Consider the following 130,082-nt stretch of genomic DNA (forward strand, 5'->3'; position numbering starts at 1 on the left):
TATCACAGCAGTTGGACAGGTCAAATAAGCCATAAATGTAACAAAATACATTTTAGCTAAAGTGTAACGGAGAATACTATACCATCTACAGCACTGAAGCAAGCATCATTTATCATGCTAGCCAGCTTCCAAAAGATTTTCCTGACATCCTTTTTAGTCTGCCAGCCAATATCATACATTATGGAAATTTTCATCATACAAAAGCCTTATCGTGTCTACTATAAGGTATATGTCTTCCTGCTGTCACTTCTTTTACTAAGAAAAAAACATTTTTTTAAAAAATGTTTAAAATCCAGTGCTGCTGCTGTTTCACCAGCTTTAGCCATACTTCTGCAGTCAAGGGGGTCCTCTATTTCAGGAAATTCTCACCTTGTCCACCATTCTCCTGGGTTTAGCTTTCATGTGAATGTGTAGGGCCTTTAAACCATTGGCAATCATCTTCCCTACCCTTATGTTGTCTTTTCATTGTTTAGAATAGATCCGTGAAGGTGAACCTATGGCACGCAGCACCCTTTCTGATGGCATGTAAGCCGTTGCCCCAGTTCAGCTCCAATGCGCATGCGTGCATGCCTCCTGCTGGCCAACTGGCCTTTGGATCTCTGCCTATGCGCGGGCGGGGCGCATGAAGGGAGGTCACACATGCATGCATGGGTGTGCAGGAGGTCACATGTGCATGCGCAAGGGGGTTATGGCATGTGCGGGACTGCGCATTGCAATTTGGGGGTTCTGGCATGCTTGCGCTTTGGGCACTTGGCCCAGAAAAGGTTAGCCATCACTGGAATAGATCTTCCTTAATTCCTCTGTTTCCTACAAATTTAGTACTGGTTTTTTTTTTCTGTTACAAACTTTTGGAAGGCCTCTGAATGCTGAATGTCCACCATGTCCCTTGTGAATGGTGAGCTGCTGAAGCCTTCAGAGATAAGCTTGTTCCCATGTCATCCATATATACCCACTTGTCTTGAAGAGATTCAGGTAGCTATTTTAATACATCCCTATGGAGTTTTAAGTGGAATTTTTTTTACACAAGTCCTACAAGCGTGGGATATAATTGATTTGCCTATCATACTAATCAATGATGTAATCATGTTTGATTGCAAATATTTTCTTTTGTTGGAATCATGTTTGAAGTGTGAGCCAGGTTATTATGGCCTATCTAGCAAGGTATGGGGTTGTTGTTGGTTTTTATCTTGATGCTGATAATCTATGGGGTTTTTTTTAGATACTTTTTGTATAATTTTAAACTAGTATTAGCCACCCACAGTTTTACATTTCGGGTGGGCACCAAATAAAAACAAACAAACAAACAAACAAACAAACATACATTTCAAAACCCCATGAAAATCCAGCCATGGAATGCATTAATATAATATGCTAGCTACGGTATGTGTTAGTACTAATTGCAAGACACAGCAGTATACAGCATACCATAGTCACTTATAGTTTGCTATTCTCTCTTTTTGAGGGTAGATATTCTGGCCAAAAGCAGTTTTTGAAAAGATAGACTTCTGAGATATTCTGCATGCAATAACATTTCTCAAACAAAGTTTCCCATTAAGTTAGGAGGACAGTGAGCTGCAGTAGAAAAAAACGGAGGTAGAGAGCATGTGTTAATGAGAAGATCAGAGGCGGGTAGACATAAGGTGGGAAGATAATCTCACTGCATCTGAAAAGGAGCAATCCCAGCTCAACGCCTTTGTCTATTGTTCAAATGCCTCTTCATACAGAAATATGGAACATCAAATTTATATCCTACTTGAGATATGCTGTGGGCATGGATATCCATAGATAGCATCAGACAGGTATTGCAGTATAATTGTTGAATGCAAGACAATTCTGTATTCCCACTTCTTATGGGCAGCAAGCAACCCTAGGAGCAGGCAGCCTTGCAATCATTAGATTATACAGACTGTACTAAATTGCTAATCCCACTCCCATCCATGGGGGATTCAGAGGGTATCAGATGACAAAAGCAGCATTATGCCGGTTTGACACCAACAATGCCATTTTTGTATAAGCATAGCAATGTTGCATGCATGTACATAAGAACTGTCTCATGACAGCATGATGCTGCTTTAGTCAACAAAAACGGGATACTACAGAAGACTCCAACAACTTGTATTGTCTCCTGTTTGGACAGGCACCCTATAATATGTATGAAGAGCTAATATTTGTTCATGTGCAGAAATATAAGATCAGAAGCATTTAATTTTTTTATCACCTAATTCTCTGATCATTCTCTCTGACTAGTTTGGGGCATCACTATTCTTAATTTAAGAAAATGGATAATAAAGCAATGATTATAGAGTAAAGTATAAAATTCACAGCTACCTGAATTTTCAGAATGTATGTTAACTTATATAACAAAATGTTTTTCTCCTACTTCCTCAGCATAACCAATGACATTTCTGACTAGGAAAATCTTATTTGGTTTCTTTTGAGGAAGTCTAACCCAATAACAGCATAACAGTAACTCCCTCATTATTAAATGCTTAGACTACTGCAATATGCTTTAAAGGCAACCAGAAACTACAGTTGGTTCAAAATGCCCTTCGCTGCTCGATGTTAACTCCTGCAAGCAAATGACATCTGTAGTTGAGGCCTCACCAGCAGGTCTTTGAGTATAGATCAAAGAACTGATTTTGATCTCTAAGGGTCTATCTGGATGATTGAAAGTTAAATAGTCCTGATGGTGACTATTTCCTTCAACTAGTACAGCCATCACTGGATAAGTCTTTTAACAACTCTGCTTGCTCATGAAGTAAGGAGACTGCAATCCTGAAAGTGATCTAATTTAATCATGGAACAGTCCCTCCACAGATATCAAATTAGTCCCAACTCTGATGGCTTTCTGGAAAAGCAGTAAAGGTTTCGCAAGATTTTTCAGACCAGAACCCCAATTTTAAAGCAGTTGTTTAAGTTATGCTTTTAATACATGTATTATTATCAGTGTTCTATGTTTCGCCATATGCTTTGTGCCAGGGGTGGGATCCAGACAGTTTGGATCAGTTTGGGTGAACCGGTAGCTCTGATAATCAGCTGAGAGTGAACCCATTCACTCTGACGATCAGGTTGGTCTGCCCACCCACCTTTGCGTTTTACTTACCTATATCCTTTCAACTGATTAGCGTGGCAGAGTGAATTGCCACGCCTCAGCTGTATTACTCCCCAAGAAGTAACATGGAAGGTAAGTTTTGGTAAAATTGTGCATGCATGTGCAGCATGCATCAAGTGCAGGGCGCGCAAAATGTATGCATGTGCACACAACACGCAATCATGAACCAATTGTTAAACTGGCAGGATCCCACCACTGGCTGTGACGTGATGTCATGCTGGCCACAGGAAATTGGAAACATCTCCAGACAATGCTGGCTTTTGGCTTAAGAAACAGAGATCAGTATAACCCCTAAAGTCATTCATGACTAGCTGTGTAAAACCCACAGGGACACTTTTACTTTTTTACATGTATTAGTAAAGGACTTTTCAGCGTGCTAATGTTATTTGTTAATGTTTGAATAAAAGTATTATAATAGATTTTAATTATTACTACTGGTAATTTCAGCATGCATTCTTTAACATTAATGTTTTATTTATGGCTATTATGGATGTTTTATTGTTTTTATTTTAACATATTACAGATATTTATGATATACTTTGAATGTTTTAATTATTATTCTATAAGCTGCCAGGAGTCTGCTCAGATTTGGCAGGATAAATCCAATAGATAAATAAACAAGCATCTTCCCCAGAATTATTCTTACTGGTGAAATATATGTCTGGTAGAAGCATGATGACACATTGTGTCATGGTATCATCAGGGCAATTATACAAATTATGTAATTGGTAACCACTGTGTCATAAGCAAGTTATGTGCAGTATATAGTATATTCTGCATTTTTTCCATGATGATTTCCTGCCAGGTGTGTTGTTACACATATCCCTAAATTAGTGGGACACTAATTTGTGCGTCAATAATTTTCCCGTTCCAGAATAGATATAATAGGTCCCAAAGCTATTTCCTTCCTTCTATTTGTGTTTTAATGTTTAGATATAATGATGTGATCTATGACTTATTCCTATGCTGTGATTAGGAAGAAAGGTTGCCTACAAAACGTCTTTCTATTAGCTCTATTGCTGTTACTACTCCCCTACAAATTCACAGATTGACAATAAGGTCAACTTGTCTTCACCCCTAAGTAATTACCAGAGGAAAAAGGGAGGAAGAGAGATACATTATATAGGGGAGGTTGTTTATAGGGTTGCCACACAAGGAGAGTCATTTGAATTTACAGGCTGCACAACCTGCAAAACAAATTTTGGGATAACTAACAGATTGTATTTTTTTAAAAAAAGTCTCAAACTTGAATAAAGTCATCAACAAAGTTTTCAGGACTGAAGATCAACTCAAGGATTTATTTATTATTTTTACTTTTACAAAGGCTATTGGAATAGCCATATTGAGTACCATCTGCTAGAGCTGGAGTGTCAAACTCACGTCATCATGGCAGCATCACATGATGTATCGGGACTTTTTCCCCTTTTGTAAACTAGATGTGGGTGTGACCAGCACGTGATGCATCTGGCTGCACTAGAGGGAGCAGAATATCAATCCAAGTAAAACCTATCTGGCTGCATCATTTCTACTGAGTCCACTGGATACTGAGGAAAAAGCAAACATGCAGGGAGTATTTTTTTTAATGCCTTTGAGTCCTTTGATTCTTCCTTTGCTCCACTGCCAGCAAGTACAGAACTGAATACATGCTTTAGAATTGTAGAGATGAATCAAATGAAAAATAATACATTCCAATCCCTTCATGAAGGTAAGAGGTAAATATATATAGATAGGGGTCTTGACCAGGATCCAAAACAGCACTTATGATTAAGGAAAGAAAGGTATGACTTCCTCAATATATTATACTCTAATTGCAGCGATTTGTCAGAGACAATGGCTGACTTCATAACAATGCTAAGTCAGGATTTTTTAAAATCATAGCTTTTGGACCAGGTTAGTAGGAATCACCTGGGAATTAGAGAACTATCGGTAGATTAGTAATCTGAAAAACATCCCAAAGGTGGCAAAGGAAATTACTTCCATAATACTGCCAAGAAAACTGCACAGATGCAATCATGAAAAGACAAGTTTGATTTGAGGAGGCTTTTTACCTTGAGGAACAGAGAAAAGTTGCCAGATTCACACATAATGATAAGCCATAATAGATGGATACAGAAACAACATAATGAACATTTTAGCACAATGGATAAACCAGACATAACAGAATTTGTTCCTGGGCCACAAATGGAGGTTTGGGACTAAATTGGCTAACTGTATGAAAGGTTATTGATCTACATCCACCTGTTAAGTCAAGAGTTCCAAATCCCTAAGCAATTTCCTTAACAAGAGGGCTGTAATTACTCAGATTAATTACTATGGTGTACAAATGAGTACATATGTGCAAATTTAATTTGCTATACAACAGGGAGGTACAACTTTATATGGGCCGATAGCCAACTTTACCCTTTGAATGGCATGAGCATTGAAAGACATTGAATGGCATTCCAAAAAAGTTCAGTAAAAAAACCTCAAAATTAATGTTAATCAAAGTAATCAGAAGGATATGCCAAGCTGATGTGAGCTAAATAGCTTCTTTGTCAGTAAATATACATTTAGTTTGTTGCAAAAGCGACTGCCTGCGAAGGCTCCTGGATTGAGGCTGAAAGGCAAAAGCAGAAGCAGTATGCTCTGTCCCATATTTGGGTAGACCAGGTTGCCCTGATAAAAAAACACACACTACTGAAGATGTTGCCAAGAAGACTGCACAGAATTGTGCATGAAATTACTAGGAGTAAAACGCGCATGCAGACACATACCAAACAATTCTTACACTAATTCCTCATGTATTTAATAATTTTCCATTTCCCTACACTTAAACATAAAATTTGGAATCACGTTTTGTAGCAGCCCTGTCTACAGGTCTATAGGTAGGATATATGTATGTAGCATTATTACTTCTGAAATATCATCATCACTACAAAATTTCCAAAGAAGTACAATGAAAAACACTTTGATTTCAAAATTTTTGATATAGCCCCAAGATTTACATTTTAGCAAGATTATAAAAGTATTTAATATAGCATACATTCCTTTAAAAATATCTATAAGCAAAATTTACAGTTATAATGTCACATGAGATTAATGTTTACTCTCAAATACACAGCTGGGTAAACTAACACATAAGTAAAAACTAAGAAAGCAGCATTATGTCCAACTTAATATTTATATATGTCAAGAGAAGCAATGGTATCAGCTGGAGTACCCAGGTCAAGATGGTAGTTGTGGCTGTGTGATTTTTTGTACATGTATCAGCATTGCATGCACAAAGGAGTGGGGCTTTAAACACTCTGCTATAATTGCCATCTAATCTGTTTTGATCCCCTACCCTCTGCTCAGAGGATGCTGTTGACACTGATTGATTGATTGATTATGTGCCATCAAGCTGGTGTTGTCTCTTAGTGACCACATAGATTTTCTCCATGATAATCTGTTCCAATCTGATCCTTCAGCTCTTCCAACAGAGCTTCTCATTGCTACTGTAGCTGAGTATATCCATCATGCTTCATTTTTTTTCATTTTTATGAAAAAAAAATGTAAGAGACTTCCAGTTACCAACAAATGTAGATAATGTCTTTTCTCTAATCAGAGAAGTAAATTTATCAATCTTGGTTGAATCTGTGAACTTCACCAACCATTGCTCCATAGTGGGTAGTGTGGGATCTTTCCCTCTGTGCATATAATAATCTTGTTGCAGTAATCATATGCTGAAATAATCTTCCATAGCTTTTTAATAACTGTTTATCCATTAATCTTAAAAGTGAAGTTCTGGTTTCAATTGAATATTAATCTTTACAATCTTCTGTTACAAAGTATGCATTTGAATCCATTTTAAGCTGTTTTTACATATCCACTAAGCATGATAAAATGTGCCTTAATGTCAACATACCTTTGAAGTGCCTTTATACATTCTAGAAAATTTCCCTGACGCCATACCAATGATACATCATTTTACTAAAATTATGTTTAAGATCATAACACAATGTACATTTCAACCCCTTTAACCACATATTTTCCCATTTGTCCATCTGTATATAATAAGCAAAATTCTTAGGCCACTTTATCCTACATTCTTTTATCAGTTCTTCCTCTATTTCTGATTTCCACAAAGGTTTATACATATTAGCTATTATGTTCAGAAAAGAAAGTGATTTTACAAAAGAAATAATAACAGATAATGCAAATATGTTAAAAAAAATCCTCATTATACTGCTTTATACAAAAATCAAGAAACTTCCTGGGAAAAAGTGGTTGAATATTTGTATAAACAAAATTTACTGAAGATTACAGATAATCAGAGACAAAGTTTGAATGGATCTTTCCTTCTACTTTTCCTAGCATTACTGCCTTTTCTAGAGAGCGGAGTCTTTACATGAGTCCAAAACATTATAATTTGAAACTTTCACTAACCGTAAGGTTCACTGATATTTAAGGCAAAAATTAATCATATTCGGCTGTGAACCAGATGGTAACTGTCCTCTATATTTTTATATTGCTATATGTGGTTAACTGTGACTGATTTAAAGTATGTGGAAATGTAGTGGCATATAAACTGAAATAATAAAGAATTACATGGGAACCCACCAATCCCCTGACTCAGTATGAAGAAGACATTTCACTTTTTAAGCTCATGTTAAGAAACAAAACAAAATGTGTCCAATTTTTGGTTTGGTACATATACTGTATACATTTTTTTTTAAAAAAGCTTATTTCTTCCCTGGGTAGCTGTTTAATGTGGCACAACTTTACAAAATGTGACACAAGTTTAAGGAAGCTAAACTGTGAGCTGGGCTATTCAGTGACTAATAATGAGGAGAGACATAATAGCCTTTTTCCCACACAAGAATCACATCATTAAGACTGAATTCATCCTTGTGGGCTATGTTCCTGGAATGTGCGAGGAATTAATTAGCACCCAAAAACAGGTAAGAGAAACAATTTTGGCAGCTTTCAAAGAAAGAGGTGCCAGGCATGGTAAAAAGAAAAGCTTGAAAGAAGCACAACAAAGTGGTGTACAGAGAACCTTTTAATTTGTTTGGTTAAGTGCCAGTCAGTTGCCCCCTTAAGCAAACCACAAATTTGTTAAGTCCCAGGAATTATTTTTTTAAGTGGATTCAAGTAAGACTAGTTGGAAAGTGGATGAAGCAGGAAACAACAGTTTCAGTTTGTGCATTGAGTGGGAACATCAGCTGAACTTCAAAAGCTGACATTGTTAGAAAGAGGTTTGGGAGAAAGAAAGAAGCCAATCATAGGGCTGTTTTAACATCAGCATTGTGTATTGTAGGATAATCCAAAATTTATTTATTTATGAAATTTATTTGCCACTCGTACCAACAACTCCTGGGTGGTTTACAACATAAAAACATATATTGCAATGATCAGGACTAGTTTTACTAATATTTTATTTCTGGAACAGTTTTGAATATTGCATGCAGACCTACTGGAAGCAGGGAACAAGAAAAAGGAACTTAGAAGCTCTTTGGTAGCTTAGCAACTGGAATAAAGTGTTTCTAGCTGGGAAACTACATCTTAAATGACTACAAGTTTGGGAAGGGGACAAAGCAAACTGCAAAGTCAGATAAAACGAAAGAGAGAGGGAGGGAGGGAGGGAGGGAGGGAGGAGTTGTAGAGTTAAAAAAAAGAATACCACATTTCCATATCAATAGTTACTACAGGAAAAGAGTTTGGTTTTACAAAAAAACCCCACCTCAGTTCTACCTTTAAAACTACTTATACTTGACTAATAATCTTGGTGGCATTTGCTTTTCAGTCCCATGTCATATCAGTTTTATTTGGGATTAGGTTTAAATATGAAAATGTTTAGGTAGTGTGAGTTGTTAGAATGCAGAAGGAGTTTTTTTTTTAAAAAAACAAAACCCTCATGCAGTGTTTCTCAACCTCGGCGACTTTAAGATGTGTGGACTTTAACTCCCAGAATTCCCCAGCCAGAATTCTAGGAGTTGAAATCCATACATCTTAAAGTTCAAGGTTGAGAAACACTGCCCTAATGTTTTTAAACAATGTCTTCCTGAAAAATGAGAAATGGAACAGGAATAGAAATATCTATCCTTAATTTGAAATGTATGTTTTGCTTTTCCTCTTATGTCGTCACAGAGTTTTAGCTAAAGTGATAGGAGAGACATCACATCTTTAGGTATACATACTAATAATAGTCCCAGAGTTGTATTCCCAAAAGATTGAGAGATAAAAGATGTACCCTAAAGCAGTGGTCACTAACTGGTGGTCCGCGAGAACATTTTGGTGGTCTGCAGAAAAATTATTTGCATTTTTATATTGCATTATAAAATTATGGTCCCTGGGCCGGATACATGCAATGAACGTTTGTAATGCTGCAGAGAGTCTCTCCCTTCTGGATTTTTTTGTAGGGGTCGGAGGGTGGCAGAAATTCTGACTTGGGGTCTGCTTCAACCTCCTGGTGTGGGGCTTTGGGCGAAGGCTGGAGGGTGCTGGTGGCAAAGAGCTGGAGGGCCTTGTTCCAGTGGGACTGCATCATGGCCTGGAACTGGCTGACCACCTCAGCCTGCTGAGCCTCAAGGTGCTGGTATCTGGTCTTGCATTCCCACAAGTCTTCCCTCTGCTTGGAAAGCCTATGCTCGTAGTCCTCAGTGTGGTGCTTCTGTTGAGCCTCCTTCTTGGTCAGATCCAATTTGAACTGAGTGGCTGCTTAGCTGCAACATCTGCTTCCTGTTGGGGCTTTAAGGAGCCTGGGCGGGCAGATGAGGAGTGGCTGGGAGGGGAGGGGCGAGTAGAGGCTGGTGAGGCGCCCCTTGATGTGTATGACATCGAGTTGGCCATATCCACCCAGTCACAGGACCCCCTAGCCACGCCCTCCCAGCTGGTCATTAGGCAGATCATATTAGTGGTCCACGGGATTTAAAACTATGAATTTAGTGGTCCTTGAGATCTGAAAGGTTGGTGATCCCTGTCCTAAAGTGTGACTTTCTTATAAGATTATAGGCAACTGAAAACATATGATTGTTTTCATCCTAATCCCTATCAGCATATCAAAATACGTACTATTATCTTGCTCATGTACATGGTAATTTGGCTATTAGCTACACAGTGGGATCACGCACTATTAAATCCTTCAAACTTTCATCGGTATCTTGTGGCTTACAGATGCAATTCTGGTAATGGAAAATGAGATCATTCATGGTGTGATAGGTTATTCATCAGGGAGAAAATGGTGCAATTGATACCATCATTATATCATCTTTCTCTGTGCCTCTCATGCAGCAGATAAGGAAAAAACACCTATTGAAAGTCAGTCCCAAGTTATTTTATCTCCTCCTCCTCCAAGCTGTGCTTATATGTAAAGGTCTGGAATGCCATTTCTGCTCCATTAATATTTGAAATCTAAAACTAGAATAAAGAATCTAAAGATGATTTTTGTGCATATTAGCTCTTTCTAATTCTATAAAAAACCAATATTTAAAATCGAAACTATAATAATGTATCAAACCGATAATTCCACAATTAAAAAGATTTATTGAAGGCTCTAAGTAAGTACCAGAAATAGCTCAGCATGCGAGATCCATTTCCCTGAGTTAATATGTCATGCTAAGCAATGTTTTCCCCATTTTTATAAAGCAATATTGCAGACCAGTAAAATACATGTGGCTAGTATGAGTAATTCTTGCATTTGTTTCTCTCTCTCTTAGCTTCTCTAGCCTTGAACTTATTAGAAACTTTGTCAGGACACAGAAACAGATCAGGGATAATTCAAGAAACCGCAAACAACTTTTGTACAGATCATGCTAAAGCATAGTTGTAATCAGTTAGGTTGCATAAACCTTTTTGTCTGAGGGCCAGCCAGAATGTATTGAATTGGGATCTAACAGTAAACTATTTTTTGGCATTATTGTCATTAAATTTTGTTGCTATCGGTAGTATGCAATCATGTATTTAATAGGATTTCCTTTTGTCAAATAATACATTTCAATTTTGTAAGAAAATTTTGAAGTCTGTGGAAGTGGTAGCCAAGAATGATTCTCAAAGTAAAACAAGGCTTAGGGCCACAATTACTGGAAATCCTTGGCAGATTTTGTCATCTCCACAGAAAGCAAACCAACCCCACTTTGTTGCATTTCCAGTTCACTTTTTGTTAAAAAATAAAAAAAAATAAAGGCAAGTTATTTTGTATTATGCTAAATAAACAACTAGGCAAAACCCTGATTGGTTTTTCAAGGAGTTTAGTCAATGCAGTGATGAAAATAATTAGGCTGTTTGCATCTTTTACTCTCAATAATATTGTGTGACTTTTTAAAAATATAAATTCTTTCACTTTCTTAAATACCGGTAGTCATAGGTAAGAGACATATACTAGTTGTTTTTTTATACAGAGCTTCAGCTCTTACTGAATTATGTTTAAGTGCAATGTGTTCTTACTTATTGTACTGTAGATATTTTGATTTCTATATCATGGAATTTTAATCAACTCAATAGATGAAGAAAGAGTAGAAGAAAAGATCTGCTTGTCTTCATTTTCTTATTGTCCGCTTCCTTAATAATTGTCTCTTCTACAATCATGGTCCTGGGAGAGGGCATTGATCTTGGGTCTCTTGTGGCGGTGCAAGGGATGCCAAACTGATAATGCATTTAATCCCGCCCTCCAGCTGAGCCTGTTCATCTTCTACACAAGGTCCACAATCAAAATACAATGGACTAGAGTGATGGCGAACCTTTTCAGCACCGAGTGCCCAAACCAGAATACACGGAATGCACACCAGAGCCCCAGAAACTCAAAGACTAGCTGGCCAGTGCACATGCATGTGCCGGCCACCTGGTCTTCTAGTTTCTGGCATGTGCATGTGCACCACCAACTGATCTTCAGTTTTCCAGGGCTCGGGTGCATTCTGGAAACCAGAAGAGCAGTTGGCGAGGGCAAGCGTGCCCACAGAAAGGGCTCTGCATGCCACCTCTGGCACGCACTCCATAGGACCGCCATCATGGGACTAGACCATCCAAGCTGGACAAAGTTTTTAGAATGGGCTGAGGCAGCCCATCTAGAGATGCAGAGGTAGTGTGTGTTGTAGGGTATGGGGAAAGAACTAATCCTAAGCCTTTTTCTGCTTGTTTACAGGAAACAACAAAACAAAACAAAATATGAACTCCAACCTTAATCAATTGTTGCTTTATTTAAATAACACCTCTAATGAAAATATTCATTAAAAGCAAAAGAAGTAAAGTTAGCTTGGTAAGTTCAAGGAGAAAATTTCACAAACAGGTCTCCCACTTCCTGGTAATAAAAAAAAATAAGTTAAATAAGTACACAGACACCAGCCATTCAAGACACTCAGAATTGGCTGCCTGAGCCAATTGCATGTTTAACAGGAAGAGTATTTTTGCATATCTCAGCTTGAATGACAAAAATTCATAAACAAATGTGATGTCAACATATATCAGTCTTAATTTGCATGTATGAATCTTCCCCTATATTTCATTTTAAGCTGCTAGATACAGATACTTAAACCTACCAGTATGACTTTTCTGCCTCAGAATAATAGAATTGTAGTCCAAATCTGGAAAGCACAGTTTGGGGAAAGTTCTTGATGATATCTACTTCAGCATGAAATCAAGCTTTCTCCTTTATCAAATGAAGGGAAATATTTGTTTTCCAGGCTAATGTTGTGGGATCCAATCTGAGTCGGTCACCGGGACCAGAGTTTTAGTCTTCCAAAATTTCTGACTCATGCTTGAGCCCATCCTCGAGGAACTTTTTTCTCTCAGAATGCATGCACTCTTTTTCTCCAGAATGCATGCACTGGGCTGTTCCATGTATAGTATTTAAGTAGTGCCTGGTTGTGTGTGGCTTTTAGTTGTTAATTGGGGTGGCCAGTTATTAAATCTTTGGTTGTTTTTTCCTTGCACTGCTGTACCTTAAGTGTCTGTTAAGCTGGGGGTAAATCAGCATTAGTGTTGACTAACAAGGGGCCCATTTCCCAGGCTTCAATCATTTCCATGGATATTTTTGTCCCTGCTTGGCCAACAATCTTAGTAGTGGTGAAATCAATGTCCTTCTTCATTACAGTGTGAGGTTACTAATGAGTTCAGGTCTTCTCATCTAATGCTTGTTCCTAAAATCTGGTAGTGAGATTCCTACTTGTCTATCTCACATTGTCACAGGGACTATCCATGTAGGGAATCAGTAAATTATGTTAGAAGTTTCTCCCACCTCCAAGCAATCCTTGTAATGCATGATTTGTCCTGATATGCAATGGTGGGATTCAGCCGATTCGCGCCAGTTCACTAGAACCGGTTGTTAACTCAGTTTGGAAAACCGGCTGAAGCCTCACCCCTCCCTCCCAGTCTCTCTTTGCCAGGCGGTTTATCTCGCTGCCCAGTTGCTCACTTGAGCTTACTAGAGCCGCTTCATGCTGTGACATCACCCAAGGGGAGGGGAGCGGGAGCAGGGAGGCTCACTCACTCCCTTTCACTGTTCAGCCTTTATTTTCATTTTTTAGCATCTGAGCCACGTGACTAATGCCATGAGCCACCAACAGTTGTACTGGAGCCACTCTTGGAAGTTCTGGCACGAGTTATGCTCATGGTAAGTCTCCAGCCCTCTCCCTCTTTTCGGCTTCTGCTGGGCCTAGCGTCAATGCCATCTGGTGCATACTGGCCTCTGCAACTGGGCCTGGCAGTGTCAGGGAACACAGGTTTGCCTTGCAACTACACATGTGGCCGCAAGAGGAAGAGAGGCTGGGTAATCTCGACCCAGATGCTTCCTGTTCCCCTTGTCCCAGAAGCACCAATTTCATACTCTCCTCTCTCTGCTAGTGGCTACCCCTTTTCCTGCTCCCCCCCTTGCTACCAGGCAAAGCCATGTTAAAAAACCAGCCCTCTCCGCTTCTGGAGAAGCCTGGAATGGAGAAAAACCCAAGCACACGGAGAACAAGCCACTGCTCAGCTCCTTCCCCCAGCCTGCATCTTGCAACATCCCCCCCCCCCCCGACTCTCTGCAGCTCCTGGGCCATGGCTGCCAGCAGGTTGGGGGTGGCCAGGGACTGTGAGGCTGCGCCACCCACATCACCAGTTATTTTGCTTGCTGGGTACTACAGTGTGTTTTCACCCTGCCATATAGTGTTCCGATGGAACTCTTATTTATTTTCTCCTTTCTGCTTTGCTCATTCCAAAATGTTTTATAACATTTTGTGCGATTAAGAAATGTGGAGATCATGAAAGCTTACACTTTTTGTGACTTTGGAAGTCACTCCAGCAATGAGCACAAAAAGTGTTTGTCCCTTATTAAGCATTTATGTATTCTGCATACTTTTGCTGACCTGCTCCACTAAGGTCCTATTGTGTTTTTTTACACTGAAGAATAACTGGTTTTGAAAAAGAACTGAGAAATTCCTTTCTTCTAATTAAAAAAAACAGGTATAAATATTTCTCTATAAATATGGTTCTTTTATGAGCCACTGATAACAAATGTTAGTTTCTCAGGTGACTTTCTAACTTTCAGTATGAAATGATTTTAAGATACTGTTAGAAAGCTTGTTACTATGGTCATTTAGGTCAGAATGTCAAGTCTATAAATGTGAGCTGGTATCATAAGTTGTTAGAACAGAAATAGAAATTAAAACAAAGTCAGAACCAGAGGTGGCTATGAACACATCTGGTTATAAAATCTTATTCCTGTATAATTACTAGAAAGCAGTCTTTTTAGGCTTTAATCCAAATAGGGATAATAACAATGAGAACAGAAGCAAAAATTAGTTAAGCCTTCTCTACTTTGGATGCCAAGCTATTACAATGTCTAGTAAGCATATATTTGCCCATTCTGGCAAGGAAATGTAGGATTGGATATCCAACACATCTGGAATATCCCAGGTTGGGGAAAGCTAGTCCAGTTTGTTTTATGACATGTGTTATATCATTTGCTTAAAAAGGTGAATTAAGAAAAAAAAATATTTACAATAATTATTTATATTGTCTGAGCTTTTCTTGCTGTAAATTTTGGCATGGCTGGTCTGGACAGATTACAATCTTGCATTATATTACGTTTTAAAATTAGACCTCTGAAATCCACCAGCTGGCTCTGGGTGCAATTTATGCACGGCCTTTCGAAACAAACCCGCAACACTTGAGTAGATATGCATAGGCTGCATAGTGCTGTTATTATTAGTTAACTGTTTACTCCTAGATATCTCCATTTAGTGTTGCAATTGGTTCTTAGCCCTATTTTATATTACAATATGCAATTATAAGGATGGCTATTGCAACATATTGAACAATTACAATAGAAATGTCACTGAAAATTTTACTGAGAAAATGATACATTGAGAAATAATACCATGTCAGTAATTATGCCATGTCACTAAGACTGGATGAGTTAATGAGCTTTTGGTGCTAATTTACAAATACCTTTTGTAATGAAGTGGATCTAGATTTCCATTGGCACATTCAGTACTCTGCTTAATATGCATTACTGTAAAAATATACTTCTCAGCATTTCAACTTACATAATAGTATTAATATCTCTGCAAACAATTTTAACCCAAATATATACTAGCATATTTACAGAGATTTCTGGGTTGCCATTTCCTCAGTTGTTTCCAGTGTGACATATAAAAAGATTACATGGTAAAAATTACATAGATACTTACATCGACGTACTGGAATGTATGAATGACCTTAGAAGGAAAGGGGAAGAGATGCTGTCTAGGAACAACCAAATAAAAGTGGGAGGACCTTGTAACTGAGTAATGGTCAAAGAAAGAAACTTATCAGATAGTTAAAAAGAGATAGTGGGGTAGAAGTGTACTTTCAGACTTGCAAGGTTCTTTTAATGTATTAATGTAATGTATTGTGTTACAATAGTAGAATTAGTCCATCTTATTGTGTTTCCTGTCTGGTCTACTTGGAAGGCTGAAAATAAATACTAAATAGCATCATACTACGAATTATTTTTCTCTCCAGAGAAAAATACTTATAAAAAGTGTTTATAAAAACATAAAAAGTGTTATAATTTGTATAATTGAAATTTTAAGTGACTCCACATCAAGGTTACAAGGAAGGAATTTATGATTACATCAAACTAATGATAAAACAAAAAATGAGTCATAGCTATTCACTATTAACCCCTTTGTTCTCTCACTTTGCTGAAGACTGACTGCTTAGCAACAAACTATTAATTGACTTTATTGGATTGGACATTTCATTTGCTTCTTTGGCATAATATAACTAGAATATAGCCAAAACATTACCATTTTGTTAAAGCATATCATAGCGTAGCACAGTGTATAGCAAAATAAAATACAATGACATTAGAAAGGTATGGGGAAAATATAAAGTAAAATTAAATATTGCATATTCATGGTCCTAAACTGGTTTTAGATTGGAAAAAGAATGATGCAAGTAGTCAGGCTCTAGAATTACAGTTTAAGTCCTCAAAGCAATTCAGTTTTGCAGTCAGCAGATGAAACTATCAAACTGGACATCAAAACAAGTGATTTTCAAGTTGTGCAAACAAAAACTGAAAATTGTTTTGACCTGTAATTCTTACAAATTTCCTTAAAACCAAAATAAATAAATAAATAAGAATCCTACCCCGAAGTGCTGAACATGGCTTCAAAGGTTGCTTGCCTTGTTGCTCTATATCAGTAATTTTCAATCTTGTTAAATTTAAGATGTGTGGATTTTAACTCCCGGAATTTCCAGCTACACATCTTAATTTGCCAAGGTGCAGAAATTGATGACATACAGAATTTATATATGATTACTAATTCTTCTATTTTAGTACTGTCTACATTTATGATATGATAGCATGTTTTATTTTGGTTTGAGCATTTTAAAATATGTACATATAAAAATTAAACAAAAATCAAAATAATTAAATAATTATCAATATATTTGAGGTTTTATTAAATAATAGGAATAAAACATAGTATTAATTGTCTTAAAGACCTCTTAAATTTAAAGAGTTTAAACTATATTTCTTATCTTTTGCTCTAGTCTGTAGGACTTTGGTGCCATCTAGGGTCTATTAAGTATTATAGAAACTATAGTACAGTATCATGAAAAGCAGTTAGCCATATGAAAAACCTTTGAGAGCTAGCCTAGGCCACTGGAAATACCCTAAGATAGCTTTACAAGCAATTCAAACCTTTTTATTAAGCCAGATGTCAACAAATCAATCACAAGAAAAAGGAGCTACGTTAAAATTAAGATTTCTACACTAAAGTCAATGCATACAGAAGTTAAAAAATAGATTACGGACATTTGAATTAAACTGTGCTGAATAATGGTCCCATTGAGTACTTAAGGTTGTCTAAGGCTTCTAGAAGCAAGGACTCCTAAAATACATATTTAAGTGAAATTTACACTGATTTCTTGGTGGAAACCAACATGGAGTTTTATATTGTGTTCATTTTAGAAAGTCAAACAGAAATTGAATAGTTTATCTAGAAGATAAAGTACTGTTCTGCCACAAAATACAATTCCAGTACTAGAATTTTACTATGAAATTCTTAGTTTCACTATAAGGCTTTATTGTGGCTATGATTGCAAAAGACTGGTTTGCTTGCATTAAGATGACATATATCAATATAGTTCAGTATAAATGGAGGGAGGATCCACTGCTAAGTGGAGACATGAAGAGAAAATTGGAAATATCATTGTAGTCAGCAGTGACGTGCAGTGAGGTTTATGGCTGTGAGGCAAGGGGGCAAAAGCCGCCCTATGTTGGCAGCAAGAGGCGTCCCGCAGAAGAGGACGGGGGCAGTCTCAAGCCCCCCGCCCTGCTGGCAAAGTTGCAGAAGCGCCATTATGGGGGAGTCGTCTCCTCCCCCCTCCCCCGCCTCTCTTACCGCACTTGCTGCATCTGATCTGGGCCAGTTTGGGGCCGTGCTTGCCGGAGCCCCCCGGCCCAAAGCTGCTGGTGTCCTGCAGGCAGCAGATGAAGCCCAGCAGCGCCTTCTCGCCTGCTTCCCCACGGGGGCTCAGCTGCACCTCCGACATCGTGGTTGCCTGGCCCAAGCGGAACGCAGATGCCGTCGCCGCCCGCAGAAGGAGCGAGCCCAGCAGCCGCGCAGCAGCGCTCCTGGTTCAGTGGTGCTCAGTGGGAACCTCCCTCACCCGCCGCTCCTTTTGGATGCCCCACCGCTGTGTCCGCCATAGATGCGGGATGCCTCTATTGCGGACTCAGCGGCAGGGCTTTTGGATGTCCAAAAGCCCCAGCACTATGTCCGCCATTAGAGGCGGGATGCGTCCCACCTCTATGGCGGACATAGCACCGGAGCGGCCAAAAGCCTCTTTCTTGAAAGTGGCTTTTGCCTGCTGTCAAGAAAGAGGCATTTGGACGTCCAAAAGCCCCGCCGCTATGTCCGCCAATAGAGGCGGGACGCATCCCGCGTCTATGGCGGGCATAGCGCAGCAGCGGCCAAAAGCCTCTTTCTTGAAAGCGGCTTTTGCCCGCTGTCAAGAAAGAGGCTTTTGGCCGCTTCGGCACTATGTCCACCATTAGAGAAAAAACTTCCTTAGACCAACAGAGCAGAGAGGACCTATGGAAAAATTCAAAGAATCAGTGCTGGATGGAACCAAAGCCGTCCTGCCGCCCCGGCGCTAGAGGCAAAAGCCGCCCTGCTGCTATGTCCAAAAGCCCTGCCATTATGTCCGACATAAAAAAGTGCTAGCCCGCGCGCCAGCAGAGGTGGGTAAAACACACACACACACACACACACACACAAATTACTTACAATAATACAATTACTTACAAATTACATTAATTTTGAATTCCTCCCCCTCCCTCCGACCCACATACCTTTTCCAGCTGTTTCACAGAGGATTCAACTCTGCTCCTGTCTGCCATGATGAGAATGTAAAAATGTAAAAGGAAAAAGGCAAGAGCTGCTGAGGTCAGGCTGGATTAACTGCTGCCAGAGTCCCCAATGGATGACTCTGCTTAACTGTTTAAAAAAGCCTCTAAAAAAAGTGCCCTCTACAGGAGGAGGCGAGAGAACCAAGTGCCTCATCTACATAAGGAATTTTTCAGCTTTTAACCCTTGCTTAACTCTGCTCGAGTGATCATAGACTAAATGAGGCACATGGTTCTCCCGCCTCCTCCTGCAGAGGGCACTTTTTAAAGAGGCTTTTTTAAACAGTTAAGCACTAAGCAGTCACCCACTGTGACTCTGGCAGCAACTACCTCAGCCTTTTTCCTTTTAATTTTCTTTTCTTTTCATGATGACAGTGGTGAGGCCCTGCCTCCACGTCACTGGTAATCAGGTAATCTTCTAACTCAGAGGAGAACAGTTATGACATATGCTTTGAAGAACAGAAAATAACTAGCCTTACAAAAACTACAATTTTAAATATTTAACTACTAGCCTCTTGTTGTCAAGAAAACTGCAGGGATTTGTCAGGCAGGCTCCAAGAATCGGACACGACTGAATGGAAGAGGGGGAAATGTATGAAGACAGCTCTGAGCTGTCTTTTTATTCCATGTGTTCTGTGTAGCTGGATCAGTGTCTTCTCAACCTTGGTCACTTGAAGATGCGTCGAGTTGAAATCCACATATCTTCAAATAACCAAGGTCGAGAAATGCTCAACTGGACCCTTGGGATGTGGGCTTTTTTTTTTTTTTTTGAGCTAAACCAAGGCTCTTCAACACTGGCAACCTTAAGCCTTGTTGTTGTTAGTTGTGTCCGACCCATCACTATCCCATGGACAACGTTCCTCCAGGCCAGGGGTCCCCAAACTGGGCAACTTTAAGACTTGTGGACTTCAACTTCTAGCCAGCAAGATCTCTGCTCCAGGTCTTCTTGTCCTCTGCCATCCTCTGGAGTCTATTTAAGCTCACGCCTACTGCTTCAGTGACTCCATCCAACCACCTCATTCTCTGTCGTCCCTTCTTCTTTTGCTCTCAATCTTTCCCAGCATTAGGCTTTTCTCCAGTGAGTCCTTCCTTCTCATTTGGTGGCCAAAGTATTTGAGTTTCATCTTCAACTTTAAGCCTGGAGGACTTCAACCCCCAGAATTCCCCAGCCAGCTTTGGGGAATGAGCTTGTTATGAGCTTTGCTGGCTGGGGAATTCTGGGAGTTGAAGTCCACCAGGCTTAAAGTTGCCAAGATTGGAGACCCCTGAGCTAAACAGCCGAGTTACTCTTGGTTGGGCTTGTTATGAGACGGCAACCGCAGGATATGCAAGACTCCGCCGCAATCAGCTCTTTTTAGACCTGTCTTCTTAGATCAATCACACGAAAGTAATCACAAGGAGTGCCAAGGTCACCAAATAACTCAGCAGCTCCCGCCCGCCAGCCCGCTCGCTCCCCCTTCGGTGAGGAAGCCCGCCAGACAAGGCGGGAAGAAGCGGGGCGGGATCGTCGCCCCTCCCTTCACGCCGCTGCCACTTCCTGCTGGACTCGAACTACAACTCCCAGAAAGCCTTGGCCGGCCTGGCTCTGAAAGTGAAAACAAACTTTTTAAGGGCTGTCCGTTTCGCTGGAAACGCCGCGTGTTTCGTTTCCGAGTGGGACGCGCCGAAGTCGCCGCCGGGAGCTGGTTTTGGGGAGGGAGGGAGCGCTGGGGTTTGTGGAGGTTAGAAGCCCGGCGGGTGTCCCGAGGAGGAGGAGGAGGCCGAAGTGGTGGTGGTGGGGGGAAGCAGGTCTCCGGTTCAAGAGTCCCACATGCGAGCTGGAAACGTGAATCCGGCGCCTCCCGCTGCTCTAGCCGCCGCCTTGGCAACCACCTTTCGCCTTCCCGGCGGGTTGCTTTCCATGCCGCTCGCCCTCTGTTCTATAGCCGTCTAGCTTCTTTTTCAACCATGTGGGGCTAACTAAAGAGAGGAGTGGGGGGGGGGAACTTCCCTGCCGCTTCTGCAGCAATAAACAAACATGGAGGAGGAGGAGACGGCCGGCAGCAAGCAGGAGCAGCAGAGCCTCCTGGGCAACGGTGTGGAGAGCCCTGCCGAGGCTGCCATGGACGGCTACTTGCAATCTCAGGGATTGTACCGCAAGCGGGTGGCGAAGGACGGCTCGTGCCTCTTCCGAGCGGTGGCCGAACGGGTAAAATGTGCGGGTGTCCGTAAGCAGCCCCCGTTCGGGTCAGAGGGCCGGGGTAGGGTGGGGACGCCTCGGGCTCTTCTGCCAAGTTGTTACACTCCAATGCCCATCACTCTCCGGAGACGAGAGGCTGGTGGAGGGGGCAAATAATCGAAGAAACGGCTGGATGGGCGAGGAAGCGAATCCTGGCTCGCCGTAGGCCGCAGCAGATCGAGATTCCCGTTAGGCGGGAAGGTTATAATAACCAATCTCATTGTATATATGTTGTGCACTGACAATAAATAATAATTATAAGGAGGTCTTGGATGAGCGGGCCCGGCTGTAGGCTATCACAAACTGCCGCCACATTGGAGATGGCTACTCGGGAAGTTTTGTGCTTCTAGCTTTGGGCTCACTCCAGGCAGGGCGAAAAGGGACCACTTAGGATGTAGCCGCTTTATGGAAGAGAAATCCACCTGGGATGGAAAATTCGAGATGGAAGCTCATTCTCCAGGCCTTCCTTCTTGCAGCGACTCCAGATCGTTGCTTACCCTAGTTTCTAGGGAGACTGAAAACTTGCTTTTGCACCCAGAAAATTATTTTGGCGTTAAGTTTCTGTTTCCCCGTTTCAAAAAAAAAAAAAGTGATTTATTGTGTTGGCCCAGAAAAAAAGTAGGGGGGAGGAGAAGAGGCTATTTTTGTATTTTGCACTCTGATCCATTAAAGTCTAATAATTTCACCGGGCATACATAGGGTGTGAATGATATGCAAAGTGCAAAGCAAGAAAAAAATGCAAGGGATCTAAAGCTTTTAATCTTTGCTATTAAAGTGCAAAACTCATTGAAGATGATTGGCTTTGTTTTTCCTGGGCAGACTTGTAGAGTATTTGTGTGTCCCAACTGGCATTTAAATGCAGCCTGCAGGATGTCTGGCCTTTTGAATAAATGGATGCCCCAAGGGTTGCTTTAATTTAGGCTAGCTTTCTGTAGCCCTAATGACGAAGCTTTTTTTTTAAAAAGGCAGGAATGGAAAGCTTTCCAGAATATTGATATACTTTCATTTTCACCCACATAACATTGGATTCTGATATGAAAGTGGTACTTGATGATCTGAGAGGAATTATCAGGTCTGAGATACAATACAATACAATAGCAGAGTTGGAAGGGACCTTGGAAGTTTTCTAGTCCAACCCCCTGCCTAGGCAGGAAACCCTATACCGTTCTGGACAAATGGCTATCCAACATCTTAAAGACTTCCAATGCTGGGGCATTCACAACTTCTGGAGGCAAGCTGTTCCACTGATTAATTGTTCTAACTGTCAGGAAATTTCTCCTCAGTTTTAAGTTGCTTCTTTTCTTGATTAGTTTCCATCCATTGCTTCTTGTTCTACCCTCAGGTACCTTGGAGAATAGCTGGACTCCCTCTTCTTTGTGGCAACCCTGAGTTATTGGAACACTGCTATCATGTCTCCCCAGTCTTTCTTTTAATTAAACTTGACATACCCAATTCCTGCAACCATTCTTCATATGTTTTAGTCTCCAGTTCCCTGATCATCTTTGTTGCTCTTTTCTGCACTCTTTCTAGAGTCTCCACATCTTTTCTACATCATGGCGACCAAACTGAATGCAGTATTCCAAGTGTGACCTTATCAAGGCATTATAAAGTGGTATTAACACTTCACGTGATCTTGATTCTACCCCTCTGTTTATGTAGCCTAGAACTGTGTTGGCTTTTTTGGCAGCTGCTGCACACTGCTGGCTCATATTTAAATGGTTGTCCACTAGGACTCTTAAGATCCCTCTCACAGTTACTACTGTTGAGCAAGGTACCACCTATACTGTACCTGTGCATTTCGTTTTTCTTGCCTAAATGTAGAACCTTACTCTTTTCACCACTGGATTTCATTTTATTAGATAGTGCCCAATGTTCAGGTTTGTCAAGATCCTTTTGTATCTTAAGCCTGTCTTCTGGAGTGCTGGCTATTCCTGCCAACTTGGTGTCATCTGCAAATTTGATGAGTTCCCCATTTATTCCCTCATCCAAATCATTGATGAAGATGTTGAAGAGTACTGGGCCTAAAACAGAGCCTTGGGGTACTCCATTGCATACTTCCCTCCATATAGATACAGTTCCATTCCATACTTTAGGATGGTTCCCAAGAAAAGTTAATATTCATCAGGAAGTCCTTGGTTTGACTTGCATGTTGTTTGTGGAATTTATGAGATAAGCAACTGCCTTTCCTCAAGTTGCTTGGAATTCCAACTCTTTAAACCCAGCACAAGAACAGAAATTATGGAAGCTGTAGTCCCAAATAGGTGAATGCCATTATATTGCCTGTCCTTATATTGCCTGCAGTAGATTGGGTCACTAGTTCTGGATTCTCCTCAAATGTCAATAAAAAATGTTTCTAAGGGAGAAACCTTGTTTCCAGGTTAACCTAATACTAAACCGCAATCTAGGCCAGGGGTGATTCATTAATCAGGCAAAACATGTATCAACATGCTCTCTATTCTATAAAGAATAAGTAGTTTTTAAGTATCTTCATCTGATTCTTGAACTTTAAAAATTCAGATATTCGTTTCTTGAGATTTTGCATTATTGTACACTTTATATTTTGATAATTCTGTAATACATTCATCTGAAAAGTGCCAAAATTGATTTAATATGTACTGCATCTATGTCTAGATATTTCTGTGACTAGTTGCATGGAATGATAACAGATTTAAGATGGGTCCATAATTTCTTTGAATTAGGTCTTTTACTTAGCTTCATTATAAACATAACTGTTGCTAACCTATATGGTGGTTGAAAAGACAGTCTCAGTTCCGAAAGGTAAGAGATAATTTTATTTTTTAATTTCCTAGAAAAATGAAACAACTAAGTATTGTTGAAATAAAAAAAATATTGTTTCCAAAATATAGATTGGACCCAGATGGTTTTTTCTGGATATGTTATTTTAAATAATCATTTTTTAAAAAGCTTATTTTGAAATTGGCAGGAACAATTTAATTTATAAATTAAAGCTGAATTCTAGCTCTAATTTAACAACTTTTAACTTTAACAACTTTTAGATTTTAAATTCTAAATATACATAAACTTGGAACTCTTTTTTAAATAACTTTTTTCCAGGTTTTCCACTCGCAGTCTCAGCATCTTGATGTTAGGATGGCCTGTATAAACTATCTGTGGAAAAACAGAGAGAAATTTGAAGCGGTAAAACATTATTATATTATGGATAACTATTAAAGCCATTCTGAACCTTTTAAGCACATCTCCTTTTTATTATGCTCTGAGAAAAAGCATGGTCAATTTGCTTATGACAGGCATTTTATTCCAGCTAAGAGGATCTATGGGTAGTGCCTGAATAGACCTACTTCTTGGTTACTCCTTGTGTCAAATGTGATTTATAATGAATAGAAGACAAAATATAAATGTACTAAATAAGCCATACAGGTTTATTACCACATGATGATGTTCAAATTTTTTGTTTTGCTTTATGGGAAGAAACTAACTCTGGGCATAAAGTCTGTAATAACCATGAAAAATCCATGGTCTTGTTTGCTTTTTTTGGTTTAGCATACTGAAGTTGCTAAACCATGTTGTCTGGTTTAGTATGTAAGGTAAATTCAACTACTTGTCACTTAACCAAGGTTTATATAATTGATAGGTGATACTGTGCCACATCAGTATCAGGCAGTTCAATAAAACTATTTCTTACATGCTGTATACATCATCCCAAGACTATTCATTTACTTTCAACTACGGTTAATTTCAACTTCCAAAGTTCCCACTTAAAATGCCCAGTGGCAGTGCTGTTTTTGATCTATGAAAATTCTAGCCCAAAACATTTGGTGAGTACCAGAGTAATTAAAGTTTTCATCAACCGTTTACCTTTTATGAAGTTGGATACCTCCTGGGACTCATTAGGACTCATTAGATTTTTAAGAACGCTTTGAGTGTAGAAGTGGCTAACATTATGTTCTAACAATATATACAATATATACAATATATACAATATATACAATATATACAATATATACATATATACATATATACATATATACATATATACATATATACATATATACATATATACATATATACATATATACATATATACATATATACATATATACATATATACATATATACATATATACATATATACATATATACATATATACATCATATATACATATATATATATATATATATATATATATATATATATATATATATATATATATATATCTTGAAATGTGGTTAATATCATAAATGTATTGACTTTGTATATGGAAACATGAGAAGTGGATGCATTCAAGATACATGCACTATTTCAAATTTTTTAAATATCTGTAGTGAAGCATTTATCAACAGTGAGAACTTGCAGGTATGCAGCCTCATCTCATAGAATTCTTAGCCATAGTGAATTCTGGGATTTGAAGTCCATTTACATCTGAAAATCACTAAGTTTGTAAACAGCCTGGAGGCTTACCACAATATCCCAATGTCTCCTACTGAGTTACCAGCCTGCAATTATGGAAAGGAAGTTAATATATGACCTGGTGCATTCATAGATGCTAGTCAGAAGTATATAATTTTTGGAGTTTTACTTATGAAAAATCATGTCTTCACAATTTGAAGATTAGAAGTAAGAGTCTCTGATCAAATCTTTTTACAGAACTGAGCCTTGTTATCTTTACTTAAGAGTAAAAATGGATGTTTCATCACACTGCTATTAAAACCTCTTCATTTTCATGCTTAACAGTTTATAGAGGGGTCATTTGAGGAATATCTGAAGCGTCTGGAAAATCCACAGGTATGTACTATCAAATTAACCACATATATCACATTTGGGTTTTCTTACTTCCTTAAGGACTGAATCTCACAAATGAACTTTCTTTGAATAGTACATGAAACAGTTTTACAAAGAATGGTTAAAAAAGTAAAATGCATGGGTAACTACAGATAGTCGTTGACATAAAGATCACAACTGAGCCCAAACTTCTGTTGCTAAGCGAGACAGTTGTTAAGTGAATATTGCCCCACTTTATGAGCTTTATTGGCACAGTTGTTAAGTGAATCACTGCAGTTGTTAAATTTGTAACAATGGTGTTAAGGTGAATCTGCCTTGTCAGAAGTTTGCAGAAAGTGATCACATGACCACAGGGCACTGCAAAAGTGACATGACCATTTTTCACATTAACCTTTACAGCGTTGCTATGGTCACATGATCAAAATTCAGACTCTTGGCAACTGACTCATATTTATTTACTGTACGTGACTCATATATTTATATTCATATGAGTCAGTTATGAGTCATATATTATCCAGCGTCTGAATTTTGATCATGTGACCATGGGAATGGTGTAATGGTCAATGTGAAAAATGGTCATGTCACTTTTTCAGTGCCATTGTCACTTCAGAATTCTTGTTAAGTAAAAGACTATCTGTAGCCACTACTTCAAGTGTTTGAGGGAGAGATTTGAAGCTGCACAAAACATGTACATTTCTTGCAAACAGATTTGTTTATAGCCATTTGTTTATTATAGCTTGCAAAAGAAAGACAAATCTCGCAGAATACACAAAAATAATAAATAGTGCATGTGAAAACATAAGGAACCTTAAGCAGTAAGATGGGTCTTGGCATATCTTTTCTCTTGTTAGAAACTTAAAATGACTTAGTGAATAAACTGTTTTTGGTAGGCAATTAGAAATAATAAGATAAATGAAGGTAATTGGTATGGGAATCTATTATCAGGATAAAACTCCTGACTAATAATTCCTGGGTATCTAACAAGACCATATTTCCTATATATATTTTGTCTGTGCTAAGTCCCCATCTATCAGGAGGTGAGCAGAGGAGCCCGATGGGTGTTCTGGGTGGCAGTTCCCTCATACAGAACAGCTTTTCCTCTAAACTGAGGATGGCCTCAAAGCCTTGTAGGAGGTCTTTGAGGACTGAGTATAGAATCACAGTCCTTAATATGTGTTGTGGTAGAGACATTAAAGTACCTCACTATGTAATTTGTTTATGCAACCGACTGAACAACCCATAGCTTCTCCACTTAGTTTTGCAAGTAGAATTGGGGATTGGAGGAATAAAACTCATAGGGAGATTTTTATCTGCTTCTGTAAATTTAAAATAGGGAGAATGGTAGTCCATTTGTGATACTCACTGAGGGAGTGTATTATTCTGGCTCTGGTGTTCATGGTAATTGGAATGATTGAAGTTCAGTTATTTTCGAGCTTCTCCCTTGAGGTAATGGTGGGATAATTCTTTTCTGTTGACTCCTCGAAGGAAGTGAGAAGCCAGAAGAGTAGAAAGCATTAGTACTGGAACAAAACATGCTATTGTTCTGTCTGTAATACTGCTTTTCAAATTAATGTTTCTACTTATTGGGCAAGGATAAGAATGCATTAATCCTTCCCATATTTGAACTGCAGCATCATTGGCGGTGGAGACAAGACCAATGTTTTTAATATTTTGCATTATACATTAAGCCTTATAGTTGAATTTTCACTGTTGTTTCACATAAAAAAGGTAGTATTTGGAATTTGAAGTAAGGGATTATTTTCTCTGGTTAAATTGCTTAGAGACAGTCTATTCTGTTCTCGGGTTGTATTGTTGGATAGGGCCTTCACTCTAAAGGAGAGCAAAAATAGGGACAGTTAGGATACATTTCTGCCTGTATAAGCAAAGCAGGAATTGAACAATTTAATAAGGTTATAAGGTTATGGATCAAGACTTTTGGGACAGGATATTTTGAATACCAGGCAGCCATGTTTCAGGAAAAATAAGGAGAAAAATGGAAAGAATTGATTTTAAATAAATTAAAAATTCATGAAAACTTCTTTGAAATTACAAAAATTTTAATACTGGTGAGTTGCAAAAAAATGCACATTTATTGAGGCTTTATGAAGTAAACCTTTCCCAATCTGGAGCCATCTAGATATGTTATATTACAATTTGGGTCATATCTCCTATAATTTGTAATTGAGAAAGGTTAAACCAAAGTATTAAATATTGCTGTTTGCTAATGATTTAAGGGTTCTTAACTATCCTTTGGGAAGTTCACTGGTTATTTACATGTTACTTATTATTTACTTACAATATTTTTTCTCTTGCTACTACAGGAATGGGTTGGACAAGTTGAAATAAGTGCTCTTTCTCTTATGTTCAAGTAAGAAACAATTCTTTAAGGTTCAAAATAATGCTCAAACTTTTTGGAGGCGAGAGGCATAAGAGAATCCCAAGGACACCAGGGTGTGATCTCACCATGTTGGGGGGGGGGGGATAGTGATAGTTTTTCCCATTAGCTCACATTGCCAATGATCTGAAAAAATATATCTGGTGTGTGACCCTCTAGTTGGACTCAAGATGATCTGGGAAAAGCTTATGGTGGCTGTGAACTCGGGCTGCTTTCAAGGCCAAACCCAGCAATGGCAGATTGAAGTCTCTAGGATCATAAGCCTATGGAACTCCACCGCCAACTATGGGATGGCCTTCAGCTGCTTAGACAGGGAGGCTGCTGTATAGCAGGGAAGCTGGTACAATAGCAACAATTCCAACTGATTCTAGCTTCAGAAATCAGGTCCCACAACAAGATACTTGGGGAACAAGGCCAGAAGAGTAGGAATAAAGGAAGGATCATATCGACAAACTTTTTTCCGGTATAATTGCTGCTAGAGTTGATTAGTCTTTTTATTAGAACTGCTGAAATATATAAGCTACTAACATTGCCGGGAAATACAGATGCATGTATAAAACCAAAGTGGCATATAATGTATAATGCATTATAGGTAGTCCTCGACTTACAACAGTTCATTTAGTGACCATTCAAAGTTACAACATCATTGAAAAAAGTCCCTTATGACCGTTTTTCACACTTATGACCATTGCCACATCCCCATGGTCACATGATCAAAGTTCACATGCTTGGCAGCTGACTCATATTTATGAAGGTTGCAATGTCCAGGGGTCCTGTGATCCCCTTTTGCAACTCTGACAAGCAAAGTCAGTGGGGAAACCAGTTTCACTTAACAACCATGTTACTAATTTACCAAGTGCAGTGATTCACTTAACAACTGTGGCAAGAAAAGTCATAATATGGGGCAGAACTCAAGAAATATTTCACTTGGCAACAGAAATTTTGGGCTCAATTGGGGTCATAAGTTGAGGACTACCTATATATTGTAACCTTATGTTTAAGGAAGAAATCGGGGAACTTAAGGCAGAGCAAGCATAGTGTGAAGGGAGAAAATAGTATGTTGTGTGTGATTATTGTTGCTAGGCTTGTTCACGGCTTCTTGAGGGCTGATCATCACATTTAATAGATCTTTTGGGGAACTTTGCAGAATAAACTTAGCGGGGATATTGCTGTGCTAAAGATCCTTAGAAACTTATTTATCTTCTGGCCTTTATTTGACAATTTTAAGACAGACATGGAAGTATTAGAAGCAGATATGGGAGAAACTTAGGTACAGTGTGAAGAGTGGAAGGAATATCAGGTTCTGTTAAGCAGTCCTGTTCCATCTAATAACCATTGTCAATTCCTGCTACTTGACCTGAGCCTTGCGGTTAAGTTACATGTTGCCATTGCAGAATTCACAAGATATTTTTCCTGAATTACATAAACTCATTAAACAAAGAGTCCTGCACAATTTCTGTCAAGACCAGTCTGTTCTATTTTTATTTATTATCCATTTCATAATAACACTTGTGATTTATAGATGGTTTTTCCCTTTATATGTTTTCTAGAAAAGATTTTATAATATATCGGGAACCAAACTTCACTCCTTCTTATATAACTGAAAATGGCTTTCCCGACAAGGTAAGATGAATCCAACTGTAATAGATCTTGCTTGTCATATAACTGGAAGAATTGTGAGGTTTTTGCAGAAGTCATGTAGGAAGTATTGTGCTAGTCTTTAATTTATCAATGTGTAAATTTGCTAACTATTATGCCATAAGTATTCTTGTGTTCCTTTTTAGATATTGCTGTGTTTTTCAAATGGCAATCACTATGATATTGTCTACCCTATAGACTACACAATCAAGGCTGCTCTTTGTCAGTGTAAGTATTAATGTGATATATCAACTTTGAAACGTAATCATAGTGTGGAATCAGAGAGAATTCTTCACATAGTTGCATGTTTCTATATGTGGTGCGGCAGTTTTAACAGGCAAAAACGTAAATGCTGGCAGAGAGGCCCTACTGCAAATCCCATCGGTTAAAGAACTCCTACTATTGGGATCAGTAGTGCCTTCCCTGCTGTAGCACGCAGCCTCTGGAACATCTAACCTCCAAGGTTCCACTCTTCCATTATTTTACTACTGTTTACAGTTTTCATTTCTCCATTTTTATTGTTGTAAGCTGCCTAGTGTAGCCCCCATGGTGAGATAGATGGCAAATAAAATTAATAAAAAAATCTGTAAAGTAACATAAATGATGAAAAAGAAGCAAATTGGATGCACTAGTAGCCCTTGTGATGGGTATCCATAAAATGTATTAAGATGAGTTCCTACATTTAAGTTATCCTCCCTAAATTATATTGTAGCTGGAATTGTAGTTTAAAATGTTTAAATACCACTATTAATAAAATATTTATGGGTGTGTACCATACCTAAAACGAACGTAGTGTAAAAATTGATGTGTTTGATTGTTTGCTTTATCTCCATGAATATTTGCAAGTGGATGCTGTAAAACTGATTATAAGTAATGGTAGAACAGCAAAACAAAACAAAACAAAAAAAACCCCTTAGTTTTGGATCCCAAAAGTGCTTTTTCAAAAACCCGAAACTCCAGTTGCCTCTTGAAAAAGCACCTTTGGAACAACCATGACCTAAATGATTGAGAATCTCACTTAGTTTGGGATATAAGTTGGGAGCTGAAAAACTGTCTGGAGAATTCCAGTTCTTCATCATGAATACCAGAGCCTTCAAAAAGTGCTCTTGGAAATGCTGTATGATAGGTTGGAATTCAATGGAAATTGAAACTTGTGGAAGTGCTTTAGATGAACGCGATATCAAACTCACATTTTGAGTATTTGATCTGATACTCCAGGATTCAAATCTGTTGCTGCAACTGTAAATTACTTTGCCAGCTTGGAAATGAAAAGTCCTGAACATAGGCTGAAGTTTTTCAGAGTAATTGAAGTTAATGTTTGTGCTAACCTATACAAAGCATTATTCCCAGAGGTAAAGAGTGTATTTCTTAGGGAATTGCAGTTAATAATTAGCCGTCTCTGTTTCCCTTTTTATGAGAGGATAAATCTGCCTCTCCATTTTCAATTCTACTCGCTTGCAACATTCTCATAAATCATTCAAGGGAGTTAATAATCTAAAATTACGTACAAATAATTACAATCAAATAAAATATTTGATTCCCAAAATAATAATTTTAAATATTTTTATGTTTTTAATTATTTACATTTTATTTTAAATTATTAACACCCTTAAATATCTTACAGACAGAAAGGTAGCATGTACTGTACATCAAAATGGGAATAAATTTTCCTTATTAAATCTAAATGCTATGCAAATGTAGTTCTGGATTCCTTAACAGAATATATGTACGTGTCTAGCCACTTCCCCAAATCACTGCTGCAATAATTTTTGAAGGGTGCCGGCTGCTTAACCTCTGGAAAATTATATTTGCTGCCTAACTTTAAAATATCCTCAGTTTGTCATTAGTCCCTTTTAGAGTTTTTATTTTATTTTAATTATAACTAAAGTATGTTTGTGATAAATGCCTATTGGTATTTGTTTTGTGTCTTAACTAGCTATTCTGTATGAATTGCTATATGAAAAAGTATTTGACATTGATGTGAATAAAGTCTTAAAAGAATTGAGCCATGATGATTTGATTAAGAATGGCAGAGGAAACAACGAAGAATCTGATTCAGAGGATGAAGACCTAGAGTAAGTAAGCCTGCATGTTTAAAGGTTAAGATGGTAGGACAGATACAATTTATTCTACAGTTATAGAGAGAATAAAGTACAGAAAAGCAAAACAGTATGAGGAAATAGTATATTTTCCTCAAACCTACACGCTTATCATGTTTATTGAGTATCAATGGGAATTTCACCCGAAAGATATCTATAAGATGTCAGATTGAGGAAGACCATTGTATATAAATTAGCTAAATAATATGACTAAATTGTTACAGAAATCAATTTTGGTCAAAGGGAGAGATGAAGTATAGGGCTGTGATGGTGAACCTATGGCAATTGTGTATTTCTTAGGGCACGCGAGGCATTGCCCTGTCAGCTCCTGTGCACATGCTGGCCAACTGATTTTGGCTTTCATTTCAGCTGTTTTTTGCCCTCCAGAGGCTTTCCTGAAGCCTCCGGAGGGCAAAAAACAACCCAATGCACAAACCAGAAGTTTGGGCACCCGAGATGAAAAAGGTCGCCATCACTGGTATAGGGGATTAATTCTCCCTTCTTATAATTTGTGTTTGTATGGTTCTTTAGGGCCTTGTTTCACTCTACTAATCAACAAAGGATACAATCATATCCTTCTTTTAGCCAGCCTGTATATCTCCATAAACCATAGATCTTGACAACTTGATAGATTGCATATGTAGAAAGCATGTATACATATTAAACCTACAGTTTGATTTTGCATTATTTTAGCAACAAATATGATTTGATTTGAAAATCCAGTTACTGGTGCAAAAACCCACTCTCGACTTTAGATCAAAATGAAATTAGAATTTGTGTCCTTGGCTCAGAGGGTGAGGCAGGAGCTCTAATATTTCCCATCAATAGTATCCTAGAGGGCATTTGAATTGATAGTTGAGCTCTTGCACAGTGATGTTTGGTATGGCCAGAAATTTAATAGTTTACAAATAAGAAATAGTTTGCTGCTCCATTTTAAAACCAGGTGAACATGCTGAACTACATGCTAATCAATTGCCATTTATTTTTACTGACACCATAGGCTTTAGTTGCCCAGTTAACACATACATAGGATATGATCTTAAACCTAGATTAACAGCTAGTTTTCTTTCACTTGCTAGCTTTCAAATGCATTGGAATTTCAAATGTGTTGAGAGTGCAACTCTCAGAAGTCATAAAGATTGCAGATTAGGAATAGCAATAGCAATAGCAGTTAGACGCATATACCGCTTCATAGGGCTTTCAGCCCTCTCTAAGCGGTTTACAGAGTCCGCATATTGCCCCCAACAACAATCCGGGTCCTCATTTTACCCACCTTGGAAGGATGGAAGGCTGAGTCAACCCTGAGCTGGCAAGATTTGAACAGCCGAACTGCAGAATTGCAGTCAGCTGAAGTAGCCTGCAGTGCTGCATTTAACCACTGCGCCAGGAGAGATTTTCGTCTGTTTATTGCCTGTTTGTTTTCATTTCCAGTATCTCTTCTGTTGATGTCAGAGTTAATGCAGAAAGACATTACAGCTTGTGAGCCGAATAGGGTTTAAAATTGTCATCCCCCTGAGGTTGAGGCTGGTTCCAACCCTGTTGGCCTTTTGGAAGGCCCTCAAAACATGAAGTGATAGAGTGGAGGGTGTTGGATGATTATATGATGATTAACCGAGGGACTCTGTCTGATTTGCTGCCATTTTGTCTTTGACTTCTATTTAATTTTAATTTTAATTGTGTTTTAAAATTACACACACACACACACACACACACACACACACACACACATATATGTGTCACTTTTATAAGTAAGTATAATTTTTATTGTCATTGTACTTAAATACAACGAAATTGAGTGGGTAAAAATGTGACAAAATAAACAGTTGCTGAATTTTACCACTAAGCCAGCAACACTTGAGATGGCCAGTGGGCTGGGGCATAATTGATGGTATGGGGGCTATATATGAACTGCTGAGATGAACCATTGAGATGCATAAGCTTCCTTTGCTGTCCCTGTCCAAAACAATTTTTAAGGTTAATATTCAACTGGTTGTGCATATGTTTATTATAGTCACAATGGATTAGTACTGACTTCATAGAATATCATTCTATTGAAGTTGCCCAGAGTGAAATGCACTGTATCACCAGTCTCCTCAGAGTTTACTTCTTTCATAAGAGTAAACATCAATAATGTTTGTTTAAATGAAAACAGAGTTCTTCCTTGATTTTGAAATGTTTCTGTTGCGTATCTTTCCTTTGTCCAGAAGTGAAGAGGCCGTATCAAGTTATACAAACAACAATAAGGTATTTTATTTCAGTCTGTTTACTTATTTATTCAATGTCTGTGGCTGATCCTCTTTTGTAGTGTGACTCTGGGTGATTTTATTAACCTTGAATTTTTGCAATCCACTGTAACTTGAAATCATAGTTGCTACTACCTATCTTCTAGAACAATTTACTTGGTATACTCTTAATAATAGCTTTAATAGATGAGAAAGAGTGCTAATGCCCCAGAGCCCACGAGCCTTACTGGCAAGTAAAAATAAAATAAAATAAATTCTGTAGTTTCATTTCCTGGTCATACAGTGTTGTGTGTGATTTAGGAAAGAAGCCCCTCTCTTTTGGGAGGTAGATCCATCTTAGCAAGGTATAGAACAAATTTTATTTTAAAAAAGGAAAGCAAATAGTAAAAAAATCATTTTTTTCAGTATTTATATATAAAATATCCAGTGCTGGGAAAAAATTGAGTATTTTTTAAAGTCAATATTTGAAAATGATCTCCCACAGAGAAATTATAAAGGGCAGTATACAATTCAGACTACATCCCAGGATAGATCTGCAATTAATATAAAAACATCTTTGAATTCTTTATTTGAGAAGTGGTTAAAGAAGTTTAAACGTGTGAATATAGGAATGTGTTCTGACCCCCCTCCTTGCTCGTTCAGAAACGACAGCCACACACAACTTGCAAAGGAATGTCCTTATCAGTCCCGGCTTTTGCTGGCTGCGAGCCCAAAATAAACATAGATAAATTCTCTGGCAAAAAGTTAAACAGCAAATGCAAAAACAAACTCTTACAGCAAATCAGGTTTATTTAAAGCAAATCACTTATCCAAGTGGTTTCTCTGAATCATGAACACGAACTGGGAACCTAGACTAGAACAGGAACGGAATGAATTGACTTCTGCAACTAGGGCGTGGCACCATCAGTCTTTTATCCACAGGAGGAGATCCTTAACGAGCCACAGCTGCTTGTTATCTTCTCCTGTGAGCATCCTGAAACCACACACTGATAGCAGCTCCAAAGGCTCCTACTGAGCCACAACAGGAATGCATCAGAACAAGAATGTACAAATGGCCCTCATTTAATAACCACTCATTCAGTGACTGTTCTAACTTATGACAGTGTGAAACAAGTGGTACTTATGACTGGTCCTTAAAAGTTCCAATTCTTGCAGAGCCCCTGTGATCACATAATCATGATCTAGCTGCTTAGCAATCAGCCTGGATCTCCAATCTTTGCAGCATCCCATGATCATGGGGAACATGATTTGCAAACTTCCCTGCTGAACTTCCCATAAACAAAGTAAATGGGGAATCTGGCAGGAAGTTTTAAGTCGTGACCATGTCATGTTTCACTTAATGACTGGTGTGGTCCACATTTAAAGATGATAACTGGGGACTCCTGGAATTCTCATTGCTAAGTGGCCTGGTCATGCGACATCAAGCTTTACAACCACATCACTTAGCGACAGAAGTTGCGTCCATCATTAAGTGAAAACAAAGTTTAAAATATGCAGCTGATGCTATTGATGTGAAAGATTTAAAGAGTAAAACTTAACTTGAAAAGGTTGTACTATAAAATGGTAGAAACAGAAGATTAAAGAGAAGGCAAGAGAAGTTTAACCGCTTTGTAATTAATGAGAATGAAGCCCATAATTATGTTTTAAGGCTAGATTTCTAAACAAACTCCTATTACAGTGAAGAAGAGATTCAATATGATGGAACTTCTGAATTAACACATAAAGGATTATGCTGCAGATTGCTTTGAGCATTTGCCACATGCAATTTTTTTTATATGCCTTTCAGAGAGTAAAATTAGCTTACCCAGATATAACCAGAAAAGAAACTGTTGAAGTTGTTAATCAGTGATGCAGTTGATAAGCTTTGCATTACATGCTTATCAAGTCATAAATATTGGGCTGTTGCTTTTTTAAACAATTATGAATAATACTTAGAAATTTTTACATGAAGATGTTCTTATTTTGTATGCATGTTTATAAGGTTTTGATTTAATAATCGATATACTATTGCTTGAGTTTGCTTCAGATTCTTTTATATCCTGTAGAGAATTGTTCACTTGTTTTTCTAAGTATTCTTTATCCTTTTGCACAATAGCTTCATAAACCTAGGAAATCATACAATGTTTTGAGCTTGCCTGGAAAAGTTCTTCGTTCCCTTAATCCATTAGTTTATCAAAATGTTGAATATGAAGTCTGGCGGCAGTCAAAAATAGGTAAGGAGCTAATGCTGGAATCACTTACTCAGAGGAAGCTGAGCAGCTTTTTGTGCTCACCTAAGTGTATAGTATAATGCATTTTCTTTTTGTGCTTGCAGATCAGCAAAAACAAGATTTTTCTATTGCTGCTGGCATGCAGTATTCAGTTGGAGATAAATGTAAAGTAGGTGGCATTACATCTGAGTAACTCTGCTTAACAGCTCTTTCATTTTTCAGCATCATGTATAGTGTTTCACTTAGATTACCACTTTCCCCCCATCAGGGATATATGCTTTTAAGAGCAGCTTTGCAAGGAAGAAATGTGTCTGGAGCGACGTTGGGCATGATGATACAGGGAGAGGGGAATTTGCTGTTGCATTAAATTTGCACTGCCTCTCTGGGATGAAATGTTGATAAGCCCACCGTTTATTTCATTGTGCTACTTTGGCTTATTATCTTGTGCTCCATTTTTGATCCAGCCATTTGTTTATTATGTTCATTGTCTCATTTTGCCTGGTTGATAATTCCCAGTCCTCCCAGATATGATGGCTTTGGAGCATCCTGAACATTGTATAGTTTCTACATTCCATAGCCGGGAGCCACTCAGAAGGCCCCTTTTTCATGGGCCTACTAGTTAAGCTTCTAGCTCTGATGATGTTACCTAATTAGAGTAATGAAATGTCTGCAAGAAAACAAGCAAGCTCAGACAGCACCAAGGACCCCTCATTTCAACCCTGTGCTACAAATATTCTCCTTTATAAGAATATTTTCAGAATGGCTTCTCAGATAATCATATCTTCAGATACTTAGGACTTTTGAGGTCAACAGCAGCATCTTAAATTGTGCTTCGTAAGGAGTTAATTTACAATTATCATGACATGTATTCATTGTTAGTTTTGTTTTCTTTTTAATTAAAGTGATGTTCATTGGCACAACTTGTAGCAATCAATTCCAGAGTTTAAAGCGCTATATCACTAAAGAAATACTTTACTTAATCTCTCCTTAATTTCTCACCATTCTACATCATTGAATTGCCTGTATGGCATTAAAATTAGAGTGAATTTAAAACAAATCTTGATTTATAAACCTCTCTCCTGTACTTCCTTTTGCATACACTTTATTTTGATTTCTCCATAGGTATATTTAGAGGATAGTGGAAGGTATTACAATGCTCACATTCAAGACGTCCAGTCTGCAGATGGACCAGTTATTGTTTTTGTGGAAGAACTTGGTATTAAGTAAGTAATCTTGGGGTGAATGGTGGAATAGTAAATACTGTGGGATAACCTAATTTGTGAAGTAATAGACTTTCTTACTTCACATATTAGAAGGATTTATGGAGGTCAGAGATAAATTTTTGATGACCACACAAGATCCCCTCCAAATCTGTAATATAACAATGTAGTGTCCTAAAGTATACACATTTTGCTATCCAAAATGGAATATTGTTGGTTTCTGTTTGGCCAGATTTTGTCTGGCTTGCAAAATATTAATGAAAGATAAATAGATAATGACACTTGTAAGTGGTGCATTAAAAAGGCAGGATGGAAGTTTGAATATAAATAAATATTCAGTACTAGAATGTTTTGAATTAGATTCTTGAAAGGACTATGTATTTTTGACTCGTGTCATTTCCATTAAAACTCCTAATATTTAAGTAATACACAAAATTACTAAATTTATATTCTCTTAGAAGTAAATAGTGTGTTTTGATAATTGCATGTGATAGTATTTACTATGTAATTATAAATCTGGGATACTAAAATGAATACTTATATTAATTACATTCAGTGAAATACATTTTATGCACAGTTATTGGGAAATTCTTGGAATTTATTTAATAGTTCTACTTTATTGCTAACAAAATTGTTTTGCAATTTATACCCTTACTTATTTACTGGAGCAGATATAAAACTGAAGTCTAGCAGGAAATGATGCAACTATGTTAAAAACTAGTGGTTAAGGCATTGGGAACCAGAAGGCTATTAGTCTTGCCTTAGGCATGAAAGCCAATTGAGTTATTTTGGACCAGTGACTTTCTCTCAATTCACCTCACCTCACAGGGCTGTTGTGGGAAAATAGGAGGATGAAAAAGCATTAGGTAGGTTTGTCACCGTGAGTTGTTTATAAAAACAATAAAGGCAGGATACAAATGAAATTAATAATAAAATATATTAAATGTGAAAATATTAAATATAGATCTGTTAAAAATCAGTCAGATATGTGTTTTTAAAGAAAAGTTGGAGCCATTAGATTCAGGACGGAGGGCATTGCATTCCAGAAAATGGCAGTGATTGTTTATCATACTGTAATGTATTTCAGTTGCTCGTTCAGTAAAAATTTCACTGTATTTAACTCTGATTCTTGCTGTTAGTAATAGCAATGTAAACACTGTTTGGAAAGAAGTGACATTATGTTGCATAGTGAAACAGTGGAGAGGAGTGGATAATCTTTTGCCTATTTGAAAGAAACATGACTTCTGTTTAAAATGGACAGTTTTAATTATTGATAATCTAATATTCCTTTATATTCTTTCCTTCTTAAAGTGTTAAAATAATACCATGAACAACTTGAAGGTGATTTACTTACTTGATTTATATCCCACCTTTGATTCAGGTATTCAGGATGGCAAATATAACATTCCCTCTTCCAAGTTTTCTTCCACAAAAACAACTCTGTTGTATAGCTAAGCGTGTACTAGAAGTTGGGTTTCCTATTCCTATTCCTTATCCACTATGCCTCTGTTGTTCTATAGAAATTAAGCACACAGATAACACACACAGACATTGAAAATTATGTTCCATAACGTGTATAGGTTCTGTTGACAGCCTATTTGGTTTTACTAATGCTTTCAGTGCAATAGTGAAATTACCACAGAAGCGTTGTTTCTTCTTTCTTCCATCAGGCATTCAGTACTGCTAAGAAACATTAAACCTCTTCCACAGGCAACTCCTTTGGAAATCTGGAGCACAGTACCAGGAAAGAAAAGTAAAAAACACACTTCGGTGCATGGGCAAAATGTTCAGACTGGTACGTGTTTTTAACTTAAATTCTACTGACTTTATTGCTGATCTATTTTGGATTAACTGATAAAAAATATGTCTTCCAGATACAGATTGCAGAGGCTCCAAAAATCCAAACAGGCTAATAAAAACCACATCAATTTTGCCTCCTCAAATGCAAATTACAAGACAGCATCAGTTGCCCAGTTTGGGGGTGTCTTCTCAACAATCTTCTGCTCATCACAAAACTCAAGGCAGAAACCCTCTGCAAGCTGTAAGGTGACTAATATCTCACACTTTTTTTAGCTACAACTTGACATTTTATAAGAGGAGTTCCTAACTGCCCTTTCTATCCTTTTTCATTTCATTTTATTTTGAATTTCTTTTTCAAAATACTGTACTTAAGAGAGAAGATAGAAAAGAAAAAGGAATTATTCTATCTAGTTTTCTTAAAATGTAAGAACTAAATAGGAACTTACAAAATACTAAGACAAGGGAAAATATTCCTGTTATTTTACTAATACATCAGAAAGAATGTAATCATATCTCAATTTGACCATTTAAGGACTATTATTAAAGTCATAAGCTAACAACAATAGCCAAAATATAGGACTTATTAAGATAATGAGAAGAAACAGGAATTTCTAGCTAAACCTGGAAGAAAAATGGAAGCATCTAAAGCTATTTGTCTGAAGTAAGTATATGAAATGTAGGAGATGAGCAGGCTAAACTGGAAGGCAAGGTTAAACGTCATCAGTTTGGGATAATTGCGCAGCCACCAAGTGACCCCAAAATCGGTCCCCACCATGAATTCCTTTGATCCTTATCTAGCACCACTTTAGCTTGGATTGTTAATTGGCCAGATTCTTGTGTATAGATAATAATAAACTCCTCAATGCTGTAAATTCAGTAAGTGTTCCTTGTTCTTTGCACCTGACAGACATCAGACAGAATTGAAAGATTGAAGACATTTTGTTAAGGGGAACCTAAACTTGGATTATGCAAAATTGTATGGGCAATCCTCAATAATTGGAACTGGATTTCTGTTGTTAAGTGGTGCAATTATAAAGTGTGATGCCACATGATCCCATGGTTTAGTGATGTCACTCCCTGTTGCCTGATTGTGAGTAGTTAACTGAGCCCTGGATGACTGGCAGACTTGCAAGCAGCTAAATGACTGCTAGCAGGAGGGGGAGAATATGTGGTCACCTGTGAGACGCAGTAGGGCTGAAGATGGCTGCTGCCATGTGGGCCGGAGTGTGAATGACTCAACAGAGCAATTTATGACCTTTGCTACTGGCTTCCCTGTTGACTTTTCTTATGGGAAGTGTACAGGGAAGGTTGCTAATGGTGACCATGGAACTGTTGGATGTTACAATTGTCATAAGTGCAAATGCTTCCTAAATGCCCAGATCACGGTCATGTGACTGAATGGATGCTTGGACACCTGGAACTTTGAGAATTGGTCATGTGCTCCTTGTTCAGCCTCACTGTAACTTTGAACAGTCAAGTGGTTGTTAACTGAGAACTATCTATACATGAAAATTACAATTAACAACTCCCAAATTATGTTAAAGTTAACACCAGATGGCATTTTTTTTATATCGTTATTTTTTGACATTGAATCATACTCACCAACCTTATTCTGCCTGTCCTCTAATGGAATAAATAAATGTAAAAATTTTGTGGGAGGCATTGTGACTTTCCATGATTTACCATATGTAATCTCACCTCAGTATACTTTTGTAAGAATATATGGCTGGTGATGCTTAACCAAAAAAGCGGGCAGGAATAGAAAGTCAGCATTTAAAATTTGTATATTTATGTAGTCATTCATCTTCCAGAACTGCTGAGCTTTGTGTCATTGCCCCCATGTATAAATGAACCTATATTGCAATATCGATACATTGATATACTTTTTGGTAGAATTATTCTCCTTGGATTTTCTATTGAGAAACTAAAAGATTTCAAAGGGATGCATAATTCAAAATATTAGATTTACCCTTTGAATTAGCAGAAGTTTAAACATAGGCTTTAAACAGTAATGTTTGTGCTTTAAGTGAAGATAAATTTACAGTGATAAAAGTTTAGATTAGTTTGAAATATTGGATTAGTTTTTAATCCAGAAATTTGATGGATCAAAACAATCAACATCAGATGAAGCACCATTTTGCTACTACACATTGTACATGCAGGTAGCAGTTTTTAAAAACAAGACCAAATGAAAATTTGATCTTGTTATTTAATTGAATATTTGAAATGCCATAAAAGGATGATGAAGGGGCATGATGGCTCAGTGATTAATGACGCTGAATTTGTCAGCTGGAAAGATGACAGCTGGGGTTCGAGATCTGAACTCAGCACGACAGAGTGAGCTCCCATCACTTGCCCAAGATCCTGTCTAACTAGCATTTGAAAGCAAACAAATCCAAGTAGACAAATATGTACACTTTGGTGGGAAGGTCAGTGTTCTGTGCACATTGGCAGATGGTCATGCTAGTCATATGGCCATGCAAGTGTTTTCAGACAAGGCTGGCTTCCTCAGCTGAGAAATAGAGATGAACACCGCCTCCTAGAGTCAGACAAAACTGGATAAAAGAAATATTTACTTTTTAAAAGGGTGATGAAACTGCTGCAGTTTTAATAGATGTAATTCCCCCCCTCCCCCCAGAAAAACAGATTGTGAGACAGTGCAAGAATTGGACCATCGAAACAAGAATTGTAATGTTGGTCTTTCTCCAGAAGAACATAAAGAGAAACAAGCTATAGATGAAGTTAATTCACTTTATGAAATCCAGTTCCAGGATGAAGAAGCTTTCCCTGCACTTTTGGTATGTGTGCTGGGTTTGCCATTGGGCTGTATGTATTCTGGACTACGGTACATTATTATTCTGTTCTAGTGAATAATGAAAGAGAAATATTACCTGATATATTTTGCTTTGCCAAATGAATCTGTTATATACTATGGCACATGGATAGTACAGATCTGCACCAATCCTAAAATGTCTTCATAAGGTAAACCATATTCTAAAACGTTTTCGCCCCCAAAACATGGAAGTCCTTCAGACGATGTTGGCACCAGCACCAGCTTAATTAAGTACATATTGGAGGCCAGTGCATCTAAGAGCTGCACAACTTATGTAACTATACTGGACAGCTCTCCCTTATTAATAACTTTACACTCATCTCTAATATCCATGTTAAGACTTGGTGTCATTATTAACAGTGTAGGCTCTTAGACAGATCCAGTGCACATTGAGATACCAGTTTGATAATCAGACAAATAAGCGAGAATGGTGCTGGCAACAATATGCTCTGCGTTCCTAAAACTAGAAATGGGCCTGCCTTTAAATATTATCATTTTTTCTCGGTTAAGAAACACAAAAGAGATTGGATAGGTATACTGCCATTCAAGGAATACATACACTAATATGTTGTGCTGTAGGGAAAAAGAAAAATCTTGCACTATATTATTAGTAATTCACTAGATTCAATTGGTCCCTTAATTTGGGCAGAAATTAGTTTTCAGATAGTCATTAGAATGAAGTTAAATATGGTAAAGGATCATAGCTACAACCTGGTCTTCCTGGTTTTGTTCATAGACTGGACACATTCAATAGTTCATGGTATTTGTTCAAGTATTTTTGTTTAATAATTAGTATTTCCACATATTCTTCATTCTGGCTTTAAAAATCAGAGGGACTTTTGTGATGCAGAATGTTTGCTAGGTTAAGGAAGAAAAGTACTTAAACTTATAGCTCTTCAGGTCTTGACCATTGTGCAGATAATTAGACTTTGAGATTATATATTCAGAACAGGAACAAATGATTTGGATTGGGACTCAATACAAGAAAGTTCAACAGGGACAGTTGCTCATTTTGAGTGTGTGTGTTTAATAATTCATTCTCACTTTGGGGGAAATTACCTGACTTGGATTTTAATTAGATGACCCATCATTTCCTGGGTCATTATTTTGGAGGTGTTTCCTTACCTAAACAGATACACAGTGATTATGGGCAGATAGTAGATTAGTGGGACTTTCTGCTGGCTTTCTCATTGATTTTGCTTGTGAGAAATTGGCATGACTATTGGAAACAATGATCATGTGGCAGTGCTGTAGCAGCCATAACTTTGCCCAATCTGAAGACCCTTGAAATTTCAATGCTCTGGGAGTAATGGGTCATGGATTTTGCAATCATTCTTTAACTTATTCCCTTCAAGATACCTTGATTCAAAAATTGTTGCCCAATGTTGCATTATTTTGCCCAAATGAAGGTGACATAGTTTTAATAATGCATAAATTAAAGCAAGAAGATAATTTTTAGGCTTGCAATTCCTAGCACTATTGTTAGAACACAACATCTGAGAAATCCTGTTATTTTTCTTAAGAAAAAAAACAGTGAAGACTCAGAATTAATTTTGCTAACGTTAGCTCATCTTAATGGGAGGTTTGGTAAACTTATTATGGAAACATATTTACCTAAATGTTGATTAAAAGCACTTTATGGCTCTTGTGACCAGGACTTTCATATAAAATTAGGAGCTCTCTCAGGTTCATATTCAATTATTTCAGAATACACCTGTGTCTCAAGTAGCTACACAGACTAATGAGACTTCTGCATGGCAAACATCACAAGTTCCTAATGGGAGAAGAATTGGCAACTTGAAGGAAGAACAGGTGACAAAAAATAAAGATGCAAAGGATGAAAAAGGTATGAATAAAGTCATATATTGGGATTTCTTTGGATTGACGACCAATATATTTTAATATTAAGGATATTAATATATTGTTCAATAAAGGAGATAACACAGTAAAACAATAACACAAACTGGAGGGTTTAGAGATCCTAAAATCTTGGTGTATTTTCAGAGCATGGATGAATAAGTCTATGCCATCTAGATCATTAGATTTCAGGTTCCCGTGTTGTTCGCTATATTGGCTAGAGATGATATAGAAGTTTATAACATCTGAAAGTTGCAGTACCTGCTTTCTGTTATTCTGTGATTTCATTAATTTTGCTGCTGCTTTCTTACACATTATTGCAGTGTCTAATCTTGAGCAGATTCTTGCATATCAGAAGCTGGATCCCAGAATGTCTAAGGTAAGCATGGTGCACTGTGATGCATTCTGATCATCTTTTCTTCTTTTGCAAAATAGATATCCTCAAGTGTTCTTTTTAATTTGCAGGACACTAAGGAGGATGTAGCTGTTGCAGGTATATCATCTCCCTCAAGCAATGGAAATATTCATTCACAGCCAGTTGAGCAGGTAAGAGATGTATGTTTAAATTTGTGTGGCTGTTTCAGGGGAAAGATCACCTGAATTGAAGTTTGTCTCAAAACTTGAGTTTTAAGCAAATTGGTAAAATTCATATTTCTTCAGTTGGAATCTTAAGTACAATCCATTAAAAATATATTGCAACAATCGTGTCAGAATTACTAGAATCTATAGAATGTGAATTGTTCACTAAAGATATATGTCTTAATTACGGATATTCAGTATGTCTAATGAAAGGTACCAAGATCCACAACATCTGGCATTTGTCAACCTTGTAGCTTTATTGGATTTCTAACATTTGACAAATTCAGCACTGTTCAGTGTGAAAGCCTTTGGAGTCAGTTAAGCAGAGCAAATGACCTGTCTGCTCTCAGTTCAGTCTGAAAGCCAATTTATTATAGCTTTATAGAATCATCTTGTTCAATGATAGGAATAGTGAAGGTTTATTTCTTTCCTGCTACATGTACATTTCCAAGAAATTGGCTGGATGCTGGAAAATATATTCTGATCTAATCAAATAGAATTCTTTTTTTTAATATTTTTCTTGTGGAGCAATGAAGCATGCATCCCCAATGAAGGGAGGGTGAATATTAAGCTACCGAGAGCCGAGGTGGCGCAGTGGTTAGGGTGCAGCACTGCAGGCCACTTCAGCTGACTGTTATCTGCAGTTCAGCGGTTCTAATCTCACCGGCTCAAGGTTGACTCAGCCTTCCATCCTTCCAAGGTGGGTGAAATGAGGACCCGGATTGTTGTTGGGGGCGATATGCTGACTCTGTAAACCGCTTAGAGAGGGCTGAAAGCCCTATGAAGCGGTATATAAGTCTAACTGCTATTGCTATTGCTATTGCTACTTCAAACTGAGTTGCCCTCACTAAAGATGGTAAGACAGTGTAATGTGTACTGTTAAATTGCCTTACAGTAGGGATGTTGTATATACAACTGATCATGGAATGCAAATGTTGTCAATGATATTTTGCGTGCTTTGGCCCATGTTTCCTGCATATTTCCCAGAAGGCAAGACTGGTTCAACTCAAAGGGACCGTAGAAAGAATTGGACTATAAAATTGCAGAATTAATTTTTGGATTTTAAAACCGAATTAGATTGTTTTAATTTAACATATATTAAATGATTACAAAATGTATTAAAAGTCCATATTATTTTTACAGGAACCTTTATCAGGTATAAATGCTACCCTGTCTTCAACTGTTCCTGAAATACATTTGCCTCCCACTGTGCCTTCTGCACCAGATGTTGTGCCAGCTTGGTCAAGTGAATCAACAGACTACGGATTAACAGGTTTGCAAGGGGAAAAACTCTTTTAGTCCCAAACTGGTTTTGCAATAAAAGATCGTTAGTACTATTATACTAACCAATATTCAGTATTCAGAGGCCAAATTAAAGTTGTGTGTGTGTGTGTGTATTTGTGTGTTTTCTTGATATTGTGATTTCTTATTCATTTACTTATATATATTTCTGCATTTCACATGCATTTATTGTGATATATAATAAAAGTAACTATAAGAGCAATATAGAAATTATTATCCATAAAGGCCATATTATTTCCCAGCTGAAAAATACAAGTATTGCCCATGCTTATACTACATTTCACCCTCTGCTCTGCCAACATTCTGATTGTGGGGGCCTCAATAATAGCTTTGATTGAATTTGTACTTTTCTCTGCCTGCCTTGGACAATTTGAGAATAATAGCTTCTCTTTTAGTTGCTTAGATTTATGTTTGTTTGTGTTTTTCTTTGACAATGTCTTAGGTGTTCCATCCCAAATTCCTGTGTCATCTGTGATACCAAAACCAACCCCTGGATTAGATTCAACTCTGAGTCAGGCAGCCTCCAGTCCAGTTGCTGCCATTCCACTAACACTCCAAACAGTTAATCAGCCTTTAATACCTATGCCTCAAACACTGAATCTTTATCAGGATCCCTTGTACCCTGGATTCCCGATTAATGAAAAGGGGGAACGAGTTATTACTCCTTCATATTCTTTGTGTGGTACAGGAGAAGATCTACCAAATGGTGAGAGAGTTGTCCCTTCCTTATCAAATGAAGTTTGTGGGTGTGTATGTGTAAGTGGTGACAGCAGTAGGAAATGCTGTATATTTAGTAGTAATTTCAACTATTCAGTCATGTCTGACTCTTGGCATCTTTACAGAGAAGTGCTCTCCATGCTGTATATATAAAACTCCATTAAAGTGAAACAAGCATGAAGATGATGTCTATTCTATGAAGGAAATTGTCTCATCTAGTTATCTATTTTTACAGTTTAACATAAGAATAAATAAGCTAAATTTTCATTTGGTAGTTGAAACAAGTTGGACAATAGAATTCTGATCCTAATTTACTTCCTAAATATTTATAAATAAGGGTTGGAGAGCAGCTAAATATTTAATTGATGTATATTTTGTTGGATAGATTAGATCACCAAAAGTATTAAGTAAATAACTATGAGGGAAAAAAATAAAAAAAATTAAGTAACATGCTATATTCAAAGCTACTAAACTTTATTAATTTATCCTTAATGTCTTCTTTCCTAATTCCAACTGTTATAGTAATGAGCATACAGTGGAGATCAATCCCTGTGAATAAGTTTAGTGTATATTCCACTTCTAGCAATATATGATCAGCTTGATCTAGAAATAAAACAATGATGGACAAAATGTCATCTGGCAACATTATGTATAATATTAAGAAAAGAAATATTCTGCAGTTTGTGAAAATAATCAAAGCACTTTCCATCAGTGATGTGTACAAGATTGTTGCTATTTGTGAGTGCTTAACTCTTTATCTCTCCCATGCCTTTATTTAAAAAACCCACAGAAACATAAATTATACTGTGATTATTTTATATAAAAGATATAACACGCCTTTATGAAGAGACGTAATTCTTTTAATTTTTTTTCTATAATGTATTGGCAGTAACACATCACAATCTAAAGCTTTAGAAATATGAACACATTTTGATTGCTGAATTTCTATGTTTTAATTTATATACATAACAACAATATTTTTGTTTCTTTTCATGAAGATAAAAATATCCTCAGATTTTTCTTCAATCTTGGTGTAAAGGTAACTGTCAACATTCTCTGTTCTATAAAATTGTGTGAAAAGCTGAATGATTTTTAAAGTATTGTTTAAAAACTGTAATGCTAGAATAATTAGCTGAGGATATGGCAAACTAATTATTATAATCTGACTATAAACCCAAGGTTGTGAATATATTTAGTACTCCTGCCTCCTATTTTGTCCACACAAATTAGTGAGATAAATTGGCCTGATTATCATAAAGTCACCAGTCAGCTTTCATGCTGAAAGGAGGTGTAGAACAGTCTCTTGATTTCTAGGCCAACATCTTAACCGCTAAACTGGCTCTACAGAACTTGCCAGCATTCTATAAAAATGTCCCAAGATTTTGTTACTTTTAGAAATAAAAAATTACAACAGTTACCAAGTAAGATCTTGTGGGTAAAATTGGTTTAGGCACCTAATCATTATAATCCACGTTTATTTCACATTAGCTCAGGGCAGTGGAGTAAACCTAGACTGTTTCGTTTTTGTTTAACTCAGGGGAGAAGACAATTACTTTCTGGATATTTGGGACTAATACCATTAGCTCCACCCATCATGGGCATTTAACAGTGATTATGGAAATTGTAGTTAAAAAATTTGGAAGGCACATGGTTGCCTACCCCTATCTCACACATATGTATAATTAAATAAAATATATTACCATAGAAGAATAATAAACTAAGCAATGCTTAGAACATGTTAATAAAGTTAATGTTGGAAACTGGATAATGTTATGAGGACTTACATGGGAGATTTCCAGAAAATATCAACGTTGTAGGCTAGACTGGAGAGGTTTTTTTTTTAAGCATCTCAGCAGAAGGCAACAGCCTTCTACTTCCTTATTGTTAAGAAGACTTCAGAGGGGTGTTAAAGAAACCAATAGGAGTCAAGCTTTAGTTTTACATTATCTTGAATACAGCATGGACTACTGCTGTAAATTGTATGGAAACCTCAAGACTTGGCTCTTCTCAGCATAGCTCCCATGGCTTTTCTGCATGTGTGCCCATTTAGAGCATGTGATGTTGGGTTTTTGATGCTTTTATTAATAGTTGGTATATTTGTAACAAATATAGAGAGTACTAGTATTTATTTATATGACCACATCTTCAGCCCAGAACAATTATTTGATGCATGGAATAAAACAATGCATTAAAATGTAATAATTTTAAAATAATAATCTGACCTAATCTACTTTTAAAATGTAATGAAAATTGTCTTCGTTGCATTTCTTCAGGCATACAGTTGTCCCATGTGGGCGCCGCACTCCTATTTGTACCCTCTACACCAAGCTTACCTGAATGCCTGTAGAATGTACCCAAAGGTGCCAGTTGCAATGTATTCTCATCATCCTTGGGTGCAGGAGATACCTTTGACTCAGAATGAAAATGAACAAATAGATGGACCATTCCATGTACCAAATGACGTCAGAATGGATGGCCAAAGTCTGCAGACTGATACTATGTCTTCACCCATGCCTCTGTTTATACATGCTACCCAAGTGCCTGAAAATCAAGGACTTGTCTGCATAGAGTCTGAGAATCCAGCACAAGCATTACATGCTGGTTATGAGGAGTCCCTAGGAGGCAAAAATATATTTCCACAAACTCCATTTGGGCAGAATCCATTTTTAGGTTCTGTACCACTTACATCAGTTTTCCCTCAATTTTGGTATGGATATCCTGTTCCAGGTTATATTGAAAATTCTGGAATGAGTCAAGTTGTGCCACAGGAGGCCAAGAGAGATGATATGGCCTTACCTGTGGAGGAAACTTCTTCAGTTTCAGCTGCTGAATGTGCCGAGCCACTTCAGAAAAACAAGGTTGAAAGAAATCTCCAAAGCATACCTCTCCCTAAAACTGCCATCAAGAATGAATGTAATATCCTAAATAAAACCTCAGCCCAAGTGCCTAAGGATCAGCAGACCAGTCCTGCTATCCCACCTGCTACCCAAACAAAATCTCTACTCCAAAACCTCTCTCCCACGGAAAAGCAGGACATCAAGAGACAAAAATCAACTTCAAAAACTGAATTTAAAAATGTTCTTGGCCATAAAGAAAAGAGTAACAAGACTAATGCATTTATATCAGCAAGTGGGGAGGAAAGTAGAGTACCACGGATAAGGGAAGAGAGCTCTGAAGATGAGCATGAAGTATCTGATATGCTTAGAAGTGGCAGATCAAAACAATTTTATAATCAAACTTATGGTGGTGGTAGAAGACCTAGAAGTGAAAGGAGCTATCTACCTGGGAGAGGAGGCTATCAGCATCCAAAAAATGAGGAACCATGGAAAGAGTCACCTACTGGAAATAGAGGGGAAGGCTCGCATTATCACCGCAATTTCAGAGGGAGGCCATATCGGAATGAGAGGAGAAGGTCAAACATACGAGATAGTCACCGAGGGCTACAGTTGTCTTAGCTATCAAAATCCAGACATTCAGCATGCATATAAATGCTGAGATATATGCTTAAGGCTTTTCTTAAAGATCAAAATCTTCTTTTTGTTTTGTCAAAGATGTTGGGGCCTTTCAGAAATTTAAGTGGTTAGATATTATAACATGATAATTGATAAAAACTAATTTTGCTTTATTTAATTTCTTAAGGCTAAATATGAGTGTTTTAAACATAAAAAGTGTGTTTTTGTTTAAGTTTTATTTTCCCCATAAAGATTTAAGTTTGTGATAGAGAAGAAAAGAAAGAAGCTATAGTGAAAAGATACCGTGGTTATTTCATACCTGATAATGAACGATGCACCAAATAGTGTATGATATGTTGAGTCTAAGGATTCTCAAATCACTAGACTTATTTTTGATATATTTCCAATCCAAGGCTTTTCATCTCAAAAAAATTGTAAAACTTGAATGTATGAGATTTTATTTTGCTTTACTTAAAATAACTTAATTTTTTTTTTGCAATCACTATTTTTGTGTCTTAAAGATGGTTTATTTTGTTTTATCCATAGTGGTAGTGTGTGTGCGCGCGTGTATATTTCTTGAACTATTTAAAAACAATCAAGAATCTCCATATATCAAGTGGTAGTATGCTCAGTTTGGTGAATTCTTCCAAAGAGTCCTAATGCAGGAATGACTATAATAGTGCCTTTGCGAAAATATGTATATATGAGTAGATGCCGTGCAGTTCCAAAATAATTTTACACATGTTACAAATGAACTTTTAAGATAGTTTTGCACTGAAAATTCCCCAAACGAACTATGGGAGAGATGCATGAAATAGATTAAACTACATTTGTCTTGTACTGTGGGTTATTGAGGCTTTTTTCTTTTGTTGTTGAACATGGTTGTGTTGTTTTATAAAAAGTGGGATATTTTTTTAAAAAAATAATGTTATTATAGTGTGATTTCTAACTTTACAGTCAGTGTACATGCTTTCCTTTGGTATTGCAAACCTATCCTTCATTTTTTCATATCTAAAACCAATTTGTGTAGCTGTCACTGTGTGTGCATATATCTGCGTGGGTGTGGTATAGAATGTGAGTTAAATTTACCATACTGTTTGATCATGTGAATTGAGTAATATTTGATAAATTCCCTTAATATACACATAGGTTGTATAATTAAACATTTGCCCTTTCTGATATAAATTTGAACTGTTGGCTTATCCATCAACTTCTATATGTACTATATAACCAGAAGTCACTTAAGTTTTGGACTGAAACTAATTGAAAGTTAAACCTGCAGCTCAAATCACTGCTCCCTGAAACGTAAGGAAATTTTAAATAAATGTTTGTTTAAAAAAATTACCATTTAAAAAACAAAAAGCAGTGGATCGTCTTTAAGATTTCATTTGTCATCATCTGAAATAATTTGTGCATTGAAAATTCAACTAACTTAGCTCTTCTATCCTTTGTTCCAAAATAATACACCCCCCTCCCTTTGTTACCCCTCTCAGGCAGAAACTCATATATTCTAATCAATTGGTCCATTTCCCAGAAGTGCAAATTAGATGGATTAGTAAATTCCACATTTTGGAAGAATCCACATGCATACATTAGATTACAGATAGAATATGAAGCTTAGAGAACATCACGATTGCCTTTATGCTAATTTAGTTTATATACTTTCTTGAATTTTTCCTCAAATGGTTGATAGTCTTCCTTTACTTTCATTGCAGCACCTTCCCCAAATATACAGCTTATCTGAGGAAGCCAGTGGTGTGGCAGCTATAAAAAAGGGATAGTGCTTATATATCAGATTTTAACATCAAATTTTGATCCTATCCATTTGTATTCTGACAGAAAAAAATATATTGCAAGTTTATTTTTACAGTAGATAAAATATACAAATGAAAGGTTGCAATTTAAAAGAGGCAAAGCTAAACTTTTCCTTGGATTATGAATAAACATACTAGTTAAAACTTTTAGGAACTCATGTCACATATTATTGATCTTAGATGTAGAGATAAGTGCATCATCATCAGAATGAATGGAGCAACTAGGCTAAAAATAACCTAGGGAGAAATCTGGCCACTTCAAAATATATTAAATGTTTGGGATAATTTATTTATAATCATCAACCAAAAGATAGTAAAGCTAAACTAAAAACTCAGGGTGTGTGTCAGTTCTTGGGTATTTGCTGTCCAATTTTTCATATGGCTAAGAATATTTTTGTCTTGTGAAGTCTTACCGTGTTTATTTAATTTTGGCAAAATAAATGATGTGGGTATATTTGGAGCCGGATGCAGGTAGGTCTTGATTTTTCACAAAACAAATTGCCAAAATAACTTTTATACAACATTGAGGACTGGGTAAATAACTTGCTACTCAAAGAGCAAACTGGATTTAGGTTTGGTCACTCTACCATTCATAATTGTTCTATATTGAGTCATCTAATATATAGCTAAAGAAAAATATATAGCTAAAAGGAGCGAACTCTTCGTAACTTTTATAGACTTTAGTGCAGCATTTAATTCAATAAATGAGACCTTCTTTGGAAGAAATTTAACAATGTGACATGGAGCCCAGTCTCATCTTTTTAATTAAGGCATTATACTCAAAACTAATAACACACACAGGAACATGTACTTAACAGAAAATTAATATCAATAAAAGGATCAGACAAGGATGTATACTGGCTCCCATTTTGTTTAATTTGTACATTAACAATATCCCAAACTCCAACAGATATACATATGCCTAAAATTAACATATAAACATTCTGCTTTACGCAGATGCCATATATTCAGGATAGGGTTGAGCAGCTCTGCAGGTTTCATTCCTACTGTGCATTCAACTATCTGAATATCAAATCTAAAATTAAGGTACAGGTAATTCTCAATGTGGAAGCATTTGTTTAGTGATCATAGTTACAATAGCACTGAAAAAAGTGATTTATGACTTTTTCACACTTGTGACTTGTAGCATCAAGGTCATGTGATTTGGCATACAAATTCTGATCACATGACCTTGATGCTACAAGTCAAAAGCATGAAAAAGTCATAAATCACTTTTTTCAGTGCCATTGTAACTGATCACTAAACAAATGCTTCCACATTGAGAATTACCTGTACCTTAATTTTAGATTTGATATTTAGGTAGTTGAATGCAGAGTAGTAAACTTCTGGTTTGGACGCGTTGTCTGAAGAGCTGCTTTTTTTTTTTTAGCAGCTCCAGTCCCGAGATTGCGTTAAGGTGTCTAAACAGCATTCATCAGCTGTTTGACTGATTACCTCTTCTTCGGGTGAAGGAGGGGTGAGTAGCTGGGCTTGGGAAGTGCTCCACTAACCTCCCCCAGGAGATAAATCCTGGGAGTGGAAGGTGTGAACCCCCCCCCCCCGTAACTCCGTAAACTCCGCGCCTGTGACTCATTCTGCCTTTTGACAGAAACAAAGAGACATGTCCACCCCTTGTTCAACGATTGATTTATACCTGAATCCAAGACAGACAGAAATACCGGAGAACTTCCAATTGTATGTATTAACAGACTTTTAACTCCATTTTTCTAAAAATTCTTTCTATTAAACTACGTGGCAGAAAGATAAAGATGGCGCCAAAGAGCTTTGAAGGCAGGGTTGTGCTGTAATGTTATAAACTACCACAGAGCTTAAAATTACTTAAAGATCACTAAATCAGCAGTAATTTATTAGCAAGCTACAGAGTAATAATTGGAACAAGCGGTCTGTCTGGACTTATTAATTGGGTGCAAGATAAGATTGACTGAGGAAATGGCTTCAAAGCAAGCTAAAACAACTATAACTTCCAAGAGCGCAGGGAGTTCCCCTGCTCCGACAACTAAATTACAGTCATTGCTGCCCCCACAACACCCGCCCTCCTGCTGGAGAACCCGACTCAAGAAATATTGCAAAGAGTTTTAAATGATGCAGTCGTGATGGAAATTAAAATGCAGGAAAAGATTTCTGCTGCTTTCAAGGAAATTTCGGAAGAAGTGTTGGGATTGGTGCAGATTCGTAATCAAGAAATCAGAAGATATTTTAGAAGCCTTTAAATGTTTATCTGGCTATGTCTCAGTATTGGAGGAGAAAGTGGAAGAAGTTAGTGACTCTAATATTAATCTGGTAACTAAAATGGATGCAGTCCAAGGCAAGGTTGAGGATGCAGAGAATGAAATTACAATGTTGCAGTATAGACAGATGGAATTTTGTTTTGAGAATAAGGGGCCTAAAAGAGAAAAACCAAGAAAACCTGAAGATTTTCTCAGAAGCCTTTGATCAATTATTGGGCCAGCCAGGAAGGGGCTTTGACTGGCAATGCACAAGATATATCGTGTTAATTCATGACTCGACAAATGCACGCCTGACAACAGTGCGCCGACAAAACCGCGGCGTCGACAGCGCACCCACAAAGGTGCACCGACAAAAGCCTGATTAGGGTAAGGGTTAGGTTTCTTACATTGTTTTCGCGTTGTTTGTTGATGGTGCACTTCTATTGGCGCTCTTGTCGGTGCGCCTATGTAGGCGCGATTTCGACATTGCGGTTTTCTCGACGTGCTTTTGTCGTGCACGCTTTTCTTGGTGAACTGTGTTAATTCATGGCTTGCCAGACAGAAACAAATCCCAAGAGACATTGTAGTGTATTTTGCCACAAGGGACATGAGGAATTTGATACTACAAGAGTCTTACAAAACCAAGCTGCAAATTGCGGGCCAGAAGGTGATAGTTCTGAAGGAAATCCCACCCGAAATGTCGAGATCTAGAAAGACTATACATTCTTAGTGGATGAACTCAAAAACCGTCAGCTACAGTTCAGATGGGAAGCTCCAGGCGGAATAGTGACCAACTACCTGGGACAAAGATATCATCTTAACTCAGTTTGGAAGGCTAAAGATTTTTACAGCAATGTACTGAAGGCTGGACACCCCCCCCCTTCCAGGACCCAGAGAAAGAGAGCAAGAAGGTCAGACCAGACAGCAAGAAATTCAAGGATCATTGCAGGTGGACCAAGTCCGGACACCTACTGGAACTAGAAGGAGCCAAGGAGCAAAGACAAACCCGAGTGGTCACTAGACGTATGGAACAAGAGTTAAAGAAGCAACAAGCTCTCCAACAAATTCACGCAACAGCTAAAGAAGCCACAGATTCTAGCCCAGAAGCGGTGGGAGGAGCCAGGCTGAAAACCAAACTACAGGATTTCCAGATGGCTCTAAAAAAGCTTCAGGGAGCTAAAGATGATAACTAAATTCTTAACTTGGAACGTCAATGGCTTAAATTCACTACAGAAAAGGAAGAAAACAAGCCATTATTTGAAACAATTCAAGAATGATATAATTTGCCTGCAAGAAACACATATTAGAACAACTGACCAGAAATATTTGATGAATGCAAGACTTGGACAACATTTTGTAGCCTCTGCCTCAGAGAAGAAAAACGGTATAGTTATATATTTAAGAAAGGACATGAAAGCTGAACTAATTGAGGCAGACTCCCAAGGAAGATATATTGCAATAGAACTAGTATTAGAAGGGAAAAAGATACTCTTAATGGGAATACATGCTCCCAATCAACAACACAAATTTTACAAGATGCTCCATACCAAGTTAATACAATGGGACTATAGATCCTGCATATTAATGGGTGATTGGAATGGAGTTTTGGATACCAAGAAGGATAAGAAGGGCATTCTGCAAAACATTCCTACATGAGCGAAATTACCTAAGTCTTTTTTTGATATGATGGACGATATGGAATTAAGCGATATATGGTGAGAAAAATGCAAAGGAACAGGACTTTACATTCTTTTCTTTTTGCAGGATTTTTGCAGGATTGATTTTATATTAACAACAAATTATTTGCTTTCCAAAGTAAAGAAGACGAAGATATGTTCCAGAGCCTTAACAGATCACAACCCAGTTTGGATGGAATTGGAATTTGGGAAGGAATCTAGAAGGTGTTGGAGGTTAAATGAAAATTTATTTAGATATGAGAAAAATGTCAATGAATGTAAAAAACTGTTGAGAGAATATTTTGTTTTTAACATGAATAAGGGTACATCTATGGAAATGGTTTGGGATGCAAGTAAAGCGTACATGAGAGGAGTCCTAATAAATTGAAATAAGTTACATAAAACGTAGACGGGGAAAAAGAAAGGAATTAGAGGAAGAGATTAGGAAGAAAGAGCAGGAGTTAATATTAAACCCAGGAGACAAGAAGATTAAAGAAGCAATTACCCTATTACGAGCACAATTTAACATGCTGATGTCAGACCAGGTGGCTACTAATTTGTTATATGCAAAACATAATACTTTCTGCAATGCAAATAAACCAGGTAGATGGTTAGCATATATGACTAGGAAGAAACAAAAATCTCGTAATATTCCGAAAATATATTATAAAGGAAAATAAGTTTATCAACAGGATATGATCCAAAAGGTTTTCCTTGAATTTTTTACAGGATTGTACACAGGTGATAAAGTACAAGACTTAGATATAGATACTTGGACAAAGAAAAAATACCTATAGTTAAGGAGGAGCAAAGGGAGAGATTGAATCAACCAATAACTTTAGGGAAAACCCTCCAGGTAATTAAACAGTTAAAGGCTGGGAAAGCACCAGGCACAGATGGCTTGACATTGGTTTATTATAAAAATTTACAATTAGAAATGGTAGAACCCCTTAAGGAATTATTTAACAAAATCCAAGTGGAAGGAAAGGTACCTCCATCTTGGAGAACAGCTTTCATATTCTTGATACCAAAAGAAGATTAAGATCTTAGACAACCAAAAAAATATAGGCCTATATCACTACTCAATATAGATTATAAATTTTTTACTAAAATACTAGCGAATAGGTTGATGTTGGTTACTCAGCAACTGATTCATAATGATCAAACCAGTTTTATACAAGGGAGACAAATGAGAAGTAATGTAAGACAAATTGTTAATATATTGGAATATTTGGGAAAGAATAACCAAGTCCCCGCAGCGCTTGTATTTCTAGACGCCGAGAAAGCATTTGATCAAGTGAATTGGCAATTTTTAATGAAAACAATGCAAAAGATGCAAATTGGAGAGTATTTTTTACAATCAATCAACGTTATATATCAGGAACAAACAGCACAAATTATAAGTCAATGGAAGTTTAACAGAACCATTTAAAATCGAGAAAGGTACAAGACAGGGTTGCCCCCTATCACCATTATTGTTTATTATAACCCTGGATTTATTGCTGAATAAAATACGGGGGTCAGGTGATTTACAGGGAATTAAGATTAGGCACCAAGAATATAGATTACATGCATTTGCGGATGACTTGGTTATAACTTTAACCCAACCAGGGAAATCTACCAAGGTTTTAATGAATATGATTAATCAATATGGCCAAGTATCTGGGTTTAAAATAAATCCAGGGAAAACAAAGATGTTAGTTAAAATATGAATACTAATCAAAAGGAAGACTTAGAAAAAATAACAGGATGTGAAATAGTTACAAAGGTTAAATATCTAGGAGTTCATATCTCAACTTCATATGGGAAACTATATAAGTATAATTATGAGCCATTATGGCATAAATACAGGTAGAGATGAAAAATTGGGAATAACTACAATTATCTTTGTTGGGAAGAATAGCAGTAGTGAAAATGAATGTCTTGCCTAAGTTTCTATTTCTTTTTCAAATGATACCAATCCTTAAAAAAGACGCAAATTTGCTTGAATGGCAGAAGGGTATTAACAAATTTGTTTCGTCAGGGAAGAAACCAAGAATAAAACTTAAAATAATGCAAGACGTACATGAGAGAGGAGGCTTGAAAATGTCAAATTTAAAACTATACTATGAAGCAGTAGTTTTATCAATAATTAGTGACTGGATTAATTCAACAGAAGATAGATTACTGAATATCGAAGGGCATGACTTGATATACGGCTGGCATGCTTATTTGATATATGACTAGGTGGGTAAGACATTCAAAGGTCATATATTAAGGAATGCTTTATTGCGGATCTGGAAAAAATATCAATATAAATTAAATGATAAGATACCTATCTGGGCAATTCCCAGACATGCAATAGAGAACGTAAGTATAGCACAAAAACATGATGTAACTACATATAGACAGCTTCTTACTACAGAAAGAGGTGTATTACAGTTAAAACCCTTGAATGTACTAAAAGAGGAGAAGGTAATCCAAACATGGTTTCAGTATGCAGGCCAGATGGAAAAAAGATCAGAAAATTGGTATTACGAAAGACGAGGACAATCTACTAAAACAAATCAGGAATCAAAGTCAAATGCACATAAAAAGGTTATATAACGTTTTAATAGAAATGGATTCTGAAACAGAATTAGTTAAAGACTGTATGATAAAGTGGGCACAAAACTTTGAAGAACCAATAATGTTGGACACTTGGGAAAAGATATGGGTAAGAAATGTAAAATTTACACAAGCCCAAAGCCTGAGAGAACTTTTATAAGATGTTTTATAGATGGCACTTAGATCCTAAAAAATTGGCTTGCATGTATCTGTATTTGCAACTTAAATGTTGGAGATGTGATTGTGTTGATGCTACATATTACCATATATGGTGGACTTGCAAAAAGGTTAAAGCATTTTGGATAAAAATATGGTGGACTATGCAAAATATTTTAAAAAAGAGGATAAAGTTTACCCCTCAGTTATTCTTGTTAGGTATAACTACTGATTGTATTGTTATAGAGACTAATTTGATTTTGAACCTAACAACGGCAGTGAGACTGTTGGTGGCGCAATACTGGAAGGAGGAAGATTTGCCTACTATTCAAGAATGGACATTAAAAGTAACAAACTTAACAGAGATGGCTAAAATATCAGCATATCTTAAGGATCACTCAGATGAGAAATATAAACTGGAGTGGAGAAGATGGATTGACTATATTCAAAATAAATACGGGACTAAGAAATTCCAGATAGCTTATGACTGAAAAAGAAAGGAATGATATAATTTGTTTATAGTTAGCTTAACAAAAGAGTTAAAGCACAAATGAAAGATGAAGCTAAGTTTCTTTTAGTTTATTTTAGAATATGATTGTTAAAAATTTATACCCTGTATTTGCTCTGGGAAGTCGGGAGGTTGGGGGGGGGGAGATGGGCTCGGGGGGGAGGGAGGTAAATATTTGTAAAAGCTTTTTAAAATTTTCAATTAAAAAAAATTGTATGCTTGGCAACTGGCATGTATGACTAAATTAACAACTGCGATGATTCACCTAACTGGCAAGTAAAGTGGTAAAATGGAGCAAAACTCAATAAGCTATCCAACAGAAATTTTGGGCTCAATTGTTGCAAGTTGTGGACTATCTAGTTTTTTGGGGGAATAAGTGGATCCAATTGGAGCTTGGATACGGAACATAGAGATTAAGTTACTATACTTAGGGTTTTTTGCAGACAGTTCCTGGCTCCTGCATTTTAAGAGCTACAGCTTTAAAAATGTTGTAAGATACTTGAGTCCTCTATTTTCATTCATAAAGTTATGTAACAGCAAAATAGTTCCAAAGATCGTATATGGCGCAAAACCATGGGAATATATAAATGCCTCCTTATTGGAACAGATAGTCTATTACCGTGATGGTGAACCTATGTGCCAGAGGTGGCATGCAGAGCCCTCTCTGTGGGCACATGCGCCATCGCCAGCTGTTCCAGCTGTTCCTTGTGGGCGCTGGAAAATGGCCTGAAACTGGCCCCAAAATGACCAAAAAACAGGCATGCATGCGCCAGCTGGTTGGTCTTCAGGTGTCTGGCATGCACAAAGACCAGCTGGCCAGCGTACATGTGTTTGCCAGAAACCCGAATATCAGCTGGCCGGCATGCACATGCACACTAGTCAGCTGGTCTTTGGGTTTCTGGTGCTCTGGCGCACGCACATGCACGCATGCGCATTCCAGTTTGGGCATTGTCGAAAAGGTTTGCCATCACTGGTCTATTATCTGAAATGTATCTTGGGTTGAGTAAGTCTATACCAACTCCAGACAATGGGCCTATCCTTTTTGAATGCAAATTGTACTCTGCAGAAAGGGCTACTTACGTAGATTATTTAAAAGCTAAAAAATACTGGAACATCTCGGAGAAATTGTCTTTTTGCAGGGAACCTGCACATCCCTAATAAAGCTATATTCCTTGTATCAAAGGCTACTTTGAAGAGGATGGAATATTTAGATCGGACTGTAGATGTGAATACTTACCATGAAGATGTCCTATTTTTTTGTATCTATTATACTTTTGTATTTGCTTTATTGATATGGTTAAAGTTCTATTCACAAAACAAATGGCCAAAATGAAATGGATATGAAATTTACAATTGAATTGTAGAAAAGGAGCTTTGTATAATCCTTTATTTATAAAAACGTCTTTGTGCAGACCAATCATGACTTTTCCTCCAATAAAAAAATAGTACTTGCAAGTAAATTATCTGACTTAACTGTTGCTCCTAATACTAACTGATGGCAAATTAAAAAGATTCTCAATAGAAAGAGAGCGAAACGAGGCCTCTAGAACAGCAGTAGTTTGAACTATTATATTAACGCTGAGAAACTGTGGACCTAACAGATTCCTCACTAGAATGGACCCCTTGGAAGTAAAGCTATTTCTAAATTAAGCAAGTAGTTAATTTTTGCTTACTATCAAGTAACTGGAACTTGTCAATAAGCCACACTGTAAAGCACAATGTCACATGATTGTACTGCATCAAGACAATTCCTGGTTGTCATTAAGCAAATCCTGTGACGTTTAGCGTGGCATCATATGGTCATCATTTGTGGCCTGCTGGCTTCCCAACTGATTTTGCTTGTCAGAAGCTGGCAGTGAAGGTCGCAAATGCTGATGTGACCATAGGATGCTGTAATTGGTCACCAAGTGCCAAGTGCAAATCACATGACCCTGCAATGGATACCACCTCTTCAATGCCATCGTAAGTTTGAACATTTGATGAATAAAGTGATTGTTAAGTGAGGATTATTACCTGTAACCAATTCTGTTTTTTCAGTAAAGTTTTTAGGATTTTTTAAAGAATATCCAACGCCAGACCTAATCTAGTAAAGGTACACATTAGAAGATTTGTAAAATACTCTAGTATAAGATATTAATTCAAATGTGTTTTTTAAATCACCAGGCCTTACAATCTTGTGTTTCTAAAAAAAATTTCAAGCCATGCATTAGGTATTCAGTCTGACTTTGAATCAAATATACTAGAATTCCAAAATATGGAACGCACAAATCATCAGTAGAAGCAGCATATCTGCTGATATGTGAAAATGTGAATGGCTAATGAAATTCCATTAGATAGGTTGTTTATAGCACAGTTTTTACTCACCCCAGTATTCCACTATAAGCAATCGGGTAGCAGAAATAGCGTAGGAATTCATCAGTACTCTTGCTCCTCAAAATTTTATAAACATTTTAACCATAACTGAGTCATTAACATTAAAAACAACTGCTGTAGCTTTAGATGGGCATTTATTCAGGAATCTCTCATTTTTCAGGTTTTATAATATTAATTTGTATGATGACCTTTTTTGTAAATGACCCTATACAGAAAACAGCTTATAAAAGTAAAATTGGAAACATGCCAGCATTTGGTATGTTAATAAGTTATATTTGAACCACAGTGAAAAACACAGTCTCTTTCTATGACATCAGCTGTATTTGCTTTGAACTATTACACCCAAAAGATGGCCATATCAGGCACAAAAAATGGTACTCTTAACACTGCTTTTAGGCAGTAAATGTTACATAAAGAGTATCATTTTTACTTTTTTTAACCACTGGAATGAGCATTATATTTTAAAACCTGATTGTATTTCATGTAACAAAAGTTTTCACTGTTCTAAATCAATGAACTATTTTTCAATTAATCGTCCAAGAAAAAGTAATTTCCACTTTTCTTCTGTTCCACGTCCTAGGGAGAGAAAAACACTATTAATGAGCTTACTTAACACTCATAACTACAGAAAACCCCTCCACTACCACCACCCAACATTTTGCAGATGCGGTAAGTATATGTATGAGAAGAAAAAAAATAAAATTTCTCATGACTATTCCTACCTTGATTGAATTGACTTTGTTTATTCTTGGTCTATAGTTGTTTGGATCTCTTCTGAAAGTAATTTCCAGCTGAGACAAAAACTTATTCATACCAGCCAGAAGAGTTTGAGGACTGTAAAGAAAATTGGCAATTATTATAATTATTACATTTTAGACAATAAACAACTTTTCTAATTAAATGAAAGCCATCTACAGTTTGCCACATATTAAATAGCATTTATGTACAACGAAGCACACATAATTGGATTCATCACGCATTTTGCTATAGTCTAGTAGAAATCTGTTATGCTGGCAACTATTTAGGGGCAATGCATACCTGAGATATGAACTAACAGGAAAAAGGAGATAAGAAAAGGATTACTTGCATACATAACATCCAGCCCGCTCTCCCAATTTTGGTTAGGCTTGTAAAATTCTTTTTTCGAAGTGATTTTACCCAGCTTTCAATATACCTGTAGAGCTTTCCCAACCTAAAAGGGACTTCAGAGATCTTTCCTGTCCCTAGACATAATATAGGAAACAACCCTCCCCTTCCTTAATTGCTACTACTGGAGGCAAAAAAATAATAATTGTCCAAGTGCAAAGATTCAAAATCAATTGCAGAGCTGGCAAAGAAGCCTGTGAAATGTAATAGAATTCAGATATTTCTTCCACAAAGATTAGAAAATAACTACCTCCCAAACCTTGAAAGAAAGGAGTTGGAAAGAATTTTCCATAGTTCCGATTAGTGTAAGTACTGACATGAAAGCCCTTTCAACATCTAGCCAGGCTCTTCCACTTTGTGGAAATACCAAATCAGCCTCCTTCCAATTTGTGTCCAAACATGCCCAAACAATGTAACAGTTTAATTTGCAAACTACAAAGGGTACATCTGTTTCCCAGTAACAAATTATTTAAGTGTACTAAACTTCCTTTGTGGTGCAGCTCTGTTCTTATAGATACATCTGCGTTAGAATCCATTTAGTCTAAATTACTAAGAAATATGCTCTGTGCTCTTCCATCAGACAACTGTATTTCTTTTCCTGCAGTTAGGAAATGAGAATCTGCTAACTGAACGTAAATTAAAACAACTATTTTTTTAAATAAAACTTTAATTTTCAGACAAACACACAACACACATAACATAAAAGCCTCTTCAATTACATACAGTGTGTCGATTGGTTACAAAGTCTTTCTGTGTCCTTTCCGTGGTCCTCACTTGAATTTTATCAAAATTCATATATTGACAATCAAGATACCTTTGTATACATTGTTATTATGCTTCCTCCTATTCTAAGTCATTCAATCATTTTAGCATTGATAACATTCTTTAATAGTTTCCAATTCCATGTTTTTCCCCATTATTAGTATAATCAATCTAATATACATGTATGCAAATTGTTATACTTATTAAGCATCCATTAAGCCCAGATATTATTACATCCTTTCAACATAAGGCATATTAAATTTGAAGTAAATTTATATTATAACATTTTATTACATTATCCTGAAATAATCCAATGATATTAAGTCTTTCTAATCTATTCTATATAGAATTGTTTATCTTTTATATAAAGGCTTTTCAACATCATCTCCATCTCACTTACAGTATTGTATAAAATTTCATATTATCAATCCAGTATATATAAATGCTTTATCATTATTAATCATTTATTTGACTATAGCTATTATTACGTTGTACATAGCACTCAAAATTTAACTACATTTAACTAAAAAAAATTGTGACATTTCATTACATCATCCTGTATCCTTCCAGAGATAGTGTAGTCCAATATCTCTTGCCATTTGTAAAGTCTGTATTCTAAATGTTTTCTTGATAAGTCTTATGTGGACTTCTCTTAAGAACTTGTTCATTATAAGAATTTAAAACCCTTTATGTGCTCTGTTTATCAGCTTCACTTTTGTTATCGTTAGTGCTTTTGCCAAGATTACTCTCATTATTTCTGCCAAATTTTCTCTCCTTCATCTATTTTCTGACATCCGAAATGAAGATCCGATTCATCAATTTCTCCTTTCCGTATTTCGCACCTGTCATTTCCCTTCGCTATGTTTGCTGTCAGTGTCAACAATTTTCTTATTACTTTCGTATGTTATTTTTTCAGCTCTGTCCTCAAACTTCATCACTGTCCCCATACTTTTTGTATTTTGATCTATAATTTCAAATCTCTTTTCAATTCTCTCTGTAATTATTAAAACTTTTTGAATTTCTAAGAAAATTCTTTGCAAAGTTAGTGCCTTTTTTTCTTCACGTTTGTATAATTTTCCAGGTTATAAACACTGCCAAAACATCCGAGACTTTTTAGGTCAAACAAATTCAGTAGCGTTTTTCAAATCAAAGTTTTCTCTTTCCTTCAAAGCAACACCTGTATCAACAAAATGTTTTCCACTGTGCCTTTCAATATCTGATAGCTTTATCAGATATTGCCAAGCCTCTAGCCGCTAGATGGCAGTGTTACCTCTTTTCCATCTGTTTTTGCCTCTCTGTCCGAGAGGGGGGAAAAAAAACCTGTAAAAATTACGTTGCGTCCCAGTCTTACGAGAGAAGAAGCTTTTAATCCATGAATACCAAAAATGGAGAAAGTATAGAAGAAGGAAGAAAAAGAGACCAGTCCAGTTTAAAAGTAAGAGGCATTTGTAAAGAGTCCATCCATAGAAAACAAATAAAGTTAAGGTAGAAAACACTATCGTCTTAGACCAGAGTTGATTCGCCGCTTGTTTTCATTCTGTCTTCAATTTTATTTTAAATTCTAATTCTTTTGGGTTTTCCATTTTCTAATAATAAAAATTTCTCACCAATTTGACACACTCCTGCACAGCTTCTGTTTCAGAGGCTTGTCCCAATCTTTGGCCATTTTGGTTACTTTTCTTGTAGCTGGCAAAAAGAGCTTTCTCCTGGATCAATCAGGGGCTTTGCGATGCCCAGGACATGCCCTTCTCTTATCACTGTTCCATCAGAACAGTTTAGGTCCAAAAGGACTATCCAGAAACAGCGATAACAACAGCAGTCCCGGAGACGCAAGATTGCATGTTGTGTCGTTGCGACGTCAAGCCCTCCAAATTAAAACAACTCTTGAGACAACTTTACCTTAGTTTATCCTAGTCAAATGCTCCTTTTGAGAAAGGCAAATAGCTGCTGATATGGCTTACTGTCAATTCTCCTCCTACACTATTTATGATGGAACCATAGAAAACCATGGTTGAGATCAAGCTGCAAGCACTTCACTCTAATCTACACAATGGCAGCCAAATACCCATCTAATACATTCCCTCTAATACCCATAATAACATTCCTAAAATTCTTTGACAACACCTTTGCATGATACAAAAGTGTGTTCGTCTTATCTGATTTGATTATTAACTTCAAAGGTAATGGACAAAAGATTTAACATCCCTTTTCAAGAATATTTATGGAAATTCTCAGTTATCCAGGTCATGGCTGTCCCAAAAGTGCTTTTTCAAGAGGCAACTAGATTTTCTTTGTTTTCCCTTGAAGACGTTTCGCTTCTTACCCAAGAAACATCTTGGATGAAAAGCAAAAGGTTTTCAAGGAAAAACAAAGTCCAGTAGCCTCTTGAAAAAGTACTTTTGGGACTTTTCAATGCCTTTCTTCAGATGCAGACCCAAATCCACAGAGATACATCATCTTGAGTATCCCTCATATCAGACCTGACTATTTTTCTTCTGAGCAGCTTCCTAGAATGATCTCAATCTAAATTAATGTCACTTCAATGTAGAGTTCAGCTAGTGTAACACTACAAACATTGTGAAATTCTACCTACTGCAACTACAATTAGAAGATGGACATGGTTTTGACTTCAATACTACCGAGAGTCCTCGATTCAGACCTATAATGGAACCTGCCCATTTTGGTTGGAAGTTGTGAAAAGTGATAACTGAATGGTCCACATGATTGCCTAACAATGATCCTGGTCTCCTGGATGCAATTGTTAAATGAACACGTGAGTCATTATGCAGAGCATGGGATGCCTCAGGTAATCCCAAGGTAGGCCAAGAGAGGCCGAATGCTGGCGCTACCTCAAGCTTCCCAAGGTATATCTCATGTTGAGGACTACATGCAATCTGATTTCCTCACCTCATATTTGCACACATATATTTTATACACAGTTTATCCCCTTTAACTCATTATAAACAACTTTTATGTAAAGTATATGAGAGTTAATCCATATATTCCTTAAAAATATCCAATCCACACGTAGAATCATTGAAATCAGAATGTATTAATTTCATAGCCATAAAACTATAGAAAAATGTAGTTCCTTATTTTCATTTGTCCCCATCAATGTCAGCCTTTTTGTTGACTTTACAATGAATATAGTTAATTAATTTACATATCCCATTTTAGCATTCCATATCTGTATAATTTCAATATTCCTAGGATATTTTTGCAAGACATTGTCACTAAGTAAGATTCTTGATTAAATATGCATTGTATGTGTATGTGCACATGCAGTAGAATTAGCACTGACTCCAGTACAACTTCCTGCAGTTTTCTTGACAAGATTTCAAAAGTGATTTACCACTGCCTGCTTCCTGGAGCTAAGAGTGACTGCCTAAAAGTAAGGGTCTTTGTGCCTTAAGTGGGACTAGAACTCAGTTGCCTAGCTTCTTGCCTGATGCCTTACCAGACTGGCTCAACTCTATATTACCTTAATCTTCATTATTCTGAACTAGTGCTCAACTGCAAAGTCATCTCTGATATAATACACTGAAAATATATCACAAGTGTTTATTGTTTTTGGAGCTGTCATTATTATTTTTTATTTACTTCCAGTTTTATTTATTTATTAGAAGAGCTGCCCGTACTCTAGTGTGTGTGTGTGTGTGTAAAATACAAAATGGCTTGATTGAAAAATGAGAATAAGACAAGAATGCAGAAATAATTCATTATAGCATAAGTAGTTCTTTTTTTTTCTATCCATCCTGCTTACCTGTTTGCCACTGTGCACTTGGATGGTATTCCATCGAAGACAATGACACGATCTGCTAGGTAGGTGGCCATTATAAAATCATGCTCTACCACAAAAGCAGTTTTTTTAGCGTGAAGAATGAAACTGAAATAGAAGAGAGTTTATTAATTTTTTGCAATCAGATTTTTCATACAGTAAATTACAATCGCCTTCAGAAACTAGAAATTTCTCAATAAGGGTGGAGATAGCATCCATGGATAGGTTGACACTGTCCTCGCTCTGATTGGACTGAGTCTGATATTAATTAGTCAATGCACTATATAACCCACCTCTGTGAGTGTTACTACCCAGTTTCTAACTCAGTCCACTCTGGGACAGTCATATTGTCCCTTGCATGTATTTGCTATCTATTTACTTCTACTTACCGATTTGACAAGTTCCATCCTCGTTATCGCAGTGGAAGACAATCTGTTGGAAGGATCGTGAGTAGTTACAAACTCCTCTGGGGGCTTGTATCTCTCTGGCTACGGGGCTCTGGCCCACAGGCCTATGTTCCTGACAAACTCTTTGATCTGGCTACGCATTGCAAGAGAGGAAAGAGGGAGACAATCAAGGTCAAAGACCCCAGTCTGACAGCTGTCCAGCAGGTCGCCTACAAGGCTTGTCTTTTATGGCCGAGAAGCGTTACACATGCTGGGCTTGAAGCGAAGGACCGTGCATGTTGCAGATTAGCCGGGCGAAGGCCTCCTGCCTCTAAAGATTGCGGTGTGGAAGCAATCTCTCCTAGCTCTGAAGCTAGGCAGCGAACGGAAGCCTCTTTCCATCGGGGCCCAGAGCGCCGCCCAAAAAAGGCGGGAGCGCCATTTTGAGCCAGTGGATGTATCCTGCATCGTAGCGGTCGCCATTTTGAATTGGCATTCCCTTTAGTGGCAATATGGCTGACAGCAGCGTATTTGAACTGGACCCAGAGACCAACAGGCCCACCAGTCAAACTGGCGGCTTGCTTGCGTTAGGACAGAGCCCCATGTCTCCCATTGGACAGCCTCATCCTCAGGCCTAATCAGGGGACAAGGCCTTGAGCAAACGCTGCTCTTACTCCGGCAAGACCTCAAAAAAGAAGGTCACCAAGTCCTCTTTCAAGGACAAGAACCGGGATGACTCAGGATCTTCCCCCCAACGATCCGATAAGGCTCTGGCCGTGTCAGCCCAGCCCAGCCCACTGCCACCATTACAACTGGAGGTGATCCATGGGCCTTTTAGCCTTATGCTCCCCATTGACACGTCTGGCCTCTGGGTCAGCACGACCTCAAGACCAATGTGCAGGCCGGCGGAGACCACCTTCACTCCCACCTCGGTGGGGCTCCGCCAGGAAGGTCAGTTGCCTGTCTTGCTTGCTGCATTGCTGCCTCAGAGGAGGGGGAGATCAGGGACGCTGACCTCTTGGAGGAGGAAGGCGCCGCACCAGATAAGCCCACCTGCGTGGGTCTTTTCCCTCCAGCATTGTTCAAACCTCTGTTGGCTAAGGTCAAGGCCTCCTCTGACCTCGAGGTCCAGGCTGAGGCTCCGGCGGCCCCGATACAAGGTCCATTGGCAAGCGTGCTGTTCAAGGAGCACAAGGTGAAAGCTGACACCATACCCACTCCTCAGCTTTTTGTTGACATGGTGAGGCGCCAGTGGGCCGCAACATCAGGCCTGGCGCCATTGACCAAAGGTAGAAGATTCTACAACGTAGCTGAACAACTGAACAAGAACCTCCTCTGGCCGATCACTGATGCTCCCGTAGCGGTGCTGCATACCAACACCACTCCCGGGTGCCCAGGAAGACATCCTCAAATCTGAGGATAGACGTGCCGATCAGGTTCTACAGCGGGGTCATCAAGCGCCGAGGTGGCACAGTGGTTAAATGCAGCACTGCAGGCTACTTCAGCTGACTGTTATCTGCAGTTCAGCGGTTCTAATCTCACCGGCTCAAGGTTGACTCAGCCTTCCATCCTTCCGAGGTGGGTGAAATGAGGACCCAAATTGTGGGGGCGATATGCTGACTGTAAACCGCTTAGAGAGGGCTGAAAGCCCTATGAAGCGGTATATAAGTCTAACTGCTATTGCTATTGCTGAGCGTTGGCATGGGCCATGTGGGCCTCAACAGCGGCCTCCTTGTTTTCACGTTCGAGTCTTTTCTGGCTGCAGCAACTGCAGGAACATATCCCCGCAGGAGATTCCAGGGCCCAGCAGGACCTTAATAAGATGATCGCCGCCATTCAGTTTTCAGCTGATGCCACATTGAGCGCAACCTGATTCGCTTCCAGGGCCATGGCCTCGTTGGTGGCCTCCCGCAGGCTCCTGTGGCTCTGACAATGCCTCCTATTGTGTCTGACTTGAGACACAAAGGGTGCCTGGTGTCGGAGCCGTACCAAGGGGGAAGCCTTTTTGGGGATTCATTGACACCCCTGTTGATCAAGGGCAAGGACAAGCGTAAGATCCTGCCCTCTAACCCGAAGAAAGGGTTCATCTGAGCTGACCCCTACCCAAAGAGACAATCCTTCAGGTAAGAGTACGGGGGGGGGTGTCCTTTAGAAATGATTATCCCCCATCAGGGTTCTGTCAGCAAGGCGGATTCTCCCAGCGCTCAAGACATCAGCAGTATCGGCAGCAAAGGGGGGAGGCAGTCGAAACATCCCTTTTGCGGAGGTGGTAACCGATACTACCGCAAATCCTAATCAGTTACTGTATCAGGCCCCCATTGGGGGGCGGCTACGGCACTTCACTGACCAGTGGGAGGCCACGATCTCTGATGCCTGGGTTAGAGCCACGGTCAGGTTCGGTCTGACCTGGAGTTTGTTTCCCACCCTCCCAGTTCCTTCTGCCAGTGTCCTATTTCTGGTAACCCCCAGAAGCGGTTGTTGTTGACGGAGGCTATTCAGCACCTCCTTGATATCGAGGCGATCCAGAGGGTACTCACTGACCAAATCCGCCTGGGGTTTTATTCCTTGTTATTTGTCATTCCTAAGGCCTCTGGAGGGTGGAGGGCCATCCTTGACTTGAAATGGTTGAACAGATTTATTGTGTATAAATGTTTTAAGATGCACTCCTTACAGACCATCTTGGAAGGTGTAAGGGATGATTACCTTACCTCAGTTAACCTCACAAAGGGGTACTTACACATACCCATCCGACAGAAGCATAGACAGTTTTTACGTTTTTGTTATGGTTCTTCTCATTACCAATATCCATTTGGCCTTTCTTCAGCTCCCCGTGTCTTTACTAAGGTTTTGGCTGCCCTGGCGGCTGACTTACGGGTGGTGCCTGTCAGGGTTCAACTATACCTTGATGACATCTTGGTACAATTCACCTCTCCGGCCAGAGCCAGAGCAGACCTCCACATCACTACACAGGTGTTGCAGGCCCATGCGTTTTCCATTAACGAGGCTAAAAGCCATTTCATACCTACCATCAGGATTCTCCATCTTGGAGCTTGGATAGATTCCAGGGCTAGGCAGGTCTTCTTGTCTGAGGAGTGGGCTGCCAGCCTTAAACAAATGGTAACGGAGGTGATCAACAGTAGGAGAGTTTCGCTGGCAATCTTATCTAAACTCCTTGGAAAGATGGTCTCGGCCATTTCCATAGTGCCCTGGGCTAGACTACGCACGAGGGACCTCCAATGGTTTTTGCTGCCCTTCCAGAAGAAGAGGATCAGCACGTCGTTAAGACGGGTGCATCTCACCAAGGAGGTCTGTCAGTCCCTTAGTTGGTGGCACGCCCCGTCCATTGACAAAGGATGTCATTTCACCACCAATGCCAGATTATATGGTTGGGGGGCACACATGGACACACATATAGCCCATGGTCAGTGGTTGTAGGAGGAAGCCAGCAGGAGCATTAACTGGCTGGAGCTCTGAGCCATTATATTAGCCCTGCTGGAATTTCACCGATATATCGAGGGCCGACACGTGTTGGTCCTCACAGACAACATCACAGCCAAGGCCCACATCAACAGGCAGGGGGGCACTAGATCGAGGGACCTCATGCTAGAGGCTTATGTCCTGGGAACGTGGGCGGAGAATAACCTTCTTTCCCTTGTGGCCGAGCACATTTCAGGGGAGGCCGTTGTGCGGACTGACTGGTTGAGTACGACTACAGTAGACCAGGCCGAATGGCAATTGCTCCCTTCTCTCTTTCAGGAGATTACTCACCGGTTCAGAGTCCCAGTTGTGAATCTGTTCGCCAGCCCCTCCAATACTGGTTTCCCAGACTTTTTACCAGATTCCGCACACTGGGAGCAGATGGAATGGACGCTCTTTGCTGCCCGTGGCCCCCTTTATGCTTTCCCCCCAGTGCCTCTCCTCCCCAGGGTTGTCCGCAGGATCGAGGACAGAGCAGAGGTCATCCTCTTGGCTCTGCACTGGCTGAGGTGTCCTTGGCTTGCCAACCTTCAGACATTGTCGGTGGAGAGTCCCTGGAGGATTCCAGCGGACAAGATTGTCCTCTGCCAGGGAGCTCTACAGCACCCGGAGCCCCAATGGCTCCAGCTGGCTGCCTGGCGGTTGAGCGGCTCGCTTTAAGAGGGGATCAGTTCTCTTCCAGGGTTATTGATACCATACAGGCCTCTAGGAAGCCCTCGACAGTAAGCATTTACGACGCCACCTAGAGTATCTTTTGTAAGTGGTGCCTGCCTAAACAGATTGCTCCTGAGGACTCCGCCATCCCTCAAGTCCTGCAATTTTTACAGGACGGCCTTGACAAGGGGTTATCTCCCAATACCATCAGGAGGCAGGTGGCGGCCTTGGGCATCATTCTTACCTGGGGGGTGGCCAGGCCATTTCACAACACCCCATGGTTTTTAAGGGGGCTACCAACCTTCGGCCACCAGCTGTACCCCGGTACCCTACTTGGGATCTCACTAAGGTCCTTCGGGCTCTAACCAAGCCACCATTCGAACCTTTGAGAGAGGTCTCCATGGAATTACTTACCTAGAAAGTTGCCTTCCTGGTGGCGATAACTTCTGCCAGGATTTCAGAACTGCACGCTCTCTGTTAGGGAGGTCCTTAGACTGGACCCTTCTTTTGTGCCAAAGGTGGGGTCATGGTTCCATAGGTCGCAGGAGGTGGTGCTCCTTAATTTCTGCCCCAACCCGACTCACCAGCTTAAGAAGCAGTGGCACAACTTCCGTCAGGAGCTGAAGATTTACATCACACACATCTGACATTAGACGGTCAGAGGCGCTTTTTGTATCTTTTCTGTCTTCATCCTTAGGCAGGAAGATCTCTACGACAGTGATTGGCAGATGGGTGAGGTGTTGTATAGGGGCAGCCTACGCAGTACAGGAGCTGGAAGTTCCAGGGGGTATTACTGCTCACTTTACACGGAGTGCAGCCACCACAGCGGCGTGGGCTACTCAGGCTTCTCTGGAAGAGATCTGTAGGGCAGCGGCTTGGGCATCCCCATAGCCTTTCATTAGAAACTATAAGTTAGATAAATTTGCATCGGCAGAGGCTGCTTTCGGCCGCAGAGTATTGCAGGTGGTACGATTTGATGTTCAACTACTGGAACAGTTGCCTTCCCTCGAGGACACCTGGCTTGGGTATGTCCCATGCATGGATGCTATCTCCACCCTTATTGAGAAAGAGCGTTGGTACTTACCTGATATGCTTCTTCTAATAGGGTGGAGATAGCATCCAGCCCCATCCCTTCTTTTTTTGGAGGCGCCCTGTGTTACCTGCGATTGGAGTGTTATCGGGCTTGGTTGAGCCCGTACGGTTGTGTTGTTTACCTGTTTCACTAAAGATGTATTTTTTGGGGGATAACACGTGGAGTCTGTGTCTTCATTTACTTTGCCAGAAACTGGGTGGTAATACTCACAGGGGTGGGTTATATAGTACATTTACTAATTAATATTCAGACTCAGTCCAATCAGAGCGAGGACAGTGTCAACCCATGTATGGATGCCATTTCCATCCTATTAGAAGAAGCATTTCAGGTAAGTACCAATGCTCTTTCTCTCTGTCTACAATAGTGTCAGCTTACCGTTTGACAACTCTAGCAGCCATCAGACGTTGCTCTGAGTCCAGGTAGGCGGAAGGTTCATCAATTAGGTAGACATCAGCGGGCTTTCCGAGACAAAGAGCAAGAGCAACTCTCTGCAACTCACCACCAGATAAAGTTTGCACCTAATGCAGAATCATGTTTTTAAATGTTTAGCTGGTAAATTAGGGAAGTTTCATAGAAATGAACCATAGTAACACAAGAATAATACCTCTTGATCAATGATATTTTCAATCTGCAAAGGCTTCATTACATCAGTCACAAACTGTGGATGTGTGTAAGCATCTCTAATCTTCTCATGAAGTAGCTGACGAACACTTCCCTATTCAAATTAGATAATATTTAGAATTAGGCACACTGAATTGAGTTTACTATATTATCCCTACTACTTTTGTTAGGGTGCACAGTCCATAACCATCTAACACCTAATTAGTGACTATTAGACAGAATAGGAGCAGGAGGCAAACTACTCTATCGCTACTCTTCAGACATCATAAAATAGGCAAGTCATCTCAAAAATATGGAATGCCAGCCATGTATCTACCCCCATATCAAATGTCTACTACAGTGTTTCCACAAAACTAAGCAGAAAATAACCCCTAGCATGATTTTTAATAATATAGGACGTATCCCCAAAGTAAGCCCTAGTTAAGCTGGGTGTAACCAGACAAGGTTGGATGGTGGGACCTCACTTCACGGCAGCAGCAACAGCAAGCGGAGGCAGAGGCAAGGGAAGAACATGATCCAGCCCACTGGATGTACCGTGTGGATGGATTGGGTGGCCCAGGGGGGAGGCACGATCCAACCCACCAGATGTATTATGTGGCCACCCACCCACTCTGTCCCATTGTCTGTATTTGCCCATGGCCATGGGGCAGCCAGCCAACAGTGTGTGTCCAGATTGCGTGCTCTTCATTGCTGGTGCCGCAGGTGACAGGGCACAGGTGGTGCCAACTTCATCCTCCAGCTCCGTCCCACACAGGCCATAACCTGAAAACAAGCCCTAATGCATCTTTCGGAGAAAAAGATAATTTAAGACCCAGTCTTATTTTGGGGGAAACCTGATAACTCTGATTAATGGATAGCACAATAAAAAAAATAAAAATGAAGCAGCACTTACAGTAGATTTTGGACTGATCTTCTGTGGCTTATAGCTAACATTTAAAACAGGTACTTCACCTGAAAGAGATATACTATATGTAATCTAAGTTATGGAAAATTATTTTTTAAATGTATGCTGAATCAATAAATAAACATTACTTTTATCATCTGGAGTAAGTCGCCCTGCAAGCATCCGAATGAATGTTGTTTTTCCAGTTCCTAAAAAAATAGAAAAATCTTATTTAAAAAGCAGTAATGTTGATAATGTCCATCTTAAAAACAAAGCACATATAGTCTGTTATAGTCTGCTGCTCCCTCTCTAGAACTGCACTCTCTTCCGACAGTACATGCACAGTCCTGAACTTATAGAACCACATCCATTTACTCATATGGTTATACAAGGTTATCCATTTACTCATATGGTTATACGCTAATACAAGAGGGACGAAAGTATTACACCTTGAAGCATCTCATATATCAGATGCCTCAAACTTAATTTCTGCCTCATTGACTGGACTGACCATGGAGAAACAATTACCATGACACAGGCCCATCACTCCTAATCCCTAAAAGAATCCTGAAGGAAACAATGGACAATGGTATTGCAAACCACTGAATAATCAAGATGAACCAATTCTATTGTACTACCTTCATCCCAGCTCCTCCAGAAATCATCAACTAACAGAATCAACTGTTCTGTCTCAGTACAAAACTAGGAAGCTGGAAACTGGACAACTACTGGACTGTGAGATCCAGTGACAGCTTCCTGAGGAGAGGGTATACTATTGCCTCCTTCAGGGTAGGTGGAACCTCCAGCTCCTCCAATAAAGCAGACACTACTGTACAGCCACATCACCTCAAGGGCAGTCCTTACCAGCCAGAGGGACATGAATCTAATAAAAAGATATCTGAATTAGCAATCACAAGGACTATGTCAAATTCTTCAAGAGCCACATGATCAAAGTAACCTCAGGTAACTTTTAAAGATTTTGCTTCAATCACCTTGACAGGATTTGTCCAATTGAAGCAATCTAGATGTCAAATCTTCAAATGGGCTAGTTTACAGATGGTTCTATTACACAGAGACCGCCTTCTGCCGATTACCTCCCTAAATCGACCAATTAGATCGCACAGACTGGGCCTCCTCCGAATCCCATCTGCCAGTCAATGCCGACTGGCGACCACGCGGAGGAGAGCCTTTTCTGTTGCTGCCCCGACCCTGTGGAACGAGCTCCCCATGGAGATCCGCACCCTCACCACTATCCAGACCTTCCGCGCAGCCCTCAAGATCTGGCTCTCTCAGCAGGCCTGGGGATAGGCTCTTAATTACCCGCCCGAGTGTTTGATTGTTGAATGAAAGTTGGGTTTTATTATTTTTCTGTTGTTCACATATTGTTTGTTTTGACCTTGCACCTCCCCTTCCTTGTGGTTGTAAGCCGCCCTGAGTCCCCTCAGGGAAAAGGGCGGCATATAAATCCCAATAAATACCTAAAATACCTAAATACATCTCTCAACAGTAAGGAAATAATCACACTACACAACACTAAATATCATTTAAATAAAATCAGAAGCAAGCAGGGCCTTCTCATAAAAACTCATTTATTTTCTTTTAACTAAAACTCACCATTTTCTCCTAACATCACCATTATCTCAGAGTCAGTGAATTCTCCAGCTACGATAGACAGCTCAAACTCTCCCATCTTTTTTTTCATTCCAGGATATTTATACATACACATCTTTTTAACTTCTTCTTCGTTAGCTGTCTCTGCCACTTTAAAAACTAATGATGCATCTCGAAACCTTAAGTTCTCTGTTGGGACATAACCATCTAAGAAAATATTTATGCCTGTAAGAAAAGAAGCTTTAGTTAATATTGTGAAATTATACAATACAATACAATAGCAGAGTTGGAAGGGACCTTGGAGGTTCTGGAGGCAAGTTGTTCCACTGATTAATTGTTCTAACTGTCAGGAAATTTCTCCTCAGTTCTAAGTTGCTTCTCTTCTTGATTAGTTCCACCCATTGCTTCTTGTTCTACCCTCAGGTGCCTTGGAGAATAGTTTGACTCCCTCTTCTTTGTGGCAACCCCTGAGAAATTGTCACAATAGATTTAAAAAATGCCCCCAAAGTTCTCAGTGTCTTAAATGAATCTGACTTCCCCAATGACTTTTTTTGTCAGATCACAAAAGGTGATCACGTGACCCTGGGACACTGCAACCATCATAAATATGAAATTGCTTAGAATCTGAATTTTGATCACATGACCATGGGGATTACTGCAACAATCCTAAGTGTGAAAAATGGTCATAAGTCACTTTTTTCAATGCCATTGTAACTTTGAATGGTCACTAAATAAATTGTTGTAAGTCGAGGATTACCTGTATACATAAAAAGTTCTGCTGTTTTGGAAATGAGATCTTGTAATACAGGTTTTTTATAGGTAAGTAAACATTTGGATACATAAAGCTAAGGCAAAATCTATCATAAAAGCATTTTATCCCCTTTTGGAGTATTTTCAACATGGTGCAGCAAGCTCTTCATTTTGAAGTGCTCATATCATATAACCTTTTACTGAAACAATTAAGAAAGGAAAAATTGAACTATACAATTATAGTACCATATCATAGGCATGGTAAGGACAAGAGACAAAAATTGATTTTCACAACTGATCAAATTACCATATTAGTTTTTTTCCAAACCTGTGTTCTCAATTCAGCCAGAAGTAATCCAAAGCAGCAGGCTGATAGTACGTGTGAAAAGTATTTTACAATATGTGTGAGAATTATTTTATCTTTCACTTATAAGAACACACTTCCTAGGATACAGGCATGCACTACTACACGTTTTACATATAGATGTCAATGTATTTATTGCATCAGGGTTTTTGTAAAAATATCCAGGACAGATGAAAGAAACAGTCTGAACAACAATTACCTTCTCTTACGCTGAAAGGCATTGTGACGACACCATAAGCACTTGGCACACCATACAAGCAGCAGATAAAATCGGAGAGATAATCTAAGACACTCAGGTCATGCTCTACGACAATAATATATCTAGAACATAAAAAAGTAAAGAACCAAAAGTTCAGAAATTTCAATTAAGCTTTTCTTCACGTTTCAGTAAACATAACATCAAGGTACAATATTTTACTCATGTAAAATAAATGTGTGAATATCATTTTCTATCCTACAGGGTTTTATCAACTTCATTTTACAAATATTAGTTTGAGGATTCTTTACGTCCTTTTGTTTGTAAAAGGAAAGAAATAATACTAATCTAGGTAAGAGTTAAAGATATAGATAATATCAAAGAAATAAAATCAAAAAAGGGGCAAAAATAATTCAAGGAGTTTTATTGTGAGAAGGATTTAAAAAAAAAAAAAAACCATGCAACTCACATGATTTTAGGTGTCCATTTATAAATGTCTTACCTGTCTGGATTTATTAGAGATCGAATAGTAACAGCAGCCTTCAGACGCTGCTTAACATCCAGGTAGCTGGAAGGTTCATCAAACATGAAGCTACCTCCCCCCAAAAAAGAAGACAGGCTTTCATCAGCGTTAAAAAAATATTTTCCCTAAAAAAATACACCATTAATTCCAGGAAGCAAAAGTACTCCACATAATTCAAAGGTGTTTTGAGCATGTGCATAGGTTTCACAAGTTACAAATGTATAGCATAACAACAATTTTGATGGATTAGACCAATCTTAGTATTTTGATTCTTAAAACGGTTGGTTCTTTTGAGAATCAGGGGATGGATGTATATCCCTTGGAACTGTTTTTTTTTAAATATAATTTTTACTAATTTTTTCACCTACAATTAAAAAAACTATAGAAATATAAAAAGTAGGAAAAGGAAACATGAAAGAAAAAATTACAGACTGCAAAAGAAAAGGGAGAAAAAGAAATATAACTAAAGAAGTGAATTCCAGTATTCTTTGTTAAAAACATAATGATTAATATTTCCACACTCCCAAATTACATATTGGGTTCCCTTCTTCCCATAAACGTAACTTTTTAAGCATAAATCCCCAAATCACCAATTCATTTTCAGCAAAATGTCTATGAGTGTGGTTGCATAGGAGAGGGAGTGTTGCAATCCAAGTGTATGCTATGAAGTTCAAGATCCTGGGATTTTGTACTTCACATTAGAGCTCCTCAGGATAAAAAGCAAGGGCAATCTGCAGCTTTCCTGCCAGCTTCCCAATTGACTTTGCTTGGGGAAAGTTGCAAATGATGATCACATGACCATAAGGCACTACAACCATAGTTAAGTCTGAGCCAATTGCCAAGTACTTAGATTATAATAACATGACTGCAAGGTTGCTGGAACTTCAAGGACCAGTTGCAAGACTCACTCATTCTGTGCATTTGTATGTTTACTTCCCTTCTGTCATAATTCTCATCATATGCTAAATAAATAATAAAGTACAGTTGTAACTTCAAATGATTCCTGAATGAGTGGTCTTTAACTGAAACTACCTGTATATCAGCAAAATTGAAGAAGCTGCCATAACTCTTATTCAATTAATATCATAATCACAGGACATAGCTATTCATTCTAACAATAATGAAAATATTCTGACAAGAGTAATATTACCAAAATATTTGATTGAAAATACGTACATATCAGCTTTCTGAATGCAAACAACAGCACAAGCAAATCTCTGAAGTTCTCCTCCGGATAGATCTTCAACATTTCGTTCTCTTAGATGAGATAAATCTATAAAAGTAGATTTTTTTAAAAATACCAAATATATATTACCATGTGCTAAATATAAAGATGACAATTTAAAAATATTAATTTACATGAAATTCCCTAAACTAACTGTTGTTCATACCTACAAAAGTTCCCATCTTTGTAAGTGCTTCACTATTCCCTTCAAGGAAAATACTAGAAATGATCCTTGGTTAGGTCCATTGCATTGTTAGGTCCATTGCATAGGTCCATTTTTTAACATATAGAAAAAACTGAATCCTAAATAGCAATTCTTGCTGGTAAAAGAAATACTATTTTTCTTGATTTCTTTTACTTTCTGTTCTTTTTCCTTCAAGATCCCATAATTCCAGAAAATCTCCTTCAAACCTCAATTTTGTGGAATATGAGATTATTTTAATTGGATATTTTAATGTATTTTTCAGATTACAGATATAGAAGATTTGATATGAAGTGGTTCCTGGAAATTTAAGAATGGCTGGACATGAGTTAGTAAATGAAAGATAGGCAAAACAGAGTTAATTCATCTGGGTAGAGTTATAAGGAACCGTTGTAGTTCAGTCTGAAGTCTGGACTAAAGATTGGTTCTAAATAAACAAATGGCAACTTTGACCAGCAGTTGTCCAACTTATGTAGGCATTGACATATTTATACAAAAACAGGTGATTCTCATTTAGTGATTGCTTTTTTTAGCATCTTTTTTGCAATTATGGTGTTAATGAAAAAAAAAATACAACTAAGGCTCAGGTTTGCAACTTTTGCAGGTCTGTAAAACAAACAAAGGAGAGCTAAAACAAAATCATAAGCACACTTGCAGTTTCACTTAGTCACTAAATTGCCAGACCCAATTATGATCACTAAATGAGGACTACCTTTATGTCACTGAAATGTGTTGAAAATCATGCTGAAAATCTTCAGTTGCTAAAGAGTGAAATGCTAGACTGCTGAAGGCAATCAAGACTTCTGGGACAGCTAATGCTGATTTTACAATACCTTTTTGTGTACAATTCAAAACTATGACATTAATACTTTAAAGTAATAATTGGAAATGGGATACCTACGTGACTTTTTCGTTCGTCTAAAGCATAGATATTCTTTGTCTGAAAATTACATTGTAAACTAGAACCTTTGAGGAGGCATATGTTACATATAGTAGTATGTTGGAAAGACCTTGGGAGGTGGGGTGGGGAAATGTTGCCAAGAGAAGGGTCAGATAAAGCAGCATAGACTGCAGCTGCATAGTGTGGGCAGAGCAAGCAGCTCAGAAAGGACCCTCCATAAATTCTCGGGCTGTAAAGGTGATGGCAGAAAAACTGCATTTTTGCACACTTACAAGATTCTGTGAATGTAGCTTTACAATAAAGCAGAATTAGCTTACTTGGTCATGTTTCCTATGTAGTCTACCTGGTAAAGCTAATAGTGTGGGTGATACAAGATTGCTGGAGAAGTTTGTTTTGAAATATGTCTCTATTTATAATTCCTGCTTTCAGTTTTGGACTCAATTAAAAATACTTTACAAAATTTATTTTGATATAGTTCATCATTTTAAATAATTTCAGCTCAATTGGATTTAGTTATGTTTTGATCCCACTGAAATCAACCTGATTAGGAAACACAAATGTTTAATTCTTCCTGTTTTCAGCCTATTTCATGTTTAATTTGTTAGCTCTGGATTTCACTGTGAATAATACATTTTAACATACTCTACAATATTTCAATATTTCATTAGCAGCTAATGTACTTTATTTTAAACAGAAACAGAATGTTTTAAAATATTAATTGATTATGTAAACATTCCCAAAATAATGTGTGACGAAACTACCACCTACCAAGCTGTTTACATACAATGGTCTGGGTACCAGTTTCATCCTTCCTGTCCAATATTGCGCCCACTGTTCCCTGTCATAAGACAACAACCAAATTGTTTTTTTAAATCACAGGAGAAACTATACAAAACTGAAGCTTGCTACAAACACAAGTGAGGTTAAATCTTTCATGAAGCTTTGGAAAATTATCTCATTCCCATAACTGATCAGTTATCCCTTTTTTTCGCAAGCTGAGCATTGCATATCAGATACACAATGCTCTCTTTACTCACCTTCGCAGCTTTTGGGATCTGGTCCACATACTGAGGTTTAATGATGGCCTTGAGATCATCTTCCAAAATTTTTGTGAAGTAGTTCTGCAACTCAGACCCTCGAAAATATGTCAGGATTTCTTGCCAATCAGGGGGGTCCTAAACAAAATATTTAAATAAATGTTTATGGGAATAAAGCCATGGTTCAGAAAATAAAACCACAGATGGTTATTTTGATTATATACTTTGTTCTGATAAGCGAGAATTACCGTTAAACTGCACAGGCAGGGTAACAAATGGTAGCAAAGAATTGCAAAACTGATTTGGAAATAACGAAAGAAAAAGAGACAAAAATAAAGTGGAAATGTTTGTGGCACAATGGAGCACATGCTTTTTAAAAAAATGGTTACTTTCTAATTCTGTATTTGTTATTTCAATACATTCAATGTTTTAGGTATCATATGTGGATGAAAGTATGATATAAGCATTTAAAATAATAAAACGAAGATAATGAAAGCACAAAATCACACAGTGAATATTTAAAAAATCAAACATAAAGTCAATTTGATAAAATAATGTACTGTAAAAAAATTAAAAAGCCAAGCTCAACTGTATTAATAAAGATCAAAGACTTGGCAGAAGAAATATAATTAAAGGGATCTTAATTAAAGGGAAAACTAACCTGCAAACTTTCAAGCTCTACTAGTTTCTATCCACTCATACATTCAAAAGAGTATCATGGTCACCCTCAGAAAGTAGACCAGACTAAGAAACCAATGGCATGTAAATCAATATTACTTTTATTGTAAAGCTACAACAACAGAATCATGCAAGTCTGGATTTGCTTCTTTCTCTCCCTCACTTTATCTTAATATTAACTAGGAGGGGCATCACTGAGATATTTCCTCAAATTAGATTCTTAAATGGGCAACCTCTGCTTATCTGATTGTTGCTTTGGTAGTGGTCTTCCTCCTTCAAGGCCATTCCCAATGTCATTTACAATTCTTTAAAGCAATTATTAGATCATTATAAAGGTGCTATACATACATCATATTTCCCAAGATTAGATCATTATAAAGGTGCTATACATACATCATATTTCCCAAGATTTGGTTTCTGCTTTCCTGCTAAGATTTTCAAGGCAGTTGACTTTCCAATCCCATTTGTTCCAACCAAACCAAGCACTTCTCCAGGACGAGGAATAGGCAACCTTCATAAAGTAATTAAAATGCAGTCAATAATAAAAAACAACATATTACATATTCCTTTATTTTCCAGTTCCATTGTCTTTGGAAGTAAATATGCACTTCTAATGAAAGTTGCAACGTTTAGGTTAAGCTTAAATAACAATTCATGCTAGTCTAGAAGAAACGGAGAATTATCAAAAAATTTAACAAAACTTCATTTGCTGTTAAACTTGCATTCTTGAAAATATTGTTTAATAAGCACTATAATCTACAATCTGCTTGAATATACTGGGTTGTGACAGAGTGTATTCTGACCCTATTTGTCGATAACAAGATTGCATTAATCGTACAAGAGAAAGCAAACAATCTTCTTTGAACTGCTTGACAGTGATAGCCTTTCAGAAAGCCACAAAGTAGTTAAAATTCGGCTGATCATAATATGAAAACTGGTAACTTATGGAATAATTAGGTTTAATTATTCTCATGATATTACTTTGACAGAGAGGGAATAATTGTTTCATATAAAGAATATGTGCATATTGGCTCCATAAATTACCACCATTCTTAGGAATGTGACAATACTACATGGAATCATCAACATCCAATTAATTAATTAAATCCAAGTAGATATCTAATATCGTGTTTCTGCGAAAATAAGACAGGGTCTTATTTTCTTTTGACCGCCAAAATATTGATTGGGTCTTATTATTGGGGAGGGGATTACTGTTTTGGGGTGGTCGGGTGGCTGCTCTCTTGCAAGTGGGTGCCCAAAGAGCCAGGCACAGCAAACGGCTGTGTTGCGCTGTCGTAGCAGCACAACATACCAGCCATGAGGTGACTACGCTCACGAGCAGCCACCCGGCAACCCCCCTTTCCAGCCGGGCAGAGCGCCACTCACGGACCCAGTGATATCCCAAATGCGCTAAGCCGCATGGTGCTCTGCCCTCCCCCCCAGCTCCTGCGGCTTGACGCATTTGGGATACCCTTAGGTCAGTGTATGGCGCTCTGCCCGGCTGGAAAGGGAGGTTGCGCAAGTGCCTGTTCCGTCCCCAGCTGGTGTGCCTCCCAACCTCACCATCCCTGGCCCAGCTCTCCCTGTAGGGTGAGTGTGCTGCCGCCACGGCGGCATTCCGAGCGTAACCTATTCTCCGGCTTCCAAACTCCAGAGATCCGCAGCCGAATCTTTTGGCAGTGACCGCTCTGTGAGTACGCTCTATGGTTGTGGGCTGGCTGAGGCAGAGTGTACTCCCAGAGGGTACAACCATAGAGCGTATTCCCAGAGTGGCAACTTCTGGAAGACTCGGCATCCTACCTCCATGTTTTGGAAGCCGCAGAAAAAGCCATGTGGTGGTGGTGGGCGGCAGCGGCGATGCCCTGGCTCTGCAGGGAGAGTTAAACAAGGGCATCGTGAGGCTGGGAGGTGCACGAGCAGGGAGCAGAAAAGCTGCTCGCACAACCCCCCCCTCCAGCCATGCAGAGCCCCATTCACTGACCTAGGGGCATTCCGAAGGCGCCAAGCCGTGGGAGCCGGAGGGCGGCAAACAGGCAGCTTGGCGATACCCCTAGGTCAGTGAATGGTGCTGTGCCTGGCGGCTGCTCGTGAGCATGGTCACCGCATGGCTGTTGTGTAGTGCTGCTGCGACAGCGCAAAACAGCTGTTCGACCCTGAGGCTGTGCCCGGCTCTTCATGAGCCCGCTCGCAAGAGAGCAACCCCTCCCCGGCAACCTCCCTCTCCAGTTGGGCACAGCACCGTTCATCGACCTAGAGGTATCCCGAAGGCGCCAAGCAACGTGAGCCTTTGCCTCCCCACCCCGTTCCTGCCGCTTGGCACCTTTGGGATACTGCTAGGTCAGTGAGTGGCGCTCTGCCTGGCTGGAGGGGGGGTTGTCCAGGGGGCTTATTTTCAGGGGAGGGCTTACATTTTTGCCCACCTAAAAAATATGGCATGGCCTTATTATCATGACATGTTGCATTTTCGGGGAAACAGGGTAAGTATATTGATAAATTATCCTAAAGTTGTACTTAAGCTATAAAGCAAAGTTTTACAAAATGACGCAAATAAAATACGCAATTGTGATTACTTCATATTCATAATTATTTTTTAAGAAATGTAGTAGAGAGATACCTGTGAAGTTTGAAGGCATTGGCACAATATCTGTGAGTTGTTTCTTTCTCCAGGTTGCTAGGCAAGTTAACAATTGACAAGGCTGCAAAAGGACATTTCTGTAAAATAAAATAAGTTTATACATTTAAAACATTACAATTAATAGAAAAAATCATTTTGCCTGCAGTTCTCTTTTTAAACAATTAATAATGAAGATTATAATTTTATACTGTATAATAGACTGAGATAGAAATAGAAATAAATAAATTGAAATTGAATAAATAAATTTTATTTAAGACTATAATAGGCCACTAGGAGAAATTAAATGAAATTTATTTTGAAGTTGCTCGTAGAAGTAGAATGGAAAGTTTATTTTTCATTTTCAAAGCAGAATACCAAAAATATACAGAATTTAATCTATAAAATAATTGTCATGATTTGGACATTGAAGCAACCATAATTGGGGAGAGCAAAGAAGCAGGAATTAAAAGCTCAAATTTTACAAAAAAAAAACCCCAAAATTAGAATGCATCTTCTTCAAAAAGCAGGAGTCTATATTAAATAGCAATTCTACTTTTTAGCCAAACTGATCAACACATAGTACCAAGCTTTATTGGAGTTTGGCTTATTATATTATTTTTCACTGAGGTACTTATTATTTTGTAAATCATGTTTTATTGGCTCAATACAATATATAAAGCCAGTGAATAGCGGTTGATTCGATAAATCATTGTTGTATGAACATGTGCTACATTTACATGATGCGTGGCTTAATGTTGACATTAAAAATGCTTACAGATTATTCTTAATTTATAACAAGTTGCTTAGCAACCATTCAAAGTTATGTCTTCTCAAAAGCTACTTTTGATTCCATTTGACAGCTGCAACAATTGATTATATTTTGAGATTTGGCTGGTTTCCAGCAAAAAAAAGCCTATTGGGTAAAATCAGTTCACTTAACAACTATGGAATTTGCTTAACCACTACAAAAAGGTCATAAATCATGTCCAGTCATGTGGTGACCTGCTTACAACTGCAACAACTTGCAACTTTAATTTTGGGCTCAATTATGTTGAGGACTACCTATACTTAATAAATAAATTGAGTATGACATAGTAAACCACAGCCATTGATGTTTGCTAAACCACTTCTCTTTGCATGATCTCCCAGTTAATAGTGAAAATGGCTGGCTAGCTGATATTTTCTGGTTATTTAATTTTGTATTATCATTATTATAATATTCCACAAGAAGTTTAAAGTGGACCACCAAGCACAGAGTGAGAAAAAGACAGCTGCTTTCATTTCAGAATGAAGATCTTCTGCTTATTAAAAGTATCCATTAATCCTAAATCACAGCTACTTATCAAGGATAAATCAATCAATTTTCCTAATTGTTAAATCACCTGTTACCTATCCACAAAGGTAAAAGAGCACTGTGGAACATCAAACTGTGGTTTACATTTATGCAGAATGAAAGCCTTTCACCAGCCTTTTGAACTTCTGGGAGGAGCAAAGAAGCAGCACAAAAAATAAGACATCTTACCCAACAGAAAAAAATAAAGAAAAACATCCATACTTGGAACTGTCCTATTTGAAAGAGATGTATTTTTCAATTATTAATGAGCCATACCTTAATACAAATACCGCAACCAATGCATAATGTTTCAGAAATCCATGCTATTTTGCATTGTGATGTTACTTCTATGCACAATTTTCCTGAATAAATTTTTTTTAGAAAGAACAAGAATTACTCATAGCAGTATTATCTCTGACCACAATAAAATTTTGTAAATGGTCTTAAATAATCCTGAATTTAAGTATCTTAGGCATGTATCTCTTAACTTTAAAATAAAAATCAGTAAACATATTACAAAACACATCAGATATTTTAAAATATGACTTTATAGTTGAAAAATATGACTAAATGTTTTTTCCTTTTTTAATTAAAAAAGTTTTATATAAATGACCTTGCATTTCTTACCCATTCGAACCACAGGGCAACTCTTCTTGCATTCCTGGCGACATTTCTTTGGCTTACATTTATCATGGTTCACAATAGCAATTCTTGTTAGTTTATCAGCCATAGTAAGGATTTACAGATGATGCACATACACAAACTAAGGATTCCAAAATGATGATTCTATAATTTAAAAAAAAACAGAAATAATAAATATCCAGGAGACACTGAAGAACAACAAATATCAATGATATAGTAAAGTAAAAGAACAAGCATGCTTGGTGGAGAGGTGTTTCATCTCACTCTTGCATTGATTTTTGTGGGAAAAGCCAAAACCAACCTTAATCTTTCAGTGCCTCTTAAATTATTTAAAACCAAACTCTTCAGAATACAAATCTGATTCCTTATCAGCAATATAAGCAATATATGGACTATGATATCAGGTTTTTTTTTAAAAAAAGGTTCAGTTTTTAAGCTATGATTTTCAATAGCTTATGTCCTGACTGCTTTTTTTAATAATATTTTTTTAATTTTTGAATAAACACAAACAAAACACAAAAAACACAACAAAACCATCTTCCATTACAAATTGTAGAAAGTGTGTCAATTGGTTACAAAAAACGTTCGTGCATCCCTTCCACAGTCATAACCTACAATTCATATCAAATTATATATTTTAAATCAGAGTCAAGGTGGCGCAGTGGTTAAATGCAGCACTGCAGGTCAGCGGTTCAAATCTCACCGGCTCAGGGTTGACTCAGCCTTCCATCCTTCCGAGGTGGGTAAAATGAGGACCCAGATTGTTGGGGGCAATATGCTGACTCTCTGTAAACCGCTTAGAGAGGCCTGAAAGGCCTATGAAGCGGTATATAAGTCTACTGCTATTGCTATTAAAATCAAACATATTTATATATATATTACTATCGTCATACATCAATCTTCATTTGACTATAATTGTTTTTACCCCCTTTTATATAAAATATTCCAAAATTTTAAAAAAAACCACATAATGGCATTCAGTTAACTGTTTCCATTATTATCCGGTAACATTACATCTTTATGACATATTCTAAATAAAAAATTGATTATATTTAATAACAAAGTTTCTAGATCTCCTTTCTTAATCACTATTTGCAATTTATATCAAATTTCCTCTTATCAAACCAATACATATGTATACATTGTTATCATTATCAATTATTTATCTAACTATATCCATTATCACTTCATTTTTTTTTACATAATGCTCTAAATTTAACTAAATTGGACTAATTTTTTATTATAAGCTTTCATATATCAATCTGTGTCTTTCCAGTAACAGTGCAGTCTTATGTCTTTTGCCATTTGTGGGATTAGTCTTCTGGTTGTTTCCTTAATAAGATTTGTATGGACTTCTCTTCGCAACTTGTTGCTTGTTGCATATCTTATATAATCTTGAAACTCTCCATCTGCTTCTTTAATCAGCTTATCTTTGGTTATCAATAGTGCTTCTGACAAAATTTCTCTCCTTAGATCCATCAATTCTTCTCTTTCTTCTTCTACTATACCTTGAAATCTGGGGTAGAGCTTCTGGCCATCTATCTCCCCTTTCCATATTCCATTCTTTCCATTTCTAACCACGCTCAGTTCACTGTTGGTATCAACAATTATCTTGTCTCCTGGTTCATTTTTCCCTTCAGTTTTTAGGACTCTAACCTCCACTTTTTCCATTTGATAAACATCTTCAATTTTTCCATCATATTTTACTGTTTTACAATCTATGTTTTCCAATGTCTTCTCAATTTTCTGTTACTTCTAATAATTTTTGAATTTCAAACATAATCTTTTGCAATGTTAAGGTTTCTTTTTGATGTTGTGCCATTCTTCCAACTGGTAAACACTGCCACTGCTAGCATTCAAAACTGCCACTGCTAGCATTCAAAACTTTTTATTAGATTTGATGCAAGTTAATTTATAATCTTTCAAAACACGGCTTTATTTTCACTTCTCTCCAGCTGCCAATGAAGCTCCCAAAGAGCACCTGTATAAACAACCCATACTCTTCTCCTTATCACTCTCTATAAACAAGCTGAAGAACCTTGAAGTGCAAAGTCAAAATGATCAAAGCAAATAAAAGGGCAATGTTTCCAGGACTCAAGCCTCCAGCCTCCAAGTGGCAGTGTTACTTCCTTTCCCTCTGATATTACAATCCTCTTTGTATTCCTTTTATATCTTCTTTATATTCCAGGCTTAAAAGAAACAAAATTCTTAAGTGAAACAAAATAGAAAAAACAACCATCCAAACTAGTATTATAAAAATAAAGAAAAAGATTTTAATCCATAGGTAAAAATAGTAGAAGAAAAACTTATCCGTTCACTTTAAAAAATAGGAAATATTTGCAAAAATTCCATTCATAAAAGAAAATTTAAAAAAAGATAACACACTGTCCAATGTAGCTTAATTTTGTTGCTTATTTTCTTCTGTTTTCAAATTTAATTTAGCTTTAATTTTTTTGGGGGGGCAGTCTCTTTTATAACAATAAGATTTCCTCACCAGTTGGACATACTTTCTCTTTCCGCATTCCTCCCATTCCAGAGCTGTCCCAACTTCAGCAGCTTTTGGCTGCGCTTCTGTCGCCGGCAAGAAGAGATTCTCTTGGATTAATCAGGGACTTTGTCCCTGAGATCAGCAAGACGTACTCTTCCCTGTCACCATCTCTTCGGGACAGTTTAGGTCCAAAAGGACAGTCCAGTGGCAAAAGTATTGACTGCGATCTCAGAGCTCCGAGATCGCACATTGTGTCTCCCCGTCCTGACTGCTTAAAGAGTGGTGCGGTGGCCTAGAAGTGCAGCTCTTGCCTCACAATCAGGAGGCTGTGAGTTCAAGCCTACGTAGATGCAGATATTTATGTCTCTGGGCACAATGAGGCTATATCTGCTGAATAAAAAAACCCTCCTCATTGGTGACAGGAAGGGCACTCAGCTAGTAAACACTCAGCTCCATTCAGTTGCAGACTCCACCCTTCAAGGGATGATGGGATTGTTAACAGAAGATGTCCTGACTGCTTAAAGCTGAAAAGTACCTCTCATCCACATTTCTTTCTCATATACTCCTATATGATAAGACATGTGACAAGATTTGGAATGAGATCTGTAGTTGTATTAGCTTTTATTGAAAAAGTGAACACAATATACACACTAAAAGGGCAAAAAAAGACAGTCATCATTTCATGACCATATTCCAAATACAGAACTTAATTAAAAAAATAAAATAAAAGATATTATAAAACAAAATTCTGGAGCTTTGCTGTTCTCTGAATTTGCTTGTAGATGTTTCATTATCCAACTAGATAACATCATCAGTGCACTCTAGGTTATTCTCTTGGCAACCTAGTTGGACTTATGTTATCTTGTTGGGTAATGAAATGTTTTCAAGGAAACGAAGCTCAGAGAGCAACAGGGACTGCACAACTCAATCCTGAGCTGCATATATTATTTTCTACTGGAATTACATAAAATTCAAAATTTTATTTACTTGTTTGCTTAATATATATATTTTCCTGAGGTTTTCGCGGGTGTTTGTATGTAGGTCTTTGATTATTCGGGTTTTCTCCCACGTAAATTTGGAAGTGTCTTGGTGACGTTTCGAGGAAGTCTCATTCGTCATCTTCAGACTGGTTTGCTCAGCTTCGTGCTTCCAGGAGCAATGTGAGATCGCAGCTGTTTCTTCCTTTTAACTGCCAGTGGGGGTGTGAGCTGATTGGGTGGAAGCTTGGCCAAGCACAAACCCCCCACCCAATCAGAACACACCTCCACCCAATTAGAACACAGCCAAGCTCCCACCCAATCAGCTCCCTCCTCCACTGGCCAAAGACAGACAGACAGACACATATACATACATACATACATATATAATGTATATACATACATACATGAATTTCTGCAAAAATATGTTGGTCAAACAGCACTTAAATATATCGGATATCAAAGTCTAAATCCAAAACAAATCAGTACTATTTGATCAAGTATACCAAACTGCAGACTGTGTATGTGGTTCTAATAGCCTAGTTGAACTTTACATTTTTCACCACACAACATACATAGAACTTTAATATAATACAATAATTTTCCTGATATTTTTAAGTCAGGTTTTTTACTGACTTTTTGTGGATAATCAATGAACTGTAACACTAACACTGATATTAGGCAAAGTATTGAGCAGTGCTTCTTGTTTGAAAGGAAAACAGTTGCAGAGCACTTACAGAATATCTTGCATAAAGGTACATAAACTTTTCTTGGGTTCATGTGACCACTATTTGCAGCTATGGCACAATCTAAAAAACAACAACCCAAACCCCAAATCTGTCAGGTGCTATCTTGCATTACATACACCCAAACTCCAAAGTTTTTCAGTAAAAATTCAGAATGTTGCTGAACCGCAATTGGCATGATTTCCAGACAGCCAAAATTATCTGTTCATTCTTTTAATCCATAATTATTAAACTACTGAACACATGGGAAGCATTCACATACAACAGTTTACATCCATTTGTTGTAGATAATTAGCATAATACAAGACTCATAAAGCAGTTTTGTAATGTTGATTCAGTTAATAAACATTTCTGATCAAAGAAAAAATATTTAAATATCCAGGGATTATACTACCAGCAATTATCTCTGCTACCTAATAACCCTGACAACTATGCTGTCTGTTTTATCACATTTCTAATATGAATGTACAAATTATCTGGTGAACAAACGTGAGTTCATCATCACTTTGCCATGATCATCTTGTTTTATAACCATACAAACATGGGTTCCAGTACAGGAGACATTCAAAGCTTAAACAAATATCTAAAAGCAGAGGTAAAAATAGCCATCTTAATGGTCAAATCAAAAGGGTTTCATAGGGAGCAAAAGAGTCAACAGCTAAGTGGAAAAAGGACATTTTCTAACCAGGGATGCCACCGCTGGAGGGGAAAAGCCTTAATAAAAGTATCTTGAATAAAGCCGGTTCTTGGAAAAGAGCTTCGTCGAAAATTAATGCTTTCTTACACTGTATACTTAGAAGTCCCAAATTTACCAGGAGAGAAGAGTTAAGGGGCTCAATTGGGATATACGACTGCGGTGTCACAGTTAAAAAGTGTCGGACTGTTATCGGGAAGAATCAAATTAAAGTCTTACTCAGTTGTTGTTTACTGAGAGACTTCGGGGCCGTCATTTTTTCCTGGTCCAACGGTGGTGACGATTAAGGGCTGTATGGGCGATCCAAGTCCCCGTTGCATCGAACAACTCAGAAAGCGAAATATAAATGTTAAGGGCTAAGAAATAAACCTCCCCTGGAGGTGAAGAAGGGGCGTCAATGAAACCGCATCGGTACAAATTAGGGATTGTTCGGCCTTCTCACCCGCGAGGCTCCCTCTCTTTCACCGCGACGGGAAAGAAGCCTCAAGGCAGCTGGACAGTCGCGGCCCAGCCAGCCTTATCTACAGCCACCAAACCGACTCCACCTGATTGGAGAAGGAGCAGACCGGGCCCAACTACCACGAGTTCCACTTACCCGAAAAAATTAAGAGGCGGGAAGAACGAGAGTGAAAAAAACCTCCCCAAGCCTCCGTGGCTCACAGGTGGACGCGGAGACAATGTGGTCCGACTGCCACCCGGCCAAAATGGCCGCCACCCTTAAAGGAGGAGCCGGCGCTTCACACTATAGAGATTGAAGTCTATGATGAGATACGTACGGCGCCATAGACAAGACGAAACGCCGGAAGTGCAAGCGAGATGTGGCTCTCTCTCTCTTTCTCTCTCTCTCTCTCTCTCTGCCTGACATCATCACTTGGCGACGAGCTGTCTGGAAACTCAATGGTGGCGGGGAGGAGAAGGAGTCGGCGACCAGTTAACGGAGAGTGGAAGGGCGTGGCCAAAAAGTGGGTAGCGCTGTTACCGTAGCGGGACGAGTAAGTCAGTCTTTTACTGCGTGCTACTATTGGACGTTAGAGAACGTTTAGTAACCGTCTTCCTTTTGGCTTGCTGTTAACAGGCGTTCGTTTGATTCACACCGTATATAATTACTGATTAAGATTTCAAGGGATCTCTTAAAACTGAAAAATTGGAATGGCCCTCGGTATTATTATTATTATTTTTAAAAGACAGTATTAAAAAGCTTAGAATGTAGACAAAAACGTACATTTCCATGTTGGAGAAAGCTGTTGTAGAACGTATGATATTCCTCACCTAAGCGGATCATCCTTGATGCTTTGACTGAAGTGTCAAGCAACATTAGAAGGAAGGTAAAAGCCTCAGTTGTAGCTTTGCTATACCTGTGCTTTTCTCTACCTGGTATGTACTATCGTAGTATTCATATGGATGTCTATGGAGATCCTCAGTCATCCATGTAGTCCTAAAGGTGCTTTTTCAAGAGGCAACGCTAAAAGAATGCAAGTGACCAGCTGTCTGCAAGGAGTGTAAACCCTTCCATTCCCTATCTCATCCAGTCAGCTAAAGAAGCTTCTTGGATGAGAAGCGAAATATCTTAAAAGAAAAACCAGAAAGTCCAGTTGCCTCTTGAAAAAACAAGAGGGATATTCATATGGATTTGTGTAGGTTAATAATAAGGTGTTTTATATATAATGTATCTATGAAGATTCTCTGTCATCCAGCTACAGTTGCCTGGAAGTTGAATCATGACAAATGAACTTTTCTTTTTCTTTTTCTTTTGGTCTTGAAACGATTTGCTGTTTATTCAAGTAGCTTCTTTAGTGATATATATAGTATATATAATATGGGTTTCTAGAAATTATACAGAGGGAACAGAAAGTTTGAGTGGGCCATACAAGTAAGGAAACAGAGTAAGAAATAGAAGGTAAGAAATCAGAATAAAAAATAAAAGAAGATTGTATCTGAACTTATTTGAAAACAGGCATTTTTAAAAAACTGTTTCTGTCCTATGATTTGCAATAGCTCCAGTCATAAACAGATCATATTTTAATTTCAGGTATAAATGTAATCTGTTTTAAGCCATGGGGACAGATCATTCTTAGTGATCAAATTCTACCATTATCTTATCAGGAAAATTGTTTGAACAATAGTTATGCTTCAAGATATTATTTTGCCTCTTATCCTATACAACACCTCAAGTGTGCTTGAAATAGGGAAGCCAAATTTTATTTTGTCAAATCTAATTTGACTAGGAGAAATAATTTAGATATTAGATATTCCAAAGTATCCTCAATGAAATTATGAAAACACATTCACTCTAGATGTGATTTTAAATGACTGCAATGAGATTATTAATTTGACTAATTAAAGTACAGATATCTAAAAATATAACTAATTGCAAACTTTATTTTAGCCCTATTCTTTGGCTGTAAAATAGCAATTTCCCTCCATTTCCTTTACATGAGGTTGCTCAGTGGAGTTATTTGTAATAATAAAAGAATTTTTCAGCATTTCAGTAGAACTACCGTTTCCTCCAAAAATAATACCTCCACAGATAATAAACCCAATTGGACTTTTGTGTGCATGCACTAAAATAAGCCCTCCCCCAAAATAAGCCCTCCCCTAAAATATTTAAATGCATGTGCAGCCGGTCACTGCCATTTCCTGGGGAGGGGGAGGCAAAGGGGGGAACATGTCCCATGCATACCACATACACCTGCCATCCATGCGGAATGGCCTCACAGAAGCCGCTCCTGCAAACCCTTGCTATCATCCTCCTTCTCTTAGTGGTGGCCGCAAAAAGAGCAGCAGGCCCAGCAACACTAGGGTTGGCAAGAGTTTGCCAGAGACAGAAGTTCCGCCCCTCTCTGGATCAGCTGATCTACAGGCCATGGGCCGAGGTTAAGGAGCCTCCTATACCTCAAAAACAAGACCTCCCCAAAAATAAGGCAAAGTTCTTATTTCGGGGAAACATGGTAATATTAAAGTGTTGAAGTCTGTTGGACCCAATTTTCCTACATTTTGTAAACAAAATCATATCTGCAATGAATTAGATATGGCATTGACAGCTTGTGCTGGAGACAACCTATGAAATGCCTTGTCAAATTGTGATATCTACATTTCAGTTACAGAAGTTCATTAAGATACATTAATTAGAATTTGGATATTCTGTAGATCTTTGCCAACCCTGGACAAGTTCAAGTTCTGGACCTGAGAGAAAGCATGGTGCTCCAATTGCTCTTTGTACTTTGCTCTTTGAATCTGATACTTAAAAGTGTGCAAATAAGTACTTTGCAGCACCTGGGAAGGTGTAGAAGCCTCTATTTTCTAACTTTTAAATCTGTTGTGTTATTTGCATAACCATTTGTTTTATTGCGGGGGGGGAATAAAATTTCAGTGCATACGGAAACGACTGGGAATAGGTTCTGAAGTAGCTGCATAAGCCTTGCAAATGATGCATATTGACTGGTCTAACTTGTCATTTCTGGGTAATTTCCCCCTGCAAAACACTGTCTAGATCTATTCTGGTCTATATACAATCCTAGGATTAAGACAGAAACACTTATAATCATTATGACTTGTACTAGTTACTGGATGGTGGAGTTATTCAGTAACTGTTCCTTGAATTTGTCCTTATAGTAACCCTTGATAACATGGAACATGATATTCTCCCGTTTTCCTTCTTTAGCCTCAGTATTACATCTAAACTATTGAGAAAGTTTCCAAAGCCAGTATTCTGTAAGTTATTTCACTTATAAAAAGATTATTTTCGGCAGGTATAAATGAATCAGAATGTAACAAACTTGTAAACCATGATCTACATATACAGAAATCTAATTACAAATACCTTCATTATTTCTATAATACAGCTAAGTGATGAACTGTTTATGACTTCCTAAACATTTGTTTTCTAATTCTGTGTCTAGGAAACTCTTTAATGTCATGGGAAGTTTCTTAATAATAAAGGACCATATTATTAAAGTGGAAAATGGCTTTCCAAAATAAAATTAACACGTGGCCACAAACCACAGATTCTTGACATTTTAAATAATATAAAAACAGTTTGGAAAGATCTAACGCACTGGAAACTATTCTTGCTATTAATACATTTGAAATCACTCCAGTAGCTGTAATTAATATACTTTAAAGGTCTTTCTGAATTTCCCCATTGTGTAATTATCTTATAAATCATTCCTGTTAATTTTTATTACTGTTACAGCTAACTCTGAAGAATAATTTTATTCTTTTATTTTTAAGTTAAAGATGAATATCAGCAAAAAAGATAATGTGATATGATTTCAGCAAAAATTGTCTTGTGACGTTTAATGTATGGATGACTCATTTATTCTATAACTTTTAGTTATACTCAAATTCATCATTGATTATTTTCAAGTATAAAATAAATTGCTTGAATCATCAATTATATAAGAAAAATAGGCATTTTTGATATTTCAGTTTTGTCAAGGACTTCTGAATGGAACTATGCTGATTACTATTCATTTTAGCCTTGTTATGGCTATGATCTAAGAGACAGTCCCATTGCTGAGTTTTACCTGGGGAAAATAAAAAGTCACATCTCCTGTCCTAATTTATGTTCCTTTACATCAATGTTTCTCAACTAATGAAAAAAGTAAATTTGGGGAGTTTGTATAAAGGATAGAATTTGGGTGATTTGAGTCTTTTGTTACTCTGTGAGATATTTAATCTCCAGTAAAATCCCCAAAGTAATAATTTGGGACTACAAAAGACTATAGATAAGCCAATAAATAGTACAGCCACTTCCAGTTCTGTTTAATGGATTGGTAGACCTTTGCTCAATAATTTATTCTAAGCATGATTAACCTCAATCCTATTTTCCACCCTTATATTTTCTTTTAAATTTAAAATTCCTAAACATACTCCCGTTCTTGTTTTTATTAACCAAAAAATATGTTTCTATTCTTAGTCTAAAGTAATTATAAGCCATTAGGTCCATAAAATGAGAAAAGCTGGAAAAAATGAGGGAGGAGGAAGATCACCTAAAATATTTCAACCAAAGATTGCTACATTTGCGGCAAACCTTTTCAACATTTTCCTTTCTGTTCCTATTGTCATGAATGTGGAATAATTCAAATATACTTTTATTTTTTTTCCCTAGTGAAAAATGACCACTGCTAACAAGACTCCCCCTGGTGCAGATCCAAAACAGCTGGAAAGGACAGGAACTGTTCGAGAAATAGGTTCACAGGCTGTTTGGTCTCTCTCATCTTGTAAACCAGGTAAATTGCAGAAGCATCTTGTTTATAAACAGGCCAGAAACTCCCTTTAAAAGTAAAAAGTAAGTTTTGGTTTTAATATAAATTAGATGTGACAATCAAACTTAAGTGTTTTAGATATTTGGTGTCCAAGAAAATAGTTCAGGAATATAGAATGTGCGCTACTCCTTTTCACTAGCAAGAGCTTTTTAGATTACCATTGAACAACGCATGGTCCTTGGATCATCATTTCAGAGACATTTCCTTACCAGATTCCTCAATGCCTTGAACAGTGATAGAGCTTCTAATGTAGTGGAAAGAAAATCTTAAAGATTCAGGGAGGTATTCAAAGGTGTATCTGCCTTGAAAGTAGCCCATATTGAATTGTATAAGATAGTCAAAAATCAAGAATTGACAATAGGAAATATTTTATAAATGTTTACATCATAAAACGTTTTATAAAATTTGCCAAATTTCAGTTCCATGTGGGGTATGCGCCCCAGATTTTGAACACATTCTTTAGTTAGCCCATTCGAGGTCCCTTGGTTATAAATTTCACTGTATGATGCACCATTCCACCCAGTTTAAGATCAGAGACATAAGAGTTTTAATAGCATAGCGCTTTTGGAAACATAGAAAATACTAAAACACGGATCTATCTACTTATATGCTACTATTGCTTCTGTATATTCAAAATAGGCTTTGGGGTGGATCAGTTACGAGATGATAACCTAGAAACATACTGGCAATCTGATGGATCACAGCCTCATTTGGTCAACATCCAATTCAGGTAGTGAATATTTATGCACCAGTATTTTTCATTATTATGCATTTACCATTTTTTTTAAAAAAATCTCTTATACAATTTATATACCCACCTACACATGATAACCCAAGGCCCAGTCAGTCATCATTTCAGAGTTATTTTCTACCAGATTTCTACTTTCAATGACAGAACTGCACTCACTGGAAATGTTGGGATGCATTCAGAGAAGTATCTCCCTATCACTATAGGCAGTCCTGGATGTACAACCACAATCGAGCCCAATGTGTCTCTTGCTAAACAAGGTAGATGTTAAGTGAGTTGCGCCCCATTTAAGATTTTTTTTTCCCCATAGTTTTTATATGACTCACTTAAGTTATTAAGTAAATTGTGTGGTCGCTAAGTGAGTCTGGCTTCCCCCATTGACTTTGCTTATCAGACTTTGCTGGTTGGGTAGGTGTCAAATTGTGATCACATGACCTCAGGACAGTGTAATTGTCATAAATTCATGCCAGTTGCCAAGTGCCTTAATTTTGATCACATGACCATGGGGTTGAAAAGGTGAGAACTGGTCATAAGTCATTTTTTTCAGTGCAGTTGTAACTTTGAAAAGTCACTAAACAAATGGTTGTAAGTCAAGGACTACCTGTATCACAGAATTGATATAATTTCCTTCAATTACATCACTAGGATAACATTGTCTTCGGTTTATTGGACTTTTATCAATAAGGGACACCTCTTCACTAAGTCATTCAGTTAAGTGAGATTTCACGGTACGGTAGTTAAATATACAGTACTGTTTAGCTAAAATACAACCTTTTTAAAAATTATGTGAAAGTGTAAAAGAAGCCTACTGAAAACTGAATTGATTCAAAATAATATTACGAGAAACATAGTTTAATTGCCCGCAAAATAGATTTAAATATTTTAAAATTAAGATATTCCATAACCTCACCTTTTCATGGGTAAGTGGGTCAGTGTTATAGTTGAAGATGTGGGGAAATACTGTACATATTCATCCTTCTTTCTTCATAAATAAAAACAGAAAACGTACCTTGTTTTGTTAATCATTGCCTGTAAAAAAATACTATTTTTTGAAAATAAGTATAATTATACTTTTGCTTTAACTCTAGCTTAAAAAATTATAATTTAGATATGTATTTCATGGCCACAAAATCTCAGGTATTTCAGGACAAATTATTCTTTCACTGTTGTAACTTAATATTGTATTTTTATTCCATTCACTTTTTATATGCAAATAAAGCCTCGCTTATTGTTTACACATTACTTTAGAATGAAATAAAAATTGAAAAATATGAATTAACCTAAATTATATTTTTTAAAATTTCAAATTACAAATATTTGGTTACAAATTTTGAATACTAAGATAAATAAATAAAATTGCTTAGAATTCGAATCTTGGGATAATTAATGAATCCAAGGATACTTAGAAACAGTAATGTATATATTTCAGATAGGAAAAACTTGAATTCTTTCCAGTATTCTTTTTTTTAACCTACTGTTTGAATGTTGCAATGTTTCCAAAGAATGGTACTGTTTTACCATGATACATTTTTATCATCTAATCTTGATTTTGTAATTGTTTAATTCCAGAAGAAAAACTACTGTGAAGACTTTATGCATTTATGCAGATTATAAATCTGATGAAAGTTACACTCCAAGCAAAATCTCTGTGAGAGTAGGGAACAATTTTCACAATCTTCAGGAAATTCGGGTTCGTATGCTTTACTCCTTAAAAAACATTTTACAGATACAGTACATCCTTCCAAAATACAGCTTATTTCTGCTTATACATTCACAGGTAGTGAATTTTCACAGATCAAAATTTGGAAAGTAAAAGATAGATAGATAGATAGATAGATAGATAGATAGATAGATAGATAGATAGATAGATAGATAGATAGATAGATAGACAGACAGACAGACAGACAGACAGACGACAGACAGACAGGTAATTGAACTCTTTGGCTGATTTTTGGAAAGCAGATCCTTCAGATCCTGCAAATCCTGCTTCAGACAGCTGCTTGATTCTCATAGCTATTTTAGGAGATATAAGGAAAAGCTTTGTAGCAGCAATAAAGGAAGGGATACTCGTTGAATCTAATTAGATAGATAGGTAGGCAGATAAAAGGATTTTGTGTTTAAACCAAGCAAATTTTCTGTTTATCTTTAAGCAACTGATAGCCATATTATGTCACAAATTGTTTTGTAGAATCTCCCAGTATCAGAACGGGCTGCAGTTTCAAATGGGTCAGGATGCCATTTATAGATGCCTAATATTTTCACTTGTGCACTTGAGGACTGGACTTTGGTGATGTCTTCATAATTGGCACAAACTAGTGGTATACCAATCTTGAATCTATGAAAAGGTTTTGATTGCTGTCTAAGATTTTGATTGTTTAAGCTAGCTAAACTTCTATGTCATCTGTTGATTATATAATTTCTGATTGGCGAGAATTGCTCCAGTAACTAAACTAGAAAAAATTTAAAATATAAACAAAATAAAAATTTCAATATATTAGAAACCTATGCCAAAAAATAGAAGAGGAGTAAAATGCACATTTTTCAATTAAAAGAGAGGAGACAGGGAAAATAATGTGTATGTTCTATCTCTGGAAGTATTGCTTTAAACCTAAAAATAAAATCAGAAAAATATTTAGTACAATTCTGTCTGTTCTTTGATCCCCCCCCACTTTAAATTCCACTAGATGTCACTCTTGTCTTTAAATTCTTTGGCTTCGTGTACCAACATCATTCTATCTATGCTTCTATATCTACCGTAGTTATAGAAGCTGAGCAATATGGTTGAGATGGGGAGAAATTATATTCTACAGGCTATCTTTGCTATTCATGAATGCATGTAAAATGTTTATATTTTAGTGGACAATTTTAATCTTGATGTGTAGACTTTCATAGATACGTTAAATCCTGTTTTATTTTTTCAACTGCTGCCAGATTTTTATTACTTTTGTATTTGTCTCCGATTGATTTTAGCCTTTATGCAAGTAAAGAATGATGATGGGAAAGTCTTAGCTTCTTATTAAATAGAGAAAACATCTTACAAGTGCTATTACATTTGCTGTTCTCTACAACTTGCTTTTTAACAACAAATTAGTAGAACTAAAATCACAGGGCTAGAAGGAACCTTGGAAGTCTTCTAATCCAACTTCCTGCCCAAGATATGAGACTATTAGATTACTAGATTACTGCACTTATGAAACAGTAATGTATAAACTGTAACTGCTTGTTAAATGTCATATGAGGAGGCACTACCTGACTGATCGAGATTGAAATTGAACACCCTCCCCCCCCCCGCCCACCAATAATCAGTGTTGAATCTGGTAAAATCACTAGCTATCAAGAAGACTGTATGGATGTATCTATGTAATCACAAGGGCTGTGCTTGAGAGTTTCTAATGATCATTTTGTTGTATAGGTTTTCATTTTCTTTATATCTATCCAATATATGAAGAAAGAGCAAAATAAATGAAAATGCATATTTTATGAATAATATTGCCCAATCCAACCTATCAAGAGAATGTGCATAAGATTTCAGCTCTGTTCTAGTTCTCATTCTTTCAGTCTGCATACTTAATTAAAAGTGGAACATCTTATATTTTAGTTTCCCCTTTTCACGAAAGATGAAACAATCCAATCCAATAAAGAAGGTTAACATTCTAAAATAATTAGCATTATGAAAATAAAGCTGAATGACTTAGATTTTATCATCATTCTATATTTTTCTCTCTTTTCTCATCTTATGATACAGCAAGAAGATTCAGAACTTCTGCTTCTATTTCAGATTAATTACCTTTGAGTCTGTTCTGTTAATCTTAACCATGACAGCATAATTCAGATTATTAACTATTGTTTGTGCTCTGGTTACTTGCAAACTGGTTTATCTGTAACATCACCAGAAGTTTCCTAGATCTTAGTTGGTAGTTTTTCAAATGAGGCATAAATCCTATGTCTGCTAAAGTTTTTTCTCCTGGGTTATGTCTGATCAAGGCCAATATGATTACATAAGATAATTTAAACAATGTTACTCATTTTTATTATTTTCTGTTTGCTGATTAGCTGGATTAACTTCTGTTGTTAAGTGCAACAATTTTTTTGGGGGGGGGGTAATTAAAAATATGGGAATAGCTTAACTTTTCTTTTTTTATATAACACATACATTCTTAATATTGAGTTATTTCATTTTTCTTTTCAAACATTCAAGATTTATTTTGGAACCACATCACTAACTTTTGGCAATTGCAGTTAAAAAGGAATATGGGGGTTGGAAAAATGATTGTATCCTAATCATATTGCTCAGAAAAAAACAGTGGGCAGAAACATCATAGTGCTTGATTTATGACTCTAATTTATGATGGAATTATGGTAATAAATTGTGCCAGTCATTAAGTGGATCACCACAATTGCCACACCCATATGTATGACTTTTTGCAGCAGTCATTAAATGACTACCACAGTCCTTGAATGAACACTGCAGTTGTTAAAAAGGGCCCAATGGGCAATTCTTGTTGGAAACTATCTGGCAAGAAATTGTTGTAAATCATGATTACATGGACACAGGATGCAGAAAATAGCTGGAAATTCCCGCCTAAAATGTGATAATGTGACTGCAGGGGGACAGCTGTAAGAACTTCAAAACTAGATTTTAAGTAGCTCTGGGGATATCCATTATAACTTCAAACCCTCCTTAAATTCTGCTTATCTTCAAAGATTTTAATCTCGATTTAGTTCTCACTTGCAAAAGAAAACTTAGTAATGTGCTTCTTCTTCTAAGAAAGTGTCTTTAGCATTCAATTTTTATGTAGTGTGTAGTTTCTTGTTTTATAACGTAATTTGAATACCTTGACATGTGAACCAACTTGGAAATTTATCTGTGTAAACCCTTGTTAATTATTTTTTTATACCAATAGAAATTCTCATTCTGTTATCATGGCCACTAGTAATCTTTCTGCATTTTGGCACCCAAAAATATAGTGCTAAAGTAACTAACCAAAATGAATTATTTTCTTATTCTTTTATTCTTTGTTAGCATCAACAATGGAAATATTTATCTGTTTGCTAGGTTTTCAGTAATCAACAAAGATAAACTTGCAACAAGTAACATTCATTTGCATGAGATTCTTCTCTGACTGTACAATATACATATGAAATGTATATATATAAATTTATTGGAATTGTTCATACTGCTTAAATCAGACCTAGAATATTTAGAATTCCTAAAATGTTTATGAGGGGAAATAAAGTTTTTAAAAATCCATAAAGTTTAAATAAAGTTTGTCACTTGAAAAAAGGTGCTTGAAACCCATATACAAAGCACTTTTGAATATGAAACTGGTAACTTATAGTGAAATTGTGCACCTACTTTTAGGATTAAACCGAGAAAAACTCTCACTCTCTTTTATATACGATCAGGGAAGAGATGTAGAATAAGTTGGAAGATGTGTAAGAAAAAAGGAGAGTAGGATAGCAGGCCAGTGTTATATAGCCACTTCTTGAATTACCTTGGCTAGTAACCATTTGTAAATATAGCAGTAATATAAAATTCCTGCATTTAGATCAACCTTCATACACCTTATAACAAAAGCCTTCATTGTGAAACTGATTAATGTCTGGTCGGTTTCAGGCAGGGGGTAATCTGGTCTGAGGTTTATAATCAACTAATTAAAGTAATAATACTGAACTTCTTAACTTATATTAGCGCTTTTCAGGGAAGTGCTGCATTGAGGAGAAAAGCAACTCAGAAAGAGATAAGTAATCTTTCCACTTTCTGGTGGGGAGGATGTTGTAGGAAAAAAATGAGTCAAGCACAGGGCACTGTATGAGAACTTGTTGTTTGTTGTTGTTTATTGGATTTATATGCCGCCCTTCTCCCAAGGACTCAGGGTAGCGTACAACATTAAAAAAATCACATATTACAAAAGTTAAAAAAAAAATAGAGTATCCCCCCCAAAAAAAACCCAATTAAGATTAAAAATAACATTTAAAATTTGATAAAAATTAACAATAATCAATCATTTATTTTATTCTGTTCAGGTCAGGCCGGCTTGCTGGAAAAGCCAACTTTTTAGGGCATGTCAGAAGGACCGAAGTTCAGGGATTATACGAAGCTCCAGGGGCAGCTCATTTCAGAGGGAAGGCGCTCCCACAGAGAAGGCTCTCCCCCTGGCGGTCACTAGCCGACACTGTCTGGCTGACGGCACCTGGCCAACTCTTTGGGATCACATTGAACGGTGGGAGGCTACCGGTGGCAATAGGTGGTCTCGCAGGTATCCTGGGCCTAAGCCATGGAGCACTTTAAAGATCATAATTAGTACCTTGAATCTCACCCGGAAGACAACCGGCAACCAGTGCAGGCCGCCTAAAAGGGGCGCAACATGGGAGTAGCTAGGTACCCCCATGATAACCCGCGCAGCCGCATTCTGGATCAGTTGAAGCCTCCGGGTGCTCTTCAAGGGCAGCCCCATGTAGAGAGTGTTACAGTAATCCAGACGAGAAAGGACGAGGGCATGAGTGACTGTGCACAGAGCATCCCGATCCAGGAAGGGGCGTAACTGACGTACCAGGCGAACCTGGTAAAATGCCCCCCTGGTCATGGCCATCAGGTGTTCTTCTAAACTAAGCCGCGTATCCAGGAGGACTCCCTGATTGCGGGCCCTCTCTGAGGGGGCTAAAATTTCTCCCCCTATCATCAAAGATGGAACAAGATGCACAAATCGGGATGATGGAAACCACAGCCACTCAGTCTTGGAGGAATTGAGCTTGAGCTTGTTCCTCCCCATCCAGATACGCACAGCCTCCAGGCATCGGGACATCACGTCGAGGGCATCGTTTTGGTGGTTTGGGGTAGAGATGAAAAGTTGGGTATCATCAGCATATCCCAAAATCACGGATGATCTCACCCAGTGGTTTCATAGATATGTTGAACAGGAGGGGTGAGAGAACCGACCCCTGGGGCACCCCACAAGTGACGCGCCTTGGGGTTGATCCCTGCCCTCCAGTCAACACAAACTGCGACCGATCCGACAGGTAGGAGGAGAACCACCATAAAATGGTTCCCCCCCACTCCCAACCCCCCCGAGTCATCGCAGTAGAATACCATGGTCGATGGTATCGAAAGCCGCCGAGAGGTCTAATAGGACCAGGACAGAGGAGCAGCCCCTGTCCCGGGCCCGCCAGAGATCATCGACCAACGTGACCAATGCCATCTCCGTGCTGTATCCGGGCCTGAAACCAACTGAAACGGATCCAGGTACACAGCTTCATCCAGGTACTGGGGAAGCTGACGTGCTACCGCACTCTCAACAACCTTTGCTACAAAGTGAAGGTTGGAGACCGGACGATAGTTGGCTAAAGAAGCTGGGTCCAGGGAAGGCTTCTTAAGGAGGGGCCTCACCACTGCCTCCTTCAAGGCGGTGGGAAAGAACCCCTCTCTCAATGAAGCGTTGGTAATCGCCTGGAGCCAGCCTCGTGTCACCTCCCGGGAAGCCGAGACTCACCAAGAGGGACACGAGTCCAGCACACAAGTGGCAGCACTGTGTCTCCCCATAATCCTGTCCCTTCCCTTGCAGGTCACAGGGTAAAAACTCATCCCAGATGGTCTCCACAAGATTCATCCCCGTCGACTCGCCCGAATCTACCCAGTTAGAGTCCAAGCCTGTCCGGATCTGAGCAATTTTATCCTGCAGATACTGAACAAATTCTTCAGCCCTATCCTGCAAGGGGTCTTTCCCAGTTCCTTGGTTGAGTAAGGAGTGGGTCACCCTAAACAGTTATCTGCGGGTGCGATAAGAGTGGAAAAATGTTGCTGTTTCGCCGCTTTTATCGCCACTAAATAGGATTTAATATGAACTCTTATTAGTGTTCGATCAGATTCGGACCGGCTGGCCCTCCAACCACTCTCTGGGCATCTTTTCCGGTGTTTCATCTCCCGGAGCTCCTCGGTAAATCAGGGAATACCCGGGATTGACAATGGGTCAGAGGCCGCAAAGGCACAACGCAATCCAAGGCTCCCATGGCCACCCTATCCCAGGCTTCCACTCGGGCTTCGGTCCAGTTGTGAGCAAGGGATTCAGGAAAAGTCCCAAACTCCATCAGGAACCTTTCAGGGTCCATCTAGTCGGTTCTGCCTCCCTGTGGTGAGTGGTAGCAGTATGGAAGTCAAGCCTGATGAGGAAATGATCCGACCAAGACAAGGGTTGGATAGAAATATCCCCTAAATCTAGATCATTCATCCACTGCCCAGAGACAAAAATCAGGTCGAGCGTGTGTCCCCCATTATGGGTGGGGTCTTGAATTAACTGAGTTAGGTCCATAGCCGTCATGGAAGCCATGAACTCCCGAGCTGACTCGGATGTCTCACCAATAGAAGGCAGATTGAAATCCTCCAGGATCATAAGCCTGGGGAAATCAACTGCCAATCCAGCTAACACATGCAGCAGCTCTGGCAGGGCCGATGAAATGTAGCAGGGAGACAGGTATGTAACAAAAAGGCCCACCTGAACTCCAAGGCCCCATTTCACAAAAGGGGACTCACACCCGCCTATCTGAGGCACAGTGACTTATCTGAATGATCTTTGCTACTTTCCACGCATTCACTCACTGTCTATTTCACAGTCATATGTCAGCAACCATTTTGTTTAGTAACCATTTCACTTCTGATTTTAAGGAACAGGATGTGTCTGCTTAGTAACTGTGTCACTACCCTGTTTCCCTGAAAATAAGACCTTCCCAGATAATAAGCCCAATTTGACTTTTGAATGCATGCACTAAAATAAGCCCTCCCCCAAAATAAGCCCTCCCTGAAAATATGTAAACACATCTGCAGCTGGTTCCCAACCATTTCCTTGTGGGGGGAACATGCCCCATGCACCCCACATGTACCTGCCATCCACACGGAATGGCCTCGTGGAAGTCACTACCGCAAACCCTAGCCACCGCCCCCCCTTCTCTTAGTGGCAGCCGCAAAAAGAGCAGCAGGCCCAAAGACGCTAAGGCTGGCAAGGGTGTACCAGAAACAGAGATCAAACTTCTACATTTGTCTTCTTACATATTTTATTTATTTGCATTGTGTTTGTAATGGTTAAGACATTGGATTGAGAGTGGGGATTCTAATCTTGTCTTAAATATGAAATCCAGCAGGATCACTTCAGGCCAATCACCTTCAGCCCTAAACTGAGTAGTTAAAAACATCTTAGAAGAAGATATTGACAGACCACTTAAAACAGTTTTGCCAAGAAAACTAGAGGGACCTATCCATGAGTTTGCCAGAAATTTAGATTGACTTGAAGTCTCTGAGACAAAAAACAACAACCTTACATTAAGGACTTGCAGAGATTTCTTTTTGAAAAAAAAAACCCATTTCTCTATTGTTGTAAGCTAATTACATCAATGGGTGCATAGATTCAATAGGATTTGAATTTGAGTTTATTTTAAGGAAACGTTTACTTTTCTTTCTCATCCAGTATCCAGTATTCTAGATGAGTACTAGAAAAACTCTTCAACTGTATCACAGCTTAGCATCAGAGCCAGTTCAAGCTGAACGATAAAAACTATTGTGGGTTTTTGACCAATGTGTGTGTACATGTGTACACATATATACATAAAATTCTATATACATCATAAAAATGGCAGTTAAAAGATTTAAACATTATGAGAAAAGGAAATGAAGAGGGGAAGATTTTAAAAATATCAAAGGAACATAGTTTTTTAATTGGACACTTCATTGCTTCTTGTAGAAGTAAGGCACAATTTGGCTGTGTTGTTGGAAGTAATAATATTGGTATGATCTGCAGCTAGAAGATAAAGAGGTGTACCAGTAGTCATCTCTCCCTGGGAATTGCTGAATTAATACATTGTAGAGGTTCTAATAGACATTACAGTACAACAGGATATGTGAATATTCTGCATGGTGTGGGAGTCACAGAGGCAAAGTTGTACATAAAAGAGATTTTTTTAAATATTTACCATCAATATCTGCTGAAGGGAGTGTGTTGAATTTATCCAGAGCAAATGTTCTACAATATTGTTTGTTAAGGATTGGTGATAATTGTCTGCCTTGGTGGTAAAAGATGGTCTCCATTGAAATTGAAACCATGTTGCGATCCTGTATCAAGGATCCTTTCCAGTGAACTTTTGTTTGGTCAACGGCAATATCCCATCCTTTGCATTGCCTAATTAGGGCAGCCACAGACTGTCGGTTTTTCTGTAGTGGATATCTTCCAGGTAGTTTGGCTGTTATCCCTGTTAACCAGGAATGTAAGACCTATTGGATTACATAGTAGTTTTAGCCAGAAATTAAAGATACAGTCCAGATCCTGGCTCCTGTCCTTGTAATTCTTAGTTCTAGGTCTTCAAGGCATATTAGATGTATATCTGGGCTCAAATATATATTTTTTCTTCCTAGTATTTTCCTTCAAGTGCAGGGTCCACTTTTTGGGGATCCATTTAAGTGTTGACCTATTAATTGTGACAGGAATTGACTGATCAGTTTGTTGACTGAGCTTGACATCATGGGCAGAGAGAGAATGATTGATCCAAAATCATCCTGCTGGGCCTTCATGCTTAAGGTGGGAGTAGAGATTTGGTCTCTTGATTTCTTGCCTGGTGCCTTAATCACTAGACCAAACTGATTCTATCTTGGTTCTTCCATAATGGATCTCAAAGACCTGGACTCTGCCCTTTGTCGAATGTCCCAGTTGAATCCCCTATAATAATTGTGACATATTATTTTCCTCACATAGTTTTAGGGCAGCCAGAATGTAGACTAATAGGACAATATAGCTGAATCACTCATCTGCCAACCTGTGGTATATGGGCCAAGCCTGTGGTCTCTGCATCCAGAGAAATGAAAGATAATACCTAAAATACCTAAAGCATTTAACTTGCTCAGTATTATTACCATTAACATACCAACTATGAATACTCTTTTGTTAAAAGTTTTGGGGGTTTTGGTTATTTTTCAATTTTTCTTTTCCACAATATTAAACAAAGAATCTAAAGGCCCTTCACATCCCTAACACAGTGACAGAATAACCATGTCAACCACCAATCATTATGTAAAAATTAAAAAAGAAGTGGAGCAGGGATACAACTTTGCTTTACTCTTCATGTTGTTGTAATTGAATTAATTAGTTATTGATATATTGATACATTTTTTAGATTTATAGTTAATTCAGATTTTTAATTATGGCATTCTCAATACGACCATGTAGTCTATCTGCATGGCCCATAATAATAATGATTTCATTTCCCCTATTTTCAACATTGGGAATAAAAGCTTGCTTTCTCATTCTGATCCTTTATGCACAATATACATTCATGTTAAATGAATTTATGATACATTCTAAAGAATTTCAATTCTTTGGAAAAGTATATTTATTCTTAGATTATCAATTCTCCATGGGAGGTGGGAAGAATATCCAGATGTATTTATTAGAAGTTACTATATCTTGTTCCTGTAACATTTCAATAGTTGTGTCATATCCCTGTCGGAGTCTGAATCTGCAGGGAAAGATGAGCTGGAACAAGGCCTCGGAGGAAACTGGGGAAGGGCAGAATCAGTCCAGGCAAGGCTTTTCTGAATTAGTAAGGCCTGCAGACAGGGAGGAGCAGGAGAGACATAACTCAGGAGAAGAGCAAGAACTACCCCCTCCTGATTCTAGAACAAGGAGGGAAGAGAGAAGGTGAAATCAACGCAGATTGAGCTGACTACAAGGGCTCCCTTTCACAAGGCACACCTGAGGACTGAGATGTAAGGAGGTGCTGGTGGGAGGGATATTTATCGGGAACAAGTGTTGAATCTATGGAGCCTCACATGCCAACACCTGGTGATTGCTGTATTCTGTCTTGTGGGGCTTGCCCAGTTTGCTTGCTTCACTGAACTTCTTGCTTTGGTTACTGTTTGGGCTAACTTGGCTTATGAAGATGTGTGGGAGAGCTTTGCTCCAGGACTTGTAGTGAATGTGGGAATGTTTGGGGGCACAGTTGGAGCAATAAAGGGGAGTTAGACCTGTCTCTGGTTGTGTTGCTTTCGTGCCACGCCCTGGGTCATCACAAATTGCCTATTTTCAAAACAGAACAAAAAGATAAGAACATCTTGTTTAGTTTGTAATATGATGTAAGAATTTCAGTATCCAAGATAAGCTCTTTTTCGTATGGCAGATTTTGAATGGCACCATATCCCAGTATTGTAAGTCTTCAGTTAAGTATGGCATTCTCTGCCAGAAAGAATGTAATATTTTTTTCAAAAGGATTTTGGATTTGCATAGGAGGTTCCAGAAAGTTTGTATTGATGAACTATAAGCAATAAAGAGTGACGCAAATTCAGACTAGTGTATTGCTGGAATTTGCATTTAGAGTTATTAATTACGTCTTAATGGATAGCTTGTATTCTCTTTTATAGTAGGCTCTAAAGAGGTTCAATCAAACAATCTGCTGAGCTCTTGGGCAGAATGACCAATAGGTCACTAGACTCATTGACCCTGTCACTATATAACAAACATAACAAACAAGTTTTCTCTGCCAACAAAATTACAAGTTAAAAAGTTCCATAAGAAACTGGAACATCCTCTTAAGAATGTGGAATGTATGAGTCAGTCACATAGAGGTTAGGAGATCATGTACCAAATGTGCACATACTAAATGTTTGAATGAGCTTTTGCTCTTTTCATAAACATGAATGCTTTAGTAAAACATTTAGTGAAAATATTTATTGAGAAGTTTTCTTTCGTCTTGGAACATATTTTTAAGAATTTGACGAATATACTCCAATTTCAGTTTGCCTTCCTCCCCCCCCCCTTAACTTTTGTACTTTATGAAATCACAGAGTTTGGCTGGTGATTGCACTCTGTTGTAATGAGGGTTTGGCTGGTGATTGCACTCTGTTGTAATGAGGGTGGAGTATGTTTGTCACTCTGTAACCATGCCTGATTTTTGCGTTAACAAGCCAACATGTAGAGCAGTACATCTGCGTATCCTAAAATTTGTTTTTGTGAAGTGGAAGAAAGCATCCTACTGTGTAAAAATTCAGCTTTTCTATATAATATTATAAAACTATTGGCATATCATTATGATTTACCTTTAAAAAATTCTTATAGTGACAGTGACGTATCCTTCACAGCTGTGAAAAAAATTAGCATAACACCTTTTTCCAACAAAGCAGAATTAAATAAAGTTGCTCCAATTCATGGTCTATTTAAATCTCAAGAAATATCAAACAGAAAGAGACTGGGTTTGGTTGGAAAAGAATTAGGGAGAGGCATCTATTTTTAAAATAAATTAAAAATAAATTCTGAGAACCCCAAATATAACATGCTTAGATTCATTATAAGCCAGAGAAAGATGATTGATTGTTTTTGTCTTTTGAAAAGCAATGATTTGCATTGCACCTGATATTTAAAACAATTATTTAGTTGATTGGAAAGCTAGCAGGAAAAAAAAAAAGTTAAGTCCATTAGATTTGTAATGAGGGGGAAATGATGGTCTGTTTCACCTAAAATAAGAGAGACAATATGTAATAAGGGATTTTGTGGTTTTACAGCTCAGTGCATGTGTTTGAAAGCTGTGCTCTCAGCTTCGTGGGTGGCAGGTTATGCTACCATATAATGTATTGTAGTTGGCTCTCCACACTTGTCAGGGTTAGCATTCAACCATTCGGAAAAATTTCCCATTGTTCTAGCATGTGAACCAAGACTAGTGTTGAATTCCCAATAACTTGAAAGATGGGGGAGAGGAAATAGCTTAATCATGTTCAAACTTTCTAATTACTTTTCTTATTAACATAATGTATTTTGCATAACTCAGACCATTGATGTGTGAGCACAACTTATTTATAGTTATTTAAGAGCAACCTTTTCTGCAGAGTTAAGATAAGTTTTATTATACTATCCACTGGCTTCCTTCAGCACTGGCTCTCCGTTTCCATCTTAAACATGTTTGCTTTAGATGGGCCATAGCTTTTGGCAGCTTTTGCATTTTTAGCAAATAATGCTGTTTCTAGCAGACTAGCGAGCAAAAAAAAAACTTTGTGTGAGGTCCTTGTAAACTGAACCTCAGGAACGTTATGTTTCTGTATTTTCTGCTTTGTGCGTCTTCCTTATTCGTGTCATGGTTATAAATTATATAGTTTGAAATAAAGAATTAAGAACATTCTAGCTTGTGACTCTCTGAAAATAGGTAGGGTGCAGCTTTCTCTTTTTATGTGCTTGGCTTTATTTTCTTTTTACCTGTTGTTTTCAAGGCTGGCATGCAATGAAATAAGCAGTTATGACATTGAAGCTCCATTGTGCCAGGGCTTAATCCAATAAAAACAGAAATACTGCCTGCTGAGCTGCACGCAGCATGCTTGTGTGAACATCAGTGTCTGCTGTTCACACACCATTTTTTTCCCTTAAAAATTCTCTTTGGAATATTGGGAAAAAAACTTGAGTCTCTTTGGCTTTTACATTTTAAAATTTGTAGTGAATATTATTAAATTTGGTGGTCATTATTACATTAAAAAAGGTCTTAAAAAAACAGTGGAGAAACAATTTCCAGAGAATTGGATAAATATATATATATTTGCTCTGTTTTATACTTTTTGTCTTGAAAGGTGGGGGAATCAAGAAATGTTTGTTTATACGTGTGTGGTAGTTGAGGAAAAGATAATTTAATACTGGCATATAACTATTGAAAATATTAAGCTTGATTTTCATTTTAAATGAACTATCCCTTAGCTTCTATTTTTTTAAAAAAAAATTAAACCAAGCATTTTTGACATTAACCTTAAAAAGAGCTGTCTGACAATATGATCTAAATATAGTAATTGGCTAGATCAGTTACATTTGTATTTAGTTAAAAGTGTTCTTCAATTTCCATACAAGATGTAGGAAAAGGTAATTTTAAAAAGCTACTGTTGGTGCCTTTTTTATTTACAAAATCTGTCATTTCCGTTAGCTTTCATTTAATTAAACTGTGTTTTCCAATCTTCGGCATCTCCTTATTGTTAGGTGACCTGCCTAAAGCAAAAATATGTTGCTGGTTATAATTTTCAGGTTAGTGTAATCATAATGGAATAACTTGTAGGTGGTCAAAAATAGAAAACATGCAAGCAATTACAATTTATTGTTATGCTTGGAATGTAGGATATCCTCTTCAGTTTTTAAAAACATGGTTTTCTCTGATACGGTTGCTGTATTTATTGCTGAGATAATGATCTGGCATTGAAATAACACTACTACTTTAGATCGCTCAAAATCCTGGTTCTAAAACAAAACCAAAATGGAATTGCTAAAGATAATCTATTCATGGGAATCCATAGTGTTCTTTATAAAATGCTTGTTTTACTCTACCATGTCTAAAGTTTAGCAGATAAAAAGGTGAGAGGTAATTTCCTTTTGACGTTTATGAAATAGGAATTTCAAGCTAATTTGGAATGGAATGGAATGTTCTTTATTGGCCAAATGTGATTGGACATACAAGGAATTTGTCTCTGGTGCCTAAGCTCATAGTGTACATACAGCAAGTAATAATCATAGATAAATTATAGTTACAATCATTAATTATAAGTTCCAAACAACAATTGATCAATCAGCTAGAGAACATTTCACTGAGCATTTCATCAGCCGCACCATCTTTAATAGAACCTTTAAAATGTATAACCTTTTTTCTTTTTCTTAAAACAAGACAGATGGTGTAAACGTGAAATGCAATTGGAAAAACAGTCTCTAAACAGAAAAAAAACTGACTTTCCTAGCCCCCTCCTCAATTTAAAGTACCAGCTTTGCCACACAAAAACTCTGTTACTATTTTGTAGATCATCAATGATTCTTCACCTGAGGTATTTATATCATTGCATATTGCTGTAAAACCCTTACAGCTGTTTTTTTACGCGCTGAAAGATGAAATATTCATTTAACTTAATATTTGCATATGGTTTTTCTGGTTAGAGCTCTCCTCATCTATACAATTAATATGCTTAGTCTTTAGAAACAGACATTTTAAAATGTGTATTCATTTATACAGAAAATGGCAAAGTACGATGGGATAAGATAGAAGAAGAATATGTAGTGGATAGAACAACCCTTTCTGATTTTCCACCAATCCACCATTTAGACTAATGAAAATAACATGCTATCTCCGAAGATTTATTTGATGATAGCATTTCAGCTTTTACTTCAGGGTCATTTTTTTGCTTATATTTTTTTTAATGTATATGTAATTGGAAACTTGTATTTTACAAAAGCTATAAATGAAATAGGATGCTGTTATATTAGTACAAGTAATCCTCAACTTATAATCATAATTGAGCTCAAAATTTATGTTGCTAAGTGAGACATTTGTTAAATGAGTTTTGCCCCATTTTATGACTTTTCTTGTCAAAATTGTTAAGTGAATAATTGCAGCTGTTAAGGTTATAACCTGGTTGTTAAATGAATCTGGCTTTCCCATTGACAGAAGGTCACGAAAGGGATTCACATGATCTAAGGACACTGCAACCATCATAAATATGAACCAGTTTCCCAGCATCCAAATCTTGGTTACACATTCATGAGGATGGTGCAATGGTCACAAGTGTGGAAAATGGTCTTTTTTCAGTGATGTTGTAACTTTGAAGGGTCCCTAAATGAACTGTTGTAATTTGAGGACTACCTGCATAAGGAAGTGAAATGTTCTTCTCACCTGCTGAAATTTGAACATACTTCTGTTCATTTGTACAGATGCAAAAATACTTTAATACCATTGCTTAGCTTATTATAATGTTTTATTTGTTCCTTTATTCATATTCAGGAGATCTCTCTAGACATAACAAACAATTCTGGAAATAAATTATGAACTTTCATTTACACATTCATAGTATTTTTCTATTATGAATGATAAAAAACAGGACAAACTGAATATGCAAAGACTGGAGAAGAACAAAAGTATTTTCCATGAGTCTTTTCAAGCCACAATACTAAAAAATAGCGTGCAGTATAATAGTAGAAATAACTAATTAATTATTCTTTGAAGTTTAGAATAATTTAACTCTAATAGATTGTCTGTGCCAGAATCTCATGCAGGGGAAGCCTCCTGGTCTCAACTGCAATCTGCTGCATACCTAAAAAAAAAACAACGAGAAATGGGGGTTGAAGCCTCACTGAAGAATTGAGGGAAATGGATTCCTGTGAAATACATTATTTCAAAAGGCATTGCAGTTTTATGCCAAGTTCTTATACTAATATAATCCCAGGGGACAAATGGACACATTTTATGTTAATAGGTGATCTTTGAAAACAAATAACACACACCTAGTGCAGAGTAGGACTGTCAGTTAACCAAATACAAGAGAGGGGGAAGGGAGAAAAATAAAACAGCCAGTGTTGGAATGTTTTCTGATGCTAGTAGGAAACATTAAAATTAAAAAATTAAAATTATTTTTTGTGCTAAAGACAACGTTTGTAGATTTATATTTTGTTATTCTAGAAAAGGGGTGTCAAACTGGAGGCCCGCACTCTGGAAGAGTCATGTGCAGGCCATGCCTACCCCAACTTCGTGAAGGTAAAAAACATCATGAAATGTCACGTGACAGCAACGTGACACTCCGAGTTTGACATCCATGCTCTGGGACAGTGTTGGTGGAGAATTCTGGGAGCTGAAGTCCACTTTCTTTAAAGTTGACAGGGTTGAGAAAATCTGTTCCAGACTAATCCATATCTATCAAGCTCTTTTTCATGTTTATTAGTTTATTGAAATATAAAATACAAAGAAAAATAAAAATGATGGGAAAGTAGGAGAGGATAAAGTATAGGGTAAAAAGGGAATTTTTTTAAAAAAGCATTGACTTCCAACTCTTTTTAATACTAGAATAAGGTAATAACATACAACTTCAACTTTTTTACTTTTACATAATAATATTAATCAGCAAATCCCAAAATCAAAGTTTTATTTCTTCTACCTCAAGCCCAAAGTCCACAAGTGGTTTCCAAGTAGATACAAAATTAGTTGCATTCTTTAATTAAAGCAGTCAATTTGGTCATCTCTGCTAACTTCATCTGCTTTTGCAGCCAGTCATTCATTGTGGGAATTAAAATATCTTTCCATTTTTGTGCATAGAGCATTCTTGTGGCTAAAATCAACGTTCCAATTTTTTTCAAGGTCTTTGTCCATTTGGCCTTAAAAATAAATCTCTGGTTTTACCTTTATGTACATTTTAAGAATCTTCTGTATGAAGACATGAATCCTGCTCCAGTATTTCTTTGCTTTGTTTATCAAGCTCTTTTGCATATTCAAATAAGCCACAGGTGATGACATATTTTAATCTGGCATCTCTCTTTAATGTAGGAGTGGGGGAGGAATTGTATGAAAAAATTATCTCTAAGCTCAAATTATAGTGACCCCATCTTGTCTTCCACTTTAGATCAGAGTGCAGTCCATTGGTTTCATTCCAATAATTAAAGACTAATGTTCTAGAAAAGCTGCAAGTTATCAAATATGATTGTTTAGAAAATTCTTTTGTTTGTATAGAACACTTTGTCTGCAAAACTTGGCTGAAAGAGCATAAAACCAATAGACCGAAAATGTTGTCATTCTTAAAACAATCCAATATGACAATCATTTAGAGGGATGTATCATCTGCAAAATAAATATATTAAATCATTCTATGAGGTATTGTTTAAAATTTAGCCAATCATTATTTTTGTATATTTCCACTTTTTGCGTGAATGTAAATCTTGTTCTAAATTTTTGTGTTCAGTAATACTTGGTTATATTTTACTTTCCCAAATCCATCTAATATCAATAATAATAATCTAGTATACTTAAGAATATACTACCATCAGAGAAAAGACTAGTAATAACTGTGAAACCCCCACATATACCTTGATAAGGCATAAGGTATGTGCTTATTTTATGTATCATATATCTGAATTACAGGACAGAGGCAGTCCCAGGTTAAATTGGCTTATATTGGTACATGTATCTAATTATTTCCATGTATATTTGAACAAAAATGTGATTTTAAAACATATATTTTATGAATTTCTAACTTTATTAAATTTACTATTTATTATGATTAATTAATTAACTATTGATTTGTTATCATATAAAGTCTATTAGTGATATCCGATATGGAAGATAGACCAAAAGAATTGTATGTATCTCTCAATATTGTTATCAATAAAATATAATGGCTAAAATCTAAAATAGCACTACTACATATAAAGTCTCTCAACTGTCCAACTAGTGGACCCAAAAGAAATGAATACACTTAGGAGCTTTCAGTTCCCAAAAGTAAGACTTCATTGGATACACCATTTTGGCACTGAAGAATCAAAACCAGTTCTGGTTTCCCCCAAAAAAGTCTTGGTTAAACAATAGCTTCCCTTTCTACCAACCCCTGGGTATTCACATTGTCCAATTATGAAATGCCCTTTTGTTATGAGAACAATCCACCTCCTTCTCAAGTACCTGCAGTGGTGGCCTTGATGGTTTCCAGGCTCTCATGCTCTGTGCACAACATCTCAACATTCCATTCCACACACACACACACGGTTAATTGGCAAGTTGCATAGCAATAAAGTTTGAAAGAAGCAAAGGAGTTCAATCTTGACACAGTCTCTCTGATATCAAGTTCTCAAGAGCTTAGCTGATAGTCAATTGATTTAACTCCTTTTTGATTCAATTAACAGTGCTAGAATTTGTTATTGTATCTGTATATATTAGTTAGCACTTTGCGGGGAATGTGGTTTTCTTATGTTTAGAAATTATTCTATGGAAATTGGATTTTTAATGCCCTTAATACTTTTCACATTTTAATTTATATCACTGAATGATACATGGCATTCTTTTCCTACAGGGGAAAAGTATTATGCAACCATTGTCCGCTATGTCTGTACACAGCAAAATATATAATCATAGGTGTCTATACTCGATTCCATTTATTTATTAAAAAATATATTCAGCTGCCTAACTTGTAAAACATAACTCTAGCCAACTCACAACATTTTATCCTACTTCCATGTCTGAAAGAAGCCCTACATAAAGCAGAATTTCCATTTTCTAAAGCAGTTATTAAGCTGCCATCCTATCATGCTGGGGAGTGGTAGAAGTTATAGTTTACCAGTTTATGGGGAACGACAGGTTCCCCCATCTCCTTTAAAACTTTATTAGAATGTGTTGATCAATGTCTTTCCATAACACTGTAAATTTTAATGTTCTTTCTTGTATTAAATGCTTTCTTTTAAATTGTTGTTAAAGTTATAGTCACATTAAGCATTTATTTGCGCTGGGTTTATTTTGTGGGCTATTCAGGAATGTCTGTTTTAGCTTCTTAAGCAAGTAGAAAGCTTTTCTGATCTAATGTTCTGAACTATCCATATCTGGACCATTTACAGGAGGTGACTGAGGGCCACACAGTCACCTACTTAGGTGGTCGTTATATGTCTAGGCCCATGAGCTTGTCTCTGTACAGGGAGTCCTTTGACTGAGCTAACTTCTGTGCTTCTCATAAAGCTTTTCCTGTGGTGTTCTTCCTTTTGACTCATTTGGAATTTCTGAAGTTTCTCTTGGATATGCTTCACTTTCTTGCTGGAATTGGTACATCATTTGCTATTAACTTGTTCTCTTCCTTCCTAAGCAAAGAAATGGCAGGCACTCAAAATTTGCATCTTTCTGTGTTGGCAGTTCTAGTTTTGAAATTATGCAGCAGTATGTTTAAACTGGGTTTTTGTAGTTAATATTATAATATGTGAGAGACCTTGATCAGAAGTTGCAGAATTCAGGATAAGAATTCATTTCCCACAAACTATGCATATCTCCCAATGAGGATACAGCCAATACAGGAGAAAAAGTTTGATTTTTGTCATTATAGGTGATATCAGTGAGTCAGTGATAATATTACTATTAGAAAAGTCTCTTCACTGTACTGTAGAGTAACATACCCATTAAAGTCATAATTTTAAGAAATCTGGTAAGAGTCTGAATAGCATTCTCCACCATAAATTCTGCTCTAAAGAGCAGTGTTGCAAAGAAGAGGTAAAAGAGGAGTTGTTTATTTAACAGCACAACATAACAACACAACACAACATAACAAAGCATAACATTTTAATAGCCAGTCATCTTTCAGCTAACTGGATGCTTCCAATCCAAAACTAGATTGAAGAGGATGTGGCAACAGCTAAGAAAAGGAGACTCGGAAGCAGGGAGTACAAAGATTTGAATGTTTGATGAATTAAATACAAAATGTGATTTAGAGGCTGAAAAAATACTTTATTTTACTATTCAGAAATTGAATCTGAAATCTGTAATAAATTGCCAGAAATGTTTGAAATAAATGAATTTAAAACATTTTGGAATACAAAATGCTTGAATGTAAAACTTTTGTATTAAGAAACAATTGTTCAAATAAATAGATAGGTGAACAGCATTTTCTGGTTGGGTGTCACTGATTGAATGAGGAATTCCAGTTACATTAACAGTGATTCCAATGATCCATCAAAAATATATCTGGATGGTCAGGGGACTCAGCTGAGGGAGTTATCATAGTACAGGGTGGGGACTGCTGGATGAGAAGTTGCTCATTCAAAATTGGCTGGACTTCTATCCAATCAATTACACTAAAAATCCATCCATTAACCAATTACAGATATCATTCAAGATATATAGGTAGCTGTGGAGATTGCGAGGCAAACTTACCTTCCATTCATTTAATTATAAATTTAAACAAGAGACATGCAATTTTGTGACCATCTATTGATTTCAATAAAGTATCATCATGGTATGATATCAAATCTTTAAAAGTTGACTTAAATTAAAAAGAGTGCTTCATATATTCTGTATCCAGCTTTTAGATACACATTGTAATGAATTACATGACACCTCCTTTTAAGTAAATGTGAATGTAATTATCTTTAATATTATGTTTTTTTAAAGCAATCTTTTTATTATTCATTTTAATTAATATTTTTACATTCAAAAATTCACTTTTCTGTCTTTAGCTAACATCTGAGTTTTAACACTTTGCTAGAGCATGTGGATATGCTATACATTCTGGTTGCTATCTCCTATATGAAGTTTATGAATTTTAATCGCAATAGCAATAGCACTTAGACTTATATACTGCTGCATAGTGCTTTACAGCCCTCTCTAAGTGGTTTACAGAGTCAGCATATTTCTCCCAACAATCTGGGTCCTCATTTTACCGACCTTGGAAGGATGGAAGACTGAGTCAACCTTGAGCCTAGTGAGATTCGATCTGCCAAACAGCCGGCAGCCAGTGATCAGCCGAAGCAGCCTGCAGTACTGCACTCTAACCACTGTGCCACCTCTGTGGCTGCAAGACCACGTGGTTGAAAGACCTTATTTACAATTCAAATATGATTTATGGAACATATTACTGGACACATTTGCATGCAACAATAAGCTACAATTTTCAGTATTTTGGTTAAATTATGAAAAAAACAACATGTTAACATGCACTATTAACAAACCATCATAATGTCTGATTTATTTGTTGCAGTGTGTAGATCAGAAGAAACAAGGCATAATTCTTGATTTCTGATGCATAGAAAAATTAGAGATCCTACATGTAATTCTAAATTATGGATGGAATTATATGGGTTTCTTGCTTCAAACAATGTATAGTTATTATCAAACAAAGCCATCAAACAATGTATAGTCTATTAGGAGTATTTTCATGGGAAGAATTTTGGCTTACCACTATGTGACTGCTTCTAGTGTCACAAAAATAACATGTCATTAAAATGCAACAACTTGAGTTATGCAACATGAAGGATTGAAGAGGTTCACCTTTGTGACTTGTATATTCCTTAGTCATGTAGAGGAGAGCACAGGATTATATATCTATATCTGTCTATCTATCCATCCATCCATCCATCCATCCATCCATCCATCTATCTATCAAGGGAGGTGATTATAGCATACTAAAAAATAACTTACCTATAACTGCCAAATTTCTGAAGAATTAGATAGTAATTTTATTGCTCCTGCTAATAAATAGAATAGAATAGAATAGCATTCTTTATTGGCCAAGTATAATTGAACACACAAGGAATTTGTTTTTGGTGCATAAGTGTACATAAAAAGACAAGATACATTCGTCAAGAATCATAAGGTACAACAATGATAGTCATAAATAAATAATAAATAATTTGAACCTAGTTCTTTCTCCCTCTGTTTCCACTAACATGCCTTTCTTTTCCTTTCTAGCAACTTGAATTAGTGGAGCCAAGTGGTTGGATTCATGTTCCCTTAACTGACACTCATAAGAAACCTATTCGCACATTTATGATTCAGATTGCAGTTTTAGCCAATCATCAGAATGGAAGAGATACACATATGCGACAAATTAAGGTTTATACACCAGTTGAAGAAAGTTCTATTGGTAAATTTCCTAGATGTACAACAATTGATTTCATGATGTATCGCTCAATCAGGTAAAACATATTTTTGTACTGTAATCACCCCAATTTTTAATTTAATTTCAAAATAAAGGTTTAAAATTCAATGTGTTTATAATGTCTTGTTGTGATGTTACAGATTTCTGAGTTTTAGTCCTGCTGTCCAGAGATACTTCCTTATCTAAAAACAGAACAACCATATGTGGGCAAAAAAGCAGTGGGAGAGGAAGCAACTTCTGACTTCCTGCCGGCTTTTCCATTGAGTTTTCTTGTGGGAAGTTGGCAGGAAGCATTGGAAACCTCCCTTCCTCCTTCTCCTGCTCCTCCTCACTTGTTCCCTGCTATCATCCTTTCCAAGATATTTCCTTACTAGTTCCACAATGCCTTCAACAATGGCAGAGCTTCTAAAGGTATAGCGTTCACTGGAAGAGTAGGGATACATTCAGATATGTATCTGCCTTGAAAATAGCCAGTGTTGAAGTATATAGCACATTCAAACATCAGCACAGGTAATATTTTATGATATTTTGTATTATATCATAAACTGCTTTGTGATCCTTTCTATGTCATGTTTTATAAAATTTACCAAACTTCAATTCCATGAGAATCACGGATCCCAGATTTTGGATGCTTTCTATAAGTTAACCCATTGAGTTATCTTGCTTCAAAACATTTTGCCCTATAGTATATTGTTGAAGGTTAAGGGATCAGTTTTAGAGATATATAGGTAGATAAACATGCCTCAAACCAGAAGTAATACAGAAAGTTTCCTGGTGCGAAGTCATTGGAGGGAATTATAAAGATTTTTCTGTAAATCTGCTCGTCCTGTTTGTCATGTCATCATCTAAAGTCTTTGAAACTGGGTAAGTAACTATAGCACAGAATATTTTCAATTGAAGTAACCTAGATGCTTTATAAATATTCATTTGACACAGATATTTATGTCTTTCAGTGTTGAGCTTAAATCATTTTAATAATCTTTGACTTTAGCAAGCAATAACATGGTTTTGTTATTATTGCATTGTTTGCCTGCTTTGCAAGTGTTGGTTCTCCTATATTGATATGTGTATGCTTCTTTGATTTTAATTTATGTATATTTCTGCTTGACTATTATTTTTGGATTGCAATTTATTTCAAGTCTTTGTAGTAGAAAGTTTACAAGATAAATACCTATAGTGGCATAGTATCTAGAATACCATAGATTCTTTGAATGGAATTGGGTTCTGTTCCTATGTCTAATTACACATAGTAATTGAAGATAACGTTTGTGGAAAATTCACATATTTTCATATGTTATATATGAAGTAAAGAGAACTATGCAGTATAAAATAACCTCAGAATACAGTGGCATTCTACTGAACCAAATTTCACCAGTTTTAATGGAATTAATTCTTCCAAAAACTTGGAATTTAAGATTCCAGAAAATAATCAATTATATTCTTAATTGTTAATTATCCAATTATATATTTCTAGAAATGTGTTACCTTTGGGGTAATTATGCAAGCCTATAATTATGTCCACAAGACATAAACCTTGGCAACTGCCCTAGTAGGAACCCCTCTGTCCTTATTTTCACTTCTCTGGTCATAGCAGAATAAACACTTGGAATTGATTTCACCCCCTGCTTGGTGGAATATGAGAAAAGCAGAGAGCAGGTTCCCTGTAACTGATATTTCTTTGGCTAGTCTTCCCACTTTGGGGGGTTGAAGGAGCAAAGCAACTGATATTGCCAGGATTTTTTTAAACACAATTAAGCAAATTTGTTTTATTTATTTTTTTCTTTTGGTAAAGTCTCAAAACTAAGTTATATATATATATATATTTATGTATCTCCCCTCTCCCTCCTGCCAATTCCCTGCATTACCAAAATGTAGTCTAATTATCTTTTTACTGTAGCCATACATGAAAGCAGTGGGACAAATTTAGGTCCACTGTAAGCTTTCATTGGTTGATATAGTTGGCATGTGCCTACTGACAATATGCCAAAAGATTTGCACTTAAAGGAAAACTTACACATCTCTCAGAATTGGCATTAAGCGCTGTCTGTATATCCCTGGACATCGGTACTGCCACTTGTTAAGAGCACTGGATATAACACAAATCAGTACAGGTACCAATTATGACTATATGAACTCAGATGTAAGAATAGAGATGTGACTCAAGAGTGGCCCTAAAGGAAACACCTAAGAGATGAAATACCTTTCTGATAGCTGGGAAGCTATGGATCCAGATTGATGAAATAATCAAAATTATCTTACCTTTTAATAGTAGAATATTTATGTCAGAATCTGATTGTTGGACATCTGTTATTTCTAGTGCTTTTATCAATGGCGCTCTTTTGTTTGAATTAGAGAATGATTTTATACAAAAGTTATGCAAGGATTTCATAACCATCTTCCTGAAACAGTTATAATGCTATAAAGAAATATAATACTTTTGTTGTTCTAAGTGGAAAATTACATGTGTAATGTTATTTTCTCTTATCCACCACCTGGTGTTCAGAGAGTACTACGGTAATAACAATAATGAAAATACAAATTTTGGAAAAGATAAGTTGGATTTTTCTAAAAAATAGATGCATCAAAATGATGATAGACATCTACATGGTCATTAAAAGAAGTTTATCTGTTTCTGATAGCAGGGATTTACTATTAATCCTTGAATTGGCATTGAGTGATAACCATGTGATAAACACTGCTACCCATTTTAAAATAAAATACTTGCAAGTTAAACTGGACATAGTTTATACAAAGTTAAGTATACTTAAAATCTTTGGATGCTGCCAAGAGAGATTTAAAAAACGTGAATAAGTCCTTTAAATAAGTGGGGCTTAAATGTGTCAGCCTTCAATTAAATCAACTTAGTTCATGCTCCACAGAAAATGTGGCAAAGACAATTTCTTTGCATTACTTTTGGATGCTGAGGTAGATGCTCCCTCGGTGGTTTTGCACCTCATCCTGAATTCCTTTTCCAGCCAGATGGCACAGCTCAATTGCACTTTATCACTATTTCCTATCCTCCATAATTTATTTCTGCCCCTAAACAACTGCTATTCAAGGTTTTAATTTACCCCTTTTTCCATAGTGTCAAGCAGGTGACCAGATTTTCAGATTGGTAAAGAGGGACACCTTTGACCGGGGGGGGAAGAGGCTTGATTAAAAATTTTATACGGAGCAACAAAAATTTTCATATAACGCAAAAATAGTATTGTAATATTTTTTTTTATTTCAACATAGCTACAATTTACAAATATAAATTGTAACTGTTGCCAAACATCAAAATTTTGATCACGTGACCATGAGGATGCTGCAATGGTCGCTAAGTGTGAAGAATGGTCATCAGTCACTTTTTTCAATGCCATTGTAACTTTGGTCACTATACCACCTTTCTTGCCACAGTTCTTAAGTGAATAACTGCAGCTGATAAGTTAGTAACATAAGTGAATCTGGTTTCCCCATTTGACTTTGTCAAAAGGTCACAAAAGGCAATTAAAATGACTCCAGGACACTGAAATCATCATAAATACGAATCTGTTGCCAAACATCAAAATTTTGATCGCGTGACCATGAGGATGCTGCAACGGTCGCTAAGTGTGAAAATGGTTGCTAAGTGTGAAAAATTGTCATCAGTCACTTTTTTCAATGCCATTGTAACTTTGGTCACTATACCACCTTTCTTGCCACAGTTCTTCAGTGAATAACTGCAGCTGGTATTTTGTATTTTGGATAGAATCTTTTTTTAAATAGTCTTAAGACAATTTAAAAAAAGAATCCACACAGAATAAAACTATTTTAAAAAATCCTATGCATAATAAATAAAATATTATTTTAAAATACATTAAAAAAATAAAAGAAAAAAACACGGCTCACTTACCAGCAGGCAGATACTCCAAGTCAATCCAGAATGATGTAGATGTTAATACAAAGAACTGAGCAAATTAAAATGGTGAAATTATTAGTCCTAGGGAAATATTTTTCAAAGAAACTTTGCCACCATTTTTTCCACACGAGCCGACCTCCAACCTCCGTGCCCCTCCCCTCCTGAAAATCCAGGAAGGAACACTCACGACTTCTCTAGCCAAGTATTTCCTAGAGCGCTATGGTACTGGATCATTTTTTCTTATAAAATGAGGTAAAAAGGTGGGGGGGTTCCGTTTTCTTGCTTTAACCTTTTAATTATATCTTCAGTGAAGTCTTTTGTCTTGCCCCGGTTAGGATTTCTTAAGCAAATCCACTGGGCTTTCAACATGAAGCCAGAAAATCAGGACTTTTTAAAAATGCCCCGGGACACGGGACAAATTGTTAGAAATCATGATTGTCCCGCCGAAATCGGGACATCTGGTCACCTTATGCTAGCTACTTGTTTTAGTGGCCCAGTTCTTGTTGGGCCAAGGCATAGAAGATAGGATAGAAATACTGCCTATTCTGGGAGACAAATACCCTGCCCCATCTTTTAAATAATTTTTAACATCTCTTGCCTCTTTTAAAATTTAAATTTTATACACTGTTTTTATGCTCTGTATGCCGCCCAGAATCCCTCTGTAGGAAAGATGGAAAGTCCCTAAATATGATAAATAAAATAAACTCTTCTGAAATAATGAATTTGTCAGAAGAAAGCTAAGACATTTGGGAAAGTCTGAGAGAAAAGAATTAATCTACAGGCTACTGTAGGATGATCTGAAAGAGCAAACTAAGACGACATAATAATCTGGTCATATGACTGAATTTAACTGAAGACCGTAGTCCTAAAGTGTCACTGATGATAAACACCATTGATTGATGAGCAATGGACTAAATCTTGATTAAATGCAGTGATATTACAGTAAACTTTAAATTTAATGGATTATTTGGTGGTAAGGTATCACCAATAAATCTGAATTTATGTTAGTCTATATAATTTGTGCCAATTTAGGTCATTTCTATAACTAATTTATGCAAATGGGATCATTTATTGTAAACATTTAACAGATTAACCGTTGCTTCTTAATGGGTCAATCTCAATATTAGCACTAGTAGGGAGGAAAAGCAGATGCACATACATGAATATTTTAAATGTTTTTTTTCCTGACTGCTGGAAAATGTCTTGAACCCTGCTTTTTCAAAAAGTACTTTGGATAGCAAAGAAACACACAATTGTGTGTAAAGTTACTCCTCTTGCAGATGTGCATTACTATTGTGATTTTCTTATAAGGTGAGCCACAGTATATATTATTAGGATGTTAATGTGCTAGGCATGCCTGCCAGTATCAAGGGATCTATATTTAAAATATTTTACTGTTTAAAAAACTACAAAGGAAAAAAATAAAATATTTGTTTGGAATGAATGAATGAATGAATGAATGAATGAATGAATGAATGAATAAATAAATGAATGGAGTGAAAGAATTGGGCTGATCTTTCTTTCCTTTGGAATTCCCTTTCTAGATAAGAATCAGTTCAAATACAGAGGTTTCACTGAACCATATTAGTGGTTTCAAGGAGCACTGGACTTCTTATCAGCTAAGATCAAGCAAATTAAAGTCGTTTATATGTAGACCAATTGCAGGTTTTTGATATAATTTACATTTTTGTTTCTTTCTAAGATGCTAGTTCACTGTAGGATAGGAATCTTCATTTTTTAAAATAGATTTATTTTACTAAGGGAACCTCTTCCTAGAATGGGCAAAATGTGGCCATCCAGATGTTAAACTACATTTCTAACTAGACTAACCAACATGACTAATAGGAATTATTGCATTTATAGTCCAGAAATATCTGAAAGATTTGTTTGATTTCTTTTATCTTAGATAATAAAATAATTGCTAGAAAAATGCTTATCTTGCTTAAAATATAATTGCTATAAAAGAAGATATGCTCTAATGTAAATACTATATTATGAAAGTATACTTCATAAAGGCTTGAACTCATCCATAAAGAATACCTTACACAACGAACTTTGACTTTAAAGATCAATATCTCATATCAGTAGTGGGCCACCCAAGAGGAATACCCGCTTGAAGTTTCTAGCAGTCCATCTTTGAAAATGAAACATCTATCTTGAGTTTCAGAATAAATACATATAATAATTACATTATTCTTAAGATCACACCCATCATAAGGATAGAAGATTGATATTGCAGAAAATATAGGGTAAATGTCTGTTGGTAAACATTCAACAGTTTCATTAGCTTTCCTTGAGTCATGACTAATATTTCCTATTTAATAGAACTAAAATGTGACTAATTAAAGTTATACTTCTAAATATACTCTTTTTAATACAGCGCTTTAAAAATTTTTTGGTGAGGAAAATAAAAATAAAATCTGGTGTTCACACTTTAAAAGAAGGTATCAAAGGCTTCAAATCCAAATGTTACCTGAAGATTAATCAGATGGTATTGTGAAACTACAGGAATTGAACTCAGCAAGATCTGAAAACCATGTGAAAGTTCCTAATTTTGTTTATACTTGAATAAGCATCATATAACGATCACATAAATGAGTTTTTTGCCATGTGTGCTATCTGAGAGCACTTCAAATCATGGTTTTTATTGACACAGACATATTTTCTTTCCCTAAATCTAATCTTTGCCACAGGTTTATACCATGTGGCTTCTTGCTTCCAATTATGCTACTTTTGGTTAAAATATTATATAAACTTTGTACTCATGTAAAGTCACATTCTATAAGTAATGTCAATGGAAATTAGCTCTTTTTAACTGTATTTTACATGATTTATCAAGTCAGTTTGAAGGTAATGATGTTTTAAAATTGTATTGTATTGTATTATATATTTTATTATTAAAATATGTCTATAAATAATATTCAGGGCATAAAGGTTTTTTTTTAAAGATAAGAATGCCCAATGAAATTGTTTTTCAACCTCTCTATTTCTGATTTCACATATCAAGCCTAGGAAGTAATTTAGAGTCCAGTGAGAACCTTAATGAATGGTCGTATTCATATGAAATCAGTCCATCCATTGGTCTATGTATATGCCAGATAACAAATATTTTAACCTCATCCAGTTCTTGCTATTAATTTGGATAGAGAATGATGCTCAGATAGTTCAGGATGCAGTACTCTTTAACATTGTGTTAATTATTTGAATGAGGATTTTTAAATCGAATTTGCAGATATAAAATTAGTGATAGCTAACATTTCAGAATAGAGAAAATTCAAAATGTCAGGCTAGGGAAACACCTGAAAACAGCAGAATTAAATTGAACAAAGGCACTAAGTTCTCTGCTTATAAAAACACCAAAGTATTTTTTTCAACTTTAATATAAAAACAAAAGTCTGAACACACCACAAACATACCTGTTGCAGAAGTCAGAGGGATAACATGAGCTTGTACTAATCCATTTTACTGCATAACTATTATTTCCACTTAACATGTGTTTGCATTTGTTTAAATAAATTCTGAGCAACTTAAATTAGTACTGAGTTGTTTGGTTACATTAGGTTAAAAAAAGTTATTCAATAATGGAAGGGAAGATAACAATGTTCCTTTGTCATTGTTTTTCCAATGTTTTTAGCAGAAAAATAAAGAAATATATAATTAACTTTCTCTTTATCAGGGAATTGCACAGCAGGTGTCCAAATGGAGTCAGAAACACTGACACTAACTTGTAGTTTTATCTAAATACATATATTTTACAACTATACGATATATACAGCAAACTGGATAATCAGGCAAACAGGCGCATCATCAGTTAAATTACAGAGCATAATAGAAGAAAAAGGTGGGAAAAAGGGAACTCCCGCTCCAAACCCATAGCAACCAATCACAGCACAGATTGCCTCATGCAGGAGCCAGCACTCTTCAGATTTCAGATTTCAGATTTAATTTATTTGTATGCCGCCCTTCTCCGGGAGGGACTCAGGGCGGCGAACAACTCAAAAGGGGAAAGGGGATACAAACACAATACATATAATTAAAATACACAAGAGTCATACAGCCATACAAGTCGAGAGGGGAGGGGAACTCATCAACCCCAGGCCTGCTGGCACAGCCAGGTTTTGACGGCTTTCCGGAAGGCCTGGAGAGGGGTGAGGGTCCGAATCTCCACGGGGAGTTCATTCCAAAGGGCCGGAGCTGCAACAGAGAAGGCCCTCCCCCGGGTAGTAGCCAGATGGCATTGGCTGGTAGACGGAACCCGGAGGAGGCCGACCCTGTGCGATCTAACGGGTCTGTGGGAGGTAATTGGCAGAAGGCGGTCTCTCAACCAATCAAACCATAACTCTGTGTTCTGTTTCACAGCACAACCCCTCTGCCCCAGCTACTAGATTTAAATAATTTAGCTACTAAATTTAAATCCCCCCCCAACTATGTAAGGTTCCATTCACTCCAATGGATTTCCAGGAAGAGTTTCTGGAGCACACAGTGGTGGATGCCTGAAGACACCAGCTACCAAAGTGCTGAGGTGGCTGGTCCCTGCTGTCATTTTAACCCCTGATTGCCTTGGGGGATTTGCAGATCCAGGGCTTGTTGGAAGCTGTTTGCCTTGGCTGCAATTTCATTTAAGCGTTGCAATATAAAAAGGTTTCTGAAGAGAGAAGGCAATCCTCCTGGAAGGATTTAGTGATAAAGTTATTGGAGTTTTTTTCCAGAAAGTTATCTCTCTGCTCCAGGAGATGATTTGGGCAGAGTCTTGAAGGGCTGAGGAGGTGATCTGTGTTCTATATTGTTATAATCTTTGGAGGTGAAAGAGGCACCAGATCCATTACTCCCGTTTTTGGTGGCCTCAGGTGGAGAGATCAGATCCTAATTTCTTTTTCAGCTTTGTAAGTTTTATCAGTCCTAATATTGTTGCTGGGCCTGCTCAGGGTTCTTTTTTTTACCCTTGGGTGGCATTTTGAGGATATTATATTAAGCCAGAATTGATAAGGACTGTCATACCAACAGCTTCTTTCAGAAGTTGTTGATGTGTTGCCATATTGATGCCTTCCCCTGAGATAAGCATAGATTTAACAATTTTGTCAAACAAAATAGCAACAACTTGTCAGTTTAGACAGGAATAAAGGTATATTTTTAATCTTCTGATCTATTACTTCATTACCTCATTTCATGTGTGACATATCCAAAGCATTATGTTGATGGAATCTTAAGGAAATCTTGAAATTTTTGAAGTTTTCAAGAAGGTTCAAAACCATTCATCTCTAAAATGAAAAAAACTTCACGTTAAAATAATAGTAGATGGCATATTGCTATCATGAAAATGTAATGGGGAGAAAGGGAGATAGATAATGCATCAGATATTTATTTAAAGATCAGTCTTCTCTGCTGGCATTTATATGAAGAACCAAAATCTGGACTCTCTTATTATCTTTCC

At 37.3% G+C, this 130,082-nt stretch overlaps 3 protein-coding genes across 6 annotated transcripts; 2 read left to right on the forward strand and 1 right to left on the reverse strand.

Moving 5' to 3' along the window:
• Positions 1-20,642: 20,642 nt before the first annotated feature.
• OTUD4 (OTU deubiquitinase 4) lies at positions 20,643-51,112 on the forward strand. The gene is made up of 21 exons (XM_014066015.2): positions 20,643-21,132; positions 24,238-24,321; positions 25,877-25,927; positions 28,246-28,292; positions 29,870-29,942; positions 30,104-30,185; positions 31,894-32,032; positions 34,261-34,300; positions 36,395-36,512; positions 36,614-36,678; positions 37,632-37,732; positions 39,400-39,524; positions 39,604-39,775; positions 42,168-42,327; positions 44,070-44,208; positions 44,543-44,598; positions 44,685-44,765; positions 45,942-46,071; positions 46,543-46,806; positions 47,816-47,856; positions 49,091-51,112. The coding sequence occupies exons 1-21, from the start codon at positions 20,962-20,964 to the stop codon at positions 50,270-50,272; spliced, it is 3,321 nt and encodes a 1,106-aa protein (XP_013921490.2). The 5' UTR covers positions 20,643-20,961; the 3' UTR covers positions 50,273-51,112.
• A 10,615-nt stretch (positions 51,113-61,727) lies between these two features.
• On the reverse strand, positions 61,728-92,126 carry ABCE1 (ATP binding cassette subfamily E member 1). Its single transcript, XM_014066017.2, has 18 exons — positions 91,987-92,126; positions 86,472-86,630; positions 86,121-86,206; positions 84,512-84,609; positions 82,291-82,408; positions 81,220-81,357; positions 80,951-81,020; positions 79,031-79,127; positions 77,834-77,923; positions 77,335-77,456; positions 76,025-76,246; positions 74,560-74,619; positions 74,420-74,478; positions 73,511-73,621; positions 73,282-73,424; positions 67,282-67,404; positions 62,333-62,444; positions 61,728-62,186 (listed from the first exon to the last, which is right to left on the reverse strand). Exons 2-18 carry the CDS (start codon positions 86,572-86,574, stop codon positions 62,139-62,141), a joined length of 1,800 nt encoding a protein of 599 aa, XP_013921492.1. The 5' UTR covers positions 86,575-86,630; positions 91,987-92,126; the 3' UTR covers positions 61,728-62,138.
• Positions 92,127-92,243: 117 nt separating this feature from the next.
• Positions 92,244-120,879, forward strand: ANAPC10 (anaphase promoting complex subunit 10). 4 transcript variants are annotated; one of them, XM_014066019.2, is made up of 5 exons: positions 92,244-92,383; positions 96,502-96,622; positions 97,298-97,388; positions 98,976-99,096; positions 120,582-120,879. In XM_014066019.2, the coding sequence occupies exons 2-5, from the start codon at positions 96,508-96,510 to the stop codon at positions 120,810-120,812; spliced, it is 558 nt and encodes a 185-aa protein (XP_013921494.2). In that variant the 5' UTR covers positions 92,244-92,383; positions 96,502-96,507; the 3' UTR covers positions 120,813-120,879. The 4 variants fall into 4 exon arrangements, with proteins under 4 accessions (XP_013921494.2, XP_087580468.1, XP_013921493.2 ...); XM_087724342.1 differs by having other exon boundaries at positions 92,279-92,353; XM_014066018.2 differs by lacking the exon at positions 92,244-92,383 and adding an exon at positions 92,395-92,716.
• The last annotated feature ends 9,203 nt before the right edge of the window (positions 120,880-130,082 follow it).

This window comes from Thamnophis sirtalis, unplaced genomic scaffold, assembly GCF_051295495.1.
Source record: "Thamnophis sirtalis isolate CommonGarterSnake01/CBP01778 unplaced genomic scaffold, rThaSir2_p1.2 scaffold_10, whole genome shotgun sequence".
In the NCBI taxonomy this organism is placed as follows: domain Eukaryota; kingdom Metazoa; phylum Chordata; class Lepidosauria; order Squamata; family Natricidae; genus Thamnophis; species Thamnophis sirtalis.

Coding starts and splice junctions, on each gene's coding strand:
- OTUD4 (XM_014066015.2), top strand. CDS start 20,962: ATGGAGGAGGAGGAGACGGCCGGCAGCAAGCAGGAGCAGCAGAGCCTC. Junction 42,328..44,069: donor AAGCTTTCCCTGCACTTTTG/GTATGTGTGCTG, acceptor CAATTATTTCAG/AATACACCTGTGTCTCAAGT. Junction 46,807..47,815: donor AGGAGAAGATCTACCAAATG/GTGAGAGAGTTG, acceptor CTTTTCATGAAG/ATAAAAATATCCTCAGATTT.
- ABCE1 (XM_014066017.2), bottom strand. CDS start 86,574: ATGGCTGATAAACTAACAAGAATTGCTATTGTGAACCATGATAAATGT. Junction 74,479..74,559: donor ACTTACTCCAGATGATAAAA/GTAATGTTTATT, acceptor TATCTCTTTCAG/GTGAAGTACCTGTTTTAAAT. Junction 73,425..73,510: donor AAAATATCATTGATCAAGAG/GTATTATTCTTG, acceptor ATTCTGCATTAG/GTGCAAACTTTATCTGGTGG.
- ANAPC10 (XM_014066019.2), top strand. CDS start 96,508: ATGACCACTGCTAACAAGACTCCCCCTGGTGCAGATCCAAAACAGCTG. Junction 96,623..97,297: donor TCTCTCATCTTGTAAACCAG/GTAAATTGCAGA, acceptor TATTCAAAATAG/GCTTTGGGGTGGATCAGTTA. Junction 97,389..98,975: donor TTGGTCAACATCCAATTCAG/GTAGTGAATATT, acceptor GTTTAATTCCAG/AAGAAAAACTACTGTGAAGA.